The sequence below is a fragment of the Seriola dumerili genome, unplaced genomic scaffold (genome assembly GCF_002260705.1).
Source record: "Seriola dumerili isolate Sdu_G_001 unplaced genomic scaffold, Sdu_1.0 BDQW01000129.1, whole genome shotgun sequence".
Classification (NCBI taxonomy): domain Eukaryota; kingdom Metazoa; phylum Chordata; class Actinopteri; order Carangiformes; family Carangidae; genus Seriola; species Seriola dumerili.
This window is the reverse complement of record NW_019174384.1, coordinates 1462111-1596277: the sequence shown is the minus strand read 5'-3', so window position 1 is coordinate 1596277 and position 134167 is coordinate 1462111. Positions and strand designations below refer to the sequence as shown.

At 41.4% G+C, this 134167-nt stretch overlaps 7 protein-coding genes and 1 long non-coding RNA gene across 8 annotated transcripts in view; 5 read left to right on the top strand and 3 right to left on the bottom strand.

Moving 5' to 3' along the window:
• Positions 1 to 5050, top strand: part of LOC111224316 (toll-like receptor 13) — a 6689-nt gene extending 1639 nt beyond the window's left edge. Inside the window, exons 2-4 of the mRNA XM_022748753.1 lie at positions 6 to 2497; positions 3066 to 3183; positions 3630 to 5050. Coding sequence (XP_022604474.1) covers positions 6 to 2497; positions 3066 to 3183; positions 3630 to 3870 — 2851 coding nt within the window. The 3' untranslated portion in view covers positions 3871 to 5050. The remainder of the gene's footprint in view (positions 1 to 5; positions 2498 to 3065; positions 3184 to 3629) is intronic.
• A 101-nt stretch (positions 5051 to 5151) lies between these two features.
• On the bottom strand, positions 5152 to 7771 carry LOC111224301 (C-C motif chemokine 20-like). Its single transcript, XM_022748739.1, has 4 exons — positions 7525 to 7771; positions 7075 to 7177; positions 5789 to 5863; positions 5152 to 5674 (listed from the first exon to the last, which is right to left on the bottom strand). Exons 1-4 carry the CDS (start codon positions 7604 to 7606, stop codon positions 5611 to 5613), a joined length of 324 nt encoding a protein of 107 aa, XP_022604460.1. The 5' UTR covers positions 7607 to 7771; the 3' UTR covers positions 5152 to 5610.
• A 4988-nt stretch (positions 7772 to 12759) lies between these two features.
• LOC111224302 lies at positions 12760 to 14712 on the top strand. The gene is made up of 3 exons (XR_002665219.1): positions 12760 to 12866; positions 13107 to 13184; positions 13780 to 14712. It is a non-coding gene; the product is annotated as an uncharacterized LOC111224302 (long non-coding RNA).
• Positions 14713 to 16659: 1947 nt separating this feature from the next.
• Positions 16660 to 38639, bottom strand: map3k15 (mitogen-activated protein kinase kinase kinase 15). Its single transcript, XM_022748814.1, has 29 exons — positions 37917 to 38639; positions 35989 to 36128; positions 35627 to 35650; positions 34013 to 34206; positions 33672 to 33840; positions 33466 to 33572; positions 32794 to 32964; positions 32588 to 32700; positions 32208 to 32367; positions 31950 to 32100; positions 31748 to 31855; positions 31453 to 31502; positions 31100 to 31195; positions 30802 to 30889; positions 30575 to 30708; positions 30105 to 30232; positions 29260 to 29390; positions 28487 to 28592; positions 26775 to 26932; positions 26426 to 26609; positions 25871 to 26048; positions 24951 to 25125; positions 23747 to 23932; positions 23265 to 23370; positions 22891 to 23131; positions 19373 to 19485; positions 19175 to 19281; positions 18993 to 19069; positions 16660 to 18141 (listed from the first exon to the last, which is right to left on the bottom strand). The coding sequence occupies exons 1-29, from the start codon at positions 38221 to 38223 to the stop codon at positions 18048 to 18050; spliced, it is 3996 nt and encodes a 1331-aa protein (XP_022604535.1). The 5' UTR covers positions 38224 to 38639; the 3' UTR covers positions 16660 to 18047.
• A 1172-nt stretch (positions 38640 to 39811) lies between these two features.
• On the bottom strand, positions 39812 to 70007 carry sh3kbp1 (SH3 domain containing kinase binding protein 1). The gene is made up of 19 exons (XM_022748762.1): positions 69840 to 70007; positions 63182 to 63339; positions 57054 to 57168; positions 56146 to 56255; positions 55360 to 55504; positions 55075 to 55154; positions 53900 to 53989; positions 48152 to 48221; positions 47076 to 47170; positions 46806 to 46901; positions 46609 to 46660; positions 46428 to 46499; positions 44810 to 44945; positions 44629 to 44699; positions 44363 to 44469; positions 44037 to 44168; positions 43224 to 43435; positions 43065 to 43128; positions 39812 to 42536 (listed from the first exon to the last, which is right to left on the bottom strand). Exons 1-19 carry the CDS (start codon positions 69841 to 69843, stop codon positions 42498 to 42500), a joined length of 1848 nt encoding a protein of 615 aa, XP_022604483.1. The 5' UTR covers positions 69844 to 70007; the 3' UTR covers positions 39812 to 42497.
• Positions 70008 to 73807: 3800 nt separating this feature from the next.
• On the top strand, positions 73808 to 85164 carry LOC111224349 (transferrin receptor protein 1-like). The gene is made up of 20 exons (XM_022748804.1): positions 73808 to 73827; positions 75926 to 75994; positions 77896 to 77947; positions 78190 to 78403; positions 79118 to 79301; positions 80362 to 80499; positions 80614 to 80698; positions 81192 to 81314; positions 81414 to 81509; positions 81619 to 81758; positions 81977 to 82146; positions 82257 to 82376; positions 82692 to 82777; positions 82875 to 82938; positions 83021 to 83088; positions 83177 to 83244; positions 83640 to 83730; positions 83950 to 84177; positions 84329 to 84478; positions 84747 to 85164. The coding sequence occupies exons 3-20, from the start codon at positions 77915 to 77917 to the stop codon at positions 84957 to 84959; spliced, it is 2271 nt and encodes a 756-aa protein (XP_022604525.1). The 5' UTR covers positions 73808 to 73827; positions 75926 to 75994; positions 77896 to 77914; the 3' UTR covers positions 84960 to 85164.
• Positions 85165 to 95883: 10719 nt separating this feature from the next.
• Positions 95884 to 108332, top strand: LOC111224320 (activated CDC42 kinase 1-like). Its single transcript, XM_022748758.1, has 18 exons — positions 95884 to 96046; positions 96162 to 96232; positions 96821 to 97027; positions 97146 to 97295; positions 97516 to 97611; positions 98269 to 98450; positions 98614 to 98740; positions 98858 to 99004; positions 99760 to 99854; positions 100458 to 100652; positions 101849 to 101940; positions 102150 to 102194; positions 102311 to 102546; positions 104106 to 104309; positions 104437 to 105101; positions 106751 to 106886; positions 107193 to 107288; positions 108201 to 108332. The coding sequence occupies exons 1-18, from the start codon at positions 95884 to 95886 to the stop codon at positions 108330 to 108332; spliced, it is 3039 nt and encodes a 1012-aa protein (XP_022604479.1).
• A 22478-nt stretch (positions 108333 to 130810) lies between these two features.
• Positions 130811 to 134167, top strand: part of LOC111224340 (pinopsin-like) — a 26901-nt gene continuing 23544 nt past the window's right edge. The window contains exon 1 of the mRNA XM_022748788.1: positions 130811 to 131204. Within this exon, the coding sequence (XP_022604509.1) occupies positions 130811 to 131204 (394 nt within the window). The remainder of the gene's footprint in view (positions 131205 to 134167) is intronic.

The window sequence follows — 134167 nt, the reverse complement described above, 5'->3', positions numbered from 1 at the left end:
GAAACAACGGCAACAGGAGGAAGAAAACAATTTCAACTCATAATTTTTCTCTGCTTGTTGAATATCAGCAGTTTTGTTGTTCCAGTCAGAGGATTTGCAATGAAGAATTGCAAAATCAGTTACAATATTGCCATATGCGCCCAGAATAAACTCAGAGCTGTTCCTCGAGATATTCCCTCGACAGTAGAGGGTTTTGACTTGTCTGAAAACAAAATTTCAAGAGTACAAATATCAGATTTCAAAAATCTACCAGTTTTGACAAAATTAGAACTAAATCGCAACTTCATTTCGCAGATAGATGGCGGCGCCTTTGCCAATCTGATTTCCCTCAAGAAGTTAAATCTAAATAATAATAAACTTGTTGAACTCAGAGAGGATCTTTTTAATGGTTTGAGCAACCTCACCGAGCTCAGGATTACTAGTAATCGCATCAGAGCTGTGGCGTCCACGTCTTTCAAGTCCATGATAAGCTTAAAGTTTCTGGACATTTCTAACAACAAACTGCATGACGTAACAAAAGTTCATTCAATAATACAGCATCTGCCGCAGCTACGAGAGTTGTACATTCAAAAGAACAATTTTAACACTTTTCACTCGTGGGAACTGACAAACAGCTCACTACAACTTAAATACCTCGATTTGTCTCATAATCCAATCTCACTTTTTCAGATCACTGCAGATGTTTTACCAAATCTGACCTGGTTTAATGTCGGTGGCTCTTCCCAGAAGATGAGATGGGATGTGCATAACAAGACTTTCTTTAGTCGAGTGTCTACTCTTGACATTACCGGGCTTCAAATGTCTTTAAATGACATGAAAACATTACTAGAGAGCGTAAACTCCTCACTAACGTCTCTGAGGATGAATGCAATGAAACAAAACCTTGCAGCGCTGATCAACATTTCCTGTTCCATCCCAACATTGTCCAAACTGCAACTCCGCAATTACAAACTCAGCTCTGTCAGTTCCCATTTGATTAAGTTGTGCATCAATGTAACTGAGTTAGATTTAGCAGTTAATCAAATACAAAACATCAGTGACAACACCTTCAGATCTATTCAGAGATTAAGGATCTTGAATCTGAGTCGCAACAACCTTTCATCTGTTCCAGCTGCCACGAGGAATCTACCGATTCTTCAAGAATTGGATCTGAGCTCTAATTTCATCAGCAAACTTGAATGTGACGATTTTGCCAATCAGACAATGCTTAGACAGCTCAACCTTTATCAGAATTCAATCTCAGCTCTAAAAGACTGTGTTTTCAAGGATTTAATACGATTGCAAGTTTTGAAGTTACATAACAACCAAATGTCCAAGTTACATGGTGCCTTCAACAAATACCTGCCAAACCTTAGACTACTGCTATTGGATCAAAATAAACTCACTGCCATTAATAATGGAGAATTCAGGGGCTTACAGTCCCTCCAGAACTTGTCATTACATCACAATCAAATACAGCAACTTGATAAAAGGTGTTTCATTGGATTGACGAATCTTTCTATTATTCTACTCCAGCAGAATCTTATCACAGAAAAAGAAATAAACAAAGGTAGTTTCAATGATCTGATAAATTTAAAGAGATTGGACTTCAGGGAAAATAGAATTCAATATAAAAACGATTCAGCTTTGCCTAATGCACCATTTTCTCAGCTGTCCCGTCTGGAGACATTGGCTATTCCTTCACAACACCGCAGGCTGAAATCTGACTTGCCTCGCAACTTCCTGCAAGGATTGACAAATCTGCGGGATCTCGATATCGGGACCACTCAACTTTTAACCTTGCACAAAGACACGTTTATTTACACACCTCAGCTGCAAAAACTTGATCTTAGCTCAAATGAATTTAGGGATCTCTCTCCAGAGTTGTTTTCCCCAATTCCAAACCTTAAAAGTCTTTACATATCTAGAACAATTCTTGGGTCTCTAGATTTTCTTGTAAATGCCAGCCTTTCCAAACTGGAGTTCTTGCAGGCGAGAAAGAATCAATATTCAGTTATCAGTGAGGAAATAATAAGGTCTGTACCAGCTCTTGTTTATGTGGATCTTCAGGGGAACAGTTTCAGGTGTGACTGCGATAACGCCTGGTTTATCTGGTGGATAGAAAACAACAACCAAACACAAGTTTTTGATGCCTATAACTTTACCTGCAACTACCCTGTGCACCTTAAAGGCAAGGAACTGTTGGAACTCGACGTCCGGTCCTGCTCAGTAGACATTGAATTCATCTACTTTATCTCCACCACATGTACAGTCCTACTGTTTATGGTGGTGTCCTTCACCTACCATTTCCTGAGGTGGCACCTGGCCTATGCCTACTACCTCTTCTTGGCTTTGCTCTTTGACACAAAACACAAAAACAAGCAAGCTCCTAATCAGTATGACGCCTTCATCTCCTACAACACTCATGATGAGCCCTGGGTCGTCCAAGAGCTGCTGCCCAAACTGGAGGGAGACCAGGGCTGGAGATTGTGTCTGCACCATCGAGACTTTGAGCCAGGTAGGATGTCGGCTCTTTGCACCGGCGATCAAATACATGCTTTTCTTAGCTTTTTATAAGCCATGTGAGTGGCTCTAGAGATGACAATGGCAGTGTGTTGAGTGCTGTGTCAGTTTACTTCTTTGATCCTGACGGAAATATCTGAATAACTATTGCATTGATTGGCATACAATTTGGTACAGTCAAGGTCCCCTGGGGATGAATCCTAAAATTGAACTTTCCAGAATACACAAAATGATAAATCGTTTCATTTTTTTAAATGCAAAAAATTTCAGCTTCTCAAATGTTCTGGGTAATTGGAATGGGTATTCATCACTATTTTCCTACATTTTACAAACCAAATAATTAATGAAATTAATAATCATTCATGTTATACAAAATAGTTCAGACCTAGCTCCACCTCAAGAGTGTAGAGTACAAACTGTTACAGATGTTTTTCTCATTTTGTGCTTTCGCCTATACTTCAGCAGGTGTCACCATATTACCTGTTGTGCTGCAATATCACAGGAACTCATGAAGAGAAAAGTGATTATGGTTTTTGTGGCTGACTGTTTTACCTTTACCTCAGGTAAACCCATCATAGACAACATCACAGATGCCATTTATGGAAGCAGGAAGACCATCTGTGTGATCAGTCGCAGATACCTTGAGAGTGAGTGGTGCTCCAGAGAGATCCAGGTGGCCAGGTAATGTCTCAGCTGTGTGATACATTAAGCTGATGTTAATCATCTATGCTGATATTGAATTAATATCTACACATTTATGGTTATCAGATCTTAAAAATATCTCCAACACCTTGTTGTAACTGTCACCTTGAACACTGAAGTAATACACATCTTAAACCCAAGAGATGTTCAATTTCGAAAGTTGATTTCCTGTTAATGCAAACTCAAACATTGCTGGTGCAGTGACGTGGCTTTAATAACGCAAACTAATGAAAACTTACACCATTTGGCAAGGAGGGGAAAAAAACCAAAAGCAGGAAGTGAGACAGGAAGATGAACACAGCAGTGAATGTGCATGACCTAAGAGTCTGGATAGGAGCAGCTGATTGGGGCTGTCTTAAATCATGAGAGATCTGATGAGGAAACTGGGATCTGGTCCTCATCCATCTTTTGTTTCTCCCGTCTAGCTTCCGTCTGTTCGACGAGCAGAAGGACGTGCTGATCATGGTCTTTCTGGAGGACATTCCCACCCATGAGCTGTCTCCTTACTACCGCATGAGGAAACTGCTGAAGAAGTGGACCTACCTGAGCTGGCCTCGAGCCGGAGAGCACACGGAGCTGTTCTGGGAGAAACTCCGCCAGGCTCTGAAGACCAGAGACGATCGCAGTGAGGACATCTTCCAGCTCACTGTGTCAGACAGACCGTGATGAAAAGAAATCGTGAACCTTCCTGTACGAGGTTTACAGCCAGTGTAGTTCACTGGTTTATATAACTGAGACTGCTGTTTTTTGACTAAATATTATGATAAGATAATATACAAGATTTGTGACATTAAGAGCTCACTGACTCTACGGCCTGAGGGCTGACTAAACACTGTAATCAGAGCAGCTGTGCCTACTAATCAACTGAAATGGAAAATCAGGAGCCACAAGTTGAAACGTTTCCATACAAGCAAACTGGAAATCCAAGTTATGATTGAGTACCAGAAACTCATTTTTCCATGTCGAAGTAAAGTCAAACTACCAGTGTAACCTGTCGCAGTCTGGATGTGACATAACCTGACAAGTGTGGGAAAAGATGATTTTAACAACCATAAAGCAACTTATGGTGAAAAAAGTAGAAAATATGGCAAGTTAAGGAATTAAATTTATCTCATTTGATAACAAATACACCTTAGTTTTGTTTTCACATGTGCATCAAGCCATTATTTAAAATTATTATTACTTTTAATACTGTTTTTATTATATTGCTTGCCATTTGCCAGAAGCTCACATTTGTGTCCGTGTGAAATATCTCAACAGCTGTTGGATGGATTGTCAGAATTTTTTTTTCAGACATTCATATTTGTCCAATACTTTGGTTTATGATCAAATATGTGCAAAAGTAATGACATTCTCATCACCTGTACTATGTGTTCAGTGCTAATTAGCAAATGTTAGCATGCTAACGTGCTAAATCAAGATGGTGAACATTATACTCGCTATACATCAAGTTTTTACTCTTGGTTGAGGTGGAAATGTTAAGTCTGTAACCTTCTGCAAATTATTACACGGAGCAAACAGAAATGCCGCATTTCCATCATGTTTTTGAATTTGTTTTTTTGTTGTTTGAGCTTTAATTGGTGCTTTTTTTATTTTCATCATCTCATTGCACGTTCTTTTTCTGAAATGTTTTAATGGCACCCATCCGGAGAATTTGCACTTTTCTGTCCTTATTAATTTTATTACTTCATATTTCCTTGCATTTCTGTGATTTAACTTCTGATGCTGATTTATTACTGTACCGTAAAATGAAATTTGTAATGTAAAGTATGTGATCGTACAGGAGGAGTTAACCTTTTAGCACAGCTTATGTTTAATATATATGCATATATATATATATATATAGTATATGAAAAATAAAAACCTTTATGTCAAGTATTTTTTAAATGTCATAACATTCAAAGTTGCATCAAAAATATGAAAGGACCAATTCAGACATTGTCAATATTGATATTAACATGTTTTATTTTATTATCTCTCTTTTAAATATCAATGACAATCAAACCTTCACATTCTGTGGGTGCACAGTGTGTCATACTGCATGTCTCTGAGCAAAAACTGTTCGAGTTTTAAACATGAGCACAATTCGGAAAAAATAAAAAACAAAAAACTGTTTTCATTCTTCTTTTTCTTTTTTTTTATGAAGCACTGTAACTACAGCTTAGTTTACTTGGCTTAGTGAATGTATTAAGAATACTACACTTTTCTGTTTATGAAACAGAACAAATATTAAAAATGTAATACAAAAATAATATATAATATAATGTAAAATATAAAATGACATAACAGTCCCTGTTACAGTTATTTAAAGTGAATTAAGTGTGAAATGTGATCAGAAACACCAGTATATTTTCCAGTCTCAGGAATGAGTAAATAGCAGAGTTATATGCTGAAGACATAATCAGTTTATGCTGATCTGGTGCCAGCAATCGTCTGCTTGGTGATCTGACCCTTCCTCTTTCTCATTTCACTACAAAGAAAAAAAGAAAACAGAATTTTGAATTTGGTTCAGTCAGAGCCGTTAGAATATCAGATGAATATACTGTACAGAAAAATCTACATTAAGGGACATGGTTATACTCACTCCACACACATCATCCCTCTCCTGGTCCAGTTCATGGAAGGGTCGGCACACACAAACCTCCCCGGAAGGTGGAAGCTGTGGGATCCAGGAAAAGAGTGGGAAATGCATTTAATTACTCACCAGATACAGTTTCTCCCTCCCTGTGGTCTCATTCCAGCTTGTGTATTAACCCCAGTGTCTCTTGTACATTACTGTAGTGTGACCTCAACACACACACACACACACACACACACACACACACAATCCAAACGAGCTGCTCCCAGAAAGTCCTGACATGTGGAATTCCACAGGTGATTTTCAGTTATACTTTAACTAGTGGGGAACCACCGGCTGGGGACTGGGGCATAGTTTCAATACCAAAGCTAACACACTCAGTCTTACAGAGAGCCAGTTTTCTGACAGCGTGGCAAACACTGAATGGCTTAAACATACACTTCATCTTTCATTATACTGTAACAGAAAGCTAGATCAACCATTACTCAAGTGGGGGCAAAAAAGCCCATCAATGTCTCCAACCACATGTCAGATATCATGATTAATATTATACAGTCCTCTATTTTATCACCTCTTTTACCTATTTTATTTTTCAGCCGCTCAAAACTTGAAATTACTTAGATGTGCTGCTACATGTGTATTTTAGGTCTATTTCTGTAGTTGCTAATGTTGTAAATGCCTTTGCACAACATTACTCAGTTAATGTTGATCCATGTAATGCATTTTACCACACTGCAATAACTTCTATCTAAGAAGAGCTGCAACTATTAGTCAAATAAATGATTAGTCGATCAAAAGACAATCAATCAGAAACTACTTTCACAACTGATTGAACATCATTTTTTGAAATACAAATACTCCACATTTGTTCAGAATCTCAAATGTGAGAATTTGTGACTTTTCTTGGTCAGATTTTATAGAAAAATTTAACAATTTGCTTAATTTTAAACTGAAACAAGACATTTAATGACATCACCTTCTGTTCTTTTAGAGACCAATCAGGAGATTAATTGATGATGAAATTCATTGTTCATGGCAGCCCTTTATTTCTAAGTATTACTGCACACTTTGTAATGCACAACTGTCCTAAATTGTCTATCGAGTATAATTTTATTTTAATATCTATTTCTGACAAATATCAGACTGGTTTGATATTTCATCTGATTGCTTCTACCTGGAGCCCTGTGCTTCTGTTGCTATTGAATTTCCCACCAGAATCACTTTAAGTATCACAGTTTCCATCGTAATGCTCATGTAACGTAGCGTGACGTCAGAGTGGACCGTTAACTCACATGATGGCGTTGATGTCGCAGGAAGTGTTGATGTTCTGGATGGTGTATCCCAGCAGCCGCATGCATGACAACTGGCGCCTGGTGTACCTCAGGCAGCAGCTCGCTACAAACACACACACGAAGACAAATTGTAAGCGAAAATACACGAGTCAATTATTAAAAAACTATCAAACATGATAGATTTTTAATAATAAAAGTTTAATTTGCATCTTTCTAAGCCTCATTAAACTATACACTATAATTCTATATATACTCAGTTTGTTTGAGCTTTAACATTTGCAGACTCTACATGTACTACAATAATATAAAGCTGAAGGTAATATAGGCCTACAACTTTTCCCATACTTGTCCCTCTCTAAATGTACTCTGACAGTGATGACAGAAAACATTCAATACTGTAGAAATCCAGGATATTTCACCTGCATTCGCAGCAGAAGCTGAAGGACTCACCTGACTGTGCGCTGCCGCTGAAGGTGGTGAGGATGATGAGTGTGCAGAAAACTGCCAGGAGACACACTTTGTTGATTCCCATGTTTCCACAGTTGGTATGCTTGCTGTGCCAGTCTGTAGTGGTTCAAATGTCCAAAGGTTCTTCTTAGAGTTTGACAGACACAGCGTTGCGCTCACTCCTTAAGTAGGCAGCTCTGGGATTTTCCCCGTTGGCCTGGAATGTGTCTGAATGCGAGCCAGGAAACAGAGGAACCGGCTTAGCTCCTGGAGGTGGGAGGAACTGTTCTACTACATCAGAGCTGGCTGTAAGTCAAATTTGAAGTGGCTATGAAATCCATGTGAAAACATGGTGACAGTCTGCTGTTGGTTATCACAGGTTTAAATCATTAATATGAAGACTTTGAGTTGTTTGCAGTGAAGCTTGACTTAACCTGAGAATGGACTTTCCTGAGGGTCGACTTGACTTTTTCCTTGAGTTTTGACAATTCAAGCAAAAATAAAAACTAAATTAGACAACACTCTTTGAATAGTAACACGCTTTTGTTACATATTAATATGATTAATACACCCTTTGACAGAAAGTAGCAATGTGAAAAAAAGTATTTTATGGGGTTTTTTGGCTCCCTAAAGGCAGAAAGTTCATTTATGCAGCTTTAAAAGTTTATATTTCCTGTGTTTCTAAAGAGTGAGTAATGTTTTAAATATTTGAAAGGTAAAATAACTAAATTGCTACTCAAATGACCCACTGGAATATGTCAAATCTGGGAAAAAAAAAAACACCCTTCCACTTGAGAAAGGTGTCAGAGGTGATACAATTGTTTAAAAAGTTTATCTCAGGAGCAAAAACTTGAGATAAGTGCTCACTGACTAAAGACTGGAAAGATAAATAGAGGCCTTTGTTGAAGAAAGTACCTCAGTTCCCTCATCACATGCTTTCATTTAGCGATCTATCTGTTTATCAGTTAAATTCTTGCTGTTGACGTCATCCATTGTCAAATCCGTGTTTTTGTGAGGATCTGCTTCCTGAGGATAGGTTCACCTGTCTGTCAGCATATCTCAGTGGTGGAGTGGTATATCATTTTCATGTGCCACAACATACCGCTAGTGTGAACATGAGCTTGACACATATGCATATATTTCAGTGTTACGTAGGTCCTAACTACTGTACATATTGACTTATGGCAAAATGCACTGGTGCAAAATGCAGTTGAAAAACAGTTAACCCAGAGATCTAAACAAAACAAAAAAAAACTAACTAACTTTTCAACCAAATTCAACCATATTTAGTCCAAATTTGACTCTTGACCAGCAGATCTTCACATCAGTGCTTAACAAAGGTTGGATTAACCAAACAGGCAAATTGGGCAAATGCCATATGGGCCCTGAAGGCTCTGTTACCACTGTTCCCAACGGAGCTGATCTTCTTTTCCAGAATCATTTAATTCAATTCAATTACTTGGTTATAATAATCATGTCAATACAGGGTGGGTGGTGCATTTTCATTGTTTGCTTCCTTATCAAAGGGACTATGAGATGGTAGCAATGATTTATTTTTTCATGACGTGCACAGGTGATTATGTGCAGCGCCTTGGCAGGTTTGATAGCACTTCATGGTTTTAGGGCAGGTGGACGGGCCTTGAAGGAGATGCATTAGTTTAGTCTGTATCATAAAACAACATGTGACCTTTTTGATGATTACGCAAATGATTACAGAAAGAGTCTCAGCCTTTGCGGACTTTAACCTTTTTTAAAAAACGTCTCTCCCTTTCCCCTGGATTCACTCTGTAGACACATCTCACGTTGGTTCGTTTTACAGTCTATTCTTACAATACAACATCCACATTTTTATCAACGTGTCAACTGCAGGATGGTTACTGTTGGAAATATATCATCATCTATTGCCAGTAATAATTTCTTTAAATTCTTAATTTTGCTACTTCTTTTACTATAATTGCCTCAATTAGCTGTAAGTGTCTGTGTGGGTGAGTCGACCACGCAAAGCAGCGCGCCAAACACAATAACTAACTTCCCATTGTTAAGGCCCGGCGTGGTCATTTTCCTGTGTCCAGGCAAACATGAGAAGGATGAATCATATTCTAACCATTTGGTTACTCAAAAGTATATCATAAAAAACGGGAGCAGACTGGAATTTTTTTAAATTTCACATTAAAATAAAATAAAAAGTAATTTGGAAAAAACCTTTTGATCACAATGGCACATACTCTTCTCAGGAATATGCCTTTTCATGAATCACTTGCTGCTGCTCTGGTGCAGCGTCCCACCTTTGCTGCTATAATTTCCCAATGCAGCTATGTAAACATGTACATATAAGCAGTCAGTTCCTCCTGAATGATACACCAATTCCACCCTCTTCCTCAGTCATTTCCTCATAACACATCTTGTTCATGTGAATATTATGTGAGTTATCAGTAGCGTGTGACTTAATTTGCCATACTGACATTGTTTTCAGTTGCCACGGAGACAGCAGTAGTGGTTCATTTCAAATTGACCTGGTGATAAAAGATGGTGATTCATTTTTGTGAGAGAACTTGCAACAATAAGTGCAGATAAGATTATCCAATCCGTGTTTTGTTTTTTTTGGCTTTGGCACTAGAACATGTTCTTCCCACCTACAAACTGCCAAATGACTCTGTTTTGTTTTTTTTCCCCAACAATCATCAATAACCACAATATGTATGAGGTAAAGAAGTATGAACTGTTTCCTGCTCTTTATTTGAACCAAACTCTCTTCATTTTCCGTATAATTTTACACTTAACTCAAGGAATATAAACGTGCAAACAGTAAATGAAGGATTAGTGTGATTTTTAATGTTCCCAATGAGACCTGGAGGCTTCATGGATGTCGTCATTCGGCTCTTGCTACGGTCCTGTTTGCAATCAATAAGAAATGTGCAAACTCCAGGGAACAGTTTGACCTCATCTCTTTATTTGAATTGTTTGACGTCCATGGAATGCACAGGGTTACTCAAAGGTTCAAATCTATTTTTATACCACATCCTTGAGGAGCTAAAAATAGCACCTCTTAAAATAGTTACAGATAATCAACTTGGGATTGTCCAGGTATGAAATCATGTTGACAGTCCTGAGGTGTGTGCTGCAATTTCCTCATTGGTGACGCAACTGCAAGAGAAACATAACACATGGAGATTATGGCACCCTCAGTTAACCTCACGAGTCTCAAGAGTCTTTTTATGAGCTCATGTTAGTTGAGAGATTTCCACGCTGCTCTATGGGTTGAGGAAATTAAAGTTCTTTCTTGAAACAAACCCATATTTATTCATTCCTGTCGAGATCTTTTGTTGGTGAGTGTATTGGCTCTGTAATGATTATCCGCTTTATCAGCACGGAGGTTTGGCATTGTTGACTGCTGCTCTGGGTCACATTACACAAAACACGCCATCAAAATAGTAACAATTAATGCTTAATTTACCTGAGCCTATTAAAGCTGCACTAATCAATATTCTCATATAATAGTCCAGAAAATATTTACTGCTACATTTAAAAATATTCGGGTCAAAATAATTACTTGATTGAGGTTATAGGTACTGTAGATTGTCATGGTTTTAAAATGCATGTTTGGAAATGAAAAACCAATGTTTTCTTGAAGCATGACAGATTAAGAGCAAGATGTTTATCTCAGGTGACGATGGAGACCAAAAAAAAAAAGAGATAAAAACACCAGGTCACATTATGTGTAAACATGTGGAAATTAGCATTTTCTTACAAATATAATTTTTTAGGTGATAATTCATCACTGGTGTTTTTGCAGCTTGTCTTGCTGCTCCCAGGTGGCCAAAAACAAAAATCAATTGATACGGCTTTAAATCTCCATGTCTCTGCAGTGGAACATTTAATTCAAACTCATGTTTTGCAGCCACATGTTGCTGAAACCCAAAGAACTTTATCTTAAATTCTAGTAGAGATCCTAAAGTTTCTAAAGATACCAAATAAGTCCAGCTGAAATTTGGGAAAATGTGTATAAAATGGTACTTAATGCACATTATGGTTTCAGTGAGAGGCTCAGGTTAGGGTTGAGAGGGACTGGAACAATTGTAAAACCAAATCAAGTTACATTATATGACTCATTGCTTTTCAAGAACAAGATCTAGTTGAGGAAACACACACTGAGATTGGTCTTATCGCCACAGCTTCCGCAACAGCTTCGCCGTTGAAGCTGTGATCTAGAGTTATAATTTAGCTGTTAATCACGACACATTAATAATGATTACCTGTTTGCTTAAGAATTAAGGCTAGGTCATTGTTACTGGCCAGGAAGTGTTAAAATGTAATCTACTGTGCAATGTTTGTCTTGGTTTAATTTCAATTTGAACCAATTGTTACTTGATTGCATCAGATAAATGCAGTCAAATATGTGGAGAACACCTGTTATATAAGGTAACTAAATACACACTTTGACCCACGAAAAGTACAGGTAGGCCCTCCCTCTGAGATCTGTATTCACGGCAGTGAATCCCATGAGTGTCTCAAACAATACTCAGCCGCTTCACCTTCACACCCATCCCAGTATTTGTTCAGCAAGAGCCACAGACTCTGGTCTCAAATGAAGCTTCTTTCTATTGTTAAGCTCTGTCTTTTTTGGCTGGCGGTCATGGGTACAAGCCGGCACACTGTGGCTCAAGCAGCAGGTAAGTCGTTGTTTCCAGAGATTAAAATGATGGCAGAATTATCACGCAGTAGTTTTTTTTGTTATTGGACTGCAGTATGTTGTGTTTCTTGACTCGATGGCCTATAATTTTAGCAGTTTTTGTTGTGTTGCACAACCCTATGGTGAAGAGGTATCAGGTATCTGAAAGTCAAAAAGTATAAAAGCATACGAGATTTTAAAAATGTGCGTTTGTTAGACTTGGATGTCAAATTTCCACAAAAATCAGTTTTTGTATAAATTTGAGTCTAAAAATGCCCCATAGAGCCATAACATCACACTCCAAAACAAAGTACATAAGCTATTGGATGATGGAAAACTGAGTTTGCAAGACTGTACTTGTCACTTGTCATATCACTTGAAAATTATTTGTGATTTGTCACTGACAACATAGGAACTTCAAACACTGACGTGGGAAACTCAATCCCACCAAAGATGTATGAGCCAACAGCCTTCAACCTTCAGGATCTTATCTTCGAAGTTGAATATCAGGTGTCTTTTCTGCCTGTGTCCACACGTGTGTTTGTGCTCTCGCAGGACGTCATGGTTGCTGTACGGCTGTCTCCAAAGTCCGTGCTGTGAACTCCATCGTAAAAAGAGGAGGAATGGTGTGGTGCCAGCGGCAAGGCATCAAAGAAAGTTGCAACATTAATATAGTGTAAGATTATCTTTCCTGCTTTGTCCTTGCTTTTTTTTTTCTGTGCAGCTCTTTGTGTAACTGATAAACAATATTACCACTTCAACATTCCTTTTCCATCTGGATGACCCACTTCCCTGTGTACAAGTTTCTAATTTCCCAGCACCATCGCCCATTTCTGAAATACTTTCTCGAGACAATTCTCATGACTATCTCAAAAATTATGGTGACAGTTTGTGTTCGTTTGTGTTTCTCTTCAAGGGTACTAACATGGAAACGCCGCAAAGTATGTGTGGATCCGACACCTCACAAGATGCAAAACCTTCTTGCAATTTTGTGGTAACATGGGCACACACACACACACACACACACACACACACACACACAGCTTAACAGTGCACAGAACTCTTTTACTACCTCCACTTTATATTTCCGATGTACCATGTAGCTTAGCTAGCTACAGCTGCTAAACCTGTGTTCATGACAGTTCATTTCTGCTGCAGGTGAAAATAAGAAAACTGCTTTTGTCAGTCTCTGTCAAAAATAAATGACTAATTGTTTCAACAGTTACAAAGAATTTCAAGTGGTGAATCCACCAGTGTTACCATATGTCCCATATGAGAATTGAAAGCTGGCAACAGTAACTAAAGTGAGGGCTTATGGAAAGGCCTACAGAAAGATTTCTTAACTACAAGCCAGTTAAAGAACCAAAAAATATGAAAGCTTAGCGGTTTATAAAATAGAAATATCCACAATGTTGTTGTGGCTATAACAAAAGCATTTTCAATCCCCCTTATTTCTGCTCTCAACCTGATCCACCTTTTTGAGAGGAACTGTAATCATACACCATCACACACTGTACGTTGCAAAACTCATTCCGCCTGTTAAGTAATGCAGTAATACAGCAACGCGCCTGTTTTGTGCTTCTATTCAGCAGCAACAGAAAAACTCGTAAAGGAGTGAGAAAGTCTGACCGCCTACACAGGAGGAAGACAAAAATCTGGACTTCACCCAAACTGTAGACAACCATCCTTTGTCTTCTGTTGCTCAACTGAAGAGTATCGTTTTCATTAAAGATAAAAATTATCTGTGTAAACAGCGTATCTTCCCTGTTGTAACCTGTTTGTGAACAGGAAACCTACAGTAATTCCTTACTATTATCATTTAAAATATCCGCATGAAAAAAAAAAAATGTTTTCAGTGTACAGAACTTAATTAGGCTTAATTAATTAGGCCACAAAATTAAATTAAGAAGCCGTCGTAATGCTGTTCTACGTACCCCAGATCTTAAGTGAGTAATTTTAAGCAAAATTTTTTTTTTCACCCCTGACTATTTCTTTAGAATATACTTTCACCGTGCGATGTGTAATTAACATGTCATCACTTCGACACTGGCGCAGTCACAGTCAGTGTTACTGAAGTGGATTACTTCAGCTTGATCTGACGCAATAAAGTTTGTAACAACCAAAACAACCTAATTACATACAGGTGCAGGGACAAAGAAAAGTCCGAAGCATTGTGACGGAGACATGAAATGAAACACAGTAGGCCTTCATAGAACAATTAAGCTCTCAGCATGTGTCTTCAGGCAGTATGGTAGGATTTAGAAGATACTGAGTTTCATATTTTCAAAAAGCTGAGCAAATTTGACAGGAAATATATTTACTTGTTTGACATTTGGGAAAATTTGGTTATTTGCTCTATCTCTATCTGTAAGGCAAATATGATGCAACAGCCAGCAGGCAGTTAGCTTAGCTTATAGCATAAAGACTAGATACAGGGGAAACAGCAACCTTCCATTTTTACACTTGAGTAGAGTACAGCTTAATTAAGTATGTGAGATATAATGAGATATAGTGAATTTTAGAGATGCTTGCAGTCAGATTTTGTTATTGTGTTTTGTTACTTGTAAATGTTAATTTACGCTACTGACTTTTTTTTTTAATGTTGATTAAATGATTGTTTATCTGTTTCCCTCTGGGGTCTTTCTTTTCTGATTAAGTCTCGTTGCTCATTGAGATATTTCAATCTGGTTTTTCTGTGACTAACTCATGATAACCACTCACTCACAGACACAGACACTTTCGATAATGCAGGTTCTTTCCAAGACGATAGAGTGAAGGTTTGAGAGAGCAGGAAAGACAAATGTTCTCTATTTCTTTATTTCCTCGACAAAAATGCCAGGGTCTGAAATCAGATCCCTATAGCAGGTGGTTAGAACAACAAAAATGCAAGCTAAGCAAACACTTGGACATTTTTCCTTTTGTTTTCCTTGCTCTTTTGACATGTCAAAAAAAAAAAACCTGTTTTATTGGTAGATGTGTTGCATGATATCCCTTGACATAATTACTGCTCTACCTGCCAACCAAACCTGGCAGTGGCCAAGTTTCTGGGTGAGGCTCAGACGTAATGGGATTTCAACTGCGACACAATGCTGACTGTAGAGAAATTTCACATTGTTGTCTAGTTTGATTGTGATCGTTTTATTATGCAGTCCAGTGTGCTTTAATTCAGGGGCAGAAGATGTAACACGCCACACAACAACATGTCACTCTACACATTATACAATACAATTTCTCAGTTCCCCTATTTAACCATGCAGAACACACACTGTTAAAAGCTGTCATCGGGACTATTTCTTTGATAGACAGTAGAAGTCTGTTGACAGTGGGTTCTGTGTTATGCAGCGTAACGAGGACAATATTTCTGGAAAGGGGACTTGGTGTTTATTTTATAGCCATGCTAACGGCTAACGGCACAGCTATGTGGATTATTGCTTTGGTCCAGACTGATAATCTCAGCTATAAATTTTGTACAGACATTAATGGTCACCAGATAAATCATCAAAGCATGATGAATCCCTTAACTCACCTTTACTGTATGTTAAATGCTAATTACCATTTGTTAGCATGGAAACATGCTAAACTACGACCTGGAACATCTGCTAAACATTAGTATCTTAGCATTGTCATTATATGAGCCTATTAGCATGCTGGAGGTAGCATTTACCTAAAAAAACTGTGCCTAAATACAGCTTCATAGAGCCACTAGACATTATTATATGTAATTTTGGGGCACCACGTCCATTAGGAGAAAAAATTCCCAGATAAATATCTACCACTAGAGGGTAGTGAATTTTGTTATCTGGGTGAAAGAACCATTTCAAAAGAAACTACTAACAAAAGCTTACTTGCCCTTCAAAGACCAATATAAAGCCACAATACTGGAATGTGCTATTTGAAGGCTAACAGTCACAGATCAGGATACCAGGTATCACCACACTGGACTCAGTATGTTTGGCTCAATAGGTAGTTTACTTGTTTAAAGTCGAAAGTGGCAGGCAGTCAGATAAATGCAGAACTGAGGACGGAAATGAGAGTAGGTTGGAGGTCATGCTGTAAACACACAAACAGGTGTCAGGCAGGTGAAGGGCTAATGGGTAGCAGATAAGGGGAATGAATGAGGAATAAGCTCAAACACTCAGGTATGTAAGTATACAGCCAAGCTGGCAAAGAACAGCAGTACAGTGTGGCTGTGTAAACTTCCATCTTGGCCCAGAGTAAGGTTACTCTGCCTCTTCACTTTCTCTTTGAAGGCCTCTGTGTTGTCTGAAAAGGCCAAATAACTGAAAATGACAAAGGACAGAAACATCTATTTAGGTATTTGCAAAGATGCTCTTAGGTGTATGTGAGGCCATAGGAAAAATGTCCTCACCAAGTGAAAGTCTAATATTTAATTATGCTTAACACTGCCCACATAAATACCTGAGTGACAGGTGATAACAGTTCCATTATTTTTTTATTTTTTTATTGCGGTTGTAAAGCAACCAGGAAACAGACAAGCACATACATACATACATGTCATAGCTGGAATAAAATTAAAAAAATAACAAAAAAGAAAAAACATTTAAATACAGGTACACACAGAAGAGAAAACAACAGCTACCTCATCCAGAATGTAAAGGAAATCTGACACAGCTAATAAATAACGTGCGTACAAAAGGTAAAAGCGGCGCTGGGCTGGCAGTCATGATGTGTACACGTTTCAATAAGTCAGTGTGGCTACATTATTTTTTACTTTACAAAACTTAAGGCATTAGCTGACACAGGAAGTATGTGCATTAGCTTGTGTATCCCTGTTTGCACAATAATTATCCAGTAAATGATGAAAGGTTTCAACCTGAAACTAGAAGAGTTTGAGAAAATTTGGCGGCAGATCCAAAAAAAAAGCAGTTTGCTTCTTGACACAGGTTGTGATCAGCTCTGATTCCATGATACCAAGAGTGACCAAAGTTTTCAAGGCGACAAAAAACGCATCAAACCATTTATAAAAAAAACTTTTCAAATCACTTCTGCAACATAATCAGCAAGTTTAGAGCAGTTCTGAACAGTGCGGGAACATGAGCCATGTACAGTCATACACACTCGTCATGAGAGAGGAGTGACGTGGATCGATTAAAACAATAAGACAAACATACTTTTTTTTTTTTTGTTACACAATTTTGTGAAACACACATATTTAGCCCTTCAAGCCTCTAAAAATCCTTCATATTGAGAAGAAAGAAGAAGAAAAACTGAATTTTTTGGTTGAACTGCTGTACACATTAAGGCCATAACATGTGATTCTACATAGAGAATTGCTTCATTTTAAGGGTTCGGGAACCAGAAGGTTTAGGAACATATTGGTAAATCAGGCAGACAGAACAGAAATGCATTTATGTTACAGGAGAGTTTGGGAAAAGTTTTAATAGATATTTTAAATACTGTTTTCTGCTGTGAAAACCTGTGTTCTCTGCAAAGGATCAAGGCACAAAACTTTCATGGCCACCTTTCAAGTCCACATCTGGTATCTCATACATAAAAAGAAAGTGATGGTGGATTCCTCATTTGCTAAGATGCAAATTTTCTTCAAAAATCCTCAAGCACAAGCTCATATTGTGGCACAAATACACATTTAAGTGCACATAAAGATACATAAAGTAGTGCCTGCACTAAAGCGCTTTGGTCTGGTCAAGTGTGACTCTGTATGGAGATGCACAGACGAGCAAAAGACTCCGTCAGTCCTGTGCATGCGATGCAGAGAATATAGCACGAGAGAAGGCACAGTGGAGGAAGAGAGGCGTAGCCATGCAGGGCTGGTGGTGTGCGTGGATGTGCGTGTTTCCACAAAACAGTCCTCCAGAGTTGTAGTCCGTGCGTGCCATCACGCCTCATCTTCCGAGCGCGTGCCGCTCGTCAGCCTCTCTCGCTCTCGGTGCCGCTGGATGGCTCGCCAGATGCGGCAGAGGACTCCGCCCCTGAGGGGGAAGACGGGTTAGTCACGGCTTATCGATGTAGGTTTGTATCAAACTTTTTGTGCAGGTAGAAGATAAAAAAAAAACTGATGCCACCTCACCTTAGAGAAAAAACATTATCGACTCTTGGAAGCTGATTTTATTCATTTTCTCTTCTTTTCAAAGTCTTATTTCATGCTTTTTATTCTTTGAAAGACTTTATGAGGCAGTGAGTCTCGAACACTCTGCTATGACCAATTTGGTTGAGGTGAGTATGAGACGGTGAGAGGATTTCCAATTGTGTAAAAAAAAAAAAAAAAAAAAAAAAAAAAAAAAAAAAGGGGAACTGGTAAAAGGCTTCAAGACATTACACTCTGACTCAGATACAAAGATGAAGAGGAAACTGACAACACAAAAAACTGCCTGATGGCTCGACAAAATGAAAAGCAGTACAAAAAAACTCCACAATATTTAACCATCAGTGCTTTTCGTTCCGATATCTTTCAAGCTTTTTTGAGTTCAGTTCTTCCCTTGACGCCTTGGAGGCTACGAATCGTGGACGGTTTTTTAAAAATGTTTTACAGCTGATGCAAGGTGTGCTGAAGTAGAAACACAGCATCTTTCTGAAACCACGTACACCTGGAGAGATCGCAACTTAAAGTCCAGGACACCATAGCATTTCACCTTTCTAAAATAGCTATGTAATAATTTATAGAATCTTAAGCAAATCAAAAAATCTATCCGAAGTCAACGTCAATTCTGTCGATATAGTGTGTGTGTGTGTGTGTGTGTGTGTGTGTAACTCCGACGTCTAAGTAGCGTGATTCTAAGTTCCTTTCTGTCAGTTTGTGACACGGACATGAAAGAGTAGATACCGTAGACGTAGACAGCGGAGGTCGTCTCTGGTGACGTCATTGAGAATGTCGGTCAGCGTGTATTCCTCCAGCACAAACTAGAACAGAAACCACAGAGAAATGACTGTAAGCCTTTAGTTTACAGTCACACACTTGACACTTGTGAAGAAGAGGAAGCTGTAGACAGACAACAGACACTCAACCTTGTCTATGGTGTCAGCGTCCGCCCCCTGCTCCTTCAGCCAGTCGGTGAGCTGCTTGTCCGGCTCGTGGTCTGCTGGGATGTGGAAGATGGAGGGAGGTGAAATGTCTGAAATAGAAACAACAGCAACAGAGATTTAGAGAGGAAGAGAAGTAGGAAAAGAAGACTAATCAACCAGTCGGTTACAGAGTTTGTTTACCTGGTGATCTGTGTTTGACTCTGACCAGCTCCAGGTCGTGTGTTCTCTGCTGCAGCGTGGCCTTCAGGACCTGCTGGTACTCCTTCTCCTTCTGCAGCAGCTCCTCCAGCAGCCTACAGGGGGCCACCACAGCAACAGAGAACATCTGTTACAGTACGAGCAGTGAGCACTACATCTGGATCAATTTATTAAGAAAAAAAAAAAAGAAGCAGGTCAGCAGGTTGGAGTAAGTTCTCAAAAAATGTGATTTTTATTAACAAAAATATTACCAAACAGAAGAAAAATGAACCAAGGGAAATTCAACAAAAAAATAGCTTAAACCATAACGTCAAAGAAATAAATTAACTGCCATCTTATCTTCTCCTTCTCACCTAACTGGAGCCTACCAGCAGCTCAGGTAAGTGTAGGGGTGAGCTAATCCTACACATGCCTGTCCAAGCGTAACAAACCCCACACAACCACTACGTGCTAACTTCTGTTACTGCCGACATTTCCCACTCTACAATAAGCACCAGATATTAATTCATAAGTGCAACCCACTGTTATCTACAGCAGAGCAGGTCGACCCATGTTCCCACACACTCCTGCCCAGTCCCTCGCTACCACTAAGGGGGACACTAATGACACACACCTGTTTCCCCTTCCCCTGACTGAGCCGCTGATCGACCCCACTCACCTAAACACGCATCTGAAAATATACAAAGTGGGCCGACCCTTCCAACATCTCACACCTGCAAACAATTATCAAGCACATCTCGCAACCAATGCATTGAATAACAGGAGCTGAAAAATGAATAGAAACATGCAACTAAAATACTGATTAAATGACAGTGACAAAGACAATGATAATGTGGGGGAGGGGGCCTAGAGAAAGGGGAATGGAGCAGCCTTTTCACACTGTGGTTTTAAGTAAGAAATGTAGATAGTGCAGTTACATACAAGGTACATACAAGAAATGCTGATAAATTTAAGACATACAAATACTGAAACGTGTAGAAATATCAGTGTTTTGTGGCAGTAAAGAACAGACAGATAGTCAGGGCCTGACTACACAAGACAACTGTGCCTTTCAAAAGTCGTTAATCTCAAAACTCCTCGAGTGACAGTTTAAATACTTAAATATAACCTGAGTTATAGTTACTCAATTTTTAATCCTGACAGAAACCACTAAACTCTCCAATTCAGTGACACGTTCCAAAGTAACAGTCGTCTTTTCTGAATCACAAAGCTGCCATAAAATGAAAAGAAAAATAACTATAAATTACATTATTGTTTCCTAACAGCAGAGCTTTCTGCCGACTCTGTCTAACCCTAATCTCAACTTTATCAAATACATCAACAAACTGTCACGTGACTCTCTTCTGCATGTGAAAACAGAAACAAAGATAACAAAACCTGGCTGTTTTTTCACCACCTTTGTTCTTTTGCAGGGAGAGGTAATGAAAGACAGGTGTGACAAAATAGCAAGATCAATCACGTACAGATGGATATAATAATCATTAACAAAATATTATTTCTTTGCAAATGCACGAAACGATGCATGAATCATAGACTCCAAGCAACAGAAAGCAAAGTGCTCACTCCGTCTTTTACAAAAGCCTTAAAGAAAAAGGAGTAAAATCCAGTTACTCTGCTGCATTAAAGGCAGAGATATAAAAAGCTTCCTCTGTCTCCTCCTCCATATATCATAGATATATATAGATTTTCCTCAGACAAAAGCGTTTCTGAATGTTGCAATGTTTTTTTTTCTAACATCTTTTGTATGTTATCACTTCTAGAGAATTTCACTTGTGTGTCTCTATGGACACTTGATTCTTATCTTTCTCTCTCCTGGAGAGGTGCACCTTGTCTTGTCTGCTAAGTTCCCACATCAACACTATTTGTTTATCCTTTTTTTTTCTTTAGTCACAGACAACCTTGTACTGGAAACTTTGTACAGCTGGTTAACCTGTTTTAAATAAAGTGTTACAATGACAAATTTTTCCTGTGTCAGTATAATTTGTCCAAACACTAAATCCAGGCAGCCTTTTATTTGTGCAGGGCCTCAGCACTGTCTTTTCTAAATGTTGAATAATCTCTATGAGCTTTTGTATTGAAGAATATAATGATCAAATGTATGTTGTTTTTTTTTGTGAGAATTTTACCTGATTATAAAAAGGTAAAAAAAACAAAAAAACAATTAGTGGTTAAATATGGAAAGTTATATGGGAACCCTGTGGAGGATTGTCCACCCACTCTGTGTCATCATCACCCTGTCGGTTTTAGAGAGACAACTATCTATTTCATTCATCCCTGCTGCGTTTGCATTTGTGTGTGTGTGTGTGTGTGTGTGTGTGTGTGTCAGTTTGCAGGTTTGGGCGTGTGTGTTGAGTGTTTATTTTTACGTGCACATTCTCTCCATTGCACAAATATGTGTGGAATGAGATTGCGCGGGGAAATTCTTCCGTGTGATTGTGTCTGTAGGAAAATATGTGTTGAAATCTTTAAATGACGCTCCCTCACTGCAGCTTATTCACAGCAAAGGTAGAAGTACTTTTTAATTCCTTAAAATTACATGACATCTCCCGTTCGTTCCAAGGGCCGGAGTCGTTATAAATACATGAATAAACGTATGTAAGTAAAGATATCTGTGAATAATGCCAGTACATAGGATTTGAAAAGGGACCAGATACTGATGAATCCCAGTGGTAATACAGAGAAAAGAGAAACAACAATAGATGCAATTGCCTGTTTTCCCATGAAACCAAACTGGGATTTTGCAATGAAGGGCGTCAGCACTGTCTTTTCTAAATGTTGAATAATCTCTATGAGCTTTTGTATTGAAGAATATAATGATCAAATGTATGTTCTTTGTGTTGTTTGTATTGCCATAACGCTGTTTTCATGATTCCAGATGTCTCTCCTAAAAAAGAAAATCTTACTTAAGTGAAAATTTTACCTGATTATAAAAAGGTAAAAAAAAAATAAAAACAATTAGTGGTTAAATATGGAAAGTTATATGGGAACCCTGTGGAGGATTGTCCACCCACTCTGTGTCATCATCACCCTGTCGGTTTTAGAGAGACAACTATCTATTTCATTCATCCCTGCTGCGTTTGCATTTGTGTGTGTGTGTGTGCGTGTGTGTCAGTTTGCAAGTTTGGGCATGTGTTGAGTGTTTACTTTTACGTGCACATTCTCTCTATTGCACAAATATGGGTGGAAAGAGATTGCCCGAGGAAATTCTTCCGTGTGATTGTGTCTGTAGGAAAATATGTGTTGAAATCTTTAAATGACGCTCCCTCACTGCAGCTTATTCACAGCAAAGGTAAACGAGAATTACCGCCTTGCAGGTGTGTGTCTCCTTAAGTGTAATTTGTCACAATTAGCTAATGAATTCTTGAGTTATGGCGACCTTTGACCTTAATCAGTTCACCCTTGAATCGGAGTGGACGTTTGTGGCAGATGTAATGACGCGTTGCTGATGTGATGCGTTCGTGAGTTAATCAAGGTGTCTGTTATGCCTTGTGTCTGTGCACCTGTTCGTCTCCTGTTTGAGCCGTCCCAGCTGAGCTCCCAGGTGATGATGTGAGCGCTGGTGCTCCTGGGAGTGGGCGGAGTTTAGCGTGCCGACCGCAGAGTGGGCGGGGTCGGCCGTCGTGCCTGGGTCGTCAGCGTGAGGAGCCAGAACGGGGCCGAACTCCGCTTCCTCCTCGTCCACCTCGTCTTCTTTCTCCGCTCCCTCACACTCTGACGCCGGGCCGAAGTGGGTCTGTAGCTCTGTCAGTTGAGAGGGGTCAAAGGTCAAGGGTTGAGAGCATGACATATTACTGTAAATTAAATTTAACTTCAATATATTCTGGCATTTCTTTTGCACGTGTCCACTAGATGGCGACACAGTCTCAGCACCCACCTGGTATGAGGATGGTGATGGCTGCCTGCACGGCTCGCCGGATGATGTTATCCATGGCAAACATCCAGTGGGGTTTGATGTGTTGATTCCTCAGGACCTTGTTCACCTGAGAACGTCACACACAAACAGAGAAGGCCAGATATTTACACTCATAATCAACTAAAGACCTGAAATAACACACTCGTTAAAGTTGATTTGACATATTTGAATAAGTCAAATCAGCTCCTGTGTATGTGATCATATGTAACTCATGATTAAGATGGAAATAGACATAATTTTTGGCATTTTTGTTCAGAAATTATTGATATGATAGAGATAAAATTGAATTTTTTTTTTTCCTAACACCAGAAATAAACATCAGTGTGCTTCTTCTGTACCATTTCTGCACTGTCCGGCTGTTCTGTAGTATTCTGTAGTATATACTGAACTGTATGAGTCTGTATGTGAACTTCCAGCTGTGTGTGCACTATGTGTGCGCTGACCGAGTCCTGGAAGCCAAAGAGCACCAGCTGGATCTGGTTGATGGAGGTGGAGTCGAAGTCCAGGTCCAGCTTGAGTTTGGAGATGGTGGCCGCCATGACGCGCCTCTCTGGGGAATGGATGAAGTCTCGAAGGATGCAGATGATCTGCTTGATGTGGTCGACAGAGAGCTGGAGCTCCTCACTGCCCTGTACATACAAATATACACATATAAACACACACACACACATACACACATTTGACAAGGCATTGATGTATGCTCACTGAACCCATAGGTGCCACTATTCCAATGTAAAGTCTATTAGTGTCAAAGATTTAAGCTGGATTTATGTAATTGAATGGGTTTAAACCTTCACAGTTACATGATATTGTTTGTCAGACAGCAAACTATGAATTTAAACAGATTATATATCAAGCTTAAAATAAACTCTCAGGTGTATCTGATACTGTTGTTACACATTTGGAGTCTCTCAGCTCTTTTTATTTTAAACCATGGGACTTTGCGCCTCCTAGTGGTAAAAAAGGAAACTGTAGCTGGCACCAATGCTTATTTTTATCTTACATGGTCCTTTTTACAGTCAACGTATTACTACTTAAAAATCACACCTGAATTGATGCCTAAATGTAATAACTTGCAAAAACATGACATACATTCACCTAAACCTGTGCCTCATGCAATTCACCTGAGTGTTATTTTAATACATTTATGTATATTTTAGCTAATTTGCTTGTGAGAGCTTTAAATTTGATCTTTCTGTCTGTTTGTTTTTTTCATACTAGACTCCGTGCAGAGCTGATCAGGGTGTAGCAAACAAACATACCTAGTTAAAAAAAACAGACCCTTTTTGTAACTTTTATAATGACCATAATTATTGAAACAAGTGGTTGTAAAATGTTTTAAATGGTGTTTCTTTTATCCCTTCATTGCAAAATCCCAGTTTGGTTTCATGGGAAAACAGGCAATTGCATCTATTGTTGTTTCTCTTTTCTCTGTATTACCACTGGGATTCATCAGTATCTGGTCTCTTTTCAAATCCTATGTACTGGCATTATTCACAGATATCTTTACTTACATACTTGAGTTTATTCATGTATTTATAACGACTCCGGCCCTTGGAATGAACGGGAGATGTCATATAATTTTAAGGAATTAAAAAGTGTTTCTTTCTCTATCACAAACACACACACACACACACACACACACACCTGGATGTGGTTCTCCTTCAGGTTGGAGATGACCTTTTCTTGGTCGTCGTTGAGGACCTTGTACAGAATGGCCCGTCTCTCGCTGTCCTTCTTCAGCAGGAACAGGCCGCCGTCCCTGTCCTCAGGGGAGGGGGGGGCACTGCGGTCCTCCGACACCGAACCCTCGTCTGGCACACTGCAACACACACAGACACCCACACACACACACACACGAATGCGGAGTGATCTCATGGCAATATAAAACAAAGAAAACGAGCACACCAATGATTTACAACGGCATGACGTGCCGTTCGGTTTATGTACAGATACAAGCCTCTCCTGGCGACTGTGTGTGCCCAGGAAAGTGCAGAGGCAGCATGAGTCAGCGCCCACCAGCCGTGCACGTATGTGCGCACACAGATGTGTGTGTGATGGTGCGTGTGTGCTCAGCCGCCAGCTGAAGCTCTTAAAATGATCCGACCTCATTATACCAGTGTTGTAAAGGGCAGCAGAGCACACTGAGCACAATAAGGCCACCTGCCAGCCAAACACACACACACACACACACACGCACACACACACTCATATAAAGACAGGTGCACATTCATTCACATCCTTTCACATTCTGTACTGCGCCATCAGGGTTTTGTCTGTAGTGACACATAGTTTTATATCATAAGAGGAATTCAGTGTTTTTGGATTGAGAATAACGTTTGTGTCACACGAAGGTTTTTCTCATGTCATCCAAACTGAATCTCAAAATGCAAATTCAGCAAAGCAGTAGCAGCTGAGGCAAATGAGATCTGTTATATTTCAAAAATCTGAGCCTAACCTCTCAAGTTTGAATCTAAAAGTCCTGTAAACTTGACCCAACTCACCTGAATTAACTCACTAACTGCACTCAAACACACACACACATACACACACACACACACACACACCTCAGGTAGTTGGAGTTGGGGGGTTTGAGCAGGTTCTCGGACCCGGAGCTTTTCTTCTTCTGGAAGAAGACGTCGTGTTTGGAGTCGCAGTCCGGGCTCACGGAGCCGTGTTCGCTGCTGCTGCTCCCGGTGGCCTCGCACTGCAGCTGCACCGGCAGGGAAACGCTGTGGATGTAGTCTGCAAACAACAACAACACACACACACACGTGGAAAACACACATGAGAGGCTGAAGACTGAGAATTTACAGAATGCTTTTTGAGGGATAACGCCACATCACAACCTGTGATATGTATTCCAGTCTTCATTTTGGGTTACATGCTCTAAACTCATGACCTTTTCTGTGTAAAGGTGGATTTTCCCTGAATCTCAGAGTATTTGTAATCATTTCAAAGGATGTTCCTCCTGGGCACCACCTCCACTTTAAAATGCTGTGGGAAAATCAACTTACTAGATCATGATTTCGGCAAAGACTACAGCAGAAAGTGATGCCTCAGCCTCAGTGACAAATATTTCACCTTCATGCTTTCAGAGTGTTTGTGCACGTTTTGTTTACCGGATGGCTTGAAGGCGATCTTGCTCTTCTTGCCCTTGGTGTTGTGCCGCACGAAAGTGTCTCGGAGCAGGTCGGAGGCGATGGCTCTCTTGTGAGGATCGGGCTCGAAGCAGCGCAGGATGAACGACTTGGCCTCCAGCGACAAAGACTCGGGGATCTCCGGGTGGATCTTGAACATACCCACCTGTAACACACAGCCACACAGATTTACAAGTTCAACAGTCACACCAAATACTCTAAGTCTGGGTATTTGTGTTTGAAGTTTGGAACTCCAAACCGTGCTCCCTCCCCTGTTTTTAAAGGCTTCAAATAGAGAACACATCTTATAACAAACAGAGACAGTACCCACCTTAAACATGGCTGCCTGTGGTTCCCCCAACTCATGAAAGGGGGGTTTCCCGGTGGCCATTTCTATGATGGTACATCCCAGCGACCAGATGTCAGCCGGGGCCCCGTACCCTCGAGGGCCTTTATCAATGATCTCTGGCGCCATGTACTGCAGAGTACCTGCAGACAGAGAGCTGGATACTAACCCGGGACAACTATTCCTCACAGGTAAAGAGAGGCAGGTAACTCATTTAGAGTCAGCGTCAACAAATCTTTGTTGGACTGAAACCAGCTGGCTTCTCTTATCTAAACAGTGATTACAGACCCAGGTTGGACCTCACTCCGAAAAGACCAGAAGTGAAAGTGGTGTATACACGGTCAGCTTTTCAATCCAGATTCAGATTTTACAGTTTGTATTTGAAAACCAGATCACGTCTGCACCGATTTCAAATTGAAGCAGGGAAGAAAAATTGAATTTCTGCTGCAAAAGTGCAACATTGAAGCTCATTTTGTTGATCGAAAACATCCGATTAGAATTACTTTACTCCTAAAAGATGAGTTCAGAAGAGAAGAGAAGTTTCTTTTTATCTCTAAGTATTGGGTCTGTAGTCTGCAATTCTCAGCAGATTTGGCATCTGTGCTCTGGTCTAAATGCTGATGTAAACAGAGAGACACAGAGAGAGCTATAAAAAGAGACGGAGAGAGAGAGAGAGGGGGATGGAGGCAGCAGAGGAGAAACAGATAAGGAGACACACACACACACACACACACACACACACACACACACACACACACACATACACCTGCTAATGAAAGGTAAACACCTTTCTGCCTCTGCTTGATTAACTAATCTAATTACACACCTCGCCGGCTGCTGGAGAAGGCCAGATGGCCAATGAATGTGCACGTCCGTATGTGTGCACACGAACATTCGCGCAGGCTCGCATGTCTGAGTGTTTCCATAGAGGCTGATAGTGGCTCTTGACATTTTGAGGATCATTTGATATTTACACTCATAGTCTTGAGACTGCAGCATTTCTATGACTCCGTTTATGCAGCCCAGACTGAGTTACTGACTGTTTATGTGTGACAGCACTTTGTGAAGCAGGGACTCGTGTGCAGTTTCATTCTCTGCGAGTCACTTTATCCACTTTTGTTTTAGACACGTTGTTTAGTAAATGGTCATGTGGTGGCACACAGTGTTATTTTTTGTGATTATTTAGTTGTTTTAATGCTAAAAATAAAAAAAAAATTTAAAAAAAAGGAGAAAGATTTGATCATTTACATTTGGCTGAGGTGGAAAGGTTTGCATATTGACAAAAGACCAATCGGTCTTGGAGCAATGGAAACAGACCTGGAGAATAAATCATGAAGTACGTGAAGCGTGAGACTTAAACGTCCAACGAAGAGACAAAAAATATCGGCAGATCTGTGTGAAACGATGAGGACATTCCACCTGCAGCCGTTTATCTTGACAAACCAACTTCTAATATTCGCAAAACTGCAGGTCGATTTTCTTAAAATTCTGTTAAAATTTGCATTAACATTTAGATGTTTCCCTCAGCTGTTATATTGGCACTATGCTGGAGCTCCACGGATGTAATCTGTAGTTTGGGGATTTTGGGACATGTCAGTTACAAATACAATGCGTGTATGTGTATTGTATATGTTTACAGGCAATTAGCTGGACAACAATTGAATTAATTGCAGGAAGAATAAGAGTGATCAAGTTACCGGTGAATGTTTCCGTACAGGGGTTGACTCCTGCCAAACGCTTAGAGGTGCCAAAGTCTGAGATCTTCAAGACGCCACTGTAGGTGTTCACCAAGACATTATCGCCCTGATGGAGAGACAGACAGACAGACAGACAGACAGACAGACAGACAGACAGACAGACAGACAGACAGACAGACAGACAGACAGACAGACAGACAGACAGACAGACAGAAACAGGGTTTATATATGGTAATGTGGGCAAGGATTAATTCATGTGAAATTAATATCTTTACATACTGGTAATAGCAGGTAAACCACAGGCCTTATTAATAACATGAATAACATTAATGGTGGCCATGTTTTCATTTACTGGTTCTATTTCCAGGGCCGTGCTCGTCTTGCTCACTGGCATTGCGTAATAGAAATGAAACAGTTATCGTCAGTGTTAAATTACTTACACATGAAATGTCAAAATGTCTGCTTGGAAAAAAAAAAGGTATTTGGAGGAGAAGAATGAAACAGTGGTACAGATATTTCCCAGACAGGTTTTTACTACAATCAAATATAAAAACACTTCATAAATATCGTTATTGCCTCTTGCAGGTAAGAAAGAATATTTAGGACCTAAGGCCTTTCTGGTGAGACTGGACCTTCAACAACAGACCTGTAAGGTCACATCATGGTCACAAATGGGAGAACTAGTTCCTCTCTACGTCACAGTGACACCTGGCTGCACCGCAGACTGTGCTGTAAAGACGGTGTTGAACCTGCCCGGCGTTATTTCCTCGTACCTTGATGTCTCGGTGGACGATCTGGTTCTCGTGCAGGTATCGCAGCCCCTCCAGGATCTGTCTGGTGTAGAAGATTATGGTCGCCTCTTTCAGCGGACCCCATTTAGACCGCAGCAACGCGGACAGGCTTCCTGGAGAAAGGAGAGAAGGAGTGTCCAAAACCTATCATGAAATGGGAAGACGACCAAGCAGTTAGAGAGACCGCCCGGTAACCGAGAGGTCACAAGCATCGATCTCTGAAAGAGACAGTTTGTCCATTTTTAAGCCCTGAATTGTGCTTTTTTTTGTTGTTCCCAGTTAGTTTAAACAAGAATATCTGCCCAGAGAAAAATAATCAGCAAATACACAACATAGATGGAGAATTATTGATTTGTTCTGGTGTTTAATGGTGACATTTTCACCTCTGAATATTGATGCTCACATAAATGCCTCATCTTGCATTAATTCACTATATCTCCAACAGTGTGTGGACACATTGTCTGGAGCTGTTCTTATATCTACTAGATATTACTCCTGATTCCTGCTGCACCTCTTCATTTTATACTTTATCAGCTTTACGTAGCGTGCTGCTTAATATTCATGGAGGATAATGAAGCATATTGTTTTCATTTACACTCAATACAAGCATATCATGTTGGTGCATCACTCAATACTTGAAAAACCATTTCATAGGGCACCTTCCAGGGAAATCTTTCTGTTGATGTGTTTAAACAACAGGTAGGATAATGAGTAAACAGCCTTTAGTTCCAGATGGATTTCCAAGTATTGTCTTTCCTACCATACGCACGTAATCGTGCTACGCAGTATCTATTGAACCAATCTCTTTCAGTGTCGTACAAACACACCTCCAGGCACTTGTTCCATGAAGATCTTGATGTATCCGTTCTCAGAAACAGAGCCCAAGTACTGAACGATGTTCCTGTGCTTCAGGTACTTGTGCAGGGCGATCTCCTCATGAAGGGGCTGAGAGTACCTGATTCACAGAAACAGAAAGAGACTTTACAACAGGAATTTTGTTGTTTATTAACACAGAGGATGTAACATTATCCAGCCCGTCGCCCATAATCCAAACATTTGGTGTTAAGTTACTTTTTAAGCTGCTTTTTTGGCAGGTTTGGGCTAACTGCTAAAAAAGGTTACGAGTTAACAAGATTATGTGTTGAGACAGCAATTTTAATGTTTCTCCTGCACAAACTGACATGAAAGCAAATGGGGGAAATACAAGCTCTACTGTCTTTTCTGCTTTTTCTTAATGTGGAAAAACAGTTGAATTTGGTCAGGGGTCTGCTTTCAAAAAAACAAAAAAGACACCTACCTGCTGTCTCTCTCAGGGATCTCTTTGATGGCGATTCGGACCTGGTTGCTGAGGTCTCTCCCAGCATACACCACTCCATAGGTTCCTCGCCCCAACACCACCCTGTCTCCTGTCTCATTGGTGTCATACTCATACTGTAACACACAAAGATCAACACACACCATTACAGTAACCAATCAACTGCAATCATCAGCATCAACTATAGTCATGCACAAACACTCCCTGACCTCCAGTGTATCTGCATCTCCCTCCCCTTCCAGCTCCACTGCGTTTCCTGTGCCATCAGATATCATCTCTTTCACCATGGAGCAGAACCTGAAGCATGCATACACACACACACACACACACACACACACACAAACACACACACACACACACACAAACACAACCAGACATTATCATTATCTCCAGTTCCCGGCCGTCAGGTCGTGCTGCGATACAAAACGCGCATACGCACTGAACGAACGCAAAACACGGACAAACACACACACCTACACAGACACATCTAGAGGTGTGTGTCCTCACCGACCGCACTGCTCCTCAGTGGAGTAGTAGATCTGGAAGTCATCGGAGTTGTCGTGGACGTAGAGGAAGCAGCAACGCTCGTCAAACTTACTGATGCTGCAGACGAGGAAAGTTAGAGAAGACCAAAGTTTAGATTAACTTAACTTGTTCTGTTTATTCTTTTTGTGTTTACGTGTTACGTCAGTTAAAAACTTAACTACGTCATCTTCTGTGTTATAATATATATATTATTTCAAATTCTAGAGATGCAGTCATTCATTTTAAAATGCAGCAAATGGGACTTTTCAGCTTTGGAACTTGAATTAAAGCAAACAAACAGTAAAAAAATAATAATATCCGCCTGTTTGTCATACCTAATGCCTTTAATGGACATGGCAGTGAAGTTCCACTCGTGGATCCCTTTCTGTAATGAGAGAATGAAGTTTTGTTCAGACTCGTCACATATTCAACCAGGATCAAATCATTAGGACTCAAAGAAAATTCAAAGGAATGAGCGTTTCCATTCACTTTAGTTATACTAATATTAGGATGTTGATTCCCCGAGATAAACAGCTGATGGCGCTAATTCCCCAGTCCGGTGCAGTCAAACCTGAAATGTTGGGAAAACCACGCAGAAAAGCATTTCAAGCAAAAGGGGAATATTCTTACCGTTTCAGCAGGAGAAACATGCCAGATAGAGACGTTCTTCTCTTCTGCCTCGTTGTTAATGGACACATAGGAGGGCTGGTAGACCTTCGTCGGCTCCAGAATCAACACCTGTTAACAGTAAAGGTGTTAGCACTGTAGCACGTGCCTCTGAACGCTTTGTCTGATTGTGCTTATTCAATTGAGTATCTGTGTGTGTTTGTACTGGAAACCGCAGTCGATTGGTGGTGCGCTGCGTGGCCTCCACGATGATGTCCATCCAGAAGATGAGTCTGTCCCGCTGAGGGGAGTGCTCCACCGTCTGCTTCTTAAACCTCTGGATCAGCTGCAGGTTCTGCACCACCGACCGCAAATACCTGGAAGAAGAAACACACAGAGGGAGACGACAACAGGACTGTTATAATCTATAACTCTAAATCCTGCATGTCACACAATTTTTTTTGTCAAAGTGAACATCTTTCACCAGAGAGGTGGCTTCAGTTTGAAGAGCTTCTCGGCAGCCTGAGTAGCTTTGGGGATGTCGTTAGCTAGCATGCTAACGGTGAAGAACTGGCCCACGTCCCAGTAGTTATTCATTTTTTCCAGGGAACCTTTGCGCCCCAGCAGACTGTTCAACCTCACACCTGAGACATGAGATTATCAGTAGGGGAAGAAAGTGGAAAAAAATGAATTTGCTTAGTTTGTTTCTACAGTACTTTTTGTAGTTTTCACTTGTTTTTCAGTCACTGCATAAGTTTTATAAACTATTCAGCCTCAAAATCACCTTTAAAACTGAACCCAAAACACACAATTTCACCATGTGTTGATACTGTGAAAATACACCAAAAACTTCAAACCTCTCACCTATTTTCCTCAGTTCAATTGAGCTCTCAAACTGTTGGCCAGCAACTATGAGCAGGACCGCCAGATTGATACCGGAGTAAAGAGTGGGCTGCAGCTCAAAACCCTTCCTGTACCTGGAGAGAGAGGACGACACATAGATGAATACTCAGGAGGAAACAATTAGACTTAGACCATGGCAAAGAAGCATTTATCATATGTGCTCTTACCACTGTATGGCGTTATCTCTGTTTTTAGTGTCTTTGCAGTCTGAGTCCAGAAAGATGTCCTTATATATTCGTCCACAGAGACAGAACATGTCCGGTGCCGGGTGTTCACATGACTGTAGCACCTGTAGCATCACTCTCAGAGCCTGCTCCCTGTCTCCAGGACTGTTTCTCCTGCACACATATAGATACAGATAGTATTTAATTAGATTATTGTCTGGAGTCATTCAGAAATTACTCTTGTAGCTCTAACGCAGAGTTACGCTGCTCTACAAAGTCTGCAAGGTTGAAAAACGCATCTCTGTTTTGCTAGTTTCTGTCTGTATAGCTACTGTTAATATTTACAGTATATTGTGAGTTTTTTAAAATAATAAAATATATAAATCAGTAACAATACCTACAATTCAATACATTCACGTGTAATTTAAAGTTAGCTTGATAATTTCCTCTAAAAACAAAAGCTGAGATAACAGCTACTCTGCGAGCTAACGTTAGCAACAGTTTAACGTTACTGTTGTAGTACTGTTAGCTTGCTTGTATTTTCTCCACCATGACTCAGTGTAACTCGCTAGTTTTGTGAAATAATAATCTGAATTACAGAGATTTGTTTTCAATAAAATTTGTATTTTTTTGATAACAGAAGGAAAAAGTAAGTAACTAAATGTTGCTGTGTACCTGTTGAGAGCGAAGGCGTAGTGGAACTGGATCATGGGCTGGGTCGCCAGATCACAAGTCGGCAGCATTTCCAGGGTTTGCACCAGCTTCACCATGGCATCATAGTCCTGGTGGTCAGACAGGGGCAAGTTGTGTCATGCTTTTCATCACTATTACCTGTGTTCATGCTGGAGTTTCTCATAATTTACACCGCTCTGTGTTTGTACCTGTATGTCTCTGTAGGAAAACAGCAGGTTCATGACAATGTCCTGTGTGAGGACCTCTGTGTTGTCGATTCGGAGTTTGATGCGGGAAAGCTCCTTGGCCAGCTCCTCTCCCTGATATTTCTCCCTGGCCTTCCTGATGTCGTTCAACAGGGTGTCCTTAAAGGAGGCGCTGCAGAAGAGAGGAGAGGCAATTCACAGTGGTACTTTTTATGATGATAATGATGGGAACTGATTCTAATTCATGCAAGCTAATGATGCATGTTGATCCTTCCCCAAATTTGACTTCAATTCACTTCCAGTAGTTTGTGAAAACTCTGTGTTTACTTGTGTGTGTCTCTCACCAGGATGTGACATGGATGTCCTTCAGCAGGCTGGTGAAGCGGTCGGTCAGGGGAACACAGAGCGGCCCCAGCAGGTTGTCCCAGCTGGGCTGCATGTACTCACTGGCCCTGCGCTGGGCGTCACTCTCACAGCACATATACTCATGGTTAGGAGTCACTATGTAGGGGATGAAATAGTAGTTACCACTGGATGCCTGGAAGGAGAAAGGGAGGGGATTTTTAGTTTTAGTTTTTAGTCTCACATCGCTGTTAGAGTACCGGAGGTGCTTTCAAATGAATAGTGTAAATGTATTACAGCTATATATAGCTAAATATCAGATACACACACATGCTGGATACTAATGCCAGGCATAAAAGGAGTCCAAGACGAGAAAAAGAAGGAGGATGGGTGGGGGGGGATTAGCGAGTGATTTATGAGGAGGATCAGTACACCACTGAGATTATTTGGTGGTATCATGACTTGGCAAAATCAGCAAAGCTTAACACGAGTGATAAGGCTCACTTGGCTGTTAAATATCCAGTAGAGCACAAACCAATGCACATTAATACACTCTGAAACTCTACGTCTTTGTTCCTCTTGCTTGTACAATTCTCTTTTCTTTCCGCTTACTTTGTTGTTTTTTGTACATTTCCTTTTTTACAAGTTGTTCAAGATAAATTAAGGCACAAAGGGGATAATCCAATCCAATGATAATCCATCATTTGCACAGAAAACTCATAACTTGTTTCCCCATTCACCACAAATATATATATATAACTAATTAGAGCACAACTTGTGGTGACTTTTACTGCCATGAAATGAAGTGAAGCTTCACTGCTCTTTTCTTAACATCGCTTTGAAGCTGCAGATGAGACACTCATTCTGAATGCAGCACCATAAAGTTTTAGTTAGCGCCTGTTTGATGCTCTCTTTTTGCTATGACTTATTATTCTCATAATATTAAGATAGAATCATCATCAAAGTATCAGCTGCAGAGTGTCCGCCATGACGCCAAACTCATTTCATCCCTCTGTGGCTTTGTGAGTTGCACATTATTAGGGGATTGAATTTGTTATTAACACAACATCCCATGGGAGGAGGAGGGGTGGGGTGGGGGGGTGGGGGGGGCAGAATCTCCCAGCATGCTTTGGTGCAGCATGGTACCTACTTTGTTGCGCAATCCAGAGCCTCTATACTCTGGAGGCAACAGAACCCAGGGAAAACCTAATGCTGGAGGACGAGCAGCCTACTCCACACACACACACACACACACACACACACACACACACACACATGAACACACCATACATACATTAAAAACAGGTTGCTATGGAGAATAGCAATTAATAATACAATAGTATATATGAGGACACTGCCACACATGTTTTAGCGTGTGTGCGTGTGTGTGTGTGTGTGTGTGTGTGTAAGAGAGAAAGAGAGAGAGAGAGAGTGTGAGAGAAAGCATGTAGATATGCATTTGTGCATGAGAGGACCGACAGCACTTGTCATGAATATTATTCCACAAATAGCACTAGACAGTGTGTCGCGCAGATCACACTGAAATGCACACGTACACACAAACACACACACACACACACACACACACACACACACACACACACACAGAAACTTACTGTGTTTTTCTGCACCACCATGTCCTACAAGGAGATAAAACAAAAAGCTTGTCAGACTGGATCTGGACATACGTACTCTTAAAGTTGCACTCGTACGACTTGAAACAGCTGTTTCCGCCTGGCAGCACAGTGCAGGACCGACTGTACTGCACACACACACACACACACACTGACCAATATACACACAACCTCACACACCAGTCTGTAAATAACTTAGTGGATGACTTTGTTCTAAGGAGGTGCGAAGGAATGGCGTCCTCGAACTCTGATTACACCAACAGGAGATTCAAAGAGGTGTGTGTGTGTGTGTGTGTGTGTATGTGTGTGTGTGTGTGTGTGTGTGTGTGTGTGTGTGTATATACCTTCAGTGACTGGGCAGTGTCGGGGTCAGTGTCATGGTATAGGATGACATTGTTGGCCATGTCGAAGCTCTCCCTCACGCCCAGGTGGTAAAACAGGGAGGGCTGCCGAAACACATCGCTCATATCCACAACAGCGATGTCTAGAAGGACGAAGATTAGAAAGATGACGACGACGACAACAACAATAACACGTCTCTAAGGTCACATCTTTGACATATAAGTACAATCCATTTCTTCAAACAAATAAGAAGACGGCCTTGCGTTGTAAACTGCCCTTGACTAAAACACTTGAGCTCTTAACTATTTAAAAGAGGGAATGTCAACAGAAAAACTCTCTATAGACGTTTCAACACTTCATTCTTGTTGAATTTGGCTTTACTTGGTCATTTTCTTCCATCTGCCATCACTATGATATCTGGTGGTGAAACTGGATCATGTCTGGGGTCAATTAAACCCTAGAATTCCCTGTTACACTCGTTATGAGCAAACTGTTATTAAACTCAAATTCAAACAGACTTTTTCGGGGGGGTTTAGGAGGGGTAGTACTTCATAAAAACATCAAACACATACACTATATAGAGCTAATAAAAATCCATTGTATTTAACCATGTTTTACAGCAAAGACTGACTGAGACCCAAAGCAAAAGTAACACATCGTTTTCTGAAACATATAATAAGTTCAAAATTGTGTGTATGAGCCATTCTCATGAAATGAGTAAAACAAAGCTCAATGTTTCTGAGTTAAAGAGACGTAGGGTGGACACATTAAAACAACAAAAAGACACCTGGAAGCTGTTGCTGTTGAGACGTTTCCCTAAAAACACAAACGTCAACCTCATGGTGGCGCTAGAGGAAAGGTCATCAGAACTCATCCTCTGCGAACCATGAATGTCTGCCCAAAATTTAATGCCGGTCCATAAAGTTAACGTTGAGATGTTTCAGTGGATAAGGGAAAACTTTGACCTGGAGGTGGCACTACATGAAAAGTCATTAGGATTCATCCTCTGGGCACCATGAATGCGTCGCCATCTGCTCTGACAAGTTCAAAGATTTTGACTTTTCACTCCATCCACTGAACCAACGCCATTCTCTCTGCAAACGCAGCCACCTGGCCTGGTATTTGTTCAGTGAAAACTCTGATCTGCGATCTGTGTCGTCTCTGGCAGAGGTGTGGACGGCATCATAGCCCATGTACTGTATATCGCTGGCAATTAAAAACTGTTGAGAGGAGCTCTTGTTTCACACTGCTGCAATCAGACCGGGAGTAATAAAAGGTGTCAGCTTCTGGAGGATGAAGACAGAATGATGAATCATGTGGTCGGGAGTGGGGCTGACCTTAGCGGCAGTCATCAGGGAATCAGAGAATAAATGGTCAAATATACATAATCATAGTCCACATGAAGAGTCGCATATCATCAGTTTGATATAATTATTTGTAAAGAATAAACATAATTAATAAACATTAATGACCGTAAGAGGTCAGAGGTCATCATTAAGTGATAATGGCAATGATAATTTACCGTAAAGCAAAGCAAGAGATAAAATTATGGGATAATATGATGAAAACTTTCAACACAAATGATTTTAAATTGTGCATTTAGGCAGGTACACACGTGTAGTGTGTTAGTAGTATGTGAGGTATGATGGTGTGTGTGATTTATGGCCGTCCTTTATGAACTCATGCCTGCTACAGGCTCTATATCTGGAGGCTTTACAGGTTGTTTGTTTATGGTTAAAGGCTTTTATGATGGTAATCACAAAATAAATTTATTACACCTGTAAGAATTTTCCCAGCATGAGTTTGGTGCTGAGTTAGTTGCTCAGACGTTGTTCAAACAACTTGTAACTTTTTAAACAGCTTTAGTAGCTGTTTAAACCCAAACTGCAAATGACTAACACCACGCTGCTTCTCAGACTCACACACTCACCTGCATCGTAGAAACTGTCCAGCACCGACGTTTCTCCAAAGTCCAGCCTCCCGAAGGTGACTGTGGTGAGCAGGGCGCTCTCTGCGTCGCAGGCTCTCTGCAGACACTGCAGCGCTCCGGACTCCGGGCTGCTGGCCATCACCGACTTCAGCCCGTCGTTCAGGACGTAGACGACCCGCAGGGAGCGCTGCTTGAACGGCGGACTGGGGCTGGACACCTCGCCCCTCTCCCGGTCCCTGTCCACGCTCAACCCGGCGGAGTGCTCCCCTCCCATGTCGGCCACCTGCGCGCTTTGCCCGGTTTCCATAGCGAGAACCTGGGGGGTGGTTTGTGCTTTATCTCCTTCCTGGTCCGGTGACTTTCCACCTCTCCCTCCCGTCAACTCCTGCGCTCTGTCTCGACTCCTCCGTCTTGTCCTCCCGCCGCTCACTTGGTGCGCACCTGTCGTCGCTGGAGCGGAGCGCGTCTGAGTTTGTCACCCAGCATCTCCGCCTCATTAACTCACATCATGTGCCGATTATCTCGCACCAAGAAGCTCGCTTCCCCCCTCAAGACTGGATCCGACTAGATTCCCCGGAGAAAGAGGAGGAGATGTGGAGAGAGGGAGGAGATCGAGAGAGGGGGGGGGGGAACAAAAATGCATCCAGAAACGAAATTATTCTCTTAATTTTGGGCCAAATAAGTTATTCCACGAGAGTGTTTATGTTGCAGCATACAATCAGGTCCTGGCACAGTCTGAAATGTTATCACCGTGTCTCTGGTTGTCTAAATATAAAACAGTGTGTCCTTCTGGTGCCCTCACAGCAGCCGTGTTATTCTCTGTTATGTCCTCCTGACAGCAAATAAATTCAGCAGAGGGATGATATTTCCTTTTTTCCTGAATCAAGTTTCACTCTCTGTTAAGATGGCCATACTTTAAGTTTTCCTCTCATCTCCACTGCCATTAAAAAAAAAGTATACATCCGAACATATAAGCTACCCTATACATTTCAGATAGGCAAATAAAATGGAGTAAAGGGGAACACGCTGGTTTACACTCTGTTCCTACACTGGAGTAACCCTGAATAACCCTCTGTGAGAAGCTACTCTCCAGTACGCACCGCTGCCATGTGACAGTAGGAACTGGACGGACTGCCAGAGCCCATCTATCACACTGACAGGGGGGACATACACTACCGGTCCATGTGTTTCCAGAGTGGGGTCAGTATACTACTGGTACTTCCTTAACACCCACATGGGTTTTAATGTTTACTAATAGAACCGAATTGCCATTAATATCTCATTTTATTAAGGTTGACTATATAATGACTTTTCTATATGAAAGCTGAGGATAAAAATAATATTATTACTGATATTTTGCAATTAAATGTATCCAACATGGGTTAAATATATTTAAATTCTCATATGGACATGAGCAGCAGTTTAAATGCAGCAAACGTATTAGATGCAGTATATAATATGGACATTTATTGATTTTCTACCATGTTTCCTTAAACCTGCAGTAACTGAATCTTTTGCCCACTTGGGGGCAGCAGAAACAAGTTGTGGATGAAACATATAATCACTTATGGTGAACACAATGAGAGATATGAGGAAACCAAAACAGAACATTTAGCTAAAGAATGAGTTTAAACTAAAGCTCCATAAACTCCTGATAATTCTCTGACGGTTCTTTACTATAAGCGACATTGTCACATTGTCATTTGATGCATTATTATTTTAGAAATATAAATTATAGCCACTTTAAATAAGCTTTGGTTAGCAGTTGAATCATTGATTTAAAGGGGCAGTAAGCCAAATTTTCAAATGAAGTTCAGTTTACTTGTCTCTTGTCTTATAGAAGTGCGATACAAAAATCACTGGAGTACCCCTTTAAAGGTTTTATTATTTCCAAGTTTGGTCTTTTGTTTCCTTACCTCCTCTGTCCCAACCCTGGTTCCACTTTTTTTCACAACATATTCAGAAGGGTCAAAATGTTCCGTATGTTTGTTCACACTTTTATGAATCATGGTTAGCTCATGAAGCATAGTCTGGGTTTTTATGGGGGTTTTTTTTCCAGATACATCAGAATAATGCTGTTGCATTAAGTCTGCAGTGATATAAGTGACCATTAAGACTGAATCAGGATTTTCACTTCTCCTTTTGTTCACTCAGACTGACATCCAGTCTCCATCTGTCACACACACACACACACACACACACACACACACACACACACACACACACACAGTGCTCTACAACAGTCATCTTTGCAGGAGCACCAATTACTTGAATAAACAGTGTAAAGAGCAACAGAATGGAACAAAATGCTCCTATACACAGTATGTACTGTATATAAAAACACACATTTTACCAGCAGACAATTCAAATAGTTTTGTAATTTTTTTTTTTTTTCTCAGTTACATCTAAATGCAGTTGCATTAATTCTGCAGTGGTTTGAGTGGCCGTTAAGACTGAATCAGGACTTTCAGTTCTCCTTTTTGTTCACTCAGGCCTTCAGTGACCTGAGAGTACATTGAGTTTCCATCTGTCACACATATATACAGTGCTCTATAGCAGTCATTCATGCAGGAGCACCAATTACCTGAATAAACAGTGTAAAGAGCAACAGAATGCAACAAAAAACGCTCCTATAAACAGTATCTAGTGTATATTAACAGACAAATGTTACCAGCAGACAATTCAAACATTTTTGTAATTTTTTTAAAAATAAAATATGCACACATACAGTACATAATAGCATCTTTATTACACTGAAATATAAAAGTATATATATTTATCACTATCCTGGAGAGAAAGGACCAAGTCAAGAAAACAACTTGTAGCCTCAGTTGTAGCAGTTTTCTCATTGTCATACGAAAGAAAGAAAGAGAGAAAGAGAGAAAGACAGACAGAAAGAAAGAAAGAAAGAAAGAAAGAAAGAAAGAAAGATTTGGAGTCAAACAGGAAGGCCACAGTGACAGGTTGCCATAGATTCTGTGCACATATATGGAAGGGAGGCAAAACAGTCGTACATACATGCTACCACACATGCACACACACGTTTTTCATCTTCCTTTACCTGTGAGGACTTTACACTTACTACATTCCTTGAACCCTGTCCTTGACTTTAACCTTCACCTGCTGCCAAAAGAGCACCAGAAACGTCAGCTGCACATGGATCTTGGTTTGAGTTTTGGGATGAGACGCGACCAGCACAGCTGTTTTATGAGTCGCAATATCAAAGTGCAAAAGCAAAAACGGTTAAATAATGTTTGTTTTTTTTGTCCAGAAGTCAATACTCTTGACTTGAAAAATATCATAGATCGGTTTGTTCATGTTGTGACATGTATTTTTCATAAAATAAAATTTGAAGTCGGACTAGCCTGGTTCTGTCAACAGGTAATAAAACCAAAGTGTAAAAATGACAGTTTGAGGCTTTACAAGAGAATGTGCGAAAGAATATTTATTGTCCAGGAGCAGTGGCTTGTCCTCACTGTAAAACAACTAATTGACATTTTTGCACTTAATTAGAGGTGATGATGGTCAGAATTTGTTACTTTTTGACAGAACCACTCTAGCTGTTTCCCCCTGTTTTGAGTTTTGTGCTATTTAGCATACAGGCATTAGAGTGATATCAGTCTTCTCATAACTCCCTCCAAGAAAGCAAAAAAATGTATTTCCCAGAATGTCAAACTATTCCTTGAAATAGCACCTACAGTATCAGTCATGTTGGTTAGATTTAATTGAGGGGAAAGAATCCTGATGTGCTTGTAGTTTTAACCAACCAACATTTGGAATATTTGACTAAAAAATTATGGCACTAAGAAGAAGAGGAATTGGGAAATATGGCCGAATGCAAGTGCGGTTAACGGTTGATGCTTCAAAATCACCCGCCTGCAGTGTACCATCGAAGCATCACGCACAGTGTGTCCAATGCTAATGATGTGCCTCAAAGTCCGGGCTTTAACCCTAAACCCAAATCCGGACCTTAATCCAGCATGTTGAAGAAGTCAGGACCAGCCAAAATGACCTCACTTTGCAGGTCTAAAACTACAGTCCTCACATGGATGGAAAACAAAACAAAACACAAACACACACACACACACACACACACACCCCAGATAAGACACAAAGGCCGCAGAGTGGACACAGAACAGCACAGAGGTCGTTTGAACCGGCTGGGCTACGGAGGTCGAGCCCCAAGTTTCCTTCACACTCAGAAACAAAAAGTACCAGTGAGGTCACTGCGGCAACCGCAGCTCCGTCTCATCATTCTGTGACCGTGGCAACACACAGCGACAGGCCGCGGTCGTCAATCCGTACCAGTGGCACAGCAAGCTCTGACAAGATAGCGGTAAACTGAACAGAGAAGCCTCTTTTAAAAGAAAAAATAAAGTAAGTAAACACAGGATAAGGCGGCGTCAGGAGGGCGGGAAGGTGGCTGATTCCATGGTGCTGAATTGTTGCTGATGGTGATCGTGATGATCATTTGGCACAAACTTTGTCTTGGCTGAAGTGTCTCGGCCAACAGTGAAAATGTTTTCGGATGATGGCCTCCGATGTGGTGATCAGATTGCGCTGATGAGGATGCTTCAGTCTTTATTTTGACAGGTTTTTCTTTATGTGATCTACTTCCAACTGTGAAATGAACACCACACAAATAGTCAAGACATTTATAAGAGTACATTTTTTTGAATGGGTTACAACTAAAGCCCTGAGAGCCAACTGAAAAAATTCGCCAGCCAAAAGCCAAAGATTTTTCTCCAATCACCTAAAAAAAACATAAATGCTTTTAGTCCTGTTGAGACTGAAGTGATGTGCAGCACCTCATCCTCTTGTGGCCGAAATGAGTATTACAAAAACAAACACTACAGACCAAAAAAAAACAAAACAAAAAAAGAGAAAAGAAACTCACTTAGGGCTTAGGGCAGAGGAAAAAAAAAACACAACCTCTCCTTGTGGCCGAAATGAGTATTACACAAAAAAAACAAAAAAACAAACACTTCAAAAAATCTCTCAGGGCTTCCGTAGGTAACTGACATCATAAATGGTGTATGCAGTGAATCATTCATATCGTGGGTGAACATGCTATTTGTTTTTCTTGAGTTCTAGATTTACTTCCGTTTTAGTTTATTTCTGTGGCATTTCTCCGCCTTTCAGTCTCACCTGTAAATTAACACGGATCTTCTTCTCCTCGTCCAGCGCACTGGCCAAATGCTTCATCTCCTGCCTGAAGCACACAAAAACACATCAGCATCATGACGTACGACAAAAACCCAAACACATTCAGGCATATTGCTCATGCAGTATGATGCACACACTCACCTGTGCTGGTTCTTCAGCTGTTCTACAGAGGTCCTCAGGTCTCTTAGCTGGTTCCTGAGTTCCTCCAGCGTCGGAGAGGTCAGAGGTGAGTGCCGGAGCTCAGGGGAGGGGCTCAGACCCAAGGAGGAAGACGGGGAGGTGGGGCGATGGCCGGCGTTTGGTGGGGTCAGGACAGAGGGCTTAGTGGGCAGTGGTGCTTTACTGTCGGTGGCCTAACAAAAACACAGATCCGTGATTTGAAGCATTTGGGAATTATTATATCCCCCCTCCCCCCACACATCTGCTCATGTTTTGTGTATCTAAACAGTTTCTGCTAAAGTTAGGAATCCAAATTGGTGAGAGAAGTGAGAGAAAAAGTGAAAAATATATAACCTTGTGGTGCAATAGTTTTCCCAAATGTTGTATCCAAGGTCAAGAATTAACTTCCAGTCTGAATTTTTGACTCAAAATGCACAAGAAGTCCTCAGAAAAATGTAAATTTAAACATCTACAATGGGGTGAACTCAATGTTTTGAGGAGGCTCCAGACTGGACCTTATAATGAGGTTGTTTTGCCAACTGAAACCTTTTAAGACTTTAAATTGCTAAACTAGTAACATGAATTAAGAAATTATCAATAATTATCAATGATTATTGAACTCGTCATCTGTCAACAAACAGTAACATCCAACATTTGCTGACATATAATGTGGAAAGTGATTGGGTGTAACTGAAGACTAGACAGACAGAAACAGGAAAATCTGTGGTGTGGCGCCCTCTGCAGGATGAAATAAATAGTGCAACGAGACTAAAGTAAAAAAGGTGATGGTCGTACAGAGATGGTGGGAACTCCTTTTCTCTGGGACACATCTACAGATCTGGGGGGGACAGGCTCCTGCTCCTCCTTCCCTCTCTCCTTCCTGTCCTCCACTACAGGTGAGTCCAGGTCGGTAATGGACAGGGAAGACTGCAAGAAAACAGACAGGTAAAACAGGTAAATTAATCTAGTCAGAGAGCATTAACCAGCATTAATATACTACATAACAGCTGCTCAAAATTAGTATGTCGTATGGAAGTGCGACACTGCTACAAAACGTCTCAGAAAATTCTTAGAAAGGACCCTCCACAAAAAACTCCTTGGTTATTGGCTGACACACTCACAGTGGTGATGATCTGCGACCGAGGCCGGCGGTCTGTGACTCTTGGCCGCGACGCCGTCGGATGACTCAGTTTCTCTGTTGATGCAACCACTACGTCCAGGTCCACGTCTGCACAAACACACGCACACACACAAAAAAAAAAACACACACACACAAATCTCAGCAGGTGAAGTTTCACACGCAAAGAGAGAGAGAGCGCTCTGACAGTTACTGAGGCACCATCATGTCCTGATCTCATTGGTCGATGCTCCTGTCAATCACACTCACCGGTGTCATGTGACCTGTCAGGGGTAGAATCTGGTGTCGAAGCCCTGCCCTCAGACTTGGGGCTTTCACACCTGAGCAGGTAAACCATACAACAACATTAGGCTCGATACGCTCAGAGATGCATGGATGTTTTCTGAGTGTGTGTGAGTGTGTGTGTGTGTGTGCGCGAGTTTGTACTGACGCTAGAGGGGGGGGTCTCTCAGGACGCCGCGGGGGTTGGGAGGAAGAGGAGGAGCTTGTCTTTGGGGGGAGGGGTTTCTTGGGAAGGAGAGTTGGGAGGGAGGGCTTGGGGATGTCTCCAACCTTCACCTCTTCACCTACACTCCCATATATACACACACATACACACACACACACACACACACACACAAATAATACAAAACACATGGAAATCCACTTAAAAAACAGGCTTACACACATAAAAATACACACATATAAAAGTGCGACTCAAACATTCACACACAGACGTTCATAATAAGGTGAGGGCAAGGCAGGAGTACAGTGATGAAGGTACGAGCAGCAGCAGCAGCAAAAATCAACTAAATTTGACCCAAGAGGACTGAAGCAGGTCGAATGAGGATGTTAAAGAATAACAAAAGAGGAAGAAGAAGAAGAAGAAGAAAGGTCTGAGGTCGCCCAAGGCAGCAAGAATGAGAGGGATGGAAGCTAAGAGAAAACAAAGAGGGTCAGGATGGTGTTGCAGCAGGATTTATCAGTACTGCTATATAGTTTGTTTGTTTTTGTTTTATGAACGATAAACCAGTCTCTGGTTTTAGGAACTTCCTCCAAACACATAGTGAAACCACTGAATTAGTCACAGTTTAAGTGGAGAATTAAAGGACGGGCCTTTGTTAACAAATTAACATCATATTTTGTGTAAACCATTTATTTATATCTGCATGTATATCTGCATTTTATCATGATAGTAGATGACACAGATGACAATAAAATGTTAGTTTTGACTTATTATATTTATCATAATATTTGACTTTTTTTCAGTCAGCTACTCTGACATACACAGAGTTAAAAGCTCTGTGTGTGTGTGTGTGTGTGTGTGTGTGTGTGTGTGTGTGTGTGTGTGTGTGTGGCATTTCTAGATAACATTGTTGAGTAAACTGTAATAGCTTTGTACTGAAAACACACCTTGCACCTACTGCTGATGAATAAATTTGTGTACAAAGCTGTTAAACAGTGTCTTGGTTATTTCCTGCATTAATAAAATGCTGGATATACACTTGAAAAATAATAACAATTATAAATTGCTAAAAAAAAAACAAACAACTGATGTATTATGCATATATGTTTGTATGTATGTATGATGATGTATTGGTAGGTTATAATGAGACGATTAGAAACTTTTATTTCACAGCAGCAGTAACGTTGGTGCCAGTTTTTATAAAGATTGAAACCATAGTACCCGTAGCTTCCTGTTGCACACTGGCACGGCTTCTTCAATCAAAGCTTTGTTCCTTCACTTTACAACAGAGAACAAACATGCTGCAAGTGACTTTTCTGCATCTGCCCTTCTTTCAACATCCACCCTCGTCACAAACCTACTGCATGTTTAGCTCCTTGCAACGTAAAAGCAGCACCATCGTCCAGTTTCGCTCTGAAAAGGAAACTCTCTCTTTACAGATCTAAAGCTGGATTATTAATATTAAGCATGTTAGTTGGTGATTTGTTCACAGCCAGCTGAACAGAGCGGTAGGAAGTTGTGAGATGCTGCAGGAGCTGCAGGCTGAAGTGAGTCGAAGCAGGTCAAAGAGGGCTGAGCGGGACCAAAGTGGTCTAAACTGTACCTCGATCCTGGTCTCTCTGGGGGAGATGTTCAGGCCGCTCAGGAGGAACCTTCTTGACCTCAGACTTTTTCTCTACAAGTCAGAATTTACAGGTTTCTGTTTTTTTTCTTTTTTCTTTTTGTCTGTCTCTCTTTCTCTCTCAAATACAACAGCACAGAGAAGAAGAAATGAAAGGTGTTACCTGTGGTGTGTTTAGCTGAGGGGGCACTGGGTGGAGGCGGTTTCTTTGGTCTCTGGAGACACACACACACACACACACACAGACGCAGGAACATCACAAAAAACGCTTTGAGAATCTGTCAAGTCTTTGAGACTTTCTAGCCTTCAAACATCAAAGTAAACAGACAGTTTTTGCATGTGTCAAGATGCCAAAATTACCTCTTTCTCAACTTCTAGCAGCTTGACAAAGTTGTCTGGGAAGACACCTTGCCTTCCCCCAATCTCCCCCATCCACCAGCCTGCATCAGCACACTCCTGGACAGAAGACAGTTTAAACGCTTTCTATGTGTATTCAGTTTGCACCAGGATGCAAATGATATTTTTCTAACCTGCAAAAACAAATCAAAATAACCACATGATGCAAAAATCCGGGCAGACACACCCACATTTAAGCCAAGTGATATTCTACACACAAATAGACTGATTTACCTTAGTGATAATGTTGATGATCTCCCCCTCTTTGATCGTCAGCTCGTCTTCATTTTGTGCTTCATATGGAAAGAGAACTTTACACTGCTCCCGCCCTGACAGCCAATCAAATCAAAGATAAAGTCAGACAAGCCCTAATGAGCAAAACTGCAAAGTGCAGAACGAGAGAGAGAGAGAGAAGGTTTTGATGAAGAATTAAAGCCACGACAAGAGCAGACCACTTTAAGCAGATTTTCACGCCTTGAGCCAAAAGTTTCCAAATGAAATAAGATGAACACACTGGCCGCCGTAGTTTACAGGAAACGTTTTATTGTGACAAGGAAAGCTCAGAAAAAATCTTCCAGTCAAAAAAAAAAAAAAAGTAGAGAAAAAGGGGAAGAAACGCTCCAATAGATAAGTTATAGGAACTTATGACTGTGTTTCACTTCCAACCACACCTTGTAGTGATGTCACATTGTGCTTGAGTACACTTCTACATCACAGCAGCGAGGTGAGAAGTTAAACGTCAGCAAAAACAAACATTTCAGGGGGTGGGTTTCGATTAAACGAAACAATACTCATCTCTAATCTTTGTGCTACTTTTAATGTCAATTCCTACCTTATCTTTTGCAAAGTAAAATCAACAACTTTTCTCGATGATAAATTCAAAAATAAAAGTTAATGAAATCATTCTTTTTTAGCCAATTCACTATAAATCACATGTAGCAAGAAACCACCAAATCTGGATTCACAGTTTTGTTTAAAAAAATCTCTCATGCTTTCCACAAGCACATTAAGACACCAACAGGAAGCATTTTCAAAGCAGTGCTTTGTAATAACTGTTACAATACGGTGATGATAACAAATAATACAATGTTAGAATGGAGGGAAGTCTTTAACATGAAAGGCAGGAAATTATCTGAAAACTATGGCATGCTGTGGAAAAGGGCAGTAAATTAAAATTACCTTATACATGCAGAGGACCTGTAAAGTTGTTTAAGGGCAATATCCCATTTACAACCTTGTACCAGGGTGTTTTGTTAAACATATTTTATTTCATATTATGTTTTCTAGCAATATTCCTCTTAACTTCTTACCTTTGGCTTTGCTGTCAGGCTCAGTCTTCATGGTTTCAGGGGCAACACCCGCTGCTTTCCCCTCGTTGATCTGAATGAAGAAGAGGCAGAAACCTTGAGACACTTGTACGCATTTAAATCAAACCTCATGCATGGTTTCACTTAAACCTACAGTAAATCGTTCGCAACTACTCTGAGTCAGTTTGGGACTTCCTGAGCTTACCAAGTTCCCTTTCAACAACCTCTCTAGAGAGTATCATGAGCTTGGTTTGATGCAGTTGTGGTGGCGTGAAGGTGGAGCGTGTGACGGCTCAAATTTTACAGCTATAGAAACAATTCAACATAACTTCATGGCTTCTGTTTGGCCAACAATTAGTTGCAGTTACAAGTAAAATAAAAACATACTCCACCTTAAACTGACCTCAAAAATATTACTTTACTTCAATCATAGGTAAACATAGTCCCAATTTTCTGACAAATAAATACCCTTGAAAATAGACTTGAAAAACCCAAAGCATCTGAATGTCAAGTAGAACGTTGTACCCCTTTGGTATATATTAAGATTTTATGTTAATATTTTGCTAGTGTTTTACAAAAAGAGCCAGGACATACAGTTTGACATTTCAAGCTACTTGGATGTGGAAATACAGTTACAACTTCAGAATTTTTTATCACGTAACAGACAAATTTTTTTTCATCCAGATGGTTTGAAGAGTCTGAAATTCTGAAGATTGCTGGGTATTTTTTTTTATTTTATTTATTTATTTTTTTTTTTTTGGGGTGGGGCGGGGGGGGGGGGGGGAGTCAGACACTTAGCTCTGTGACTCAAATGTAAAAGAAGGGGGGGGTTAAGGTCTAAGCATCACGTTCGGCTCATTAGCAGCTCTGAGAGGCTATTTGACCTAAATGCTAATGTTAGCATGCTAACATGCACACACCGACATTGCTAAAATGCTGACGTTTAGCCGGTATTGTGTTTACCATCTTAGCTTAGCATGCTAACATTTGCTAATTATTTTTTATTTGGCAATAAACTGAAGCAACATTTTGACCTGATGGTGGTGCTAGAGGATAAGTCAGGGATTCAGAGGGGTACGTCCTCTGGGGACCATGAATGTCTGTATACTATTTCATAGCAGTTTATCCAGTTTTGACCAAATAACGCTGCTAGCAAGGCATAAAATCACAAATCATACGAGGAAGGAAAAACTAGCCAAACAGAATTCAGCAACAATGAACTAATTTCACAAATGAAAGGGTGAAAAATAAAAACTGACTCACAAACAAAAATAGTCACAAAAACAATCAAATTGACATAATCATTTCTCTCCAGTGAACGTCAGAGTCCCTTGGGCTCCGATCTAACCAGCTAATTAGAGAGGATGAGATTGGATTTAGCATAAAAAGCAAACAAGCTGACTTGAGGATGAAGTGTGTGTTCCTGTGTGTGTGTGTGTGTGGTGTGGGCGTTTGCGTGCTTGTGCGGCGTAGGTTGTTAAAAGGAGTCGTTGTTTTCCGGCTGGAGAAGATCCCTTGACAGTGTTTGTGGAACCGGGGTGGCTCTTCCACAGGAAAATACACACACACACACACACACACACACACACACACACACACACACTCTTACTCACAGGGCCCGGTCTGTCCCGAACACACACACAGCTCTGTTCTGTTCGGCCGAGAAAAAAACCCCTCACCGCCCTTCTCTGCTCTCTCTACACCCTTTCCTCTCCCCTCCCTCCCTAATGACACCCATGTGGTGCCACAAGCGTTGAGACATGATTACAACATCACGGAGAGGATCACATGCCGCAGAGCCTCGTCTAGGCAGTGAGGACTGACCAATAAGAGTTTATTGATGCCGATAGTGACGACTATTTTTAGAGGAACTCAGACAGTCGGATAAATGTCACAACTTTCAATTTCAGGAAAAGTGTTTGAGTGTTTCAGAGTTATTTTCTCAAAGGCTGGAGACACCCCCCCCCCCGCATTCACTGTACATCCTGTTTGTTTTAGCGCTGCGTCACTGTAAACCAACACTCCACCTGCATGAATAAAGTGTGACCAAAGGCAGGAAATTTGAACTGGAGTAAAGCTTGCATGGTGTCATTTTATACTATTGATGTGTTACTTTTCAGTTTTTGTTTTTTTTCATTTCCTACTTGTCTGCACCTTTTCCTGTCGCAATCATGAGGTTAAAATGCAGGAAACTACAACAGAGATACACTTCTCTCAGAACCTAAAGCATCATGTTCGCCAAGTGGTTACACAGTGGTTCGGTCTTGTACTAGCGCTTCCACAAAAGAGACACACACAAGAGACGGATTATAGAAAGGAGAGTCAAAGTCTGTGAAGCAGTGGCCGCAATGTCCTGAATTTCCGTCCCTAACGCTCCAAAAACTGTATCCTACATTTCCCATATTGCAACTAGATAGTATCTTTCATTAGCTCCTCCCTACATCCCCTCTCTGTCTCTGTATTCACATTGTCAAACTGCAACAAAAACCATGTATAAAAAGATGTTAAACCTATTGAACATCACGAACATTGCATGTGACACCACCATAGATCCAATGCACCATCACCATGTTGGTATCAGCATCCTAAGGATTTCAGATTCATTGTTCTGTTTCTGCACAGCCCTGCATTGTTCTCGGAATAAAAATCGAGTCCTCTTCTTTTTTTTTTTTTTTTTGCAAAGTTGAATAAACCCAGATTAATTCTCCGGTGCATAGAAATATTTTTAATCGCCCCGTAACTCAAAGCAGAGGGTGATGTGATGAGGTCTGGAGAGTGACGATATCTCCCTCGCTGACAGAAGGAGAGCTCACACTGAAAGTAAACTTTCCATTAATGAGTAAGAATCATTATTAGTGCACCAGAAGATGAAGAACTTTGTGGGTGGGTGGAGGGAGGACTTTGTATTACATATTGGGAATCAGCCAGTCAGCAGGTATTATCCAAGCTACTTCCTGGTAAGAGACACCTCAAAAACTAGCAAAACCGTGAGTAAAAAAAACGCACACTTTATTAATTTATGAAATTGTTGAGTATGTTTTGACTTAAGGAAACACTACCCCGCCTTAAATGACAACATACACCAATTTTTTTTACTGTAAACTCAGCTGGTATCATGGCTGAATGACTCTGACTCACCACAAAGACAAAGGATCTGGGGGGAAACACTGAACACTTCTCCTTTTGTTGCTCAGAGATGTTGAATACAAGCACAAAAAAAACCCAAGAGTATCAGTGTCAGCCCACAAAAAACAAAAAAAACGTCTCCTTAACCTATCATTCAATCACTTTGTACATCTGTGCAGCACATCACTGCTGTCGCTGTACACCGGGACTTCACCCATGTACAAGCAGCCGACCCTCCAGTTCAGTTCAATTATAAAGTTGACGTGGCTTCCAGTGACTCAGCGTCCCCCCACGATCCCGGATGGAGACTGTCACCTCCTCCAGAGCCTCATTAGGGAGCAGAGAGACTTGTCTCAACATAAAGCAACATAACAGCCTCCTGCTCAGCAGGACAGGCTGACAAACATCCTTAAGAACAAGCACGCGCACACGCACACACGCACACACACACACGTACACACACACACACACACACACACTCGTACGTCTGCAGGAACTAAGGGAGAGTTTGACGACCAGTATAAATTTTAAAGACGTTTTTTTTCCACCTAAATATATTTCGTTTTTATCCTGCGTCTCTCGTGTTCGTCTTCTTGTCTTTTGTCTCTGATTTTTGTTCACTGTTTCGTGAGAAATTAACCAGGGTTTCAGCGTTACGCCTCGGTGCCCTTTGGCCTCTCAGAAGCTCAGGTTAGTCTTTTGGTCTACATCATGCAGAAGCAGGCTTTTGATAACTATGCCTATGTCAATTAGAAAATGTGCTTTCAAAAGCCACCAACACAAATGTTTTGGGGGAGGCAATGAATACTTTTTGAGGGTTTTTGTCCTGAAAATTGTAAATTTCATGCATATTCTAGCAAAACCCGAAAAGCCACATTTTCTTACTCTTTGTGGTTTCTGGTTTGCGATTTCTGCCTTTTACACCCTGATAGAAGAAGTAGGCATTTTACTGATGTAGCTGCTCGAGGTGGAGCTATAGTTTTAACTACTGTGTTTACAGTTACTGTAGGTACTTGACCCCTGTGGTTCCCAGCTAAGGGAATCGGGCTCCCAAAAAACGGCCGCAAGATAAATCTGAAGGATCGTGAGATGATTAACGGGAGAGGAAAGAAGAAAATACAAAGTTGTGCATACAAAAGATTGTATTGTATTTTTTTTTTCTAATCCAGTTTTTCTTGGGGGGAAATATTGGATCATTTCACCTCTTTTGGCCTCAAACAGTTAATTAAATGAAACCATGTGAGATGTTTGGAGGGGAAATGTCTCTTTTGTGAAACTGCTAACAACTGATAGATATCTGAATCCTGAGTGTTGTATCACTACAGCCGTCAGATAAATGTGGAAGAGTAAAACTTGTGTGAATTAACCCTTTAAAAAGGCAGATATTTGACAAGCTCTCAGAACAAAAACCAACACTTTTCGACCTAAAACACTCGTGTCACCTTCTGACAAATAAAACCAAAAGGTAAGAAATGTTTTCTTTTTTCCTCTTTGTATTTTTTGGTGAACTGGCCCTTTAATTCCAAATGCATGTACAAAAAAATATATTAAAATGTAATGTTTCCGCCCACAGGCAGGGTGAAACCGCCTCTGAAATGGTATTTTTGACATAAAACTCTCCAGATGTTTCTTTTTTTCATTCACTTTACAATTTAAAGATGACAACTTAACAAACCCCGTCCACCAACAGCCGATCTACACCAACCACACCGATTACAAAACATGACTTGTCATCTCTCCTGTCACCCTCTGAGCAGCTAAACCACAACATTCGTAACGTCCAGCAGAATAGAAAATGCTGCGTATAAGAGAAGAAAGCGGTGAGGATGGAAATAAAATAAATGAAGAGAAAAAAATAACAAAACCTTGAATGAAAACGGAGCAAGAAGAGAGGAGGAGAAAGAGAAAACTTGACTCTACCGTTCTCTCCTCTGGTTTCAGTTAAGCTCAGGCCGACAGACGGAGCGTTGCTACATCAGCGCGGGCAGCTGGAGACAGTGTGTGTGAATATGTGAGTGTCAGTGAAAAACTGTATCACCTCCCCTCTCTCTCTCTCTCCCTGTCTGTCTCTCTCTCTCTCTCTCTCTCTCTCTTCTCTCTCTCTCTCTCTGCCTTGTGGGGCTCTCAGTTCTGCTTTGCTTGTCAAATCCCTGCAGGATGTGTGTGTGTGTGTGTGTGTGTGTGTGTGTGTGTGCGTGTGTGAGAGAGAGATGTGTGTCAACATACACCACTTCCTGTGCTGTACAACTGAAACGGAGGAAGGGGAGGAGCCAAGTCTGGGATTTCCTTCCCTCACTACTCACAATAAAATGATCACAGTACCAAAAAATGTATAAAGAGAGCCCTGTGTGTGTGTGTGTGTGTGTGTGTATGCGCGTGTGTGGACAAACCATCATTGTGAGGACACTTGGGCGACATTGTGGTCGGTCTTTACTTTACGATAGAGCTACAAAGCGCTGTTTGAGGGTTAACACTTGGTTTTAAGGCTAATGTTAGCGTTATTTTTAGGTTTGGGTGAGAGGCTAGGGAACACACTCTGTGCATGATGGTCCTCATGAGTATAGAAAGACCAATGTGTGTGTGTGTGTGTGTGTGTGTGTGTGTGTGTGTGTGTTTGTGACTCACCTTGTCCACCTCTGAGTCAATTTCCATGGAGCGAGGTCTGAGCTTGATGGGCTGGTCTTTGAAGATGTCACCAAAGCCAAACCCTCGGACCTAAAGGGTGGATTAAAGAGGAACTTGCAATTCAACATGATCTTAACAATCTGCCGTAAAAACACTCATTGCCTATTGACTTAAAGGACCTGTGTGTAGGCTTTAGTGGCATCTATGTGGTTGCAGATTGCAACCAAATGAATACCCTTCCCTTTCCAAGTGTGCGGGAGAACCTACAGGTGGCCTTCAGGTAACATGAAAAAGCAAAATGCCCTCTCTAGACTCTGAGTTTGGTTTGTGAAGGGCTCATTCTAAACTAACAAAAACACAACGACTTTTCGTTTCAGGTGATTATACATGAATCAAAATATAATTATGATAATAATTTTCTATTTCGATGCCCCTAAATCCCACACACTGGGCCTTTAAAAGGGGGGTGTGAAAACTTTGTAGCTTGATCCGTCATGGAGGGCCGCAGCTACAGTTAGCTTGAGTCAGCTTCATTAGATTCAAACAGCATCCCAGACTCACAGCTCAAAAAGATATTTGTATATATATATATATATATATATATGTATATATATATTAATAGACTGTCTCAAACCACAACCACAGCCCAGTCCACTTCTCCACTTTCTGTCTGCCTCATATTTATACCATTATCAAATTCAAGCCCACAAGCCGTAATTGTTTAATACTCAAAACAAAGACTTTCAATCGTCCATTAGCAAAGATGCAGCCTCAAAATGAATTGTGAGACTTGGCACTCACAGCTTTAAGCACATATGACTTGATGATTCACAGGCTCTGCTTCACACCACTGAGTTTTTTTTTTTTTTTTTTTTTAAAGCAATTTTGTTTTTCAATTTTGTGCTGGAAAAACAGCGTCCTCTTCCTGTTTTGTGTAATAAAGGAACTGGAGCTGGATTTTTCCCATTGTATCTGACGCTGTATGATCTCATCTTAGAGGAATAAATAATCATTTGGATCGGACGATTCTTCCAAGACCAAAACATTGCTGTTACATACAAAAGCGCATAGTGTGCCGTGCAAAGGAATGTAGATGAGGACAGTCTCAGATTTGTGAAGTGCTACACGTACTGTAGCGTCAGTTCGTCAAGTCTGTACTGTACATGACTGATTACCTTCTTGGGCTGGATTTCTCCTGACCCTGTTTCTGACCGACTGTCTCCTCCATCACTTTCACTGCCTGGGCTGTCCTTACCTACACACACACACACACACACACACACATAGACACACAAACACACACACACACACACACACACAATGCATATTAGTTTGTTGCAGCACTCCTTAAAATGTGGATTTATGAAAATGCAAACAGTAACAGCAATCAGAGCCAGAGCTACTTGTGATCTTTTTTTAAATGTAGGTGTTTCCCCATGATCCGCTTGGCTGAGACTCACTCGTGCGGGCGCTGCGGACCTCCTCCTGCGGGGTGGGCGTGTCTACGGAGGGCGTGTCGGACTCCGTCAGGATCTCTTTGGTGAAATTGGAAGGAAACATTCCAGTCTTCCCGTTGAGAACCCCCTCCCACCAGCCCTCCTCTACCTGAACACGCACACATGAACACAACACACAGGGATACACGTTTATACAAAGATTTACATAGATACTGATTCAGACAAACACAAAAACACATGTTATGTTTAGGTTTAAGCGGCAGGGCACTTGGGCAAAACACAGGGTCATTTGGTGGCAGCTGGAGATGTAATATTAACACAATTGTTTTCACTTCATTCAGGATCTGAAAACTTTCACAAGTTTGAATGGATTTTCTTTTCCCTTTATTAACAGAACAATAAATAAAACTGTTCATATCAGGGATACAGCCGGAGAATCTATACATATATATGGATAGCCAATCAGTAAGAAAAGAATATCGCACTTGAGAAAAATACTATGTGGTTTCACAGTCTTCTTAATTTGAAGGTCTCTAATCGTGGTCATAAACCTGCCAGTGCCCTCTAGTGGACGATCTACGTAACACAAACATATCTCTGGCATTTGTACCAGTTATAAATGAATACCAGTTCCAATTAGTAAAGCATTTTTTTTTTTAAACAACATATTTCAGAAAAGAAGCAATTAATGTACAAAAAAAGATGTTTTTCTGTGTGTTCTGTGGAAGATTTTTGTGCACTGGACTTACAGATGGATCCATTATGAGTCCAGTTGATAATCAGTCTTACCTCCGCTATGATTTCAATGACGTCTCCTATTTTCAACTCTAGCTCATCTTCATGCTGAGGCACGTAGCTGAAAGCAGCTTTACACCTTCGCTTACGGATTTGATCTCCTCCTGCAGTGCGCACACACACACACACACACACACACACACACACACACACACACACACAAAACAAGAGCATTTATAAACATATTTATGGCTTACATGTGACATAATTAGCTCACACACTTACCCGTGATCCATGATTTAACAGTAAGTGAGCAGGTGTTCACTGACTTATGAAAAGCCCTCATGGCTGAGGCCCCCGACACGCTGACCTTTGACCTTTCGATTAGAGGACAGTGTCACCAGCGCTGACACCAAAAGCCTCTCGCTGGCCTTCCAGTTGTTTGTCTTACACCCATTAGCCTGCTCATTACTCTTGACTCATTCCACACCAGCTGGGGCCTTCAGACTTGACCCTGCAGTTCCTCCTCTGTCCACAAGGTGTCACTCTTCTTCATCTTAAATCTTAAGGAATCATTCCTCAGGGCCTATGTGCAGCCAAATGCAGTTATGCACAGGCATGGGTTTAGACACTTTTAGAAACTCAATATAAAGTGCTGGTTCTTGGCAAGAATTTAAAATAATAAATATCAAAAAAATGTAATTATTAATTATAAAATTTTGTGTCTCTTTTTTGGTCATTTAGCATCATTTTGTAGTTGTTTTGTGTCTCTTTGCAGCGATTTTCCTCTGACCCCTCCCCTGAACACACGTGTACAGTGAGTGTGTCGTATGTGCATATATACATGCTTGACCCAAATCCTTCATCGCACTAATAGGATCTATGTTTGAGCCCTGAAGACTTAAAGCTGGCTAATGACCACGACGTATGAATGTACATGTCCCTGTGTAAGAGCTGAGTACCTTTCCTTCCCGGCCGTACGCCGGGGTCGGACACGGGGCTGGCCCTGCCATTTGCGAGGTCAGATCTGATCATGCTCGCCTGTCCTCCATCCCTCTTCGCCTCTTTCTTTATCTCCTGCAGAGAGAGAGTGAGAGAAAGAGAGAGAGGAGATGATTAGAGCAGGAGACGATGATGGGAAGAAAAGTATAGGTTTAGGTGAGGAAAGGTAGGTTATAGAAATAGGGAAATTAGGAGTAAAGAGAGAGTTTAAGCTGCAAAAAGTATGTAAATGCCGCAAGTAAAACTACGTCTTATCAGTCCAAGATGACCCCACCCTTATTTCATAATGACTCAAGCCATAAATATGTCAAATGCCATAACTGATTATCATTTTTGATGATAATGCTGATGATGATGCGTCATTAACAAGAACAGATAAAGATGTCATCTATTCAAAATACCAGGTCACAACCAGCTGCAACTCCTATTCTCTTTTGGTTGATGTAATCTCAGTGTGAACTTTTAATAATACTGCATTCCTTATAATGTTGGATCACTGACTCAAGGCAATCTTGCATCTGACTAAAAATGACTTAAATGTTGCTGAAAAACTTTAACTGAACTAAAGGACAGGTTCATATTTGTTCAGGTCTGTCTTTACACAGCACTCGTATGCTTGTAAAGTCCTTCATGAGTCTGTAGATGCTGGTGTTAGTAACCCGGGTGACCCTCGCCGTTTACCTGCAGATGACCGGCAACACGCTCATAAACCTCGTGCGAACCCAACAAACAGGCGAAACCTGCCACCCTCCTGCACAGCTGCAACTTTTCCCCTCCGCTAACTAACTCTCTGTCCCCGTGACTTTCACCGGCATAAAAGAATCACAAGACAGCATGCCTAACTGATCAGGAGACGTGGAGAGAGACAGGCAGGCAAACACGCTGAGCGACAGAAGAATCAACAAGCAGGCAGATGGGGGAGACAACAAACGTGGAGAGGCACACAGACACACACACACACACACACACACACAGAGTCGCAGAAAAACTCGAACAGACGGTTCACATCTCCCCACCACATTCATCATGACGCTGTTTCATAAGCTCTGGCCCTGTGGCAAACGCAGCTCAGTGAAGCAGACGGGCCCGGGTACACTGACTCACAGAATCTAGCCCCTTACACACACACACACACACACACACACACACACACACACACACACACACACACACACACACACACACACACCAGCCACACACACACACACACATTCTAGTTGGGTATGGTCTGGTGTGGCGTGAAAGCCATAATGAGCCACGGATGATCCAAAAATATCAACAAGAAGGGACGTTTCCTAGACAACAACCGAAGCTCATTTGAGGCTAAGAGCCATTTTAGCAGCTACACGAAGGATGGAGACTGGATGTGAAGCCGGAGTGAGCGTGATCTTTATATAAACCAGCGTAATCCACAAACTTGGCGCTCAGCACAGAAGAGATTCACGTCCCCAGGCGCCGAGAGGCTAATTAAAAACCCTTTTCACCAAAACTGTACCGTCTCGCAGTACCTTCGCGGCCCACCAGTGGGCCCCCGGCCCACAGGTTGGGAACCACTGACTTCAGGACTCAGCAGAAATTGTCCTGTAAAAACACAACATTTGAGCACTTTGCCCAAAGAAAAAAAGCACTCACCAACATTAGATTTCCTGCCTTTGTTTGGCGTTGCTGGAAGGCAAAATGACCACAAATATACACAAAACAAACTGTCCTATATAGAAGGGGTGGGGAGTCTTTTACCTGTCTGTGCCCGGGGGGGGCTCATTGTCTCACAATCTACCCAAAACCAAAACAGTAAAGCTTTGGGCCATAAAACAAAAACAATGAGCTGAAAGATGATAAAACTCTCAGTAGAGCTGAGGGAAACTGCATCTATCTGTGTATCTATGTTAATGTTTTATCATTTCTCTCCAGTGAAGTCACCTTTCCCTGACCTTTGGTGTTTGCAGTTTGTTAAGTAGGCTAATGCAGTGCTAATGTAAAACCAGGAAAAGACTCATTGATTCTGCAGTGCAGAGTGCAGAGGGGCCGGCTTGCCTTCGTATGCAGCAGAAACAGATATAGACACACACGTACATTCATTCAGAAACTCACGCACAGACTGACAGACTCACGCAGACTGACAAAAAACAGCCTGACACTTTTAACTTGGAGACTCCACGCTGCACAGGCCAACCCACGCAAAAACCCACAGCAGGCATTTGTTAGCCCAGAGCTTCCTTTTTTGTAGAGGCGGTGTTTACTAGCTGTTTGGCTTTTTGCTTCATGTACAGAAACATAACATACATTCTTTAGACATAGAAATATAAAATACACACTCAGTCTGCTTGTTTAAATAGTTAATATACTTGATCTTGCAACCAGAGACTGATGATTGTGTGGTTTAGGAAAAAGCTAACTGCACTGTTCTTGGAGGCCTTTGTTACTACTTGGACCGCATTCATGCTGCAATTCCTCCGGTGGGGATATGGAGGTAACGCAGAGTTAAAGGAAACCCAGCTGAAATGAGGGGAGGAAGACGACGTGATTCATCATATCTGAACAGGAAACACCTGCATTATGTACACAGCACTGTGTGTTTGTCTGTGTGCTGTGTACAAGCCTGACAGCAAGGACGTAGTTTACACTGCGCTGCTTTAATGCTAAACATTGCTCTGCACGTTCCCCTCTCACCAGACCTCTGACCTTCTTTTTTCTCTTCTGCCATCACAGATAATGCAAAAACAATGCAGTGCAGCAGCTAACATCCCCTGTGTAGAACATATTAGTCCTGGTGGCCTGGTAAAAAAAATAAAACTTCAACTCAATGACATAGAGAGAAGAAGCAGAAGGAAACAGACAGCGCTTATACTTGTAAAAAAAAAAAAAAACATTGTGAAATACGCAGGAAAAGTGATGCAAAAATATTATTCCCCTCTTTTCACAAGCTGTATTCATTGGTCAAACTGTTATAGTAGGAAACCACTTACGCAAGTTGATAGTGAGTCACGAGAGGGTTTTCCATAAACGAAAGCAGAAAGAAAACTAACTACAAACTAATATACAACCATTTTCATTATAATATTTATCATTTACTCCATTTGTTCAAGAAAAACTTGCCAAGCCAAACATTTAATGGCTTCAGATTCAAATATGAACCTAACCTTCTGTTTTAGACTTTTTTTTGTTGTGTATTTTCTGACATACTAAGCTACAAATGAATGATGTATGAAAATAGCTTTGAGTTGCAGCCCTAGTTTAAATGTATGGTTGGTTATGTTTAATCAGGGGTCATCCATTTTTTAGAATAAAAAACCGTTAAGTTACACAATCAAATAATTAAAAAAAAAAAAACAGCTGATCACTTTTCTTCTCAGAAAGCAACTGGCGGCAAATCCAGCTGCTCTATTGCACCATGAAGAAGAATGCTGACCTTGACTCCCAGAGCAATTAATGTCAAATCAGACCATGTGAAGCTGATTTGCAATACCTGCTAGTCTAATTCACGGAGGTCAGATGACTACAACAGTTCCCATAAACAGGATATCCTCCACCTCTACTAGGAATATGGGTTGTAGGGACATTTACGAATATCATTAACACTATCTTGACAGAATTTGAAAGATATGGTAAATGTCTGTGTGGTTTTTGACATATAAATAACAAAACAGTCTGTTTGCAACTAATGTGGTTTTAAGATTACAACAGCTTCGCTAGTTGGTTGGACAGCCAATTACAAAACATGGCATGTACACTGGTGAATGTATTCTCATCTGTAACATCAGTTGCTTTGCTAAATTACCCAAATGATTTCAGTAACAACGCTCAGAGTGTTGACCCGAGTTTCACCCCTGTCTGGACCACATTTAGACAAATGCGTCTTTCAAAAAGCATTTTCTTTTAGAAGAAAATGTTAATTCATTGACCTCCACTAAAACAGTCAGCCCCCGCTGAAGTGGGGCTGCTCGCATACCATCACTTCCTGTCGCCTTTTTTTTATCTCGTCTGTCCTCACCTCACGCACACACACATATAAATCAGCACTGCAAAGCGTAATGTCACTCATTCCCATAACTGCAGTCTTGTGACATACCAGTTTGGTATTACTGCATTACTCACAGTCTTCCTGTTTCTTTCTCACACGCAAACGCAGACACACACACACACACACACACACACACACACACACACACAAACACAGCCTTCACGGGCCCACTGTACAGCTCTCTGACAGTGAATGAGAGCTGTGACATTCAGTCAGCACAAATAAACCACCTGACAACAGACAAACCTTTTTTGTTGAGCACTCTGTCGCCCTTGGCTTGTAACACTTCTCCACTTCCCCTCATGGCCAAGTGAACAAGATACTTCCCTCTTCCCATCAAAGCAAACACATTGTTTTACTGCTGTTACATATCAAAAGCATCTATTGATGACTGCCCATCCCAGAAATTAATGTACCTGATTTAGTCTGAGCCACCAGCGGACCGGGGATTGGGTTGCAGCAGCTGCTCGTAATTCATTACTACGTTTGTGAGTAAAGTAGCAGCTAATAGCTGGTTTCAAATTATTGATTTATTCATCCGGGATCCACCGTTTGAATGTGAGTCAATACATCCCAGAGGTATTGTGTGATATGATGAAACAGTATACACCATCGCAGGTCATGTTGCAATGGTTTTCAAAGACTCAAACGGTGTAGCTGCATCTGTATGCTGATATTTCACCGCGGGAATGAACCTAACCTTTTCGTCTGGTCTGATCTGAGGTCAGTTTGTTGCTGTACAGCTGTGAAGATTCTGAAAACACAAGTGGGCTAATTAGTTTTCCCCTCCAGCTTTAAGATCAAGCAGTGGCCGACAGCGACCGGCTGCACCCGTTAAAACGGTCAGCTCAGCAGCTCGGGTCAAAGTTCAACACATTTGAACTTTTGGTGATTTGGACATCTGCGCTGAGCCGTCGCACCACACCACATGCACAGTAATAGCCTGTCTCTGTTTTTTCCACGATGATGTGAACACGACATAAGGCTTAATGCATCAACAGCGTTCAAACACGTTGCGTGTCGGACCATCAAACAGTATCTGAACAATACAGCTACTTTGCAACAGCATGTTAAGGCTTTAAAAGAAACGTATGTTGTTAAATTATATATAAAAAAATATCTGGCAAGTTGCAAATACATTGATACTGAACATTATCAAGTGACTAATGCATTATCAGTGATTTCTATGGTCATGGTGAGGCAGTTGGTTAAGGTTAGGGAAAGACAAGTAATTTCTGTGTCGATGTACGTTTCACCAAAACCACCGCCTTTCCGTAATCTTAAGTGTTTTTAACTGTCCTAAGTGCTTTTGTGACTTCAGGTAACCACAGGTGGGAGTCTGAATGTGGACCCTCGTCTCTGGTGTCAGAGCTTTGAACACCCACCAAACACCCCGACTCCCTCATAACGATTCCATTGCAGTTCATAAATTTAGCACTTCGTTTAATCAAAAAAAAAAAAAAAAATGTTCCTCTGAACATAACCTGAAACATAAAACAATGAAGTGAATCACATGCTACATCTTAGACAGTGTTCTCCAGAACCATGGGGTCATCTAGATCTAGATAGATCAAAAACAACACTTGTAACAAATATTTGGCAGAACTGTTTTTGTTCCAAGGGGGTATGACAGGAGAGAAATTGGGGCAACACTGACTAATCTATTCTTACCTGCAGATTCAATCAATCTGTGGCGGGTTTCTCTCTGCCCTCAGCCTAACCTCATCTTCTGCTTAATCTAAAATCAAATCCCAACCACAAATTCAACCTTAACATAACCTAATTTCTTGGTCTGATTTAATCCTAATTTTAACCCTGTCTCACCTAATAAAAAAAAAAAAAAAAAAAAAAAAAAATCTAAAATTAAAATAGCGTAAGAAAACACACACACACACACACACACAAAGCCAAACCATACCACAGTGACACGCTGCTAACTGCATGTTTACTCTGCTGCTGTGCAGAACCTCCTGTGGGTTTATGAAGCATGTGAGAGAGCGAGAATGTGGAGAGAGAATGAGGTGGTGGTGTTGGGGGGGGAAGGGGGGTTTGACTGTGATTACTCACCCTGACAAAGTTATCTGGGAACAGCCCCCTGCGTCCGCCCAGCTCCCCCTCCCACCATCCTCCATCGTCCCGCCGTATGTTCACGATGATGTCACCCACCGTCAGGCTCAACTCATCGTCCTGCTGAGCCTCATAGTCGAACTCCACCACGGCCTCCACTGTGCACAGAGGAGCAGAGACACAGAGAGAGAGAGGGGATGAGAAAGACAGGGTCAGTGTGTTACAACACAATAAAAGGTCAGACAGTGCTGTGGTTTCACCATTGTTCCATATTCACTCTGCGGTTTGATGATGGTGCCGGTTTTTTCTTTTTTGACTCAAAACTGGAAGTGAACAGCTGAATTTTACATCACAACACTGTTTACTCAGGCCTGCAACACTGCAGCTATAAAGTAAACTGGGTTTAATTTGTCTATGGTGCCGCACTGAATATGATGAGTGTTTCATTTTTTCTCAAATAAAAGCCAGGATTTGAAAAATGGCCAGCTCGCAGAGGCGCTTTTAAAGTCTGGACAAATCCTCAGGGAGGAGGAGGAGGAGGTGGGTGGAGATGGGGGGGGGGGATTACGTATGATTGAGTGTGGGAGGGTGGGCGGTGGGGGACGTGGGGGGGGGTCATGTAGGTAGGGGGGGGTAGGGCGTGGAGGGGGGGGGGTATTACCTGTACTGTCATGGCTCAAATGGCAAATTCAGCAGAATGTAAATTCCCACTGCACTTATTCCATCAGTACAACAATACAGTCATAATATACTCGCCACTCTGCTGCTCTGGGATTTGCTTTTCAACAGGAAGACTTTTATCACTCGCTAATTAAAAGGTGCCAAGAAGGAGTTTTCTTGTAAACAAATTAAAGTTATGTTTACATACAGTGTTTCTCATTAAAACTCATTGTGTGTATCCTAGAGACCGTTTCTACCAAGCAGAACAACAGCATCATTGGTTTCAGACAGTACCCTTAAACAAAATATGCTCGTCCTCAAGTAACAAAGCCCCCTAGTGGACATACTCATTATGACTGGGTCAAGGGAGGAAATCAGGTGACGTTTCACGGCGACAAAGTCTGGGACGCTATTTGTTTCTCATTTCCACCCGACAGTCAACGCATCGATCTTCTGCAAACCTTAACCACTATTGTAACCACGATAACACAGCTCCCATAACCTTAACAACAACTGCGGTAACATGCACACATTTTTCTTGATTGAAATAGTTCAGATTTCGGGTCCACTGTTTACAGTAAGTACAGAAAGTAATCAGGTCAGATCATTTACATACAAACAAGTATAAACAGGCCCAATCGATTAACCGATTAACCATTTTAAACCTTAATTTAAACCATTTAAACCGATGTTTCCCTGAACCTAACCCGGTTGTTTTTGATCCTAAAGCTAACCAGACATTTACCTTACTGTTCTCACATCAAGAGGCTGATTAAGTCTTCAACAGCGATGTGTCACTGCCAGCGTTGGAGGGCACAGGCTAATTTTGTCATCCTGCTTATAGAGGCATCAGTTCAGAAAATGCTTCCATGTGTCATTCTAGAGGCCATGAACACGTGACGTGTTTGGTCATATACTTTAGAGGAGTTGTTACATTAATGCCACTCAGTTGTACTTTAGCCGGACTTTCTAGCAGGCTCTGATGTAGCGTCAGCAGAACTGAAATGTTCTTGCAGACGATGTGCATGAAAAGGTTCAAGGTTGGTTTTTTATTGTCACGAGCCTCAGTGCAGTGAACACAGCACTGAGACAGTGAGACCCTGACAGTGAATCTCCTTGCACTTATTGAATAGATGTCATACTTAGTACTTACACCGAGGTCTCCGACTGCACTCAAGCTTTAGTGTTGTCCCTCAATTTTTAAGTCGCTTTGGATTAAAGCATCTGCTGAATGAGTCAATGTAAGTGTGAATGTAATGGTAGTAAGAATAAAATACTCAATAAAAATAAGCGATATGAAAAGACATCTTGAACAAAGTCTTACGCAATACTGACGTGTAAGGTGCTGATGAAAACAACAAAAGCAAACGAGCAACTGCAAATTAAAACTGAAACTGATTTACAAAACAGGAAAATGTGGTCAAATTTAAATTTTAAAAAAGGGGGGCGTGGGAGGTTAAGTAAAAAAAAACAGCTTTGAAGTAAATAGCCACTATTTGAAAAACTGCACATTAAAAAAAACACATGCAACAAACACTTCTTTCCGTCACTCTAACCATCACACACAATTACACACACATTTGCACACACACAACCATCTTGTGACCGCTTGTGCAGCTGCAGGTACTGAATGCGTCATTTTACTTGTAGTTTTCCTAACCCTAACCCTATGTGCGCACACACACACACACACACACACACACACACACACACACACACACACACACACACACACACTCATGCCTATTGCCCACCAAGGCCTGATTCTTGTCTAAACTGCGTGGGCAGCAAACAGGGGGGTGGGAGTTTCAGGGGTGGGGTAACCATGGGAACAACAGCATAAAGGGGTAGCTATGACTCAGACATACTGGCATCCTCCCCAAAATGACAACCCCCCCTCCACACTCACACACACACACACACACACATACACATACATACAGTACAAAATGCACAAAAAATCAATTTTTTGCACACAAATGCACCATCTGGCAAACACCCACAAGGATGACAAGCCAGAGCGAGACCACAACTCTTGCGAAAGCAGTTGTATTAAAGTGGAAGGTCAGGGTGTTGCTAAGAGTTTACATCATGGGGAAGTAGGAGGACTACCACCAGACGACAGTGGTCCAAGTTGGCCTGCTGCTCAGATGGGGAGGATATGATTCTGGCTTGAGATAACTGGAGATCAGCTGCAGACAAGACAGCGACGTGGCATACATACCATTTTTTTTTTGCTCTTAGTTATGGTGTTTTGTGGGGAATTGGCAGATACAATGAGAGGGAGAGTGGAAGTGGAAGGTTCTTCAGCAAGGAGAAGTGCGTGTACAGTGAATTAATAGCCTATGGCAGTTCACTTCCAAACCACATTACAGTACATCTGAATGGCGTAACAGGACAGCACACTGCAGTCCACCCACCCACCCACGTCAGTCAACAACACATACACCAGGCAGAAGAAGACGACAGATTGTGGCTCTGAACAGAACGCATATCGGGGAGTGATGAGAAGGAAAGTGTTAAAAAAGGAAACACCAAATGGGCTCTGGAGAGGAGCTCTGCTGTAAAGCTATGCAGAAAGAGTGAAAAATGATCCTTGCAATAGTGGAAATGATTTTACAAAAAAGAGGTACTATTGATTCCTGTTCAAGAAGCTACTGCACTTGTCCGTATTGGGAAATTACAAAGTCTATTTAAAAAAAAAAAAAATGAAAGTATTTGTGTCTCTATTAAAGATTTACATCTTCAAGAGGAACCACTGGGCTTGAGGCTGATTGCCGCAGACAAATCAAAAAGCGGTGAGAGATGGATTAACACAATGCTGGTTTCCATCTTTTCAAGGCGTCAATGCACACAGAATGGTGCAAATCGGTGATCTGGCTCGCATTGTCACTGTATCTCAGCCAGTAGCAGATGACCCTTTCCTCTACCAATGTAAAGCCTGTAGAGCGGCATTGCTCTCCTTGACCTGTGATGCACCAATACTGCTATGCATGTTTAGATTTAATCACAATGCAGGCAGAATGAAGACGGCAAGGATGCTTTGCAAATACCAGCAATGGCATGTGGTCAGATGGCATAATCCAGTTAACCTGTTCAGATGCGGATTGCATGTTAACACTGTGGGTAACTAGGGAAACAGCGACAAACCACCCGAGAGCTCTAAGAGGCTTATTAGCATCCTTGAGCTCATTGTTGTGATTTTATAGCTTGTTCATTTACTGTAGCTGCATTGTTTGGTCTAATATGCCCACAGTATATCTGGCAGCTAAAGAGTCAGATATTGGTGGAGTCTGATGCTAAAGCCGCTACATGTCTACTTATTGTGTTAGCAGGCAACTGTTTGCTAACACGCTAAGTGCTTGACAACGAGCGCTAACAAGTTTGGACCAAACATGTGGGAGAAAGTGACAGCACCTTACCTTACCTTAAGAAACGTAAAATGTTTGTAGCGGTTTTACCAAATAAGAAAGCAATCATGAGTTGTAGTACATTGAAATTGATGAAACAACAAACCTAATGCTTGACTTCCACACACCAATTTAGCACTGACTGTTGGCGGTGGGTCTTTATATGTAGTTGATGTGTGTGTGTAAGCAAGGCTAAAAATGATATACATGAGGCCATTAAAAGACAAGAGAAAGAATGTTTTAAAGGCTATAGACAAAACAAAACCTTCAATCAAGTGGTCGAGAATTTCACACTTAAACCCATAGAGGAACTGAGATGAGCGTCCTCTAAGCAGCTGTGGTCAGTTTAGATAAGGGGAAACTACACATACAGACACACTTAACTCTGCAAAGCCATGCTGACATTTCGCTGGTTTCCAGCAAGCCTGTGTTTAGTTGTGGGTATGTTTCAGTGCGGCGGCTGCTGCTGATGATGTCAAGAGCAGCTGTGTGTTTCTGTCTGTAAAACATTCACGCTGGACCGGAGCCCACTGGGAGTCGAAGCCACCCACTCCAACTTCTGGATCAGATCACAGACTTCAGCAAATTCTCCCACATTAAAGGAAAATTCCAACCGTTCATCTGCTCATCACGCAGATATTTTGTGAGAAAGGGTTTGTAATTTATTAGACTTCCTCATCCTTCATTCACTTCTACCTCTAATTCAATCCCTTTTTCTTTTTTTTGCAGAATGCCTTTTGACAGCCCCCCAGCTGAGAATTTTGTCTGTCTTTGGGTTTTCAGTGTAGGTGGAGGAAGCCGTGGAGACGGCGACAAGCAAAGCAAAAGCAAAAAAAGAGAGTGAGAGTGTTTCAGTTTCAGCTGAGAAAAGTGAAACATGTCTTTAGGCTGTTTTATATTCCTATCTGTTAAGACTAATGGGAATGGATCCCTGTGTAACTCTTGAATGTCTCTGCACATGTCTTGAAATAAACCCTTTGTTTTCAACTCTGAGGGACTGAAGGTCACAGTTCTAGATCTCTGACGTTGTTTGTCTCCTTGAAAACTGAAGCAACAGCAGAATTATCGTGGTGTTTTGTCTTCAGGTCTGTATGTTGAACAGGAGCGAGCAAAGAAATAACCAAAACAAAACAAAAAGAAAAAAAAATGGATGAATAGTTCAGTCTTAATGTATACTAGCATTAAAAAGGACTTTACTGTCTTACATGGCATCTGAATACACTCAGTGGCCACTTTATTAGGTACACTTGTACAATCTATTGCAATTAAATACAACTGTTCTGCCATAAAGTGTACTTTTAGCTCTGGATTAAACACCTCTAAACACAATGTAGTCCAGTAGCAACACCACCTATATATGACCTCAGTGATACATGCATATACACACATACATACATAATTGGATTTACCCATTTCCGACAGTGTCACCAAAAACTGAACACCATAAAATTCGCAAAGATAGGTGTTGATGGCAGCGCTGTTGTTTTGGAGTTGTAGTAGTTTGTACAGGTGAGCCTATAGAGTCCAGATGTCAATAGAAGTTAGAAACCGACAAGATTAGGCAACATAAATGTCTGTCCCTCACTTGAAACAACCACAAACCACTTAAAAAAAAAAAGGTAGATACTGTTTGTATCAATTGTGCAACTAATTCAATTACAAGAGCCCATACACATACTGAATCTGGGGCTTTACCTGCGGCTGGGGTTAGGGTTACAGGCCACGAGCTGCAACTATTTTTATTAGAAGTTAATATTATAGAGCATTCACTTGATCAATAAACCACGTATTCAATTTACAAAGGGCCAACTGCTCCTTTGCAGAGAAATGACAAGTTGTATGACAAAAAAAAAGTAGCATGAAAAGACAAAGGAAGTATTAACTCTTGCCCTGCATGGCATCTTTGAAATAACCACCACATTTAAAAGAGCTCTTAGTTAACTGATTACTCGACCGCCAAACCTGCAGTCAGTTCACTTGCATGCATTGTGTGCAACAGCGCAGTGCTGTGGGAAACGATGGCGATCATGAGAAAAAGAAGAAGAATGTCCCACGTCAGGCCTGTTTCATCCCACAGAGACAGACGGAGAGCTGGAGAGAGTCAAACACTGTGAAACAGCGCGGGCAGGCAGACAGACAGACAGAGAGTGAATGTAAACGTGTCAACATCTGCAACTCATCAATGTGATCCGCTGCTTTTCCTGAAATCGCAGCCGCACACGCACACGCGCACATACACACACACACACACACACACACACACAAACACACACACAGGCGTCCGGGCTGGCTGCACACCCACGCGCAGCTTTCTAATCATGAATAAAGCATCGGAAACGTTCGAAAACACTGCGAGACGGCGAGCCTGTGCGGTCACCGACAAACAGCTCGGCTATGTATGAAGCGACGTCAGGGGAGGTGAGGCAGGGAGGAGAGGAGAGGAGAGGAGAGGGGGAGGAAGGAGAGAGGCTGAACCCAGCGCGCATCTGGACCGGGCGTTTATTCCTGCTCATCCAGATGCGCAAAGGCGCTGGAGGCTATTTTAGGACATGCTGCAAAGAAGGAGCAAAATAAGCGTCGCGTCTCACCCATTTATGTCTCCCGATGTGCTATTAGTGCTCCTGCAGGCTGGTTGGTAACGGGGGGAAAGGTGGTTGCCTCAGGTATATAGAGGGGGTTTGTACCGGACCGAGCTCCAGCCTCCTGCTCGTACTAGAGATCCGCTACAGCAGCGCTGAAACGGGAGGAGCGTCAGATGAAACCATATTCCTTCCTCTTTTTTTTTTTGTCTCCGGTGACACGACAGAGGAGGCAGAGCGAGTGGCCAGAAAACGGAAAAAGCGCTGATGAACAAATATCTCTCTCTCTCTCTCTCTCTCTCTCTCTCTCTGCTGCCTTCAGGTGCACTGCGTAAAGTCAGACTTCCCAACTCGCATTTTCATCAGATGCAGATAGGGGAATGATGTGACGCAATTTGTTGCACCATGCATGATGCACAGATGGTGGTGACACAATTACTCTGTGTTAAGGGACAGCAGGGTTTAATACTGAAGATGAGCCCTTTTATAATGGACAAATGTTATTTCTCCAAACAAATATTATTTTTTATTTAATTATCATTTCATTTCATTATTCAATGTAAAATTATTTCCAAGAAATTCATATTCAATTTTAATACTATAAAAACATGTTCTTCTTAAATAAAAAACTTCGTTGTTTTTTTTTTTTTTTTTTTACAATATTCTGTCAAATAAACTCCAGCACATTTTACATTTTATGAACTTTACCACTGACTGCAAAACTTCACAACCTAATTCACTTTTCAGCCTTCTTCAGTGGTGCAGTGGTTTATTTTAGAGGGTGTACTACGGGTTTATTACCTGTGGTAAAATGTCTTTTCAGTAACAGTGGGTGCTGAAGTCAGTGCAGTGTCTCATCTCCAGTTAGCGGACTTTCTGTTACTGGTAGAGTTTATCATAACTTTGTATGAACCCAGGTAATGTTGTGGTTTTTTGCATCACAGTGACCAACTAACTGCTGTACATTTCGACCCACAGCCGAGCTCTCTGTCGCTTTTAGCGGTTTTCACTCATTTCAACTCAACAGTTGTTTACATGCTAGTCAGCTAAGCTAGTCGCTAGCTTAACAGTTAGCGCTAGCTTCTCCCTCTCTCTCTCTTTAGCTCGGTGTGCCTTGGATCAACAGGTGAACTCATTCATCAGAGTGCAGGGTTGTTGTAACTTCAGTGTAGAGGATATGTTGATATTTATTAAAACTTCAGCAATGTCTGCCGTCTTACCTTCGACATATGGCTATGCTCCTAACCAGAACTGCTCTTGTCTGTGACCCTCTGTGTACACAGCAAGCTTCCGCCTTGATAGGCTATTACTCGTGACGTGTAACCAATCAGATCACTGCTGTGGGACGGGACACCGCGATACACGTTTGTTGAGTTTACTGTCAGACCTCCCATCCCGTTTTTTACATTAAAAAACCTGAGGAATTGCAAGTTCTGTCACAAAACTATGTTGTTACGTATCCATTGGCATTTTTAAATGGTTATAGAAAATTCTGGAGCTTTCTTAGTGGGTATACAGCGTATACCTGTGTATTACGTAGACCACTGGCCTATCATACTTATATAAAAAAGAAATAATGTGATTGTGATTATTTGCATGTCCAATCTCCGTTTTTGTCTTGGTTCCACTGGTTGTTATGAGAAATGGTAGTGCCTGGTTATATGCTACACACTGTGCTGCAAGTCTTCAGTACAAACTGTGTATTAGCCTAATGTTTTATATTGGAATTCAGTGTGAATTTGAATTTATTTATCATTGACTTATGTAATGAATTCATATCAAAGTTGTGTGATTTTTTTTGTGTGTACATTGTTTCTTTTGCTCTCTGTCGTTAAGTAAATACGAAAATCTAGTATCACCAACTTCTGTCACTTTTTTCAGGTTTGTTCATGCTCGATTCATCAAAAATATCAAGATTTCCAACAGCCTCTGAAGGCAGCATGTGCCTGAGCTCAAAACCCTCGCACCTGTGCTGCCCAAATCTCGCGATAGCTAACTTTAATAAATGCAGAAGAATTACAGAAGCTTATATTGACATGATGTGAATTTGACTAACTGATATGTTTTACTGTGTTATCAGTGCCATTTGATGGTTTAATCGTTTAAATACTAAAGATTTAGATGTACAGAATTCATATATAAACACAAACAGAAACACACACACTCTCTCTCTGTCTCTCTCTCTCTCTCTCACACACACACACACACACACACACACACACACACACACCATGCTAAGCCCTGCAGTGTTGCTGTCCCCTCTGGATAAAACCACATGCAGACGAGAATGTGCTGGTGGCAGCAGAAAGAGGACGATGAAATGATGCAGCGACAGGGCGGAGAAGGAGATGAGGAATTTAGATTTGTTTTCACAATCAGCTGTCACTTGGGTGGAGTACAGTGTCAGAACAAGCTCCTGTACAGGAAACAAAGAGGATATCTGATATGACACAGTAGAGTACAAATGCAGCATTCACATGACCATGTCTATATTTTTAGACACTTATCAGGTATCTGTGAACTGAATGTGGAAATGATTTTGTGATTAGCACTTTGCAAGTCAATATCTACATATCGTATGAATAACTGATTAATTAGTGTTTTTCATTGTTTAATAATATATTTCTTGCTTAAAAATTGTCAGTATTATGAAAAAAAAACTCTCATCTGTGTGTGAAAGTGTGTAGAAAGCCTCAAATTACCCCTCAAAGTCACTGTCAGCAGGGTGAAGTAACAACATCTCCTATCGCTCCCATCACCTATAACTGTTATTGCTTATGTCAAATTAAGTATGTAAATGTTTCAACCCAAAAAAACATTAGTAACAGTATACTGTTACTAATGTTTTTTTGGGTTGAAACATATGGCAGGGTGAGATCAGATAAGACAAGATAGATCTGCGCTTCACACTTCCTGCCTCTCTATGGTTTAACACATTTGAGTCTTGGGGCTCATATTGGGGAATAGTGTATCCTGGCTTATTGAAACTGTTAGCAATACAGTAAAAGCCTGTCATGAGGGAAAACACTTCAAAAAAAGAAAAAGCCTCTATTTACTGATTTGAGTCACTTTGAGTGAATTAACAGAAATAAAAAATCTAACTTGGATTAATTCAAAGAACTTAAGCCTAACTCAAAAGAAGAACGTTGAAATGAGGAAGTTCACACAAATTCACATTAAGTGTAAACTAAAAGTGAAAAAAAAAAGAGAAGAAGACAAAGTGATATTATGGTGACTGATCACACATCTTCTCTTATAAACCAGGTACCATCTGTGCTGCTGCTGCCTGTGCGGTTTGCTTTAAGAGAGACAAATTGTTTTCTCATCCAGAGATGGAGGTTAATTCTCTCCTGAGATGAGAAGTAATTTTAACACAAAGCACTAAGGTGACACCGTCTGGGACAGTGTTGCTATTACAGGGTATGCTGAGTCTCTATTAAATCTCGCCACCTACTGTACATGTGGGAACACACACCACAAACACACACACACAAAGTGAGGAGTCTCAATGGTGCAGATGCTATTTCCAGCACCTTCATCCCACTCTTGCTCACATTGGTTGCTTGATGGCATCTGCAATAATGCGTTCAAGTCAAGCTAAATTCATTCGCAGGGGTGTCTGGAAATTATTGCAGTGCAGCTGCAGCTTAAGATGCTCGAACAATAGTTTTTATTTGTTTAACTCAATAAGCAGATTTGATGCATTGAAAATTTCATTATATGTTTCAGGTGTCAAATGTAACGAGATAAGTACAACTTTGAATTTAGTTTTGAAGTGTAAAGTGGCATAAAGTGGAAATAGTCGAGTAGAAATACCTCAGTATGAATTTTTTAGGTGGGGGGTCAGTAATGTTTGTCTCGGGCCCCTAAATGACCAAATCCGTCCATGCACGGGCACGTGACTGATTATGACATCACGGATGGCGGATGTGCTTCACTCGTAAATGAAAAGGGCACACTAAATGTGCACCAGACAGAGACCGGCTCTGCAATAAAGGTGAGTAAACCGTCATTTACCACGCAGTTATTAATTTAAATCTTAAAATTATCAGCTTGTTGTTTCTCTTATTTGCCCTTCACGTTAGTTTTCCTTCCGGTCACAGCAGAGCAGACATGAAGGAGAAACGCTTTGCCCACTAGCTTAACCACTAATGATGCAGCTAACCAGCCGTTTTCTGCTTCCCTGTAAGTTACAGGCTGGAACATGCACGTCCGCCTTTTTTCGCTTAAAAAAAACCACATTGTACTTAATTTAAAGACAGAATATTGGACTGTTTGTTCCAATGTGAAATTGCTGTTTATGCTTCGTCAGGTTTGAGTGAGCATGGAGGTTTATTCGCACCCAAAAATACGAAATTCTCAAGTAAAATTCAAAAGTAAAATCTGGTCAGACAGGTAAAAGCTCTCCAAATGTCAAAAAGTCAGAAAGTCTCCTACCTGTGTTGTCATGCGGAGTTAGGACATGATGCAGTGTCATGGAGGCCAACCACTCCCTAACGGTTTCTTTAGCCCCATTTATTTATATTTTAATTTAAACATTTGTAAGTGATGCTCATAAATAAATGATAGGTACTAAATAGGTCTACACTTGATATAGATTTTATTTATTTATTTTTCTAATGAATAATATGACTCGCCCACATGATAAATAATAAGATTAATAACACAGCTTGACTGGTAAAGATTTTTTCTAAATGTAAGCTTAAAATAAATATTTTAATGAAGATTCCTTATATGTGCTTAATAAAGAGCTGTGTCTGTTAACATGATTAGCTAATTAATCACTTAGTCTACTAGCAGCTATTGTGATAATCAAATAAATGTTTAAGGTATTATTCTTTGCAAAATGCCAGAAGTTCACAGGTACCGGCTTCTCAAATGTGAATATTTGATAGTTTTTATAATGGTGAATTTTGGGTTTTTGACTGAGTAATTTGTTTATGCTATATTCAGCTATAGGAAATAGTGATAAGGCATTTTTCAATATTTTCTAACATTTTATTTTAAAAATAAATTAATTAATAAAAATAGTTATTATAACCTGTGCTAAAAAAATAATTAATAATTTTGTGATTATCCTGCGATCATCATCTTTGCTTTTAATTTTCACTGAAAAAAAATAAAATGATGATGTAATTTATGCTGGCGTAAGAAAAAAGTTGCAGCTCCTGTGATTTGGATATACACTTGGCCATATTGTGATTTTGATAATATTTCGATCAATTGTTCAGCCCTAGTTGCATCCCTAAATTATTCTAGTAATTAACAGTTTAAGTCATTTCTTTAAATCACAGTCTCCAAACAGACCCTGGTTTCAGTTTCTGAAATGTGAAAATATCGCCCCATAAAGGAAATTTCTTGTTACTTGTAGACCAGGTGCATCTGTCTGGCTGTAATTAGCAAAATCACGACAAGAGGGTTTTTGTATCCTGTGCAGCAAGACAAAAAACTCAAGAGAGGCATAGCATGACTGAGCTTTTCAGCCATGCTCAGTCAGAGCTGAGTTTCTTGTTCCAGAAATGGAGATCTCTTTTACTGAGACAACAGTCTCTGTAATTATCTTCAAATATTACACAGTCATCCTCAGCTCAGCATAAAATCTATACACTTCCCGTCTTCATAACACTGCGACTCTGTGGAGATTCGGTGTCAGGTTCGGTTCCCTTGCACCGAAACATTTACTATATTACTCACTGTAGACATGTGAGACACTGATCTATGAATAAGCATTTCTTATGTTGTGATTGGTCGAACTGATGGAACATACATCGTCATACGTCTACACGTCTATACATACGTCTCGTATCCAAGATTATGTGGATATTTCTGGGTGGGGATGATTGTAGTGCAGCTGAAAAGATTTTAAAAAAGGTCGCCTCACTGAGCACTTTATTAGGAACACTGCTCTAATACTGGGTAGTTCCTCCATTTGCTGTCAAAACAGCTTCATTTCCTCGTGTCATAGATTCCACAAGATGTTTGAAACTTCCCTTTGAGTCTCTGCTCTTTTTCGACATAATTGTATCACATCGTGTCGACACATTTGTCAGCTGCACATTCATGCTGTCAATCTCCTATTCTACTTCATCCCAAAGGTGTTCAACTGGATCCAGATCTGGTGACTGTGGAGGCCATTAAAGTACACAGAAACCAGTCTGAGCTCGGTGAGTGTTAAAATGTACTACTTGCTGAACTATAACATGATAAATAATATAGAAAATATGCTGTTGAGGAAGATTTTTAAATGTAAAATAGACGTCTGGAAGTTCACTCAGTCGCACTACCGGTTACAATCATGTCTATAAATAATTTTAATCTTTGCTGCACTGAATAAAATGTAATAGTGTCAACGCATCGGCTCTTTTCTCCACTCCGACTCGAGTTCTTGTCACTGCAGCTGATGGTTTTTAAAGATAAATGTGTATTGTCGCATATTTTAAGCTTCACAGGATTAAAATGTGGAGGCTCTGCTCCGTATTTACCCGTTGCCATGGTGCAATCATAGTATCCGAGCTCCAGTTTCACGTCTCAGGTTTCGGGGCTTAAGTTCAGAGTTTGTTAAACCTGCTTTCTGGAACCCCCCTGGTGTAATACTGCTGTTTTTGAATCACTGTTATCAGTTATGAGGGCGGAAACTGCCTGAAACTGAACTTCATGAGTTACAGTCAACACAGGACAAAAAAAAAAAAAAAAAACGTGTGCAATTTTCAGGATATTTTCATTAATAAATAATTGCATGAAATCTGGACACTCTGAATATTTATATTATCTCTTAGGGAAAGAGGAATCAATAGCTGTTTCCTGCTGCATGTCAGGAATAAGGATGTGTTCTGATTAACTAGAAGGCTTAGTGTGTAGTTACATCAGTCACGTTAAGCACAAGGTAGAAGACGTACTGTACGATAGAGGACAAGGAATGTAGGTTTTCAGTCGAAGCACACTTTTGCATTTGTGTTTATGAATGAAACAAAGTATTATTGTCAGGTGGCAACAACACCTCAGGGTCATGTTTACCAGGTTAACAAGGTGTGTTTCATCTTTAAATAGGCACGAGTACAACTTAGTGATGATTCACTATCGTTTATTGATTATTTAACCAGACAAGCCTAAAAACAATGTAGCCAGAATACAAAGCTTCCTGTTCTTCAACTCCTGGTCTCTTTTTGAAAGATACAGAGGCACCAACATGGTAGAAGCTGTTGCAGGTATATGTGGCTCTGGCAAGGGTCCCCCCCTTCCCCCGGATATTACTCAGGGATCAAGTTGCTGAGATTATGACACATCTCATCCTTTTGATTGATTTAGTTGTCAAGAGATGCCCTAAACATATGTATGCTGTGTGCTGTTGGAAATACCCTGAACGTTGACGTGTGATTCCATTACACTCGCTTGCAAAAACATATTTAAATAGTTTCTTCTAGATGTTACACATAATACAACACAATAACACAATCTACTATGTATATGTTTATAAAATGTAAAAAAAAAAAAACAGTAAGTGCTTGGAAAATGATTAATCAATGATCAAAGACTTTCCCGATTATTTTTCTTCTCAAATCAATGGAGAAGTTGATGATGGATAAAATAATAATAAAGGAAAGTTTTGTCATATTCAGGGAATGTAATACCTCACAAATCAAAGTTCATTCATTAATGGAAGCAAAAAACTTACAATATAACTTATAATATCATCAACATCTCAGTCCTGTTGGTCCAGTCCTGTTACTTGTTGACATACAGTACAGTGTGTATAAAATAGAGATTTTAATGCCGTTGCTCCAGTTTAGGTTTCAGCCTCAGGAAATCGGCCTGTTTACAGAGAAAACAGTCTCCACCCTCAGAGTTTACAGAAAGCAGCTCTGTTCAAAACCTGAACCACCACACGTCACCACTCCTCCTCCTCCTCCTCCTCCACCTCCTCCTCTTCCTCCTCTTCCTTCCCTCTCAAAGTTCAACATTGAAAGTTAACCTTATTATCTATGCTGCGACATTTCATGCAGGAAAAATGTGTGAATGAATAACAAACTGCTCTGTCTCTCTTTCTCTTTCCTTTCCTCGTCCGTAGGTTGATAACTGCAGCAGCAATGGATCGACTGAGGTCTGCCTTTAACAACATGGTGAGTGTTTGTTGTTTACGTGGAGAGTTTACGTGCTGTTTGTTTTGTGATTGAGCAGCTGGAGTAGACGGTGTAATGTCTTGCTCCATTTCTCAGTGGCTGAAATTAAAAACTATCTTTTAAAGATAAACTGGTCCTCTGTGAGAACTTGGCTGCGTCACGCTCTCCTGTAGCTGCTATCAGAGGCACATTGCTCTCATAGTTTTCTCCTTTATCTTCACCTCTGTTTTTCCTCACTCCAGATTAAAAGCGAGCAGTACAGCCGCTTCACCCTGCAGCCGGCGGAGGACGGAGAAAGGCACGTTGAGGTCAAACTGTCCGACGACGCCACAGATGACACCACGGAGGTCGAGGGCCAGGCGGGGGGCTCCCCGAGCTTCAGGCCAGTTCCTCTGCGTCAGGGCCGGCATAACATTTGCTACCTGGCCCTGGGAGCCCTGCTGATATTTGTTACTGGTAGGTCACGCCTACTGTCGTCTTTTTAAGTGTGTTGCTATGCCAACCAAACATGATTTCGGGGCTGCAACTAACAATTATCTTTATTTTTGTGACCAATTTGTCAGTTATTTTCTTGGTTAAGTGATTTAATTGTTTAGTGGATGACGTCTTGTTTTGTTCAACCAACAGTCCAACCAACATTTAGAAATGGATGCCAGTGTTTTTTTTATTTATTTTTATCTATTTTGGCATTTTCACCTTTTTAAAAAAATTACTTAAATAATGAATCACTTGATGAAATTGTTGCTGGGTAAATCAACAATTCGTCAGATCAGCTGATGGACTCCTCCATTACTTAAATCTCTTGTCACTTATTGCCCTTTATGAGCACCAATAAGCTCATATCTGCAATTAGCTTAAATCAGCTGATACAACTGGCCCACAGATGTATTGTGTACCTGCCCACACAAGTGTCCCGGCGCCCTCCCGTCATGTTGTCTCTCCTGGGAAACTCATGTAACTTTCACGGTTGTCTGACGTTATCCAAGTTGCCAGACACACAATCTACACACACACATGTACATCATCAACCCATCTGTTACCACAGTCTGGCAACCCACAACCCCATTCAAGGGGTGTACGCAGCTGCATCTGTATTTTGAAACTTAAATGTGTCGGCAGGTGTGGTATCGCTCAGGCTGTATTTTAAAACAGTGTCGGTGTGTCTTTAAGGTTACATGGTTGGTTTCATCAGCCACCGTAAACCTCGAGTGGAGCCTCCAGTGAACCAGGAACCTGAGATCGAGACGTCGCCGCCTGCTTCCGCACCAGCTCCAGACCCACAGCTGAACTGGCAGGACCTTACCCAGCTCCTCACTCAGAAACTCACCAGCGAGGCCTTTGATAAGACTCTGAGGTAAAGTTTTAACGTGCACGCCCCTCAAACCACACTCAGCTTAATGTCATTATGCTGAAGGGTGCAGCCAGAAACTAACACACCTTACCAAGCAAACAGCCAACAATCAAACAAACCTGGAGCTGAATTCTCAACTAATAATAAGAAAATGATCCCAGGTTAAAAAACACAATTAAAATAGTCTCTCAAAGTAAATCCTCCTTTACCAGCCAGGTATAATTGAGTCTTAATAGCCTTCAGCTTCCTGTGAGAGCGAAGGGAATAATAAATGTGAATAAGCTGGATGAGAAGAACATTTTATTTTTAGAGTATTACACTGCACAAAGGCAGAGAATACAAATGAGACAGAGGAAGGTTACAACAATGTGGATTATGTAAGGGATAACATCCGACAAGTTTCATGACTGTAATGGATGACCCTCAGGCAAAGAGCCAGCCAGCAGCTAATCTCTCCTCCTCCTCCTCCTCTGTTGACTTGAACCTCCAGATTCACACAAATATCAAACACATTTGAAATGCTATTTATTTTTGTTTTTAACGGGTTCATCAAATTAAAAACTAGCTCCAAGCTCTTCGGCAGGATCACAGGCTATTTACAGGAAGTTCGTGTTTGTCTTCAGTTTTGACTTTTCACTTGCATTTGCTGCTACAAATGGAAAGTAAATTTAAATACCACTAAATATACTAATTATGCGAACGCTGGTGCCACCCCTCAACAATAAAACCCAGCACAGTTCAGTGTTCAGTTTGCAGACTGCTGGGTGAAAGGCTGTCATCCCAGTACAACAAACTGGTGATGTTGAATAGAAGCTGTATTTCCTGAAGCCTTGAAAAACCGCTCGGCCTTGTCATTTTGAAAACACTTTCCTTCCAAACCATGTAATGTGTCGCTCATTTCGAAACTCTTTTCTTAGCTTTCTTTCTTTTAAAAGAAAGTATGTTGTGTCTTCTAAGAGCACATGAGGCTGAGTCTGTAGGCCCTTTTCCAGATGTGGTTAAATTTTAAATGAGTCATTTCAGGAGTCTGAAGTGAAACTAAATTTTAGATTTTGTTTCGCAGGGACTTTGATCGGCCCAGCCGTTCCGCAGGAAGTGCAGATGATATGCATCTGGCAAACCTCATCTTTGATGATTTCAAGAAGCTGGAAATGGATCCATGGACTGATATTCACTTCGCTCAGCTGCAGATGCCAAACAGGTTGAAACAACACCTTTTGATAAATGAACTGGTTCTGACCGGCCAGAGCAAAAAAAACAAAACAAAAACACAATAATAAAATTGTAACAAGCTTTTTCTCCTTCTTATTGCCAGCACGCAGCCAAACCGCGTCCTTTTCGAGTCGAATGTCTTCAAGCCCACAGGGTATCTGGCCTACAGTGCTACTGGGGAAGTTCAGGTGGGTCAGTACAGTCGATCAAAAGTTTAAAAAGGTCAACACTTTATCAGAGTTCAGGTAGCATGATATCCTTGTCTCGTCTCTTTGAAGGCCTGATCCTGTCACTGGTTGTGTTTTTAAATGTGCAGGACTTGAAACTGCGCCTTAAATACTCATCATGAACCATCTTGGCCTTCGATCCTGTATTTATGTCTCTGTTCTTAACTTTTAAACTTCCTTTTAATAAATGTTCCCTTTCTTTTAATTAGCACTTAATGTTTTTTATGCAGTTTTAATTGCCTTGTCTGTTGCTAGGATCATTTTTAGCTGTATGTTGAATGTATTGGTATGTTTGACGTGTGTGTGTGTGTGTGTGTGTGTGTGTGTGTGTGTGTGTGTGTGTGTGTGTGTGTGTGTGTGTGTGTGTGTGTGTGTGTGTGTGTTGTGTTGTGGGTGTGTTGTGTGGGTGTGTGTGTGTGTGTGTGTGTGTGTGTGTGTGTGTGTGTGTACGCAGGGCAAGCTGGTGTATGGCAACTATGGTCGTCAGGAGGATCTGGACGTTCTGCAGAAGAAGAGCGTTGAGCTGAAAGGCAGCGTGCTGCTGCTCCGATGTGGAAAGATCAGTTTTGCAGAGATGGTATGTGCTGATTTCATGTCATCACATCAGTTGTATCAGTTTCTTGGTTTCTGGGGAGCTCGATTTCAGCTTCTCTTTGTGTTTCTATTGTTTCGTCAGGTGGATAATGCTGCGACAAAGGGGGCCGCTGCTGTTCTAATCTACCCTGACATTCAGGATTACAAGTATCTAGCAGACACAGCACTGTATGGACACGTAAGTTTGCACACACAAATGTAGAAGCCAATAAACCAAGCAGCCAGTAAAGTCTCATTTAGCACAGAATACCATTGTGTGTTAAGTTTTGTTTTCATGTCGCCTTCAGGTCCATCTGGGTTCAGGCGACCCTTACACGCCGGGATTCCCCTCCTTCAACCACACCCAGTTCCCCCCAACTCAGTCGTCTGGTCTCCCCAAAATCCCAGCCCAGACCATCACCGCCAACATGGCCTCTACTCTCCTAAAGTAAGAGTGCACACACCCGGAGTATAAGACTCAACTTTGGTCACAGCGAGAATAACTTTTCTTAGTATTTCTTTACCATCTGAAAGTTGACTCATTCTGTAGATAAATTTGCTAAACTGGCTAATAATGAAAAAAAATAATAAACGTGAAAACTGGAAAACTGGCCACAGCAGTAAACTGTGTCATTCACCTGCCCGTGTCTCTCTCCTCGTCTCTAGGTCAATCGACGGTCCTGAATCAGACATGAGCAGCGGTTTTAAAGGCGGCTTCACCTCGGTGTCTTACAGACTGGGAGGCAGCAAGAACATCACTGTGGAGGTGAACAACGTGCTGGTCAACAGGGAGCTCCACAATGTGTTTGGAGTCATCAAAGGATTCACTGATCCTGGTAGGACTAAACATTTTTCACTCAGATTAACCACATTAGCATTTTTTATTTTATTTTTTTAAATTTTTTTTTCATTGTACATGTAACGCGTGTTGTGTTGGCGTCTGCAGATCGTTATGTGGTCCTGGGAGCTCAGAGAGACGCCTGGGGTAAAGGTTACACCAGAGCTGCTGTTGGCACCTCCATACTGATGGAACTGGCCAAGGCTTTTCACAATATGGTGGAGAACGGTAAGAAATATTATCCTTCTTCTTCTTCTTGTTCCACACGTCTTCTTTTGAATTTAGTTTAAACTGGATGTTGGATGAAGGGCAAACTGATTTTAGATGACGCCTGATGTTTGTTTGTTTGCCTTCTATTCAGAATAAACCTCTTTTATATTGTCTGTGCGTGTTGTTTTCTTTCAGTTTTAAATTGCACCTATTGTTGGGAGTAGAGAGGCTTGTTTTAGTATCATGGTGTCATGATAACGTGGTAAACTCTTAAGTGATTAAAATCAATAATCTAATTCATGTGAATGTCTTTTTTATTTTTTATTTTTAAAGATGGATTCAGGCCGAGGAGAAGCATTGTGTTTGCAAGTTGGTGTGCTGGAGAGTTTGGAAATGTTGGCGCCACCGAGTGGTTGGAGGTAAGAACCGCAAGGATGCTACTTGGATGAAGACGCACAATAAAAGAAAATATTTTACTGTACTACAAATGTTCTTTAATATCTTTTTTTTTTTTAGGGTTATATGTCGTCTATTGACAGAAGTGTTTTCACCTACATAAACCTGGACGGAGCAGTTATGGGTATGTGCAGTTTACACTCACACAACTCAGACCTGAAATTTTTAAAGGTTTGTCAGTTAACTGAGGATCTTTTTTTCACAAGGTCGAGGAAGCTTCGTGGCCTCAGCCAGTCCGCTGCTCTACAGCCTCATTGAGCGCACGATGAAAGAGGTGACGGCACGCCGCGCCGTGTTCGACACACTTCCTTTACAAACCAGTTGAGTTTTTTTATTGACTGTGATGCGTCTCGTCCACACAGGTGAGGAATCCTGTCGGCGCTGGCACTGTGTACGACATGGTGGGAAAGAGTAACTGGCGGGCCAATGTGTAAGTGGGAAACCAGTTTGTAAATCATCTTATTTTACAGATTTGTTTCTTTTTTTTTTGTTTGTTTTTTCAGTGTCAGTTATTTCCATGATTTTTAAGGAAGAAAGTTTTTATGTTTCTTTTAGTCTTTAGAAAAAAAAACTCCTTAAATACTGTGATTAATCGGAAACTGAAACTATAGAAATCTAGCACTGGGTGTTTTCCAATAATTCATCAATGCTTTCCGATACAGTACTTGAGTTTCTGTACCAATTACAGACACAACCTGTGTTTTCCATAAACAGAAAAAGCTTAATTCTAAAATATAACAGTTGTTTAAACACGGGCAACCACACCAGTACTTTTCCTAGCTGTCAGGTTTTTTGGACAATAACTTTACATTATCGTGGTAACAGACTGAAGCCAATTAAGATGGACGACCCCGCCTATCCCTTCCTGGCCTTCTCTGGAATTCCCTCCATCTCTTTCCACTTCATCTCCCCCAATGTGAGTCTTAATGATATTAATATTATTCTCCAATAAAAAAATGTGGATGTTACCCTCCTCTTTGATGAAAGAATATGATTAGAAATCTGATTTATACTGAAGCTTTTAAATGACAGTACTACAGCTGCTCCTGGATCAGCTCTTTATCTCACCACACTTGACATTTTGATTAGATTATATTGCTCTTATGTGTGTATCTATGTGTGTTTGTGTCCACAGACCGAGTGCTACCCTTACTACGGCACCAGCCTGGACAACATGGATCACCTCGATTACCAAACCAACCATCGCACCGGAGAAATGACGGCGCTGGCGGCGCAGTTTGCCGGGCAGATGGCTCTGCGACTGGTCCACAACCACCTGCTCTTTCTGGATGTGAGCCGCTACAGCAACGTCATCATCCAGGCCGTGTCCAAGGTCAACAAACGCATCAACCAGCTCTCTCAGGTCGATCTCACTCTCTCTCTCTCTCTTTCTCACGCACACGCATTACATATACAGCTCAGAAACATCTATATTGCACATGAAACCAAAGCAGTGCAGTGATTATAAGAAATTTGCCCATGTTAATGTGTATTTGTTTTTTTTTGTTCTGTAGTCTGGTCAGCTGAAGGGCGTGAGTCCCAACTGGCTGAACCGAGCAGGAAACGCCTTCCGCCGAGCCGCTCAGAACATCAACACCTTCATCGACAACACCGACTGCAATGACAAGGAGGCCTGTCGCATCCTCAACGACAGGATCATGAGGGTAAGACTCTGAGGAACCCACAAGTCATTTTTACAAAAAACAGTGACACTAAAAGTATCAGAAATGTGTGTGTATGAACTGATAATAATCTAAAATACACTTTTATTCGATGCAAAGTAATAATTATGAAGTGAAGCCAACTGCTGCTTTACACTTCCTATTCATTGTATGTTTCTCTTTCTCCCCGCCGCTGTCTCCACAAGCTTTCATGACCTAGTTTCTCTCATCACAAATGCATCATGATCTTTTTTCCCTTTTGTCATTCCAGGTTGAGCACTCCCTCCTCTCTCCGTACGTGTCCCCCATTGAGGCTCCTTTCCGCCACCTCCTGCTGGGCCGGGGCTCCCACACGTTGGCGTCCATCGCCGAGATCACCGACATGGAGCAGCTCCACACCCAGCTGGCCCTGGCCACCTGGACCCTGCAGGGGTGTGCCAACGCCTTGGCGGGAGACATCTGGGACATCGACGACGAAATCTAAAAAAGAAAAAAGAAAAGATGCGAGTGTGTGTGTGTGTGTTTGTGTGTGTGTGTGTGTATGGTCGAAATTAAGTTTTGAGGTTATGTAGGAGCTCCAGTATCGGCACTTAAGCACAAGCTGTCAATCAAACGTCTCACCCTTTAAATACAGGCGTATATTCAAGTTTTATTTGTGGGGAACAGAAACTTTGTCCCACAAAGATCCAGAAGGAGAAAAGTTAAAAAAAAAAAAAAAAAATTAACCAGCAACAAATACTTGAAGAAATGAAATGTTTCTGACAAATCGCCTCCTCCTGGCTCCACCCTAACACATCGCACCTGTCCGAGCTTTTTGCTGTGACCTCTTGCCATCAAAACACTGAGAGACCTTATTTATACTTAAGTTTTTTGTTTTTTTTTTATCAGTGGCAATGCCCACTATAAAGATATTGTTTGTCTTTTTATACAACGTTATCGGAAGCAGTGCCTTCCATAATTATGACGGTTATACTGTCTGATCCTACGGCAGCATCTGCTACACAAACAACTCCTCAACTGTTGCTGACAAAATGGAGCCCCCTGGTAAAGTTAGATTTATTTATTTATTTTTCTTCTCTGGCCTTTATTTCTTCCTTGCATGTGCTGAGTGATTACAGTTGGGGATCAAAATAGTAATTTTGTTTTTAAATTACTTCTTGGGACACATCTGTGGTGCTTCACTCAGTCATCAGAACAGGTGGTAAAACGTAAAGAGGGAGAAATTAAGGGCAGAAAGAGGTTTTTTTTTTTTTTTTTTGATTTAGCGTCAGATACTATTTTGATTTGTTTGAACCAGGAGCAAAAACAAACGGTTACAACACATTTTTATTTATATATCGCAAACCCAGAGATAAGTTAAGTGTTTAACTTGCAGGATAAATGCTAAATTTAAATATAAAAAATAAGCCATTGAAAATCTGACAATGATGTTATCAAACCCCCCCCCCTCCCCTCTTTTTACTGAAATGAACAACTGAGCTGATCAGTTACATCATTTGCAAGAAAAGCCATTTATGTTGCACAGTCTACTTTGGAGCACTTAATAAGGTGATAAAGTTATCGGGAGCAGTGCCTTCCATAATTAAAACACATTATCGGAAGCAGTGTCTTCCATAATGACAAACAGTGATGGTAGTTTTTGCCTACCAGTGTGTGTGTGTGTGTGTGTGTGTGTGTGTGTGTGTGTGTGTGTGTGTGTGTGTGTGTTTTACAGTGCATGTGTATTTATCGGGAGCAGTGTCTCTCATATTTCACTTGAAGGGTGGAACAACTTATCGGGGACAGTGTTTCCCAGAGTTTTATACTTGACATATTTATTTGTTTTGTCTTTATTTCTGGATTGTGTGTGTTTGTGTGTGTGTGTGTGTGTGTGTGTGTTTGTTTGTGTGTCAGTCCTCCTGACTTCCAGAGTGCGTTTCTTCTGAGTTTTTTTTTTTTTTCTTGTTTTTGCTTGTGCTTATATTTCTGATCCATACTACAGTCTTAACACAACAGAATCTGATCAGCCCCACTCCCGCAGGATTAACATTACAGAGAGAGCTGGAAATATTCACTGTGCTCTCTGTGTAATCTCACTCATTGTTCCTGACGGCAGTTTAACCAACTGAAAATAAAAAAAATGGTCTGTAATAGACATGAACATACAGCAGGACAAATACAAAAGCCTCCACAGGGGGGCGCGGAAGAGCTGAAGGGGAGGCAAAGATACTCTGTAAATCAAAAATCATTCTCCTTGTGATCTTAACTCAGTCAAATCTTAACACACATTGACATTGTTCAGTGTGACCTAATTATCCAGAGGAAATCTTTATCTCCAGTGTCCATCGCCAATAAATGATCCATGAATGCTCTCGCAGCATCATAGAGGAAAGACGACTCAGAACTGTCTGTGCGTTCGCTGGTACGTTTCAAACGGGAACATCTCATGGTTAATTTGGCATACTTCTTTAACAGCACCAGTTTTCTAAAACCCAAAACGATATAAAACGGGGCTCAAAAGAGAAAAGCAGGACTTATTACACCAGGCCCTTCTCTCAGCTTGCTGCCTGATAGTTTGTTTTTTTAAGTCGTCATATTGGTTTCCAAATAGGCCTGTATGTTGGTGTTGGCATGTTTCCGTTCATCAGATTACCAGAAAACATCTTTGATTTGGTCCATTTTTAAGACAAATTTCAGATGCACTCCAGATGGGGCTTTAGATTTCTGTTCTGTTTCGCAGTCAAGCAGCTCAATACGCAAACACACAGAAGAATATTTAAATGTAGGGTGCACATTATGGTTTAACCTGACACGTCAACCTAGTTACCTTCAAACCTACTTTGTGTTTCTTCGGATGAATGACCGCAGATGCTGTTCTACATAATGAATCCACTCTAAAGTCACAACTCTCTCTGCATGTGTTTCAGTGCCATATTTCCACTTAACTGCATGTTACTTGTGTTGTTTTACTGAGGTGTAGCTCAACAGACCCGGACCATGTTACAAACATTTGAAATCTTCAAATTAAGGTTCAACCAATATGTTTCCGTTTTCACAGATACAAAACAATGTTCTTGCATCTAGCTGCTGATTTTTAAAAGTTAGATAATCTGTGTGTGTGTGTCCCCCCCCAGAATTGTATTGTCAGGCCTCTCAAAAGGCTTTAACAGGAACATAACAGCATAAATTAAACATAAAACCTATAACTGATATTCAAAAAAGGTTGATGTTACCACAGGTTTAACTTCAGCTAGGAACCTGGTATCTGTCATCAAACCCATTGAAACACCAACACGAACTACATTTAAAAGCTGCTTTCTTTTTTAAAATGGTCATGTTTCATCAGTCGTTGCCCCGTGTCGGTTCTATTGAGCTTGTTTGTTTCACTTTCCTGCGTCTGTTACTAAAGTTGAAAAAAGAAAATTTCTGAATCCTGAGGTGGAAATAGGGAACCTAGAAAATTGATTTCCCACGCACTGTGTTGCTAAAACTGTAACTGTAGCGTATCAAAAGCTGTTCAGTGTGATTTCTGTACTTGAGAAGTTTTTTGAAATAATGTTTCTGTGGTTTTCATGTTTGGCAGAAAAGAGTAATAAATCCTCTGGCTTAGCATCCAGTATGTGTCAGTTCCTAGTTTTTTATCACAGTAAAGAACAAAAATTCACTTCATCAGCTGTGTAGGATGTTTAGTCTGCTCTCTCTTTCTCTGCTTTTCAGATTTAAAAGCACTATTTTCACTGCCCGCGCTAAGCCATTTACCAAGTAAAAACAAATGGAAGTACAACAGGTGAAATTTGTGGTTTTCATTTCTCTTAGTCTTAGTCCACAAATACTACTAATGCTGCTTTACTGATATCATACGTGCATATATGTTTAAAATAGGAAAAATGACAACATTAGGGCCTTAACATTAGAAACAAAAAAATATTGTACAGAGCTCTTTTTGTCATAGTAAACTGAATATCTTCGGATTTCTCATTATTGGTCAGGCAAAATGTGATTTTATTTTTTTTCCTATTTGAATTTGAAAATCTTTTGTTGCAGCATGAATATTGTGTTTCTATTGCTAATTATTCCTTTAAATTAGATGGTATTCAATTAAAATATCTATATATTAAAAGAAAAAGAAAGCTTAAATAAAATGGAACTGCAAACTAAGAATTAGATTGAAATTAAAATTTAAAAGTAGGATTTTATTACGGGCTACTTGTTGCTAATTAGACGCAGATCGCCTTGAACCTACGCTTTTATTTTGAAGCCTGATTCTGCAAAACAGGAAGCGCCTCAGTCAGAGCCAGCGTTAACCGAAGCGCTCTCCAGTGTTTGCGTGCTGAGATTACGCACGGTGACGCTCAGAAATTCCGGCAAGCGCACCGAGGAGCGTCCCGGAATTAACGGAGCGGAGAGAGAGAGAGAGAGAGAGAGAGATAACGGATCCGGTGAATTTACGTGATTCCAGGATAAACAGCGCGACTTCCCGCCGGGGTTCAACAGCTGAGAGCGGCGTAGGGAGCGAGGACCGACCGGAGGAAGGGAGTGTTTTCCTCCCACAAAGCCCGTCTTCATAGGTCGGTAAACCAGCGTTATCTTCTCTGGAGCCTCTGTTAATGCTTCTGTCTTTAAGATTCGACACGTTACACACCGAAACACAATGTTATAAATAAGTAAAGTTTAAACTCTTGTAGGGAAAACAAAGCCGAAACGTGGAGATGTTTCCTGTGACAGACAGGCAGGTGTCCACCTAACGTGACTGAGGCAGGCTAATCAGCTTTAGGCTGAGTGCGTGTGTGTGTGTATGCGTGAAGCAGCAGCCTGATCAATTAAATCTGTTCAATCGAGAAACAGCATCTCTTTACATCCACCCTCCCTTGGTCCTCTCTCTCTCTCTGTCCCTCTGGTTCCCTCTCTCCCCCCGTGTCTGTCCTCATTTGACAGGAACTTAGTTTATATTCATCAACATTCAACATGTTCAACATCCCTGCAGATGCACACGTGCACTGGGCCTTTATTACACTGTATTTCAGTGCACTAATGTAAATGCATATCTACTATTTTAAACAAAAATAAATCAAATTATTATCTGAAGTTTTCATTTTACAACATTAAGGCACTTTAGATTTAATGCCAAAGCTTTCTGCACATCACCAGAAGAGAAACTGTTGTATGGATTTACTGAATCCTGCTGAGCAAAGTTCTGAAAGATGATTTTTTCTTTTTATCTTGTAAGCAAAATATAAAAAGTTGTATGCACATGAATTAAAGAAATATCTGGTGATGTGTCTTCAATAATAAGTTGTATTTTGACTTTGATGAAGACACAGTCGTCTCCAAATTTGGAAAAGATGCACATCAGTCTGTGCTCTCTGGTCACGCCACGTCAAAGCAAGTCAATTTTATTTATATGTCCAAATGTCACAAATCATACATTTGCCTCAAGGGGTTTTACCATCTGTACAACACCCTCTGTCCTTAAAGATGTGATTCAGAAAAGGAAAAACTGCAGGAAGAGCAACAGACGAGAGATTTGAGGCTGCGAGAAAACAAAAGAAATTATTAGAAAACATCACTTCACTTTGATTGATTGCTACTTATAATCACAGAGGGAGAAACATACAACAGTTTGATGCTGGTGAGTTTGTTTCTGTCGGACATGGTTAACAGCAGAGTACAGGGAACAGTTTGAATGATGCTTTTGTTCAGCAACAATAGGAGGCGGAGGGGGAGACAGACAGCGCTCTGAGCCGCTGTATGACATGGAGTCTTTGCTGGCGTCAGTTATGGATAGCAGTTACGTGTTGATCATTAAGGGCGTTGATGAGGATTTTTTTTATGAGTGTTCTTCTTTCACATTTCCCACCCAGATTTAATCCTGCCAGTCCAGGGATTGACCCGGCGACCTTTAGGCCACCGCTGCCCTCTTTAACTTGAGGCGAGGTCTAATACAAATTAGACAAGACAGCAAGGTTGTATATTCACATTAGGCCGCAGCATGGAGAAAACTCTGTCTCATATATACAGTATATTATCTCAGCTAAGACATGATGAACTCGGACTCAAGAGAAAAATATCCAAATCCTGTATCACCTCCGTGGTCGTTACTCAGACTCGAACCGTCTTGAAATAACTTGACTCGCTCTCAACGACTTGAGACTTTGGCATTTGTCTTGAACATCTGACAGCAGCTCAGTCTGAGCCTCCCCGCAGTGATAATATGGACACAGCCTGTTCTCGCCGGGTTGCCAGGTCTGCCCATGTGGTGGCCTGTTTCTTTTTGGCAAAGGCCGAGTCGGCTGAGTCTGTGTTCTCTGTCGCCGACTTCTCAGTTTTTTTTTCTTCTTCCCAGTCAGGTCACAGCTGTGAATTATTGTGCTGCTCTCTTTATAGTAACAGATGGAAGTCAACTTTCGCTTTGAGGGTTTTGTTTTGGGTTATTCACAATTTGATTGGACAAGATTAAATTTGGGTTTCTGAGCCTCCCTGTCATTTTCTCTCTCTCTCTCTCTCTCTCTCTCTCTCTCTCTCTCTCAGTTCAGTGATACATGTCTTGTGCATGTTTCTGAAATGAAATGCTGACTCCCTCTTTCTCATGTCATTATGTGCGTGTGTAGATGAGGGGTCCCTCCATCCATGGCCTTCTCCAGGTGACCTCCAGTGACCTCAGTCACTCCTGACTGCAGCTTTAATCCCTGATCCACCAGAAGACAGGGTGAGACAAACACACTGTGGCCTTCACTGTGCATCCCCACTTCTTCTGTAAATGATAAATACCATCACTCTCTCACGCTTAAAGTACAAATTCACACTTTTATGTATGTTGTCAGTCTTAGGTGTCAGTATGAATAAAATAGCAACGTCCTCACTCACACAGATAGTGTCAGTTACAGTAAAAACACACTAATCTCAAGCCTTGATAAAGGAATGACAATTCTGCAACATCCATATCTCAAAATACCAATCTCTATCTGTTCTGTATTTTCATTGGTTTATTAGCAAATTTGAAATTTCAAGTACCAAAGAATCTCTAAACAACATAATCATGTTTTTTGTCTGTTAGATTAATGATGAGAAGAAAAATGTTTTTTTAAACATGTGCACTAACAATTTTCTCCATGTTATAATTGCACTAATTTCTTACTCCTGGCCAGATTGTATTAAAAACTCCCTTTTTTGTAGAGTATTTTTCTATTGTAGGCCAGAGGCTGAAGAGCTGCAACAATTAGTCATTGAATCAATTTGTGGATGGACAGAAAATTATTCAGACACTATAAACACTAAAACCCCCCAAAGTTTCTCTGGTTCCAGCTTCTGAAATGAGACAGTTTCTGTTTTCCTCATGTCATATATGAAATGTAAAAATGGCATTTCTTCTATATTTTCTAACATTTGCATGTCAGCCGCTGTTGAATGTTCCCTCTCCATTTTGCTTTGGTACCAAATTACAGGAACACTGCTCTGAAGAAGTGCTGTTCCCGCGCTGCATGTCTGTAACTAGCCAGTGGTCAAAGCAGATGGCAGTGAGCCGGAAAACACAGAATAAATCCTCATCCACATCATACAGGGAAACATGAGTGTGTCTGAGAGTCTCAGGTATTTGATGCTGAGATGAGATGAGATGAGAGGAGAGTGAGGCAGCTCTGTTCACACCACTTCACTTTTCACGCCACTGAATGGAAGCTAAATTTAGTTTCTCTATTTTTAGAGCATCGCCCTCGATACAACACGTCCACGCTGAGATGAAAGCTCTGATTTTGTGCTCATTCAGGCCACACGAGCACACACACACACACACACACACACACACACACACACACATATATATATATATGAAATGTACAGGCGTATATTTCATACACACACTGCAGTGGCTGCTGCAGTTCATGCACCAGTTAGCCTGTCTTTGCTGTCATGTGTTACAAATTTTAAAGCTCAGTATCTCTCTCTCGTCATTATTTCATTTGATCACAATCTACAATATCTACACGATTAATGATGCAGTGTCTCTGACATCTACTACATTCAGTCAAGGCCACATCTGTATCAGCTGTTACTAGCAGAGCTGTGCAGTCAGTACCCAAACATGGTCCTCATATCCAGGGCCAAACCCTTCATTTTAGAAATAATACTGAGGTCATGAGTCTAAATGTCCTCAGCTGGAGTCCTTGGTCCTAAGAAATGTTTAAGAGGCTACCATCCAAACTCTGAAACCCTGGTAATTTTGGCTCTGTGACGGGAGCAGGAATGCCACAAATCAAAGCAACATGGATGTCTGTACAAAAATTCATGGCACGAAAATTGTCAATTTAATTGTTCTTGAGAAATTTATGTCAAAACCTCAGGGTGGCGCCAGATGAAGAGTCAGTACATCACCAAAGTCAGTGCAATTCATCCTCTGGGGACCAGGAATGTGTGTGGAAAATTTCATGGCAATCCATCCAGTAGTTGTAGAGAAAGCGGCGGATGGACTGACAGTCTGACATTACCGTCCACTATCACGGATAAAAAAAAGGGCTTCATGTAATGACTGGTTTAATTATTGTTTCACGTCTGAATTATCGTTTTTGATTAATTGATCAATGATTTAGTTCATAAAATTTAATAAAGCTGCCAGTCACAACTTCCCAGAGTCCAATGCGGCATCTTTAAATCTCTTGTTTTGTCCAATCAGCAGCTGAAAACCCGAACAACATTTAACTTACCACAGAAGGAGCGAATCCTCACATTTGAAAAGCTAAAACCAGCAGCTGTTTTACCTTTCTGCTTGATAAAGGCCATAAATGATGGATTTAGTGCTGCAACTAATGAGTATTTTCATCATAGACTAATTTGTTGCAATTTTTTTTCAATTACTGGATTCATTTTTTATTCTATTAAATGTCAGAAAATATTAAAAAATGACAATTACAAACAGCCCAAAACCCGAACACTATAAATTTACAATGATACAAATGAGAGAAAAGCTGAGAAGCTGGAACCAGTGGGTGTTCACACTTAATTAATAAATGACTTAAGTAATTAAACAATTAACTATCTAATCTGCTATTCTATTAATTAATGCAATTGTTTCTTTAAAAATCCTGATCCTGAAATCTGTTCAAATCAGCCATACATAGCATATCATTATCCTCCCATCCCTTCATAAATATTATGCTTTATTTGGGTTGATGTCAAGCACGACTACCATCTGCATCGTTCAAACGCATGCTGGGAACTATCTTTTTTTTTTTTTATTATTATTATTTTGGCTTGACCATCCATCCATTTACCAATCCATCTGTCCACCTATTTGCATCTACATTTTCTCCCCTCCCTCCTCCAGCATCTCCCTCTCCCTCTCCCTCTCCCTCTCATCCTCTTGTTAGAGCTGCTGAATTATTTAACATTAGACCGTGTGGGCTCGGCTGCTGAGCCAGGATGGAGATGGAGAAAGAGAGCTAGAGAGGAGATGAAAAGATGGAGAGAGAGGGGGAAGTATGGAGGTGTCCGACGCTGCAGGAAGTCGTGAGTCAGCAGGGAGAGAGAGAACCAGTGGGAGGGAAGACGGAGACGGTTTATAGATAGCTTTAGGTGATACGACTGGAGAGAGTGGCGTCAAATGCCTCCCGGTGTGTTTGTGTGTGCATGCGCGTATCGATTGAGCAGAGAAGGTCATGGAGCCGAGAGGAGATTAGCAAAACTAGACTCAGAGCCCGGGGAGCACGGCGTTCGAGCTAACACCTCCTCTGAATAGCAGCTAGACAGAGAAAGGAGAGCCAAAAAAAAAATAGAGAGAGAGACAGAGACAAGGCGAAGGACAAGAGGAGCTGTTACAGTATGGGGGAGAGCTATATGTACCAGCGACTCCCCTACACCAGAGGAGAGGAGGAGGGGGAGGATGAGGACGAAGAGGAGAGAGACAGGAGGATCAGGGAAAGTGTCGGGGGACAAATGGTAAAGTCTGAAGTTGTGGGTGAACACGCACTCGTTTTTGTTCTGTACATGTTTGTGTTTGTGTGTTGATGCCGAGTGTGTGTGTGTGTGTGTGTGTTTGTGTCTGTGCAGTCGGGAGTCTAGGGGTTCAGTTTTGTAGGCAGGATGGAGATTTTCTTTTGGGTGTGTGTGTGTGTGTGTGTATTGATGCGGTTTATTGTTGGGTGGCAACTGCAGACAAAAGCTGATCTGATTTCAGTTTGGATGAAGTTTGGATGAAGCCTTTTTTAATTCTTTATCTTTAACACAAAGCGATGTCTACCTGTGATACTGTCTGTTTACCAGTTTAGACCGAGGACTGTTTATCTCCACCAAGGTTAGATAGTAGTTACATAGTTCGTCCACCAGGGAGCAATGACATGTTAATTATTTTGTGGTAAAACGTCCTGCTCACTACATACGATACCTTCGTTAGTGTTTGTTTGTGGCAGGTGTTTATGTGAAAAACGACGCTAAGGCGACAAATTAAATTTGACATTTTGGAAATGAGGCTACCTGCTTTCTTTCTGAGAGAGAGATGAGAAGGTTGATACCACTCTCATGTCTGTACGCGAAATATAAAGCAAGAACCAGCAGCCGATTAGCTAATATTAGCATAGCATAAAAGACTGGAAACAGGGGGAAACTGCTAGCCTGGCTCTAACCAAAGCTAACAACATCCACCTACCAGCATCTCTAAAGCTCATTAAGCAGCTCGTTAAAAATCTTTGTTTGTTCAATTTGTACAAAATTTCCCCTGTTTGCAGCCTGTGTGCTAAACTAAGCTAAGCTAAGCTAACTCACTGCTAGCTGTAAAAGTGTCAGAAGCTGAACTTTCCTGTATTTAGGCAAGAAATAAAATGTGGTGTGTGTGTCCATGAACATCCCACTGAGTAACCGCACTAAACACTGATGCTTTTAATCCAACTCGTGTTCATAAATCCTCCGGCTAGAGCTGCAACGATTGGTCAGTTAATTAATTAGTCGATCGTTGTAACTATCGACTGATAATCATGAATCTTTTAAGTCGTTCTTTTAAAGATAAAAGTCCCTAAATTCTTCCAGCTTGTCAGATGTGAGGATTTTTTTTTTTTCTCAGTTTTAGATCATTATAAATTGAATATCTTCGGAAAGCCAAAAGACATTTGGACACTTCTGTGACATTTTATCAACAAGAGGATTAATCACTTAATCGAGAAAATGCTTGGTAGATTAATCGATAATGAAAGTAATCATTAGTTGCAGGCCTGCATGAAATGATGCACGGCAACAAGACGCTAGCTTCTCCATTTCCCCTGCACATTACAGTGTGTCCATTAGCAGTGTCCATTAGCATCACATGCTAAATATTTAAAACGAGGTTAGAATTGTGTCTTGTAAACAACTAAGGCTCAGGAAACAGACACTGAACGTGTCCTAACATGTGCAGTAACACAGGTGAAATGTGTGTGTGTTTGTGTGTGTGTTTGTGTGTGTGCGTGCAGATGCAGAGTGAGGAGGGGACAGAGTGGCTGCTGGAGCTGCTGACAGACGTCCAGCTGCAGCAGTACTTCCTGCGGATCCGCGATGAGCTCAACGTCACGCGACTCTCCCACTTCGACTACGTCAAGAACGAAGACCTGGAGAAGATCGGCATGGGGCGCCCGGGTAGGTCATGCTACCTTACATCTGTCACGAAGCCCACTGTTGGGGAAAATATATAAATATACACAGAGAAATTCAAGTTCAAGTGTTTTCAACGTTTGTGTTTGTGATTGTTCAGGTCAGCGGAGGCTGTGGGAGGCGGTCAAGAGGAGAAGAGCCCTTTATAAACGCAAGTCCTGGATGAGCAAGGTGCAAACACACACTCACACGTCACAAATATTTCGCATCGCACAGGCAGCGTTTCAACCAGAGATAATCCTGCGTTCTGAGAGGGAAAATTTCCTCACACGGATCCAAAAAATATCAAATTCCTTTTTTTTTTTTTTCACACACACACACATCTGTTCTCTGACTCCCTAACCTCAATATCTCTCCACCAGCGGAGCTAATTCTCTAGATATTTCAAGGCTGACAATCTGTCGCTCACACGGTTACAGGGTGTGGATAGAAGAGAGATGTGGAAGAATTACAGCCATAACTTTATTTCTCTCAAAAACTATCTTATAAAATCAGAATATTTACTTTTTCCTGCTTCAGCCCAACATCTTAGCGGCTCATGAAGCTCCTGGCGTCATATTTGAAAGGGAAAACTGCAGTTTCATGCACCTGCAGCGCGGCAGAGTTCCCTGAAACATGTTAAACAGGCTGATTCAGAGTAACATCCAGTAAGAAAACAGGGGTTTCATGTTTTTAAAAGGACACAAACACATGGATGACAGAGTCAGAGTAAGGTGGCGTGGTATTAATGAAAACCTGTAACCTGTATTTCCCTGGCAGGTGTTCCCGGTGAAACGATCCGACGGCGACCCCCAGCAGCCCCTCCCCCAGGCGGCGTCATCCACCCAGGCCCCGGCCACTAGCGAGCCGGGAGCCTCCCTCACCTGCCTGATCAGAGAGTCGGAGCTGCAGCTGTTTGAGCGGCTGGGGGACGGCACGTTCGGAGTGGTGCGCAGAGGAGAGTGGACGGGTCCCAACGGCATAGTGGTGAGATGCGGAGACACGGCAGAGAGGATTATGGGAAGAAAAATAAAAATGAAACCCCACTGGTTCTGTGTTAACTTTGTGTTGAGCTGATGTTACCTCTCCCTCTGCGTCCCTCCAGCTGTCCGTGGCAGTGAAGTGTCTGAAGGCAGGCGTGTTAGACTCAGACGGTCTGGACGATTTCATCAGAGAGGTGAACGCCATGCATTCACTGAGCCACCAGAACCTGATCCGGCTGTACGGCGTCGTCCTCACACAGCCCATGAAGATGGTGAAACACACACACACACTAATTCTCAAACATGTACATGTATAAACACACACAGACTGACTTTCTTACATATTTCAACTTCCTGTATTTAGTGTCCTCCTCATTAAGGACACACAAACCCATACAGCGTTTAGATTTAGTCTAAGTTCTGTATGGGTTAGTCTCATATTATATGAATATACTGAGCTCTGTGCATATGTTGGTGTGTGTTTGTGTGTAGTTGACGGAGCTGGCCCCTCTGGGCTCCCTGTTGGATCGTCTCAGGAAGCGTCAGGGTCACATCCTCATCTCCTCCCTCTGTAACTACGCCGTGCAGGTCCGTTAACACTCACAAAGGAAAAGAGAAAAACAAAGACGGGAGAAAGTTGAAGCGAAAACCCACAAGTTCCTCTTTTTCTTTAATTTCATCACATCTTTGGTTCAGTGCCCAGATGTTTGTGAAACAGTTTGGACCAGAACCCTGATGTTTGAGTTTCTTTTCATTTTCTGCTCATGACAAAAAACACAATTCTTCTATAAGTAAAGAAACAAACAGAAATAGAGCTGCAGTGATTGTTTGATTAATCGAGTAGTTGATTGACAGAAAAGTAAGGAGCAACTATTTTGATAATCACATTTTTGATGGAAGAATGACCAAACGATGTTGTTGTTCACTATTTACTGATATTTTACAGACTAAAGATCGATAATGAAAATAATTTAGTTGCAGTCCTATACATAATCAAGTCAAAGTTGATTATGTTTAGGAAATCTTGAAATCTATTTCTATATTTCTATCTACTTTATTTTTAGCTGATTTCATATTGGCAGGTGTGTTTTTCATATGAAGGAAATTTTCTTCTCCGTCACATAATCTGTCACCATCTGACACATGAACTGGTAATGAGCCGTCCGTGTCATTAGCGTGTTGTTTGTGCGTATATGTACGTGTGTTTGGTTAACTTCCTGTCTGTGTGTGTATACGCATGTGTAGGTGGCCTGTGGCATGGCCTACCTGGAGCAGAAGCGTTTCCTCCACAGAGACCTGGCCGCCCGCAACGTTCTGCTGTCCACCAATGAGACGGTGAAGATCGGAGACTTTGGCCTGATGAGGGCGCTGCCAACGCACACCGACCAATACATCATGGAGGAGGGCCACAAAATCCCCTTCCCATGGTGAGGAGATGCGTCTGCTCCCACAGAATAATTTGTAGTTTTTAAGATGTAATTTTCTCACCTGGTTCTGTGACTCATTCCGAAATCTCTCCGCAGCTTTAAAAGCTTTGACATTCACATCGTGTCTCTTCTTCTCTGTATCTTCGTCCTTGTTTCCCTGCAGGTGTGCTCCAGAGTCTCTCAAGTCTCGTACTTTCTCTCACGCGTCTGATACCTGGATGTTCGGGGTCACTCTGTGGGAGATGTTCACCCACGGACAGGAGCCGTGGCTGGGCCTTAATGGGAGCCAGGTACATGCATTTGCACACAAAATTATTTAAAACTTACATAGTAAAAGCTTTAATCCATTTTTCAGTATGTTATTATTTTTTATGCACGTGTGTGTGTGTATGTGTGTGTGTTTGCAGATCCTCCACAAGGTGGACGTGGAGGCAGAGAGGCTGTGCAAACCAGACGACTGTCCTCAGGACGTCTACAACGTCATGCTGCAGTGCTGGAGCCCCAAACCCGAGGACAGACCGACCTTCATCGCCCTCAGAGACTTCCTGCTGGAGGTGGCACGCAAGCTTCAGTCAAAACTAAACCTGATAAAAGCTTTTGCATCTTAAATCTTAAAAGTTTTTTTGGGTTGTTACCATAAGAAGCATCAGCCAGCTCACTGTACCAGCTCAAACTGTAGGTTTTGAAATTTTGTTAGTTTGCAATTTATCATATATTCCTGCAGTTTAGCATGTATTTAAATGAGTCTACTGAGTGTAACAGGAGGGTAAGGGTCAGTGAATGAGGCCGTGCAAGTCAAATATAAGTGATAAAGAGTTTTGAGACCTAAAAAGCAAAGAATTTAATCACATCTGCTAAATTTTATTGATATTCTGAACAAGGCAACCAGTTCATCATTTTCACCAAACAGAACAAATCAGCACAGTTTGTAAGAAAGATTTTATTTTTTTTTTGCCTTTATTAGAGACGTGACACTAGAGAAATGTCAGGAAGCGAGTCCCTGGCCCGGACTTCAAACAGGGCCGGTTCCAAGTCCAGGACTTAATCCTCCAGGCTCCCAAATTTGGACACAATTTAATTTTAATTAAATCGAGCACTCCAATTAATTGTGTTTCAGCAGCTCAGACAGAAAACAAAGTCACGCACCGGGCGAATAAAGGACAATAAAGTGGAAACGGATAAATCACCATTATACAAAATGACATGAAGTGTTTTTAGTTTTTTTCTTTCTCTTTGTCTCTGTGATGCCGCTGGTGATCAGTCATTATTCATGTGTGTGTGTGTGTGTGTGTGTCCCTGTGCTCTGCAGACGATGCCCACGGACATGAGGGCCCTGCAGGACTTTGAGGAGGAAGACAAGCTGGAGATTAAAATGAACGACGTCATCACCATCATAGAGGGGAGGTCAGTGTGTGTGTGATGGGTTTGTGAGCAAACGCATGCAGCTTCCCTAGAGGAATGTCACGGCGTCGCTTCAGCCTCATTCTTGTACATTTATACAGAACAACTGGGTTTGTAAGGCAGTGTGTGTGTGTGTGTGTGTGTGTGTGTGCGTGCGTGTGTGTGTTTGTCAGTGAAAAGCTAAGGTCATTCCTGCAGCACAACAAATGCATCAGTTGTTGACACTGGATTCTTTGCATTGTGGAGAATTACTGTAATTACTGTCTCGTTACTGCTCATTATAGAAATATTGTGGCTCCTGCTGATGGAACAGACACACATCTGTTTAGCCTGAATTAAAACGCACAACTTAACAAGATGTTATCAGATTTCCACTGTCATTTATATAAGTGTATTCATGTGACAGTTTGTTATAGTCAGGAAAATCCTATTATCGTTGAATTTAATCTGCACTAGAATATGATGATACATATTATAGGAATTACTGCAGCAGTCTGAGATGTTAGGTGGTAAACAGAGAAGTCTCCTCACTGTTGTGTTGTTTTTATGTCTGTATGTATCTGTGTGTGTGTATGTATCTGTGTGTGTGTGTGTGTGTGTGTTCAGGGCAGAGCATTACTGGTGGCGAGGTCAGAGCAGGCGGACGCTGCGTGTCGGTCAGTTTCCCCGTCACGTGGTGACGTCGGTCGCCGGGCTGTCCGCCCACGACATCAGCCGACCGCTCAAACACTCGTTCATCCACACGGGACACGGAGACACGGACCCTCACAGGAGCTGGGGCCACGCAGACCGCATAGACAGGTTGATACTACGCAGTCATCAACATCGCCACCGCGGCTTTATCCCTGTAGCGTCAATTAAAATGGCTGATCGAAGTTTTTATTCTCGGGTTCAATTTAAGCTGCTTGTTATACTCCACTACAACACTGTGTTAACTCTGCAATCAATAGGTTTGTCTGCACTACTTTAGACTAGAGCTGCAACTAACTAACTTCTTTTTTATCAGTTCATTTGCAGAGTATTTATTCGATTAATCGTTCGGTCTGTGAAACACACAAACACACACATTGCAACTTTTCAGAGCCTTTAAATTGGTGACTTTTAATTCTAAAACCAAAACATATTTCATTTACCATCATATATGATTCAAACAAGCTGCAACTTCTCATATTTTAGAAGCTGGAACCAGCAAATATTAGTCACTTATCAAAACAGCTGCCAGTTAATTTTCTCAGTCAGCAGTTTGAAAGAAGCAGAATAACTCGGGTTGTGTGAACAAGTCTGACTGTTTTCCTCCATGAGGCACGGTTCATATACAGTATCGATCCAGGTCAGCGGTTCCCAACCTTTTTGTGACCCCTTTAACTAAAGCGATGTCTGCTTGACTTTAAGAGGAGCAAGTAAATCCAGTGTTTCAATAAGGAAGAATAAGGCAAAAACAATCAGAATACATGAAGACATTATTCTGTAGAAATAGCAGATGATTCCTTTAATCATCTTGTGACCCTCTCAGATATATCTTAAACAACTGATCTACATTATCTAAATCTAGTTTTCCCTTTAATTAAGTGGCGACTAACAATATAAAAACAGTTCATTATAAGCAACAAACTTGATTATACCACTAAATGCTGTGTAATTAAGCTTGAACCATGTGTGTGTGCTTTTGTAACATTTCTTGTGCTACAACTCTCCACTGGAGCGCAGCAGAGCACCACCTGTCGTTCTTTAGCAGACATATATATATTTTTTTTATTATTATTTATTTATTTTTTTAATACACTCACATCCAGAGCTTCCTGTGACGTCTGCAAGCCCAGAAAAAAAAGCCTGAAATTACATTAGCAAGAGTATATTTATAGGTCAGTAACAAACAGTATTTATTGGCTGCAGTCATCTGGTCTATGGCTTGGCCTGCTTTGTAGCCTTCATGTAAGTGAGTGTGTTAAATGAATTTACTGCCACATTAATCCATTAAATCTGCTTTTATTTTCCAGTCTGTATTTGGGGAACCCCATGGACCCCCCGGATGTCCTTGGAATGGACTCGGGTATTGCGAGACCGACCAAACTTCCCAACCGTGCCAAGAGTAAATATATCCGAGGTTTTTTTTTTTTTTTTTTTTTTTACATTTTTTGTAAATGTTTTTTTTTTTTTTTTTCTTCTTACAGTTTTTGTAAATGTGCTTTTTTTTTCTTTTTTGTTGTTTAAAATGTCGATGATATAGAAAACTGTGCTCACTTTCCTGTTGGACTCATTCGTTAAATCGGAGTGTAACATCATATTTCTGTCTATCAGAGCAACCTCCCCCTCGTCCACCTCAGCCTGCTGTTCTGCTGAAGAGTAAGTTTTTCACACCAGGTGTTTTCCTGACCTCTAGATGCATGCTGCTGTTATTTTCTGACTCTGGTGTGTGTGTGTGTGTGTGTGTGTGTGTGCGCGTGTGTGTGTGCGTGTAGAGCCATTCTACGACTCGGTGATGGACGATTACGACGACGATGACGACACCAGCGCGTCGTCGGGGCTGAAGAGGCTGGGAGTGTCCCTGGGTCTGAAGCTCCGGCCCTGGGAGGCGTCCGGTGTGCGCTCGGCCAAAAGCGAGGTGTCGCTCATCGACTTCACCGACGACAGCTTCAGCTCCACCACGCCCTCACCGCTCACTGAGACGCAGCAGCCGGATGAGGACACACTGAAGGTATAATTAGACATTTACTCAGCTACAAACAGTGTCAAGGGTGCTCTGTTGTCTCTCAGCAGTTGTGATCTCACTATTTTCTGAATTTTTACAAACCGAAATCATTTAATTGAGAGAATAGTCAGGAGATTGATATTAATTAATAGTGAAAATAATCATTACTTGCAGGTTTATACAACATACTTAAAAATGAGCTTCTCCTCAAGCAGCTACAGCAGTAAAATGCTGCTTATAGAATAATACATGAGTACTAATAATTTACTGATATAGTATATAGAAGTATGTCAGTCACAGGGGCCAGTTTTCTTCATTGAGGAACTTTACTTTTTTTAATTTAATGGAGCTATTTGTAAGTTTTGCTAGTGCTACATACCCAGCAGCGTTAGCATTAAGAGCTAAAAGAAGAAATGTTGCAAGTTCAGCCCTCAAACTTCATTCCTTTACTCACCAACAGCTGTCTCCAGCTGTGGAAAGCCAACACCAGTCTTGTCTCGATCACTTCTTTCCTTAAACTGAAGTTAGCACGCTAGCCAGCTAGCCCCGGCCCGTCTCGTCACTTTCCGATAGCGACTCACTGTAGATCCAATCTGCCCTGAAGACGTAGCGCTGCGAGGGGCACGTTGCTCATCATTTTGTGAACGTGACGGCCGAAGCTCTTTTCAAGGGACAATCTGCACCACCTGCTCCCAGCAAGAAACCACGATCAGCAGCAGAGAAAACATACATATAGCCCCATTAAGCACATCTTCCTTATTATACTTATATATGTTTACTCAAATGAGATTTTCAGTGCAGAACTTTTTCTTGTAATGGAGTGTGGTATTACTTGAGTACTGTTACTCACATAAACTATCTGTGTGCTTCCTCCTCCAGTTAAAAATAAATACACATTCAATTGCGAGGGGTGACTTGATGAACAATCACACCAGGGGTCTGACTTTGACGACAGGTTGATAGGAGGGACTATTTTAAATGTATTCATGTGTTCATCCACTCCCTCAATGGGGCTGTGCAGCAACTGCAAAGGGGGGGGGCTTTTATATTCACTTTTTCAAACTTGATTTTTCCAGATGTTTCGGAGAGTTGACCACAGCCGACTCCCGCACGAAGCAATCGTGCAGCATTTCAAAGGTCTTTAAGACCTCTCACACTATCCGATCAAACATCTTCCTCAATCACATTAACTCAAGAAGGCGTGAAAAGAGCATGAAATGCGCGACACCAGTCAACAACAATGGATTCATGCATTCTCTGAAGGCGGTGGTCGAGCCTTTGGCCTAGAAATGTCATAAATAACCTCTTTCTCCTTGGATGCACACAAGACCCGTGCAGCGTGATGGATTGGCGCATCACTGATTGATCATGTGCACGCTCCTGCTTTAGTGGTTTACTTTGTGGTTTCACATTAATTCCACCACAGAGCCTCAGTCTCCCTTCGATCTTCTCTGCCAAGCTGTGGCTGAATGATTTAGTGTTTTGGTGGAGTTTGACCAAACTGTCGAAACATCGGCATTCGTTTCAATATGTCCCGTATCGTCTTTGTAACTTCTCCTCCTCAGGACACTCCCTCCATCCTGGACTGGCCTCTGCCTCAGCCGGCGTATGACGAGGTCGCTGCGGAGCTGGAGGACCAATCGGAGGACCAGGAGGTGCGATCTATCAACAGGGGACTGACAGAGGAGACCGCGGTCACGCCCGGTGGTGGTATTGCGGGCAGGAGCGAGTCACAATCAGCTGACCTCTTCCAAGAACTGCAGAGAGAGGTAGAGGAAGTCGTTCACTCAATCACAGTGATCATAAAGTAAATGTCGCTCCAGACTGATTTTGTCTTTTAGCGCAGACACGTTTTTCATTCTGAGCTAATATTTCTGTCTGTCTCTGTTGATGTAGGTGATGGTGAAGCTGCAGGTTCCCATGGCAACCGGTCGCTCCCTCCCTTCTTCCCCCCTCCCGATGCCTCTGGCTCCCTTGGCCCCCCACCGACAGATCTGCCTGCCTCCTCCCTCCCCCTCCTCCACCTACTCCTCCTCCTTCACCTCCTGCTTCGAGGACCGCCCTGTGCTGCCTCCCCGCAGCCCCGTCCCCCCGCTGCGTCCCTCCAAACACGGCGTCTCCAGCCGCAACCCCCACCCGCAGGCGCGCTCCAGCTCCATATCTCTGGGGGACGAGGAGGACACGCCCCCCCAGATCCCACCCAGAGACCACGCCTTCTCTCAGCCGGGCTCCCGCTCCTCCTCTCCCCTCCCGCTGGTGCCGCCGCTCTCCTCCTCGCCCGTGGTGCTGCCTCCTCCTCCCCTCTCCGTCTCCCCTCGCCGGGCGTCTGGGCTCCTGGGTCCCCTCCTGTCCTCCAGTTCCCCTTCCTCCTCCTCTTCCCTGCCTCAAGCCACATCCCATCCTTCACGCCTCGCAGCTCCCAGGTCCTCCTCCTCCTACTCCTCCAGCTCCTTACTGGAACCTCTTGCCTTTCGCGAGGGACGTGGTCTGTCCTCGTTGATTGACAGCTCCCAGAGCTCTGCTCCCGCCCCGCTGCCCGAGAGACCAGCTTTTCTGGAAAGGTTCGTTTTATATTCGTTTAGAATTAGAGACAAGCTTTTCAAATGGTCGATGTAAAATTTGTATTTATGTGGACAACAACATAGGCAGCAATAATTCAGAACAGCATGGTGCACTAGCGAGAATGGCTACAATACTGAGAGTAAAAACATTTCCCTTTATGGTCTAACCTTAGCTTCTCTTGTTTTAAAAACTTGCCAAAGTGAGTCTTGAAGTATTTGCCATATTAAAGGAGCTATTTGTAAGTTTTGCTATTGCTACATAGTTAACATTAGCATTAACAGCTGTTTACTCATCAGTCTAGAAGAAATGTTGCGAGTTCAGCATCAAACTTCGATCCTTTACTCACCAACAGCTGTTTCACAACGGCAACTTTTCTTCTTCTTCTGCTGAAGTTAGCATGCTAACCAGCTAGCCCCAGCCGTCTCCTCACTTTCCGATAGCGACTCACTGTCGCCACCAATACACCCTAAAGATGTAGCACTCCTCAGAGTAACCTAATTATAACCTCTTGTATTATAAAGACAACAGTGGCTGAAGCTCTTCAATTCAGAAATTCCACCCACGCCCGGCAAGACACGAAGTGCAGCAGCACAGAAAACTTAGAAATAGCCCCTTTTAAAAACTTCCACTAACATCACTCAGTTCAAGCAAGGTGAGACGGCATCGTTTCGTTGGCAATGGGAAATCTTCATATTCAACTCCTGCATGTTATATAATGAAACACCTTCGCCAGCTCACTCTTAATTGGTCCGAAAATACGAGAAACACCAGACAAACGCTCAGGTAACACCTGGAGAACAAGCATCACTCGATAAAAAGACTGACTGAGCTGGATTCCTCTCCTTGTGAAGTGTTGTTCACTCAGGCAATAAGAGCGCCTTTTATTCTTTACAAAGGTTTAATCCACCTCCGTTATTGAGTTGGTTTCATGACAATGTGACTGTGACGTCACCTCGTGGAGAGATTTTCAGCGCATAGTCTTCGCTGCTCAGTCTGCAGGGCACAATAAGCAGCACGGTTTGTTTACTTGGACTCCAGCTCCACACAGTGAATAATTAAATTCTTCAATCTTATTAGACAATTATAAAACACACAATAATAAATGAATTATAAGTAACTGGGAACAACATGAAAACGATAACATAAAAATATAATAATTAGAGAAAAACAAACTACAATGAATAATGAAGTTTGTTTTTGTAACCACAGTATAAAACACTGGACTCAAACTGTGACCAATTACATACATCTGAGTCGAATCAGTTATAAATCATTAAATGTCATTAACACTTGTTTTAAAACCTTTTTGATTTTTCACCAAGATAACAAACTTTTAAACTGAGCTTCAATCTTGACAATCTCTCCTTAACGACCATTTATTAGCTATTTCCTTCATATCATCAATCTCCATTAGCTAATTGACCTTGACAGTCAATAAATATAAATAAAAAATACATGTATACATTATTAATGTGTTTATAAAATGTGAAATATTTATTATAATCATGTTGTACGGACTTTGCAAAACACAAATGAAAGAGCAGTTTTATTCCTAAAATAACACTGTTATCTATTTAAATATTTATTCACACTTGAGTATAAAAACCACATCACTATATTTTGTATCTGTGGTTTTTATGCTAATCAGATACGGAGCAGCCAACATGGCGGCTGTCAAACCGATGGTGCAGCAGCCCGGTGGGGCCAAGCCAAATTCCTCCTACAACAACAACAACGGGCGAACTGCGGCTCCCAGCATGCAACAGGATCAAAGCATCACACAGGTAAGGGAGAGTGAGAGGAAATGCACAGCGTGTTGCATATTTCTCCTTTTCTCTCCTTATTTGAATAACATCACGTTACAAAAAATTACAATTACAACAATAATTTTACATTTGATTCGTCTTCAATCATGATTCCTGTCGTCATCGCCAGCCAGGAAGATATTTTTATGAATGCTGAGCACATGGCATTCTAATACTTTTATTTTTTTTTCTCATATGAGCAGTTATATTTGTTTAAATGAAAATCCAAGAAATCCAGTGGTCATAGTCATGTTTCTTTAAACTTTAATGTGGTATGATTGGCAGGTGCAAGGAGCAGTACATGGTGTCACACTGGAAGAGTGTCAGGCCGCTCTGCAGACTCACAACTGGAGCATCCCTCAGGCCGTAAACCATTTGAAGGTACTTTTTCATTTTTGGATTAGGTAATATAATCCATCTGTTGTGTCCTTGAGTAGATGTTGTCAACAGGTGGAAAAATAAAACAAAAAGTGAAGAAAAAAACAAAAACATTTGCTACAAAGTAAACACATGAAATGGAGAAGACGTTTCTTCTGTGATTTTTCTGGAAATAAGGAACTATTTTACAAGAAAAAACTAATTTCCCACCACAAGTTTGATTTTACTGAAGACTGTAATGAATTAATTATTTAAATGGCGATCATTATAATTTTTGGTTTTATGCAAACTCTCAGACACACAAGCACACAAATTTGTGTCTGTCCCAGAAAAGAGAGTTGAATTCTCCAGAAATACCACAGTCTTGTTTTACATAATCACACAAGCACAGAAATGGGAAATACCCTGGCACCTTTTTCTATTTTTCCTCCGGGTAAAGCGAGTCTTTGGTAAGAATTCCCAGGAAAGACCACAATCTGGGATCTGAGTTCACACATACAAACTCTTTACAGTACACGTTACAAAAACAGATGATACTGTAGATGATACTGTGATTCATGTGCAGTAAAAAAGTAAAGGGTCCAGAGCAGGGGTGACAACATCTGGTCTGCTGACACTGGCCAGATGTTTTGCAGAATGAAACCTAACAAAATCCATCCATCCTGCTCCTACGCACCTGCCTCACTAAATAGATGAGCAAAGTGTTCTTCTTTTCTTTCCTTTTCTGGCCAGATGTTCACAACATACGTTGAAGTAAAATAATATCAGTTACAACATGGACAGGACAATTAAAAATACATATAAACACAGTGCAAATGAGCAAGATCATACAACAGTAAAATACACAGCAGCCCACACTCAACACCTTGCCTTCCTTCCTGATAAAAAATACTCTCCTCGCTGTCTGTATTGTAGGTGGAGCAGCTGTTTCGGCTGGGACTGCGGTCCAGAGCCGAGTGTGAGGAGCTTCTGCAGCGCTGCCAGTGGAACCTGGAACAGGCCAGCACAGTCATGCTGGACACATACGGACCACATCAAAACAGGTAGGTAAAACTAAGCATGTAAAACTTTATTATGTGCTTCAGTTAGGAATCAAATAATAAAAGAACATACCAGAAAAGAAAAGAAAACATCCAGTTTTTGTCCCTTTTGTTTGGGTTCGTATGTAAGTCTTCTGAACTGTAGGTGTGGACAATTACCAGTATGGCAGTCAGCACTGTACAGTATATCACAGCTGTTTTCTCTCCCATGTGTATGTGTTGCTGAGTTTCAAAACATAATGATGCAGCAATAGTTCTCTCCCGAGTTCCTCTAACAACACAGCCACATATGGGATGATGATGTCACTCCATCTGCTCCTCTTCCTCCGCCTGCCTGTCGGTCTGGTGCTCCTGTCACTGCGAAGACACTCAGTTTGAGTGCCGACGTGCCGCCTGAGCTTCTCTCACACATTAAATTTCCTTGAACTCAGTACTAATTATCACATTTTGTTTTACTTTGAAACTTAATTTCACGAGTAATTTACAAATTTTTCATTTTCATTTTGCGAAGTCTGATACGGTGTCCATCAGGGGTCAATTTCAGGACCACTTTTGTTTACATGGCATCTCTTATCAATGTGAATTTTTCCTTTGCTAATTTCACTTTTGTTCCTTGTATTTAACATTATCTTAATTTTACATATTTATTTGCTTTCTAACTGAGAAGTACATGAGAAGAACCATGCCACTCTCCTTTGTAGCTTTGTCTGCTGTTTGTTTGTTTTTTATGCATCTGCGACAGCGACAGTCAGAGACAGAGGCATAATGTTTTCGGGTTGACCGTGTGTCCGTCCCATTCTCGTGGACACGATATCTCAGTAACGCCTTGAGGTAACTTCCTCAAATTTGGCATGAACGTCCACTTGGACTCAAGGATGCACTGACTAGATTTTGGTGACTAAAAGTCAAAGGTCAAGATCACGGTGACCTCACAAAACACTTTTTTGCCATAACTCGAGACTTTACACAGCAATTATGACAAAATCTCAAACATATGGTTCATATTTTACATGATCCTGCATAAACAGGGATGTAATCTGAAACTAGTCTGAGTGGCAGAGGCAGACAACATCCAACGTGAGGCAGTAATTCTAGTTTTTATTAGTGCAACTTTAAAAGTTCTCTCTTTTTTACACTTTTCAGTAGAGAATTTGCAGTTACATCGTAGCTTTTGCTAATAACCACGTACCTGTGATACCATCTCACTCTCTCTCTCTCTCTGTCCGTCTCTCAGGAAGTGACAGGAGGATGACACACTGAGCAACAATCAGCAACTGAACCTGATGCCACTTGGATTGAAATTGAAATGCTTGGATGACTCATCGACCCAAGGACTCAAGACGCAGTCGTGCTTTTTAATGAATGAAGGAAAAATAAGGCAGTATATGTGCCTCACTTTATGTACTGTGAATACCTGCTACTACCTGTGTCATACAGACGCATGCTCATCGTTAGCTAACAGAGCAGCTTGTTGAATGAGTCACACTATTTACTTGAACTGTTGCTATTTATGTCTTTTTTTTTATTTTTATTACACTGTTAATGAGAATTTATGTTTCCGCCGATCGCTACCGCAAACTTTAAGTGGGTGTGAATATTGCATCCGCTCTGAATGCATGCGTGTTCAGGTGTGTGTATGTGTATGTGCAGGCTGTAGATGCCCATGCCATTTTGCTGTTAAAGAAACAATATAAAATCAGGGAAATGTCAGATAACGATATAGTTGTACTCGTATGTTTTATGTATGCTGTATTGTATATCGCACTTTACTGAGTGTGTCGACACACAAGTGGATATTTTTGTTAACTGCTGGTCAGAAGATGATGAGCAGTTTATCTAATTAGTGCAATTGATAAGAATACTGATATTAACTGATAGCATAACTGCATCATTTGTCTTAAAGCTCTCTAGGCTTTAAATAGACGTGAATTGCGAGAGGACTCGTGGGTATCCTTGTCAAATGAAAGATCTTATTGTAAGCAATAAGATGCCAAATGGCAATGTGCCAATGTCTACCATCTCCTCGTGAATACAGGGTATTGAGCACTTAGTTAAACCTCTATAAATTAGATATGTAACGCAACTTAAAGCTGATGTTTAGTAGAAAATGACTGCTGTATGATAATCATAAACACATGCTGAAGAGCTTGATTGCCATCCATCTGAATAAGTAGGCAACTGCTGCGTATGAGTGTGTGCATGTGTGCTTAGCGCTGGTCTGGAGGCTAGTAGCCAACGATGACCAGACATTGATGTTAAGTGTGATCATTCATGGAGATTTTATCAGCAGCTAAACAAAAAAAAAAAGAATAAGAAATCGTTCATTCTTGCAGCTATTGTGGCTTTTAACAGGCCGTCAGTCACATTATTATTATCCTCTTTTCCAAAATGCAGTGTAGGGAGTGAAAATTAGAAAGTAAGTGAAATTCAGAACACCCACTCAAGTGTGGCAAATCTAATTCTTACTCATGTTTTCTGTGTGTGTGTGTGTGTGTGTGTGTGTGTGTGTGTGTGTGTGTGTGTGTGTGTGTGTGTGGCATATGTTTGAGACATCTCTCACTCAGTGGCTCAGCTGTAAGCTCTTTCAGTCACAATGTTTTATGTGACTCCGACTGCATTATACTGTGTAATCAGAGCAGCTTATAAATGCAAATATGGCCTCCACTGTTTTATAATAAATTGAAATTTGAGTCATTCTCTTTTCAGAACTCCAGGTGTCTCTTTGTTTATTTCATCAATGTCTTGAGCAGACAGCAGATATTAAAGAAACAGAGCTGGACAGGTAGGAGATAAAGTAAAAAGAAAAATCAATGACCAAGTCTTGCCACAGGTGTATGGAAGATCCTATAATGGAGTTTTGCTTTTTTACTTTTTTACAACATTTTAATTTACAGCAGGCGTTATGTAATTTATATTTTTTTTTAAGTAAGTAAATTTTGATCTTCCATACATGTTTGGTATTTAATATTTTCTAAAGGAAGTAAGTTCGAGAGTTCAAGTTAACTGGTCTGAGCATGTTTGACTAATACTTGCTGTTACTTGCTGCTGTCACTAAACATCCCCCGAACACTGCAGGAGTCCTGTGTCTAATGGAAGTCTTGTCTTTGCTTCCTCTGGGGATCAAACCTGTGACCTTTCCATAATGGGACCGTCGGGCCACCACACCTCCACCACCACCCTTACCCCTTGTCTCCCTCACTCACTCACCCAGTCGCTCGCATACTGCCTCTCTCCTAAATTGATTGCAGCTGCAGTGCATTGTGGTGCGACTGCTCCGTGTGATCCCTGGGCAGCACGGTTCAGCGGGCTCTCCCCCGGACGCTCGCTCTGCACTTCTCTGCTACAGCAGTAAGCACTCTGTCACATTCAACCGACACACACACACATATTTCCTGTGTACCCACACACACACACACACACACACACGCACACGCACTTTTTGTGTCTCACACACACACAAACAACAAGAAAATGACTCGTCATGGATAGATATTTTCTTGTTTTGGTGGAAGCTTACAGGTGTCAGCAGTCACACTCTTCTGTGTTTGTGTGAGTTTGAACTATTTTCTCACAAAATACTGTGCTAACTAAATATTTTACTGAATGCTTTTTCCCTTTTTTTCTTAAGTATATTTAAGATTGGACTTCCAGTGTCCATTTTAACTGAGATACAACATCCCATCTGTCACATGGAACAGGATTCACAGAAAATTCAGACTGGCTATTTCATAGCATCAACCCAGCAAATTAGATTTTCACCAGGAGCTCCTGAATGTTGGTGGGACTATGGAGAAACCCTTACTCATGTCCTCTGGCTGTATGTGTGTATATACATACATACATACATATATACATTTATATTTTTTAATTTTTTAATTTTTCCTTTAGAGAGACCTCTAAAGACGAGAGACCTGGCCTGCTACATGTCTCATTTACCACACATTCTTAATGATGCCCTTAAAGATTTCAATGGATATATGGATGAGACATGAATTAAGACTATAGAACTTCAAGCTTAAGCAGCAGTGTATTTGGAAGTGTATGTATTGAAATCTTTGTGTTGATGCTGGATGGAGCGTGCATTGATTCCAACAGGCCTTTCCGCTCAACATCAGACTTGCGCAACCAATCGACAGTCAGCTGGAGGCCGGACCTGTGATTGCTGATTGATTGCACAGGACTCATCTGCCTCAGTTCCACCTGGAGCAGCGATCAAAAGGATGGTGAGTCAATACACGAGTCAATAGTATGGATTGACTAACTGGACAATTGACCCGCTGATAACTCTCCCTGTCCCCCGTACAAGCCTCCTGGATTGCTGTGGCTCCGCACGGACTCTCAGGACAAAAGAGTCCATTTTTAGAGACAGGTCTTTTCATCACTGCTCGCCGCAGCCAAAGTGCTCTGCTTCTTGAATGCTTCCCCCCCCTCCCCCCTCCTTCCTTCTCTCCCTGTCTGTTTGATTGCTTCACATGTGACCTTGAGTGATGTGACAGAACTTTATTCAAAATCTTATTCACAAGTCTGTTAGTGAAGATGCATTCATGTCCTCAACCACGGACAAGCACCTTGGGAAAAGTGTTTTCATTATGTCGTCTGCTCTATACAGTACATCATGTCCTATATATGCTGTCTGCGCTTGCATACACAGTAAATGCAGATGCTAAAATATTTTGGCAGCTTTGTGTAAGTCTGTGTGTTGGGGGTCTGCAAATGGCTGCAAAAGACTTCTGGCAAAGTCCTTTTAAGTTTCTGCAATATTTGGGACTCGTCACATTTGGAAAAGCAGCTGCCGTTTGTACATTTGTAAGAGTTTTTGCTTCGCTTTATGTTCAGTTTCTCCTGAGCTTGACAATGCGTTCAGACATGCTGATGCAAACTCTTTGGCTGGTATCTGGTATCTCACAAACCTGTGGCTCTGACTGGACAATTGTTTTCTGACATATCTGCCACCACCGGAGGTGATTTGTTTCAACATGGTATTCTTTTTTTCTTTTACCACCAGGTACTTGTTAAAGACATGTTGCAGAGACCTGGGGAGTGTGTGATGATAAGCTTTTCTTTCATTTTGTGAAAAGTTCCTTGGAGCGGATGTAGTAAACAACCCTGCTTTATGTTTTATATTGGACGCAAGATTGTGACTCTCACCTGTGTTGTTTCACACTGTGTCAGAGGATATTTACATAAAGCTGAGCCTTTCTCATCTTTCCCCTGTGGTGCATCTGAGTGCTCACTGAGTCTGTCGAGCTCAGCGGGAGCGCAGGACTGCAGAGTCACGTCTCATTCACCGCGAATAGCAGCCGTTGCTGTTCCAGATTATAGTCCGTATGTGTGAAATGTACTGTTCCTTCCAAAGTTCTTCTGAGTCACAAAGTCTTAAAGGTTCCCAAAGTCCTTACGTTTTAAACTTTTGTTCCCAGTGCAGCAAAAATGTTTCGCCTTTATTTCTCCCGAGTTAAGCTAGTTTTTAGTTTCCAGTAAATTAGCTGGAAAACGTGGGAACTGTCCGACACTGTCAAAGTCGCTTTGTACACATCTCTAACGTCACCACGGCCGATGAGCTTTCCTGGGATGCTGTTCTTTGAATGTCATGGCTTTATTTCATCATCACCAGCATCTAGATTCCTGAGGACCCTGTCCTGTCTCCTGGATTCATATGGGCCAATGTTTAATGACGGTACTTCACAACAATCAACCGATCTTTCCTTACTGAAATAATCTTTATGATCTTCCTGATCCAACAGATACATCCCCGTACACAGTCCCTTTGTTGATCTATTCCAGCTGTAGGTAATCTAACCATCATTATTATGGTTATGTGCATTTATGCTGCTTTCACTTGCTGTAGCTTTGCATTGTTCTCGCTAAGAGTACGACTCTGTGATCCACACTTGACGTACTCTCGACTTGGGGAACTGAAACCCTTTAGCTCAGAGCGAGCTTGCCGTTGTATTATAGTGTTCATGAGAACGCAGAGGAAGTTGGCCACATTTTCTTTCTTCTTTGGCTTTGAAATGCAACACAAAACACACACAAAATCGGAGAGAAAGGCCGCTCTTGAAATAAGAACAAGGAATGCTATTAACATCCCCATTCTCTGTCAGCCTTCGTGGCTGTGTTGTTTACAGAGGTGAAACCACCAGAACACAAAGCGTATAGCGCTGAAAACACAAACTCAAAGAGTTCCAATTGAAGGCAACTTCAGTCTCAGACTTCAATTTACACTTTGCTATATTGTCTAGTTTGTAGTTTGTCAGCCTCCTGTCTCAGGGACACCACAGGTTAATCTTGTTGCTTCACAGCAGGAGTGTGAACCCCTCTATGTCTGACTGCCTGTATTTGTTGAGTTGGCATTTTTGATCTGGGTACTCGCACAATACTCCTGCCATTGCCCTTGACTTTTGATTGTAAATAGTTTGGATGAGTCTCACGAAGAGGGCAGATTTCCGTAGGTGGGATCAATAACTCTTCAGAACCTCTGTATTCCTGTTCATCTGTTCCCATGTGAAAGCGTCAACTGACTCCGTTTGAACATCCTTTATTTGCACTTTGGTCCAGTCCAGTCAATCACACAAATGCGAGGCCAGCACTCATTAAGCTGAAATTACAAGCCTCAGTGACGCAGACCCGGACCTGAAACCATGTCGTCCTCTTGTTGTTCTTTGGGCCGGTTGCTGTTGTTGTCGTTGTTGTTGTTGTTGTTTTTGAACTGTGACTTACAGGGCAGATAATTTGGAGACGAACAAGGCCTCCAGTCTTTTTGTGCTCCTGCCAAAGCTGACCAAACTGCCAGCCAACCATGCCTGACTGGAGCTCTAATGAGTGTACTTGAAAGGGTCGACATCTTAGAGAAAACAAATGAGTCGGACACAAACCACACACACACACACACACACACACACTCGTGCTTTTATAAGTTCAATTAAAAACGGAATAATTGCACGTTTTTGGGGATGGAGAGACTCATGCACCATCAAGTGATAGCCAGAAGTCATTGAGTGTGAGAGGCCCTCTGTGGGCCTGAAAGGGGGTTTGTTTGCTTCTTCAAGGGGATCAAAGGCAGATGTGTTCATTATAGAAATTGATATATATATACAGTATATATATACATATCATCTACATAGAAACCTCTATTATTAGTATTCCACTTCTCCATGATTAATGTTTCAAACTGTTATGCATTTATTATAAAAATGGCAAAATGCACAGCTTCTGTTTTAGGCTAGAATTATAGTCTTTGGTCCCCTTACACAACCTTACTGAACTCACTGAATGCAATGTTTGTGTTGGTTTTTATGCACCTTGGAGGTCCCACACACTAAGGAGCTAATTGTCAACAAGGAGACTGCAGGTCGCAACATTTCAAAAGGCACGCGCCAGGTCCGTGCACCGCTCTGCGATGCCATCACATGAAACTTTCTCTCCTGAGAGAACGATGATGGCGACAGTAGGTGTGTTTCCACTAACCCACTTAATGAATGCTTAATTTGAAATTGCGAACTCTCAGATATTGCAAAAAAAAAAACAACAACAAAAAAAAAAAACAACAAAACAAAAACAGCAGAGCAATATTTCGCAAAATTGAAGTGGAAACACTTTTTTTCGAATTCGAGTCGAGGCGCCTGCTGTAGCATCCCCCAGCTGGAGCCAGCTACAGCCGAGACGCAGACCGCTGGAAATCCATCCTCACAGTTCATTGGAGCTTTATTCACACAACATCACACAATAGAAACACAGACCATTGGCCACTGTGTTTTCTCGGCTTTTCTAAAAACAATGCAAAAAATGCAATGGGAACCCGGCTGCTGTTGTGTCGTACAGACCCTAACAGCCCTTATGATTTTGGGCTGTATGAATAAAACAGACTTGGCAAATAGAGGAAAGTTTTCTACAGGGTGAAACGTGGAGGGAAGAGCTTGTACACGAGACGAATTGGATAAACAATGTGTTCATGTCCGAACCTGACAACTCTCTCTCTCTCTCTCTCTCTCTCTCGCTCGCTCTCTCTCCTTCTCTGCCACCTGCTTCGTTTTAGTGTTATTAGCAACATCATGTTACAACCAGCGTCAACCCTTTCATTTTAATTTGCCTCGTGTAGATGTCTCCCTTTCTTCGATGCCGACAATGAATGTGTGCAGGACATCGGCATGGTGCGCTGAGATTTGATTTAATTTGATCTGACTGGATTGATTGAAAGAAGGATGTAATTGGATAATTGCATGAATATTTATAGAGAGAGAGGGATGGAGAGAAGTAGAGGGAGAGAGAGAGAGACAGAGCGAAAATGACTCATCCTTGAACTGGGTTTGAAATCGATTGTGTCAAACTGAGAGGAAAATGTGTTCTCCCTGTGGAGAGGTAAAAGGAGTAAAGGACAGCGAGGAGGCCTGAGGTGCAAGAAGAAGAAAGTGAAAGGGTTCTCCCAAAAAGAAAAACAAAAGAAAAATCACACAGGAGCTCGTTTTAAGACCTCCATTTTCTTTTTCTTATTAGACCTATTTGTCCACTTATTTCTCAGATCAATTTGAAGGTGCAGATTTTCTCTCCAGTTTCCCTCTAGAAGACTTAAAAGGTGAAGCATGGACTGGACTGAGAAGTCAAACACCCAATGCCACTGTCGCCCTAACACGTACTTTGAAATGCAATCCCGACAGGACTTTGAAGGCTTTGGGGGGCGATCTCGCCGTGAAATCAGCGGGTGCTTGAGTGCTCTGTGACAGATTTTCTGAGCCTTTACCACACGGTTTCTGTTTCTGTTAGATTGCAATTATTCAGACTTTGTTTGAGGGAATTACGTATGTTCTCTGTTAAAAACAAAGCTTGGATTCAATCATCAACAAAAAAAAAGAAGAAAAAGCTGGCAAAAACAAGTTTACATGCACTGCCGTGAGTCTGTTTAAATGAGGAACAACCATGACTTGTCTTCATCCAAAACTTGGTCAAACAACATTCCTGGTAACACAGTATGACCAGGTTTTGATTAAGAAAGTGATCAGTTTTACTACGTGAGCCTCGATCGCACTTAACTGGCCGCAGAAAAGCCTCAGCCCGGGAAACGTGATTTCACAAAGTGCTGTCCCTTTCCTCGTACAGCATTAGAGCCGCTGCCCTCTGCTGCGGTCAGCTACTTACGCTGATCACACAGGTGACATCAGTTAAGATATGAAATTGTTCAGTACTTAAGAAAAAAAGGCTGGGTTATGTCAGGAAGAAAAGTGGTTTGTACGACGTGTTGTCGGCACACAGGTCTTTATACTTGATCTGCACGGACAAAATCTAATCCCTCACTCCTGACTGACCTGAGAAAAACTGTTGATCCTCATTTGCCCTCTGGCTGCTGCTGCTGCTGAGTTTTCTACTCCTGAGGAGCACTTGACCAATCACCTGCCTGCCCAGCTGCTCCCTATATATTGTTGGCCACAGTGTACAAATAGGCTGTGGTCCATTTGGCCATGATTGATGCACAATCTTTATCGGCGGATAATCGAACAGCAGCAGATGGTGAAGATGCTAAACTTTAAATTCGGCATTTAAAGGTTAGAAGTGTATCACAATTTGGCTTCAACAAGGAAAACCCATTTGAAATATGAGTTTAATAGTCTGTATTGTTCACAGTTCTGCTGGTACATGTGCTATTTCGTTATCAATTCTTGTTAAAATAAGCAGCGTTTCCCATTTTGCACTTCATGCCAATTCGAAATGGATTAGGGCTGCAACTAAGGATTATTTTCATTATCAGTTGATCAGCTCATTATTTTCTCGATTAATCATTTTGTCTGTGAAATATCAGGAACTAGTTAAAAATCCCACTTTCCCAGAGTCAGAGGGGATGTCGTCAAACGTCTTGTCTTGTTTGAAATCCACAGATGTTCAGTTCACATGAGAAATTGACGAGACATGCCGGAGCTAGCTGGTTAGCGTGCTAACTTCAGTAGAAGTAAAGAAGCGATAGAGACAAGAGTTAACATTGGTGCTGCTTTCCACCTCTGGACTCAGCTGTTGGTAGTAAAGGAATGAAGTTTGATGATGAACTTGCAACGTTTTCTTCTAGACTCGCAAGTAATCAGCTGTTAATGCTAACGTTAGCTATGTAGCAATGGAAACAAATAGCTGCCTTAACAGCCCTTTAACTTTCCCTCTCAATCCTTCATGTTGCCCGTGTTCTGACTACCTAAAAACTGCTTTACCACACTAACCCTGTCCCAGAGTCTGCACTTGAGTCCAGCTTTCTGAGCCAGTTTTAAGAACTATTATTATTCTTTTGTTGCGGTTGCAGGTTGCCCGCGTTTGTTTGCTCACGGAGTGAGGTTACCTCAGTCCCATGGACTAAAAAAACTTTAGCTTTAGGCCGTGCAGAGGTCAAAGCTGTGACGTTTCACTCATGGACGGTTGTCTCCTGACACAGCTTCCCTGCTGCAATAACCTGAAAGTGCAGTCAGTGGTGGAGCTATAAAGAGAAATAACTTTGGGCCCGGTGTTATTGATTGGCAGAGCGAGCATCTGGCTAATGCTTCTTTGCCAGGTTCTGTTCTTTCCTTCAGGTGGAAGAGGAGAGTGAAATTGTCTGCCTGCTCCACATCCTCAGGGAGGTCTCAGGCTTTATTTATCCCCTGTTCAGCCTTTAGCTGATGCTCCCCTCTCTTTGCTTATTCACACGAAGATCCTCATGACCCAGTCAGCGGTTAGCAGGACTGCCCGTACTATTCATCCACGGCAGGGCAGGGAGGTGTGACTGGCCTTATATTGTAATGATCCCCCTATAAGTAATATGGATCAAGTCAAGGGTCAAGTGGGAAATCTCAGTTAAGTCTTAGTGTCTTATTAAGTGGGGGAAAAAAAAAATCAAATTAAGACGGCTGGAAAAACACAACTTAATATAGAAGAGGAGATTTCCATTAATATGCATTAAATCAAAGATGGCTCAGGATTAATTCCACATTTACCAGATCGAGTGTTGTCATCATTTCAGGTCTCTGACTAAGATGTTTAAGCATGAATTAACAGAATGTAATGTAAAACAATATTTCAGTGTTGTTTAACAGGCAGATCAAGTTAGCTTCAGGTATCACCAACCAAAATAAAACAAAGATTGTTCATGGTGAGAAATCTTACACCATTTATTTTGCTATGCATTCCAGAAACAGTTATATTTTTTTAGCAATAAGGTGTGTATTAACATTTTAAATGTGAAGTCATCTGATGGATTCCACCATTTTCTTTGTTCCAATGCTTGATGCTCATTGGCTGTTACAGAGTTCCTTGACGCAATGAGATGCTGGCTGAAAAGGTTCTGTCATTGTCATTTGTATGATTTTCCGGATCAGGGCTGAAATGTAAAGGTATGCGACTACTGTGCATTGATCAGCTAAATGCCCTGTTATTGTCGATGTCTGTTGATGGTTCTTCAACAGCATGCAAGATAAAGGTTATTCATATATGAATACAATAGTGAACAGAGTGCACCTGTACGCAGCTGATCTGGAATCCATTTAGCTTCAGTTCCTGCTTATTCCTTATTCAAGGTCACATCGGGGATTAGTGGGTTCAGGGTGGCGTTTCAGCGCTGGATATAGCGGAAGCTGATTTGCATGTCTTTGGACTGGAAATTGAAAAGGCCACAAGAAAAAACAGAATTTCCCTAAAAAATATCCACAGCAGTGTTGATTGTTAGTTGTTTGTTTTTTTTCTTGTATTTTTCTCATAAAAAAATTCTTCCATTTCTCTCATCCAGAATGAATGGGAGGGGGGGGGGGGGGGGGGGGGTGTTCAGCCAGTCACAAACACCCCATGACTCAGGTTTGATGGCCCTCAGGGGAACGGAAGTCACATTCATGCATGAATACATGACAAGTCCTCTAAAAAAAATGTGAGCGTGGTGAAATTTGGAAAAGAAAAGAAGGGACTTTCCCCAGCTCATTATTACTTTCAGGCCATGGGGGAAAAAAAATGCCCCATGCCCCTATTAATTTCTGACCCTGATATTGACCCTTACTAAAAATTTTATTGGCTGTGAGATGAAGAGCCTGCAGATTCTCTCTGGACAAAGTTGAAATGGTTTGAAGGTTTTCACATCACAACCTCTAAAATGAAGAATAGTGCCATTACTCTGAAGAACTAGAATTAGCGCCGTATCCCTCCGCCAACCAGCTAAGTTGCAGGAAATATGGTAACAATCTCTCCTTCCTGAGTTACAGCATGAGTGTTTTTGCAGAACATTATGATTTCACAGTGAAGTTGACCTTTGACCTTTTGGATATAAACTGTCATCACTGCATCGATTTGTCCTATTAGACATTTGTGTTGAATTATGTCATAAATAGCGTATGAATTTGTGAGTTATGGCCAAAAATGTGTTTTGTGAGGTCACAGTGACCTTTGACCTTTGGCCATTAAATTCTAATCAGTTCATCTTGTGGTTTGTTGTGTTATCAGTTATGAACTATCATATTTTATGTCTTTAAAATTCGAAAAATTGCATTTTGCAATTTGATTTTTCTAGCCAAGCCGACATTTTAATCCCTTCAAATCCATATTTGATCCATGTTGAACTTAATAAGAGATTTTGAGGGGAAATTTAAATGGTTAAAACTCAATAATTCAATAAAATTCTACACATCTTGGATTTATTAAACTGTTTCAAGGTTATGCTGAAATGTCCATAACTGTTTGTCTCTCCTAAAAGTTACAGTTCATTTCCCCCCAAACAACAATGGAGTGTGACTCTACTTCCTCCTCTGGTCCTCTGTAATCACATGCCAGCACTTGTCAGAGGTCAAAGTGACTGAACTCTGTGTGCGTGTGGTGGTGCTAGATGTGGGTAATGGTGTGGATAAATGGATACTGATGCTTTTCCCAGCTCGCTCGCTCGCTCGCTCACTCGCTCACGGCCAAACGGGTCCCCTGGCAGAGCGGGAGAAAGAACCTGAGAAGGACAGAAAAGAAAGAGCGCAAATAAACACAACTCCCTTTCATCCCCTTCTATCAATTCCGCCCATTTTCTTCAATGAGAATTAATCAAAAAAATAACAAAAAAAAAAAAAACTTCTGATTGAGGGATATTTAGTTCTCCCTCGTCTCATTTTCCTTTCCCTTGGCTACCCTGCCTTTGCTCTCCTTTTCAATCATCAATTCATTGGCCTGACAGCAAGAAAATCATCCAAATGGAACACCAAAAGCATTTCATTTTGATCTCTTTGATGAAAAACGTCTTTGGTCATTCTCGGTTTGATGCCGGGTAGGTTTGATGAAGGGGTTTGTGAGACGATATCTATACCCTAGGGAAGTGCCTTGATTGTTGAATTTTCCATTAGTGAGCTAAATTCTATAAATATGAAAACATAACATTTACGCTGATATTAGACTTCTGCAGAGTCTGAGGACTTTTTATTAAGCGGCAGCTTTGTTTACGTGCACTGCAATGACCTCCATAACATCCATTTACATGCAGCTGGTCAGTAATCAGACTGACTGCCCACCCCCTGCCTTATCCTTGTGCTTGCCCACATAAGTTCATGTACATACACTACACCACTGCATTGATCTAAACGTCTTCGGACCACTGTGTGAACAGAGCATAGATTCCAGGGGCTATATTACAGGAACTTCCTGCCTTAAGTCTGACAATTAGCTATTTGCAAATTTTGCTATCGCTACATAGCTAACGTTAGCTGTTAACAGCTGTTTACTTATCACTTTCTGATAGCGACTCACTGTAGCCTCCAATCTGAAAACTTACAAAGAGCCCCTTTAAGTTAAGATAGAAAGAGTAAAGAGAAGCAAAGCCTAACTAACTTTAGGAATCCTATCTTATCTCAGGCTAGGAAATCCTAAATACTCAATCCAACAAAACACAAGCTAATTCAGAAAACATCATCATCATAGTTGTGTTGTGAGTATTTGCAGCACACGTGTTGTCAAATTGATTGTTTTCTGAATTTGCAGCTAAGTACTGCTAAAAACTTCTAACATATTGTCTGTATTTCCCAACCCGTGTTTTGTTCTTTTCTTTAAACATTGCAAGAAACGTATCCTGAAATTCACAGTAGTAAATGACAAGTAAAAAAGAATCCTGTAAGTAAAACTTAAGTGGTTTAAAATAAGTCGAACTGGCAGGAGGCACAGGCTGCATTTTACAACAAACCTGATTGCTTCACATTTTATGAAAGACAAGTGCATTCAAGTAATTTAATACATTTGACAACCTCTGTTGGCGATAAAGGATGTGGCTAACACATCTCAGCTGGAGGCTGCAACAGACAAAAGCGCTAAATTTGCTTTTCACAACAGGGCAGTCAGTCTAAGTGATTACAGCAAATATTTAACTGAGACATCAACTGTAACTCTTTCTGTCATGAAATGATGATAAAACTGTGTTGTTGCACAATTTACTGGAATCAGTCAACGACCCTATTAAGAATTATTACAAAAAGGAAGGAAGAAGCGAATAAAGATTTTACTGTAATCACCCTCAGGTAAAAAAAATGAAAGTAGAAAAGGGGTAAAAATAGGAGATTGTCAACTATATTTTCCATCCTTGTCCTCTAATTGATCAAAGCAACCTTTTCACCTTGAGGCAGGAAGTGTTTTTTTTTTTTTTATCCTGCCTTCTCGACCCAACACTTTTTTCTCATCTTGATGTACATGAGATGACGTCCTGCCTGAGCCTGAGGTGATCCGCAGACATGAAGGCTCGGCAGCAGCAGAAGCAGGGCGGAGCAGATGGTGAGAATTACTACATCTGCAGTACAACGTTGACTCCTGATTTTAATTGGGCGCTATCTGTTGCATATTTAGTTTACATTGTTCGGGTCCTCCTGCTGTCAGCTGTTAATTCCCAAAGAATGACACAAGGTAGATGAAGTACCCAGATGTAGACTTGAACAAAAGATACTGATGACTGTCAGAGCAAAAACAAAACAGAAGTTACTAAACATCTGAAACTGAAAATACTCGAATCACAACAGTTTCATACAATAAGTGAACCCTTTGGAGTCAACTGGTTTTGTGCATTAACTGGTCATAAAATGTGATCTGATCTTCATCTAAACACAATGGGCTTGAGCTAATAACCCACAAACAACTACAACCTTTTTGTGTCTTTTACTGAACACACTCATTAAATATTCACAGCGCTGGTGGAAAAATAAGCAAACCCTTGGGTGTAATAGCTGGTCGAACCTCTTTGGCACCAATAACCTCAAAGTGTTTTCTGTAGCTGCTCAATGTTCAGGAGGAATTTTGTGATGTCCAGCTGTCCAGTCCAAGTTTTCATGTTGGTCTGCAGAGCCCCTTTTTACACCGTACGTCAAGCTGCATGCTCTTCCCAAACAACTCAACCTTTGTTTCATCAGTCCATGAAACATTTTCCCAGCGGTGTTGTGGAGTGTCAAGCTTCAGGGGCGCACTGACAGGACCTCATGCTCCACGCACCGTGATTTGCGTGTGGTAGACGCGTGAACAGAGATGTTAACCAGCTCGTTTATCCGTCACACTGATGCCCTTTGTTATGTTACTGATCACTCTGCTTTGTTGCTTTTGGAGTCATCTTAGCTGGACGCCCACTTCTATGGAGAGCAGCCACAGAACTAAATCGTCTCCATTTATAGACAGTTTGTCCAACTGTGAACTGATGAATATGTAAGATCTTTGAAATGACTTTGTAACCCCTTCAGCTTTATGCAAATTGACAAATCATGATCGCAAGTCTGCTGTGATCTCTTTTGTGCCGGGCACGGTTCATTTTAACAGATGCTTCTTGTGAACAGCAATCTCAAAAGTCACAGTAGCTCGAACCCACGCCTGCAATCTGGTTTCCATTGCTTGGACAGCTCTTTTGTTGATGCCATTAGCCGCGAGGTTCACATACTTTTTTCCAACCTACACTGTGAATATTTTAGTGCATTTGATGAATTCAATATGGACAAGAACAATACAATGATTACAACGTGTTTTATTCATTATTGTAACTTAGATGAAGATCTGACCGTATCCATCTCCCATCCACTGGGGCACACACTGAACAGGTTTACCAGTCTATCACAAGACTGACACACAACCATTCACACTCACATTCACACATACGGGCAATTTTAGAGGCGCCAATTAACCTAAAGTGCATACTACAACTTAAATAAACCACTAATGAGGACCCTCCACAGGTGTGTTCTCAGCAGGACTCCACTGACGAGATTGCACGCAGGTGTGTTCCTCCTCACATGGAGAGCAGTCAACTAGAGAGAGAGAGAAAGAGAAGCTGTGCTTAAAGTGTTTTTGCTCAGGAGGTTCCTAAGTGAGTGAAATGAAGTATTTAAGCGGCAGCCATGATAAGAGCTGGTCAAATTCTGTGAATGCTAAGCTAGGGTGCATCAGTGCTTCAGGATACGCTGGAACATCCTTTACGAAGGGAAAGGAGATAATGCCGTCCCACAATTCCTTGTGTCGCATAATTACCTCGTTGAGTCTAAGTGCAGTTGGATTTTCTTTCCCTAAGTCCTCGTGTAATTTCCTTCACATCTGTCCTTGACCTCATTACATTTTCAATAGCGGTCAAGGTGAAGTGGTTAGGAAAGGAGATTTTTTTTTTTCTTCGACTATATGACTGCAGCCAGAGAGAGAGAGAATGGGAGGGAGGGAGAACCAAAACACACCACTCACACAGCATTTATACTAAAAAATAAATAGAACACACCCTCACACGGGGCTCATAGCGCTCACGGGGGTGGGATCATGACAAACGCACTCTCCTCCATGTTGGCTACACACACATTGTATATTTCTCATAGTGCAGAGAACATCAAAGAAATGTGAATTAATTTGTCCACATGCACCTACCACCCTATAATAAATCTCACTTATATATTATTTATGTGAAAGAAGCTGCATATTAGGGCTTTGATTTGAGAATAATTAATGCTACAGTGAATCCACATAACTTTTTGTTTTCTCACATTGGCTCTTCGTGTGTCTCCCACACACACACACACACACACACACACACACACACACTGAAAGCTGCTCTTTATACTGTACCTGAACTCATGCTAGGGGGCTACCAGTGAAAACAAAGCCCAGCTCCCGCATTCCTGTCTGTCCTCTCTGTCAAGAAACAACAGCTCCTTGCCTCCTGCGGCCTTTTCGCTGGCTGTTCACCTATACACACCTTTTCAAGCCCATACCTGACATACCCGCCACTGGCCGTAGAAACCGACGAGCTGCACACAGCCTTAAATAGCCGCATCGTTGTCTTAGCTTTTCAGCTCGCGTGCAAAGATGGGAAAGCTTTCACAGGGCTCACTTATTAACACCATGGTGGCTGGATGCATCCTGTCCACGGCGACCTCCTACATCGCCACACTCGCCTCTATTCACTCTATTCAATCTGCAATCCTGTAATTAGTTTTTGTGAGACTGTCCTCCAGTGAACAATGACCCCATAGGTCATCTGTGCAAGCAGCTTATTACGCCCTGTAGCTGTGTTTTATTGTTAGCTGACCTAATGGCTGTACAAAGGCTGACAAAGGCTGACACAGTCCGCGTTAGGAGGAGGTTGTGGTGGACAGAAGCGCAGCCAACGTTGTTTCTTTTCTCCGAGACCAACCTTGACTACATGTTTATCATTGTAACCATGACGACGAAGGTCATCTAACCTTAAGGAAGTACGTATTCGAGCTCAAACCACAATCTTGTCCTGGACGTAATCAAGTGGTTTTTGTGCCTCAACTTAACAAACCAAACCAACTTGACCGTGTTTATTATTGTAACCATGACAACGAAGGTTGTATCAGAGGCTAGGGAAAAATGATGTATAAGGTTGATCAGGTTGGACGATTTGTTGGCTTTTCTTCTCTGACTTGTTGCCGTCTTGCACGTCTCACTGTCCGTCTGAGGCTCGAGTCGATACACTTTAGTGAAACGGCTCTTACTGGTAATGAACACTATGCAACATGTCCAAATGCTACTAACCAGACCATTAACTGAACAGATGAATAAATATATCACTAAACAGATAAATAAAAACTTGCTCTTCCTCCGGTTGTATTAATGAACGTGTCAAAACTGTAGATAAAACAGTATTTCCTCAACAGATACGATGGAACTACTGTGATCCACATGTGTGTGAAACTTGCAGTGTTTTTGAATTCATCTCATGACCTTCATCTATCAAAACTACTTTGATGTGTTGCACTCCATGTTGAGGTAATACTTGATAAGTGATGCAGGAGATCAGATTTAATGAATCCACACCACTTCATGCCCCCCACTCGACCTAGAAATGCCAGGAGCGGGCCTCCTGTGGCTGCAGTCAGGTTTTACCCTCCGTTTCCATCTGTTTGAATTTCCCGTGTTTGCTTGTATGCACTCCGTAGGCAACTTCCTGAATTATGATGATTAGATGCTGTAGACCTGACCAAGCCCATTTGTGGTTTTAACCATCCATTTGCAATGTAAAGTCCATTGATATTGATTTTGGTCTGTTTTGTTTCGCCTTTGTTTTGTCCCACTGGTAGAGCACGAGATAACCATTAAACAAGCTAACAAGGGCGGGAAAGAAAAGAAAAAGAAACCCTTTGATCATCATACATTGTTGCATATCATCAAAAATATTAATTTGCATTAATTACATGCGTCAGTCAGTCAGTTAGTCAGTTGGTCAGTCGGTCAACCAACCAGTTTTTTCAGCAGCGAACAAGTCAGTGAGTTAATCAGTCAATCAACCAATGACTCAGTCAACCAATCAGTGGGTTGATTTATCAGCCAAACAATCAACAATTGAATCAATCAGTCAACCAGTCGATCAATAACCGACTCAGTCAATCAGTCAGTTGAGCAATCAGCAAAGTCAGTCAGTCAGTCAGTCAGTCAGTCAGTGAAGCATCAGGTATTTAGTCAGGCTGTCAGCCAACCGTACAGTCAGTTATTTGGCCTTTAAATCTGTCAATAAGTGAGTCAGTGAATCAGTCAACTAACCCTCCAATCATCCCTCAATCAGCCAGACAGAGGGTCGGTCAGTTGATACTAGTTCATCCAACCAGTAACAAGGTGCATCCTCTCTGCAGGTTCAAGCAAAACAAGACCAGCCTGTCTGACGGGCCGAGGGCTTTGCAGGTGCACTTTGAATCACTTTGATTCCAGCTCGCCTGTAAAACTGTAAGTTTGCCACGCCACGCACTGTATAGCTTCGGCCTAGCAGCAAGGCAGTTACAGTTCATCATGAAATATGGGCTAATGTGTGTGTGTGTGTGTGTGTGTGTGTGTGTGTGTGTGTGTGTGTGTCCATAAATCCACATTTCAGATTCAAAAGGAGGAGAGGGTGAGAATCAATTCATGTGTGAGCTGCTGGGGTTGAGCTTTGTTTAGGTAAAACAGCCAGGCTGGGAGGTGAAAGAGTTTTGGTTGTCACACTGAAGTTCCTTTGAATCTAAATTGCAAGTTGAAGCTTTGATGATTTTGGTTGAATGTCAACAAACCCCATGCTGACAGAGTTCCTCCTCACACACACAGGCACATACGCACATGCAAACCTTTCGCTCACAAGAAGAAATGCTTTTCCTGATATGTATATATGTGTTTGCACTGTAGAAAATTATTTTTACTGCTGTGGTGCTGTGTGTCCTACGATGACTTGACCAACAGTAATCATTTATTAGTGTTATTAAAGACAGTTATAAGCCATTGTTTAAGCCTCTAACCATGATAAAAGTCCAAAAACTTTAAAGGAGCTATTTGTTTTGCTAATGCTACATAGCAAGCGTTAGCATCAACAGCTGTTTACTTACAAGTCTAGAAGAAACGTTGCGAGGTCACTTTCCGATACTGAGTCACAGTCTGTCCTGAAGAAGTAGCGCTGCTCAGAGTGCAAATTATAACCTCTTGTAAATGCAGCAATAGCTGAAGCTCTTGCAAGAACTGATTGGTAAACTGCCATCAATGCTAACGCTAGCTAACACTAGCTGTGTCGCAATAACAAAACTTACAAACAGCTCCTATCATTCAGGTCACTTTCCGATACTGAGTCACAGTCTGTCCTGAAGAAGTAGCGCTTTATGTCCCAAGTAATATAATATCCCACTATGTCTTTAATAATTAATGAATGTCCGCTAAGTTCCAAACTCCAGGACGTGTGAAATATCCACGTCAAGCTCAGACTTTCTACTCATTTATTAATTTCTGTCTGACTCCACACGATGGTAAACAGTAGGAAAACCTATTAGTACAACATTTTAAAGAAAACCCCGAGTGCACTCTCTCTGTGCACAATACACAGAGAGAAAATGACATACTCTTTAATGATAGGGAAATTAACACACGCATAAGTGCAGGAAAATGTGTCCTATACTTACGTTTTTATGAACACTGCTACATTTTTGATGAAGCAAATTTCATTAAATTAACTCATTTTAGTTAATTAATAATTCATTTCTCACTGGAGGTGCAAGAGTGCATCTCCTGGCAAGGTTACATTTGAAATCAAAGGAATAGTAAAAGAGGCATCAGAGAGTGGGTGAGCAACACGTGTGAAGTGTGTGCGTTTCATTGCATTACCTGCATAATAAGTATGCAAGGCTGATCATTTTATCTGGCTGCTCTCATTTCACAGACAAGTGACATAAATCGATCCTTTGTTTAAAAGCTCCAAAAAAAAACATCCGTTAATGCTTTCCCGATGAATGAGTCCTTAATGTGCGAATAATGAAGCCTTTGTGTCCATGGTGAACAATTTCACACTTTATGATTCACATCCAACATGGCAATCTAAGTTGCCTCATGTGCCCTTGAGGTGGAAAGTAAATCTGGGCAGATACTGTGGATCTTTATTATCATTATTATTATAAAGAAAATAATCAGCTACAACTTAATATTTTAACCTATAACCTATAAGATGCCCTGTGAACAAACGAACAAAAGTTGTGTTTACTTAAGTGTTACTCCTTGTGACACATTGTGTGTGTGTGTGTGTGTGTGTGTGTGTGTGTGTGTGTGTGTGTGTATACCCCAGAGGTTTGACAAACATGTCAAATGCATTTCCTCCCCCGGCAGCAGAAATATGTATCACATCACCCACATCGACTCGCAGATTAAAAGTTTGACCAGGGATTGAATTCAAGGCCGTTTTAGACTTTCAGGGACCAGAACTTCACTGTTCCACTGAGCCCTGCTGATGCACCATGTCTTTCAGAAGTCAATTCACATTCACATTTAGCCGAAAACATGTAGATGCTTAAATCTGTTTCCATCTCAGAGCTCTTGACGTCCATTTGTTGCTGCCTTTTAAAAATGTAGCCTACACTCTCACCCATGTATACAGCAGGTGTAATTTTATGGGTAGACAGGGAGACATATTTTATTTATTTATATTTTATACAACGACTTGCAATATCTAGCGTTCACTCTTTCCTATTCCATGAAAGCCTGAGAAACAGCCCCTGGCTCCCTTTCAAATGGCCAAACGTGCCTATATCTGAGTTCCTGTCAAAGATGGAGAGAGAGAAAAAAAAGAAAGATGTGCAACAAGTGAGAATAAGGAAGAGCAGCAGGAGCAACACAAGGACTCACACAGGGAGAGAGAAGAAAGGCTGGAACCAGGTGAATACCATTGATTCCCATGCCAGTTAATTACACTTCCCCACCTCTGACATCCAGCTGTGACACAATCAGCTAATAAATCACTCTAAAAACTACCAGATAAATATCTATCTATCTGTCTATTTGAAATAATGATTAGCCAAGACAAACTATTTCATGAGCTCAGAGGAAATCAGTCTTTGTCCCCGAGGCTATAAAATACTGATCAGGCAGCTCATGGATTCTCTCCTGCATTTCTTTTAATTAAATGCGTGTAGAGGAGTTGTTAGATCGATCACGAAGGTTTTCACAGACTTGTGTGAAAGAAGTAAAGTCTCTCTCTGTGCATGTACCTGTCACACAGCTTTTAATCTGTTTCTCTTAATTTGCTGCTTGTTTTATCCAACAACAACAACAACAACAACAAAGGGAAAAAAATAAATACGGTTACGCAACGCTTCCATCGAGTGGTGCTGAACTGACGGTGGTTTGAGACACACGTACACACCCCACCCCGGCGCCTCATGTTGAGGGCTTCTGTCCCCCAGCGTTAAAAGGCGCTGTGGGTGATAAAAGCTCAGGCGCATATAGCGCTGAACCGGTGGTCGCGCATGAAAAAGGAGCGCACCTCTCCGGACCCGGAGCGCACGGCGGAGAGGGGCGGACCCAACGTGACACCGGCATCTGCTGTCTGACTCTTCACTCACTCGCCAACTAGCTCTCTAGGGCTGGATAGCTAAGCGTTGACAAATTCCCCCTCTCTTCAATAAAAGGTGCCACATGCGCGCACGGTGCGGCACAGGACTCCTCCATGCGCCTTCGCTTCTCCAGATGGGTTGAGCGAGTGAAAAAGCACCGAGACCGGACGGTTCCGTCCCGCGGTGCAAACTTCGGGCTGGTCCAAACTTCGCGGCTCAGCCCGGCATGATCGTTCCCAACGCGAGCCTAAGCTGCGCGCACTGTCCCGGGGGAGGAGCCGGCGCCACGGCGGCGACGGTGACGGCGACGGATGCGTACGAAGAGGTGTCCGGCGCTCTGCCTCCTCCGTCCCTGAGCCCGACGGGGCACCTGGTGGTGGCGGTGTGCCTCGGCTTCATCGGAACCTTCGGGTTCCTCAGTAACTTCCTGGTTCTCATGCTGTTCTGCCGGTACCGGGCTCTGCGCACGCCCATGAACCTCCTGCTAGTGAGCATCTCTCTCAGCGACCTGCTGGTCAGCGTGCTGGGCACCCCGTTCAGCTTCGCGGCCAGCACCCAGGGGCGGTGGCTGATCGGACGCACTGGGTGCGTTTGGTACGGGTTCGTGAACGCATTTTTGGGTAAGCAGGTGTTTGTTTTTCATTTTCTTTGGCATGTGTCACCGGAGACTGAATGAACCAAAGCAGCCTCTTCCAGGTCATTTAATCAAGAATGTAATCTTTAAATCTTATCCTTCTCCAGCTTGTTGTGATTTCTTCACCCTCACAGGAGAGAAATAGAGATGAAATATTGATTTTCTTTTCACTTATTTCTCCTGCCAGTCAGATAGTGACTGTGTGTAATTATTGGACACTGTCTTGTCCTCAGGATGCCATTTTTCACTTTGACCTGTCAGGAAAATTGACTAAATTGAAGCTCATCAGTTCTGATATGTTTTATTTGTTTTGCTGCTCAACACACTGTATTTACCTCGTTTTCTTTCTGTAGCTGCTTGCCAGAAGAAAACGCTCATCCCTTGCCTGCAGCAAACTCACTCAAAACGTTAACATGATTAAAATCCTGTAAACCCATTTAATTCTGCATTTAATTTCAATTAAAATCCTATTAAGTTGTGAAGGTGTAATGTGCTGCTCACTGCTGATTATGTTCAGCTTTGCTAAGCTTGCAAACTGAATTTCCTTCAGGGACATAAATCCTAATAGGATCTGGTAATGTGTCATAATTCAGATTTAGTCCCAGATGTGACAATACATTTTGGGGGAAGGAGTTTAGCTGCAGAAGAGATGAACAAAATCACAGAAGAGGCATTTCTGATCGTGTTATATAATAGATCTGCTCTGGTTGGGCTCTTGACTTGATCATCAGAGGGTGTGTCTGGTGTTTGGATTGGACTGTTGAATCAACCTTTGACCTTTTCAGTTTCAGGACAATCACTTTATTGACTGTCCAGGGTTGATTAATGTCACCCCTCTGCTCAGAGACCATGGGATCCTAATTTCCTGAGGCCAAAAAGCGAACAGAGATGTTGACTGGGGGTGGTCTTGCTGTATTTGTTAGTGTTTTCATGGCTCCTATCAGACGTTTTGTCATTGCACTGTGATTGAGAGCAATTGTAAGTGACTAATCAGCCTGTTAAGTACATCTCTATCTTTCTAGTTACTTTCAGTGCTCTCTGGAGAGGCCTTGTTACTCTTAAAGCTGTTGTTTTTCTCTCTGGAGTCTAGACTTGCAGTAATTTGAAGTAAGGGGTTGTTGCTCTTATATCTGTTTTCTGTTCGTACCACTTCCAGTCAGGATGCAGTTTTCTCATCTTTCCCCCATCGGAACTGAAGAATCGCGACGAAATTCCCTCCATAACTCCGCCATTCAGCTAATGACAGGCCCAGCAGCTTTCCAATAAAACCCTGAAAGCTACAAGCTGTAATGAGACATGCGCAATTTATATCCACAGTTTACCCATGACCTGAGAACTTGCACGATTAATTTTGCACACCGTTTCTCTGTGGTGTGTTTTTTTTAAGAGCAGCTGCAGAATAAACAAGCAACAACCAATAGCTGGAAAATTGTACCTGACAAGATCAAAGGCTCACTGTAGAAACAGAGCTGACTTGGAGGCTTTAGAGATTCAGTTCTGGACTGGTCTGGTCACTGGCTTTGTAAGACAACCGCAATGGAGAGATAAATCACCCAGCATGAAAGATTTATGTGAGCAGTGAGTGACTGATGACAGTTTGGCGAGAACCGATCGGATTGTGGAAAAAGAAAGAAAAAGAAAGAAAGTGCGGATCTGTTCAAAAAAAAATAAAAGGCCAGAAATAACCTTTAGGGTCAAATTGGAAAGCTTGTAAACAATGGCAGAAATATAGTGCAGCAGAAGTAATAGTTTATTAAAAAAAAAAGAAAAAAAAGAAAATTGTGGTAGTGGAAAAAAGTATTATCTGTTGTGTGAGGGAGTTACTTCTTAGAAGAGAGAGCATTGTTGGATTTGATCCTTACAAGAATGAGGTTGAACTCTGCCGAGTTCACAGCAGATTGTGTTTTAAGTGGAAAAAATATCAGCCTGAGGAGGAGATGTAGCTTGAATTGCGTCGCCTCTTTAGAATGCATGTTTAGCTACGTTATCTTTGTGTGAAGTGCATTAAATTTGTGCAATTCTCAGCAATTTTTTTTTTTTTTTAACATGCGAGTGGCTTCCCAGTGTCTCTTTGTTGATATGCAAGTGCACAGTAAGTAAAAAAATTCTGCAACTGCTCAATTAGCTCAAATTACAGCGTCTACGCAAAGACACTTATATAGTCCAACTGTGCTGAAGTGCACCGCTTATGTTCAGACTTAACTTATGTAAAAACTGGAATTACAGAATTCAAAAAATACCCCAAAAAGTACAAGTGTAGGAAAACACATTATTCTGTTGAGTCAGTCTGATTAAAAAAAATAAAAAAGACACACGATCACACTCAGGACCACAAAAATAAATAAAATAAATAAATAAAAGGGATCCACTGAGTTTGGCAGGACTGGAGGGAAAACCCTCCGACTGTAAGAGCTGAGATGGAACCGGCTCTGTTTGTTAATGAGACACTGTCCGCCCCGCTGCAATTACCCAGACAACATCAGAGCTACTGTACCATGCACTCAGGGGCTGTTAGGAAGCTTGTAATCAAGCCTCATCGGGTCACTCTCGCTGGAATAAGATCTTGTTCAAGAAGTCAGAGGGCTGTTCTCTACTCTCTCCTGCTCCCTCTTTCTCATTTCTCTCTCTCTCTCTCTCTCTCTCTGTTATCCTCTCTTTCACGCAGTCTGCAATCACAACACTGCAGAGGGCAACAGGTGCAGGATTTGGGAAACTGTTCACTATTGTTGTGACGTTTTATGGACTAACAATCAATGTAGTAAGTAATCATGAAAAATAATTGGCAGGCTGTTTCCTGCAGCCATATATTCTTTTATCCAGCGATTCTTTCCTTTGTTTGAAGTTTTCATCATTCACACACATAAAACGTCAGTTAGAAACCTGGTTATGCTCGACACGGTCAAGACATTCACAAGAAATCTAGCTGCGGAAATCAGGTTTCACTAATCC

What these genes read in the sequence shown, in the direction of transcription:
- LOC111224301 (XM_022748739.1), bottom strand. Translation starts at nt 7,606, where the DNA reads ATGGGAATCAACAAAGTGTGTCTCCTGGCAGTTTTCTGCACACTCATC. An exon ending in TGCGACATCAACGCCATCAT is followed by an intron (nt 5,864 to 7,074) that starts GTGAGTTAACGG and finishes TGGATCCCACAG; the next exon opens with CTTCCACCTTCCGGGGAGGT. An exon ending in AGAGGGATGATGTGTGTGGA is followed by an intron (nt 5,675 to 5,788) that starts GTGAGTATAACC and finishes TTTTCTTTGTAG; the next exon opens with TGAAATGAGAAAGAGGAAGG.
- map3k15 (XM_022748814.1), bottom strand. Translation starts at nt 38,223, where the DNA reads ATGGAAACCGGGCAAAGCGCGCAGGTGGCCGACATGGGAGGGGAGCAC. An exon ending in TACGCCTTCGCTCTCAACAG is followed by an intron (nt 32,965 to 33,465) that starts GTACACAGCAAC and finishes ATATGTGTGCAG; the next exon opens with GAGAAACAGTCCTGGAGACA. An exon ending in ATGTCCATTAAAGGCATTAG is followed by an intron (nt 31,196 to 31,452) that starts GTATGACAAACA and finishes CCTCGTCTGCAG; the next exon opens with CATCAGTAAGTTTGACGAGC.
- sh3kbp1 (XM_022748762.1), bottom strand. An exon ending in TCATTGAAATCATAGCGGAG is followed by an intron (nt 55,505 to 56,145) that starts GTAAGACTGATT and finishes GTGCGTGTTCAG; the next exon opens with GTAGAGGAGGGCTGGTGGGA. An exon ending in GGTCCGCAGCGCCCGCACGA is followed by an intron (nt 55,155 to 55,359) that starts GTGAGTCTCAGC and finishes GTGTGTGTGTAG; the next exon opens with GTAAGGACAGCCCAGGCAGT.
- LOC111224349 (XM_022748804.1), top strand. Translation starts at nt 77,915, where the DNA reads ATGGATCGACTGAGGTCTGCCTTTAACAACATG. An exon ending in CAGCTGCAGATGCCAAACAG is followed by an intron (nt 80,500 to 80,613) that starts GTTGAAACAACA and finishes TCTTATTGCCAG; the next exon opens with CACGCAGCCAAACCGCGTCC. An exon ending in CAAAGGATTCACTGATCCTG is followed by an intron (nt 82,147 to 82,256) that starts GTAGGACTAAAC and finishes TGGCGTCTGCAG; the next exon opens with ATCGTTATGTGGTCCTGGGA.
- LOC111224320 (XM_022748758.1), top strand. Translation starts at nt 95,884, where the DNA reads ATGCAGAGTGAGGAGGGGACAGAGTGGCTGCTGGAGCTGCTGACAGAC. An exon ending in GATCGGCATGGGGCGCCCGG is followed by an intron (nt 96,047 to 96,161) that starts GTAGGTCATGCT and finishes GTGATTGTTCAG; the next exon opens with GTCAGCGGAGGCTGTGGGAG. An exon ending in CGGATGAGGACACACTGAAG is followed by an intron (nt 102,547 to 104,105) that starts GTATAATTAGAC and finishes TCTCCTCCTCAG; the next exon opens with GACACTCCCTCCATCCTGGA.